The following is a 144,179-nucleotide window of genomic DNA, read 5'->3' as shown; positions in this document are numbered from 1 at the left end:
CTGCACTGCTATGGCTGTTAGCTCTGCGTCCCCTGAAGGGACATCCTGCCTGAGCTGAAGTGCAACCCTAACACACAGTCACTGAATACCACAATCAGTGGCACTACAATTATCCAGATAGTAGATAATTCCATTCAATCCAACATTTCTCACATGCAGTCTAGTCCAGAGTACTTATTTTGCAAATAAGTACTCTTACTTATTTGCAAAATCCTTGTTTGTGGCTGTCCAGCCACACTGTCCAGCCAGCACTCAGAGTTAAACATGCTAATTGAAATGACAGTGAAATTCCCACTTACACTTAATGCCTCCTGTGGGGATCACTGTGCTTCCCCACCCGACTGCAAGCACACTGAATGATTACCGTGACCTGAAGACATTTAGAGGTACCACAGAATATTGCTGTGAAACCTCCAGCTCATTCACTGGCTGAGAACAGATAAGCTTTCAATATTTAGCTTGCGTCTGGTCACACCATCCCACTGCACGCAATGTTCACTAACAGGTCAGTATCTCACTGATGCTCACAAGCAGTCAATGGGACAGTTCAATGAAAGCAATGTGATTGGATGTGATGAGAGGTCCTAGTCATCAGCTGAGTCTTATACAGGTTATTCTTCGAGTCTCTCTTGCTTTATTAGGTGTATACCTGGGCATTACTCTATGCTATCAATTACATAACAAATTTACCATTCATAGCACTTCAGAAGTAACAAATTCTATGGCTTTGGGTCTTTTATCCCTTATCCTCCTTCCCCTCATTTTGGACAAACAGTTTCATTTTTGGAAACTTCCATTCAACACCTAAAATTTGACTGGAACCATGCACAGCGTACTAGGCTAGTAGAGATAGTGCACTGATACTTTCTTCACTCAGAAGAAAGAGGAGATAATTATTTTGGTTTTTTTATAACTTCTGTACCAATAAAGTATCTTCTCTTGTAAGTCAGGGTCATTTTGTCTGCCCTCTTTATTTGCATTGCCTCTTACGTTTTTGAGTTTTTGTACCATAATAACCTTAAAACACAAACTTGTTACCTTACGCAGCGAAGTGAAATGCATCCTGATGGCCATCTCAAATGTGATGCAAATATAGTAATTAATTAGGTAATTAATTAGAACAAAGTAACTATTATTTCATTAGCACTAATGCTAACGGTGCTGAACTTACCTTGTTTGCCTGCATCTATTTGTTCTTTAGGTGTCTACTGAAATTTAAATAAGAGGACTTCACAATGAAATTGAGAGTAAAAATCTGATCAATACTTTAATTCTATCCAGTTGTACAGTTCGTTGTGCTCTATGCTTGTCATATTGAAAGAACAGGCTTGAATCAAAGGACTTTGATTCAGTTTCAAAATCAAGTGATCAAAAATCGAGAAGGAATTAATAAAACAAGTCTTGCCAATGCAAGCATAGCTCTTACGTATGTTATAATAAACTTTTAGTCAGTCTGAGGGAGCTCTGTGCTGGGGATAGAAACAAGCAGTGCAGTGGGAGGCTATTGCTTGCAGGACTGGAAAGCTGTTCAGGAGATGAAACCAAAGACTGCAAAACAAAATGTCTCTTACCCTGTCCAGGTCAGTCTCTGACTTAGACACTCACAGTAGCACATCTGTCTTCTTCCTTCCCCTGATCCATCTCTGTGCACTCTGCTTGTACAACTCTCATCCCATTTTCTTCCTTAACCTCATTTTCATCCCAGTCCACATGTCACTGCTTTCTTCCTTCTTTCTATTCCTGTGTGGTCCCAGCTGAGACTGCAGGATAAGCTCCTTCCTCTCATTCTTAATGTCTGGTCTGGTCGATGGAGTTGCTGAGCTGCAGCCATGAAGGATGTAGGAAAGAGAGGGATACAGGCAGAGAGTTTCCTGTTGACCACTTGACACTGGAAGTTAGCTGCTGAGCTTGGACCAACTAAAATTTCTTATAACATCCTGAAACATCTAATTGTGTGCACTGGAATCCCTCCATTCTGAGGTGCTCTGAAATGCATGCGCACCAGGAGATTGCACTTTCAGGACATAGGCTATTGCATGCAGTACCTCTTTCACGACCCCTTAGCCACTAGCTACACATTGTCTCTTCCAGCAACTTCTATCTGCTCCGGAACTTCTCTCACTTACCTCCACAATGTGAAGCTTACAGAATACTATCTCAGAAGTGTGGGTGGTGAGATAAATGCTATTACTGCCTTTCAACCAGGAATAGTCCGAGTAAGAAAATATCTGGATTTGCAGTTAGACCTCCTTGGGGCTAGAGCACAGTTTCATAGCTCTTTCCTTGCACTGGTGTACAAGGGAAAGACATTCTACAGGGAATATATCAGTACTATAAGGCACTTTTCTATATTCTGTCCATTCAGCTTATGGACAAGCCCATCTCTTTTTCTAAATCTTCTTTAGGAAAATACTCTTGAGTAAGTTAGGAAACAAAGCTACTCATGTTAAACTGATGGTACAACACGAAAATCCCTGCCAGTCCTGGAAGGGGCTGAACTAACATCGCAACCATTGCTATTCCTTGAGTTATTGCACCAAGAAACAAAAGTTGACAACTATTCCAGGCATAGAGATTCATATAACCCCAGTGATAGCATCAGTAGTTACATATTTTTCCTTCTAATACAGAAAATATGTTTGAATCACTACAATAAATATCCATGAAAGCACAGAGATGAAAATTTTGATGTTTAATTACCGGGAAACATAATTCCTGCAGACTTTAGAAAATTCATCCCAAACATTATGCCCTTAAAACAAATTTACTTGGAAAACTAGGCTCAGGACAAGTCTAAATCCCTCCTTTCCTTTGCCCCTACAATTCCTCTACCAAAAATCTGTAAACCAAACAAAGGCTAAAAGAAAAAGGCAGTTTGTGATTGCTTCTTTTTGCATAGCTAAATCCCTTCAGCTGTGGCAGCTGTTATACTGCTTAAACTCAGTAAACCTCTGTAGATGGATCAAGGATTGTGCTTTCTGAAATGCTGCTGCTATTTGAACCTAAATCCAGTATTTCCTGCGGAGTATGTTCATTTTATTTCACACCACGTATTTCACTGTAAGATCCCACAGCACCTATGCTGGATGAGATGAACTGCACTCTAAAAGAAACCAAACCTCTCTCTCACTCCATTAACTACAAGGAAAGCAACGAATGACTCGGTATCTCAGTTAGAGCTGTCTCAGTTCAGCATAATCAAAGTTCTGTTCACCAGGGATAATCATATAAAAGGCACTATATATTCTCAAACTCTTTGTGAGCTATGCTTACCTTCATCTGCTTTTTGTCTTCCTTCTTCTGTCAGCAGGTATTTTTCTTTGGGTGGATGCTTCAGATGGAGTGAGTCATTACTGAACGCCCTGGAATATCTTCAATAAATAGAAATAGGATTGTTGGAAACTAATTTAATTAAAAATGACAGGAACAGTGGGTTTACCTGTCTTACTGATCTGATTTATTAGTGGTCCCCCGCCAAGTAATTTGGATTAGATTCCAACCACATGAGCCCCTTCATGTGCCTTGTCTTTTATAGACAATTAAGACAAAACAGTCTGTTTGCATGGAGTTTGCAATATTTTCAAAACCTACTGAATTTACTTTTACCCAGTTGATCCTTAACCCAACAGTTAACAGATGGAGAATGCACTTAATGTGGGAGGTCTGAAGAACAACGAGAAAGACAAGTTTGAGTCCAATTATCTCTGCAAAAATTTGACGTTTTTCATCAGAATTTTGTCTACTGTCAAAGATTTTTTCAATAAAAATTCATAACAGGCCCATAAATAAGTAGTAAAAGGGTTAGGGTTAGGGGTAGGGGTAGGGGTAGCTGGCCATAGGCCCTCTTCACCAACACCACGAAAATGGCTTCACTGGAAAAGAACCAATGTGAAACACAGTGTCATTCCAGTGATTGGTTCTGAGAGGGTAGATTGAGGGAGCTGGCGGAGGAGACAGCCAAGCCGCTTTCCATCATCTATCAGCATTCCTGGTCAACTGGAGAGGTCCCAGAAGACTGGAGACGTGCCAATGTGACAAGAAGAGTCGTAAGGAGAATCCGGGGAACTACAGGCCTGTCAGCCTGACCTCGGTGCCAGGGAAGGTTATGGAGCAGATTGTGCTGAGGGAGATCACGCGGGATTTGCAGGACAACCAGGGGATCAGCCTTTGACACTGTCTCCCACAGTATTCTCCTGGAGAAACTGGCAGCCCGTGGCTTGGACAGGTACACTCTTTGCTGGGTAAGGAGCTGGCTGGAGGGCCGGGCCCAGAGAGCGATGGTGAATGGATTTACATCCAGGTGGTGACCGGTCACGAGTGGTGTTCCCCAGGGGTTGGTGCTGGGGCCTGTCCCCTTCAATATCTTCATTGATGACCTGGATGAGGGCATTGAGAGCACCCTCAGTACGTTTGCAGATGACACCAAGCTGGCAGGGAGTGTCGATCTGCCTGAGGATAGCAAGGCCCTACAGTGAGATCTGGACAGGCTGGATCTCTGGGCTGAAGCCAGTGGGATGAGGTTCAACAAGACCAAGTGCTGGGTCCTGCACTTTGGCCACAACAACCCCAGGCAATGCTACAGGCTTGGGGCAGAGCAGCTGGAAGACTGTATAGAGGAAACGAACCTGGGGCTATTGGTTGACGCTTGGCTGAGCATGAGCCAGCAGTGTGCCCAGGTGGCCAAGAAGGCCAATGGCATCCTGGCTTGTATCAGGAGTAGGGAAGTAGTTGTCCCTCTGTACGCAGCCCTGGTGAGGCTGCACCTCTTGTACTGTGTTCAGTTTTGGGCCCCTCACTGCAAGAAAGACATTGAGGCCCTGGAGCGTGTTCAGAGGAGGGCGACGAAGCTGGTGAGGGGTCTGGAGCACAGGCCTTATGAGGAGCGGCTGAGGGAGCTGGGATTGTTCAGACTGGAGAAGAGGAGGCTCAGGGGAGACCTTATCACTCTCTATAACTACCTGAAGGGAGGTTGTAGGAGCTGGGGGTCAGCCTCTTCTCTCTTGTAACTAGTGACAGGACAAGGGGGAATGGCCTCAAGTTGCATCAGGGGAGATTCAGGCTGGATGTTAGGAAATACTACTTTTTTGAAAGAGTGGTCAGGTGCTGGAATGGGCTGCCGAGGGAAGTGGTTGAGTCATCATCCCTGGAGGTGTTCAAGAAATGTTTAGATGTAGTGTTGAGAGACATGGTTTAGTGGGGTTATTGGTAGTAGGTGGATGGTTGGACTGGATGATCTTGTAGGTCTTTTCCAACCTAGCTAATTCTATGATTCTATGATTCTGTGATAAACTTTGGAAATGCATTGGAGAGAAGGGATGACTGCTGAATCTTTGCTAATGCTGGAACCCCACTCAGTTTTAGTATTTGAGCATTATTAGCATTTCAAAACTATCTCTTTCCAATAGAAAGTAAAATACAGTAATAACTACCTGTGAAATTCCTATAGCTATGTCCTGGCAGCAGCACAGCAGTATTTTTTCATACTCTATTTATTCTTATTATTATTCATATGCATCTATTCCAATGTTCCTCTCCTGATTATTTTAACTGTATAATTAACCATATTTAAGGAAACAAAGGTTCCTTGAGTTTTAATGCTGTTTATGTCTGGAGTGATCAAAATAAAACTTATATTTTCAGTGCAGACTCTTAAAATTACCACTCTCTCTGCTTTCACACCTCAGTGCTTATAGCAGCACAGAGAGTAAATATCACATGTGCTGAAACTTAGAATTAATCCTTTAGTACTTTTTCCTTATCCACAACATATTTTTACAATGGATTATTCAAGCCAATTCTCACCCAGTTTATACACATTTATCAGTACCTTTCTTGGTGTATCTGAACAGAAAGTAAGGCTCCAAAGGATGTAGAAAATCTAAGCAGGCAAAATTAAATAACTTATAATTTGCAATAGGTTATTCATTTAATGAGAAGGATTATGGGACATGATGTCTGAAATACCCACCTCCACTGGGTATTTTCTTAAAATATCCACCTCAAAATTAAGAATTTAAGGTTTGCAGGCTAAAACTACACAATTCTTTGGGTAGAGATGATTTGTTTGTTCTTTGTTAATTCAATGATTGTATAGAGGTTCTAACTCTTTAAAGTCATCTTATATCTACACTCTCCATAGGACAATCAGGTATCGTATACTTTTCTCCTCTAGCACAGACTCATCTCAAGGTGTTGGTTTATTCTGGAGTGAAACAGGCTGCAGCCTTGCCCATGATGCCAAGGGTTATCCTGACATCACATGTGATGGTGTTGAAGCTTTATGGCTCCATAATGTCCCATTTCAGGCTGAGGCTATGGCCACCTGGATCCCACTGCAGACAAATTCCACACACTTGCTAAGATGCTTTCATCCAAGTTTCCAAGAGCTCAATGCTTTCAATCATTCCTTCCTTCAGGGACATTTCAAGGGTTTTTCTTAGGTCTGATAATATGGAAGAAAATGGTTTCAGCTGCAAAATGTAAGGGTTAGTTATGTAAAGCAAAGTTTGATTTTCAGGTGTAAGGAAAAAAAAAACATTATTTTCGAAGTTGTAGGCTTTTATAAAGATTTTTTGGTTATGGCAATCCACGCTGGTCATCAGATTTCTTCTCACCAGCAGTTGGCTGCTCCTATTTCTCAGGGAAGCTGGGTGTCAAGGTTAGTGCAGTTTGTCCTGGTTTCAGCTGGGACAGAGTTGTTTTTTCCCTCATAGTGGCTGGTATGATGCTACATTTTGGCCATGAGAGAAAAAAAATGTTGATAACACAGTGATATTTTAGTTGCTGCTGAGCAGTGCTTACACTAAGTCAAGGACGTCCCAGCTTCTCACGCTGCCCTGCCAGCGAGGGGGCTGGGAGGGGACAGTACCTTAAGGATATTCCATACTCATTTTTGCACTCTGATCTCTGCATCCCCATATGCAGGCTATAAAAAGGAACATACTTCCACACCCAATGAACTGCCCAGGCACACCAAGCCACATCCAGCCCTGCTTCTGTGCCTCCTGGCTTTGGTGCCCATGGTCTCCCACGGGTGAGACGTTCTGACAACAGCAGGTGTTTCATGGGCATCCACCCTGACTGTAATTGGAGATGTAGCAGCTGGGCAGGCAAAGAGCTAAACGCATCCAGCGCTCAAGAGCAGTTGGCTGGGGAACCCAACAGATGCTAGGACCAGCAGGGCTGCAGAGCACATCCAGACCACCTGATGTAGCTAGGGCACAAAGCCTTCCCTGACAAAAGAAAACAGGGCTTATCACAGCCTTGCTTTACAATGAATTTCCCAGCTTTAATCTGTTTTTTCCTCATTATTTTAAGAATGAGTTTATTAATACTTGGAAGCTCCTTCTGACAATGTGGTAAAGGCTATAATAGAAAAGTCTGTATGAAGTCACTTTCTCCAAACAAAAAGTAAAACATTTCCTTTAAACTGTTATGCTAGGAACAGAATAGATGTTTGTCACTTAATTTCTACTCTCCCACACGCACCTCCAGTGATGTCAGAGGAAGTTTAGGCATCTAAAAACTATTTTGGGATATACCGGTTTTCTAATCTGTCAAGAAGGACAAAACAGGATTTCTGTACTTCTCCAATAGCAATCAATTTCATTGTAATCCACTTATTTCTGCAATCACATATAGCTCACTGGGAGTGGAAGTTATTTCATTCAACTTTTATCTCTTACCATCAAAGTCACATTATGAAGCTAAAGGCAAAATCCAGCAAATAAGCAGTCAAAATAAACTCTTATTACAACAAATAATTTGTTTTGTGCTGTTTTAGCAGTTATTCAATGAAAGACTTTCCAGCCCAGAGTCTTCACCCAAATTTGTATTCCCATCTCCTCAAACTTTTCCTAGTAAAACCTTCTGCAGTGTTCATATTTCAGAATTTATGAATCTGCTCTTTGTGGATGACTCTTAACCTAAGGTTACTGGAACTGCAGTAAGTCATACAGTGTCATACAGCTGTTGACTTGTGCTGTGTTTTCTGTTGAACAAGGACTGGGAAAAGAGCAGTATCCTAAAAGTAAGAACAGAAGGAATATAACAAAGGGACAAAGAAAAAGAAATGAAGACTACTGCTTTCCTTGACAGCTGATGTTGACAAGTACAGAACTTCGGCTCCAATAACCTTCTCAGTTCTTGGTGATGGGTCTGGGTGAATGGTCCATAAAGCTATGGGATATCTCAGCAGAATCTGACCTGCATTTCCCATATTACTTGCAGAGCCTTCTCCCTCTCTTCTATAGGGACTGACTTGCATCCTTACCGTCTTCTCTTGCAGCATCTTCACACCAGATCCATCTTATCCTTTCATCCTGCAGGATGACAAAGCCTTCCTACTGCCTCAGCTTCAGGATGTTATTTCTCGTGCTTGCTTCTACCAGTTAATCTCTACACCCCTTTTCCTGTCTAGATTGATATTATACTTTCAAGAGGTATGACAGCTAAATTAATGCGTAAATCATGTCGTAGATCATCCTGAGAAGAGACTTAATTGGTCTATTACAGCCTATTACTGAAGGCTTTCTCTCAGGATAAAGTTATAAAACTTGAGCATTCAGTAATTTATAGTCTGTTCAGAGTATCATTAATTAACATAAATAATTAATTAGCAAGTAAATATCTCCATTACCAGTTGATTGTTCAGGCCAGAATTCTCTAGCTGGGAGCTTCAGGATAAAGCACCCTGTTACTGTATTTGCCCTCCTGGGAAAGTTCCGGTTACCTAAGGGGAAATTTACCTCCACTATCTTCAACCACAAAAGGCTGGAGATTAGTCATCTTGTCTAAACTGGTTATCCACAAGCCCTCACTGGGCAAAAGAGATGCAAAAGAGCCCCCATATAAAACTACATGATCCTGTCTGCATGTCTTGTCTGTTTTAGGATGGCTTAACACATTCTCTGGAGGTGTCCAAGATTAATCCAATAATCTGAGCTGTAGCCCATCTTAGATCAGATGCCTAACACTTGGACAGCTAAAAGTAAGTGAAGTTAGTGACCACTTTATTATATTTTTGTGTAACCTGATGAACAACATCACAAACAATGGCAACAGGATTCCCAGATTTTCCATCTCTAAACAGCACAGTATATGAGCTTAGTGCCACTGGGCAGCCAAATGGACTTTGCAGGAGACCACCAATAAAGCTATATTCCTCCCATCGTGCACACCACCAATTTCTTTTATCACCTGAGAGATGCTTTCAGACCTCATCCAACTTCTCCACACTTTGTGCTATGGATGAGGCCACTGCAAAGCATATGTATACTTTTGCCTTGAAGTTTTTTAGTGTACGGTGGACGAGACTTCCTGCTCACCTGACTTCACACATCCCATCCTCTCTAGTCCCAGTATTTTTTCATATCATATAATCATAGAATATCCCAAGTTGGAAGGAACCCATAAGGATCATTAAGTCCAACTCCTGGTTCCACACAGGACTGATCCCCAATGGACTGATCCAGAGCACAAAGTCTTAATCATTAATGCATTAATGTAGATGTATATGAACTCTGCAGAATATAAAACAGTAACATTTTTTAGTTGCTTAGTATAAATGGCAATATAGGAATTTAATTTAGTATAACATCATTCAAGCAAGTTATTGCCAAACATTATTTACCATATAACAGAGGGAACAGTATGTTACTGAATTGATTATACCCAGGTTATCTACTAATCAAACACAGATTAAATTTGATAGGAAACATAAAGTGGTGAGGTACCTTTCCAATGTAGCAAGTGTTGTGTATGTAAGCCTCATCTAATATTTATTCTTAGAAAACATTTTGTTTTACTGCCATACAATGATATGTGTCAACTTGTCCCACATGAAAAGCTAAAAATGTTGCAGTATGTATTGACGTACAGATGTAGATGTAATTTCAAAATTACCTCATTTCTGAAATTATTATTCCTCCTGTATTCGTCTGGTTTTTTGTTTGCTTGGTTTTTTTCACAAGAAAAGAGGCTAAGCATGTGAAAAACAGGAACATTATGCTACCACCACAGAAAATATGGTCCTTGATGTGTGCATCTGCAGAAATGGTCAATGTGACAGTGACATTGACTGGGACAGTGTGTTTACTACAATAACAAGAAGCTTGATCAAAGACTGAGGTAACCCTGGCCAGGGCATGCTTTCCACACTGGGCTATATTGCATAACAGCAAGAGAGGAAAAAGAATAAAAAAAAAAAAAGAAATGAAAAGTTTCCCATCCAAATGAAGATAAGAAGATGAGATTTAGACTGGATATAAGGAAAATGTTTTTTATGATAAAGGTGGTGAGGCACTGGCACAGGTTGTAGAAAGAGGTGGTGGATGCTCCATCCCTGGAGACACTCAGGTGAGGCTGGACAGGGCTCTGAGCACCTGATGGAGCTGTAGGTGTCCCTGATCATTGCAGGGGACTAGATGGCCTTAAAGGGTCCCTTCCAATCCAAACCATTCTACGATTCTATGACAAACAGCTACTTCAAAATTCAGGCTGAAGAAAAGTTCTTCTTTCCTTCACTGGGCCAGAAACTGAGAAATATCCAGTTTATTTCTTGGTGCAGTAATTTTAAATACATTTGAACACATTTGCCAAATGTATTACACTATTAAGTGACAGCACAAAGGCACTGCAGCAAAGTCAATGCTGATGGAAATCTGATGTTATTTTTTACCAAAATAGTAACCTAAAGGTGAATATAAGAACAACCTAATTGACATCCTACACTGAATGCCAAACAATCTCATCACAGCCTGGCACATGAGGGGACAAAAGCCAAGGAATGAGGGAGAGGCAGTTTTCTGTCCCAATTTCTCCCAAGAATATAGTTGTGGGAATTAATGCTACTTTATCAAACACTGAAACAACACCCCGTAGTGACAGATAGCTTCGTTATCAAACTATTAGTGGATCAATTAACAGTAACCCTCTTTTTCAAGCTTTGACATCAGGGAAAATTGTGCACAGAGGTCAGCCCCCAGCTGGATTTTATCATCTGCTAGAGATGCATTTACTATTCATGTCATGAAAAAGTTCTATCACTTCGAGAAGAATAAGAAGAATAAGAAATACTTAAAATACTACCAAAATATTTGCTACAAATTCACCTAAGGAGAAGCCCATCCATTTTATCCAGGAAGTCATGCATGACCTGGTGCTGTGCAGTTGCTCAGCTCTCCTTAATCAAGAAAATAAGATCACTGTTTTACCCTCCAGTGGCTCAAATCCTTCATAGTTGTTACCAAAATGTCATCTTAGTCATTCTGTCAGAGAGCCATGCTTGCTCCTTGCAGCCTCCCAAATCCAGCAGCTGAGGTTCATTCAGTTCTTCCCTCACATGATCCAACTCCAGTTGAGGTGACCTGACAGCAGCCTTTCAGTATCTAAAGGGGAGCTACAGGAAAGAAGAGGACAGACTCTTTAGCAGATTCTGTTTTGATAGAACAAGGGGAAATGGTTTCAAGCTTAAAGAGAGTAGATTTAGGTTGGATATAAGGAAAAAGTCTTTTACAGTGAGGGTGGTGAGGCACTGGCACAGGTTGCCCAGTGATGTGGTTGATGCCCCCCTCATTCCTGGAGACTTTCAAGGTGAGGCTGGACAAGGCTCTGGGCACCCTGATCTAGCTGTGGATGTCCCTGTTCATTGCAGAGGAGTTGGACTAGATGACCTTTAAAAGTCCCTTCCAACTCTAAGGATTCTATGATTCTATGGGACATTCCCTCCACCACTAGTCCTTCCATACTTGTGACCTCAGTGCCATTACACACAACCATCCTTGAAAATCTCTCCAGTACACATCTGTAGATAAGTAATTTTCCTTGCAGTATACATGTGGAAAATTCACTATTATCACACTTTCATCTCTGGTTATATTCTTTGTGCTCCAGTTGAATGAGCCACTAATTCATAAAGCCCTCTGGCTGCTCAGCACTGCTGCAGTCCTGGGGGATGTGGAGTATTCAGAATAAGAAGAAACACCACTGAATTACTCATGCTTTCCTTCTTTATGCTTGGGCTTTGAACATCTGGCGTTTTGCAGTGATCATATTGCCAGCCATGCTGAACACCATGAGTCAGTCTTCCCTTCTCCCAAATCGCAGACTGTAAAAAAAGGAGATGGTGGAAGTTAGCATGACGATAAATAATTGCTACTATTTTCGCTTAAGTTTTCATTTTAATTTTTTCTCTCTTCCTTGGAAATTAAATTTTTACATTCATTTTGTCTTAAATAGTAAGCAGTTGGCTTCAATATGATTTTACAATAAAAGTACAGGAGAGTGAAATGTGTCACAAGCTTTAAAGTCTGACAACCTTACAAAGGTAAGACATTTTCTAGTTCTCCGTTATTACAGAGAACCAGATTTTACTGCCTTTATGCACAACCATAACATAGTTCTACAGTCCCTGACAGAAGTGGTCAACAGTTTGTTCAATGTTCCACAATACAAGCTCCAAAGGAAGCAAAATCCCTAAATTTTACTTATCTATCTGCTCTTCCCCAGTCTCCTCAACTGCATTTGATTCTAAGCAAGCTCATCTTAAAATCTGAGCCAGGTGCCTTTTTTTGTTTATTAATAACTTAAATTGAGTGTCTCTATTTCACTTGGGCAGATCAGTTCTGACTCAAATTATCTTGGATCAGTCATTGCAACCACTCCATAGTTCTTAATTCACTACAAACAAGTACATCTTCAATTAGCATACTGCTTATACACTCACTTAAACTGAGTTAATGAGACTTATTAAAGCTTAAATAGGGAAATCCCATTCATTCTTTGCTACTGTTTGTAGAACCCCTGGTAAAAAGTACCACCATCACCTGCAAAATATCCTCTAATTGAAGCTGAATTTTGAAAATAAACATTTTCCCCCAAGGAACAATATCTATAGCAATTTTATGCTTTAAAAACATAGTGATAATTTATTAATTGTATTGCTTTTGGCTGATTGCTCCTTCCTTCGTTCATACATCATTTAGCTTCTTTTTAGGTGCTGAAAACATTCGCTAATCTGTACAAAGAGACAGCTGGTTTGAACTGATGTTTCCTCTGTACTCTTTTTTCTATATTCTCTTGTGTGCCATCATGGTACAACAATAATTTATATGGCATTTAATTAAGCGATAAGGCACAAGTGGGCATGTTTTCTATTGCTATTCTATGCACATCAGGAAGGCCCTGTTCATCTTTAGGCCTTGAAGCATGTATGGTAATGGAAGTAATGGATCTATAAAAACATTCCCTAGAGTAACATATTGCTCTCGCTTTATGTTTTATGTGTTTTATGCTTTCAAATTATTTTGAGGGCTTTTTTTTTCTGTTTGAAAAGTCAGGTATTATTCAGGCCAAACATAGAGAATTCCTTATCCCTTTGGCTTTATCCTTTTCTAGTACATTAATAAATAAAACAGTGTTGTCCTATGCACTGACCTGAATTGTTGTCTCTAAAAATCTTGCTCAGGCTTCATGGGAGAATACAGCAAGCAAAGTATGCAGTCTTGATACCAGAAAATCAGAATCCATCAGGTTTGCTCCTTGCTACTTTAGACCAGGCATCTGCAAACAGTCCCTTGATACCCTTCTGGCTTTCAGCAGGACTTCTGGAACACAGAAGACTGTTGAGGTCAGGCTCTAAGTCACTCCAAATCTCAGGTTTTCTGTCCTGCAGCACGCCAGGCATGTGGATTAATGCAGTTCACCACTTGCAACGTGTTTGCTTGTCAAGCAAGTTTTTACTTCTCACAGATATTCCTTCACATCTGTGAAAATACAACAGATTCACAAAAACTCCAAAATTTCGCTTACTACTTACAAGTCATTTCTTTCTCTGCTGTAAACATTTCTCTATTGTTCAGAGGCTTCAGTTCAGTGACAAGTCATTAAACAGAAAGCCAGTCAAAAATGTTCTGTCAAAATCTTCTCAACAGAAAATGTCTCCAGAAATGGAATCACTGCGCTGACAAAATATTTCTTATCTTTAATGAAAAGCTAAAACATTTCAAAGAAAACTGCCAAGAGATGTATCTTCTTTAATGTTTGGATCTATAGTTTTCTATATTCTTATGTTTTTATGTCTGAATCTATACTTTTCTGTTTTCTAATCTACAGCATTTCCAGTCAGCTCCATCTGATGTCCAGTCTCTTTGTGGTGCGTGTCATGTTTTTGAACACTGTGGAAACTGTTCCCTGTTCACAACACTAGGCCAATGTCTGTGCAATAGACAAAGCATTGCTGTAGCTGTTCGTTGTTAAATGCTCACATTTCAGAACTATTTCTCTGTTAAAATAACCACAGATCCCTTTTGCCCTAACAGTTTAAAATATATACTAAATCCCTCTCAAAAGCTTTTCCTTCCCTCATGCCACTGAAGACAGCAGACCAAAATCAGCTCTTACATCAGTCCGTTCCATAGAAGTGATCTTGTTGCATTTTTAATTCAAATCTCATTGGGATTACTGTTAAAATTCAGACCTGCTTCCAACCTGCAAAATCTTTACGAAGACAAATTAGCTTTCAGTGACATAAGCTGAGCCGTGTCCTTCTCAATAAAGTACTGTGCTTGGCCTAAAGTTTTGTAAGCCTATGGAAAGTCCGAATATTTAGGGAAGTCACAGACACAAAAACATCACCCATTGTAGCAAGCTACAAGCCCAACCTTTAATTTCAAAAGAAATAGGTGAAGAACAGTTAGCTAGATTCCAAGTTCACAAAAATGTGTTGTAGATCTTTTGTGCCGATCTTTCCAAATATGAGATTTTCAGAAAAAGATGATCTCTGAGCTCCCTTCCAATCCAAGCCATTCTATGATTCTATGATTATTTGGAAACAATGGCTTCCTAAGCCCTTGCAGAACACTCTGTGATGAGCTGATTGTTATTTGGATCTCCATTCTGTTCACATTAGGGCTCACAATTTTCTTGCTATTTCTGTTTACTCTCCACCATTATTTAATTAGAAAAAAAAAAATCACACAGTAGAACATTTTTGGTAGAGAAAAATAAACAATTCTGCAAAAGGACTTTTGAGCTGGGATTAATTTTTAGGATTTTAGAACTTTCTACAAGAAGTTTCCAGCATTATCATTGTACACAGGGCATGTCCCAAGCAGATGGCGTTCACAGTGCTTGTCAACATTTTAAGACTATTATTTGAGGAAAGTCGATTAGAAACTACAATTTATTTTGTGTTGAAATACACAATAGAAACATTTCCAAATTACTTTTGGAAGATGCAGGTCTCTGTAAAGACAGAGCTCTCTTTGGGACCATTGTGTTCCAGGATGATTGGCTTGTCCATCCTGTTCCTGGACGTGGCCAAACAAATATCTTGGCAGAATGTCAATTTTAAGCCTTTCTCAGGGAAACGTATTGCTGTCTAACTGAGTCTGCAATGGGGATATGTCAATATTTAAGCTGCAACAAGTAAGTAAGAGGGTTAATGATTTTGTATTTGCATTTTAAAAAAGCAAGTCCTTGCCCTTGATGTACAATGACATTTTCTAATTGCCTACATTAGTGAGCAAGGTTTAAAAATAAAAAAACCCACAGAAATGTGGTTTTTTTTAAAGAAACAAACAAACAACAACAAAAAATGCAACAAACTTATGTTGTCTTCTATGTGGGAGACAATTTAGAAATGAAAAGGGCATATCAGGGTAGTTAACCTCGTATCAGGACACATGCATTAGTAACTGATGTTACTATAAAATTGAAGTAAACATAATTATCTGTCAAGGGAGAATACAATTGAAAATGAAATTTATTTGTTTGCCCATTGTTTCACCTTTATTGCAATAACTGCAGTTGCCCAATAACTGTAATGCAGTGAAGGGATTCATGCCCAGTTTTCAACGATGTCTTCTTCATTGCAGATATAAAGTTGACACTTTATATCTAATGCAGCTAATGCTGCCCTGAATTTAAGCCTCCACCTTTCTCTGGGGATTCTCTATACAGAACTATAAAGTTTCATTACAATTCATTTTTCTATTTTTTTTTGTGTTTGCAACTGAAAAAAAAGTCTTAAAAACATTAACAAGTACTAAAAAATTAGGCCAGGCACGAAAACTAAATGCCAAACTCATTTTTCCAGCCTTTTTTTTGTCAGTAGTGCCTACAGCTGGCTTGAGAAGTTCAGACTGGAGTGCTATCTGAAACTGCAGTGTGGGTATTTAGGCAAATCACCTTGTGTTCCCCTTGTAGCTGATGAAAAAAATAGGCATCGGTAGGAAACACTTCGCTTCCTCCTAAATTAGACCTCTAAACTAGAAAAGGTGAACTCTGATTTTGAAACATCTTTTACTCATCATGTTTAAAAAGAGGGCCCATGATTGCTAGTTTAAACATAGACATCTGCACTGACCATACAAAGAGCTGTGAGATGTGCTGCATATACCTGTGTCAATTTCTGTGAATTTCTTTCCATTTGCCCTGAAATCCCCTTTAGATTATTGGAAAGCAAATATTTTTTCTGTTTAATTTGCATTGTACTATGGCTCGAGTTTATATGACAAATCAAATTAATAAGGTGTCATTAAATCCTTATCTATATAATGATGTGCAATTATATGCATACAACATATGACAATAAAAAATTATTACACACTCTTGAGGTTTCTAGCACTTGAATGTCTCTAAGTAGTTTCTGCAGTTGCATACCAGCCCTGCTGAAAAGAAAGGAGACAGGACAAAGAGGAGGCAACCAAGAGGAGAAAACACACAGAGAAACCAATGGGCTTTGGCATCTTTAGACACCAGCGCAAGCCACACTGGAAACTGTTCTTTCATGGGCAAAGCCCACTATATACCAAATGTCCTACAAAAAGGGGTCTTTGCTACTCAGATACTCAGCAGGAATTCACCCAACCACTTCTTACAAGTCCTAGTCTCTGGTAACCAACGATGCCTCATTTCTTCTGGTTCTTCTCCTCTACCCCTGCCACAAGGACAGTGCAGGCTATCTGGATCTTTCTTTCAGCTGATCACAGTGGAAGAACAGTGATGCAGCTCATTTGTACAAAGTTCCAAAAAGACAACAGTACAAGCTGCTCTCCTGCAGGTTACAATTCTGCCTCCCTCCTGTTAGCTCCAGGGGTTTATATCACACACCTGTCACCAATGGCAGCCTTGAAAAATATTTTTTAGCAAGGGAGATCCACAGCAAGACTACCTTCCGTGTCCCTGTGTACAGCTGCTGGCAGCAAAGCACTCCCCTTCAGTGGACTTAGAACATGGTACCAAAAGCCAAAGTACCAAAAGTATGATGTGCAGCAGGGTGGTTTGAAAGCCTAGGCAATGCAATCTGTCCATCGTAGAAAAATTAGTAAGTGATGCTTATGAGCACTTGGGAAAGTGTTGGCAAAGGGTAGCACCTCCTACACTACAAATAAAGATCAAAAATATGTCGTTGTCCTTATCAGGCTGATGTCAGAGTAGACACTTGTCTGACACTGAATACGGGGCTCGATCACTAGGCTGATGCCAATGGGATGAAGTTCAACAAGACCAAGTGCCGGGTCCTGCATTTTGGCCACAACAACCCCAGGCAACGCTACAGACTTGGGGCAGAGTGGCTGGAAAGCTGCACGGAGGAAAAGGATCTGGGGATGTTGGTCAACTCTTGGGTACACATGAGCCAGCAGTGTGCTCAGGTGGCCAAGAAGGCCAATGGCATCCTGGCTTGTATCAGAAACAGTGCAGCCAGCAGGAGCAGGGAGGTGATCGTCCCTCTGTACTCAGCTCTGGTGAGGCCGCACCTCAAGTACTGTGTTCAGATTTGGGCACCTCACTACAAGAAAGACATTGAGGCTCTGGAGAGTGTTCAGAGGAGGGCAACAAAGCTGATGAGGGGTCTGCAGCACAAGTCTTATGGGGAAGCAGCTGAGGGAACTGGGATTGTTCTGGAGAAGCGGAGGCTCAAGAGAGACTTTATCACTCTCTACAACTGCCTGAAAGGAAATTGTGGCGAGGTGGGTGTCCGTCTCTTCTCCCACGTAATAGAGGTAGGACAAGAGGTAATGGCCTTAGGTTGCACCAGGGAAAGTTCAGGTTGAATATTAGGACAAGTTTCTTCTCAGAAAGTGTGGTGAGGCACTGGCACAGGCTGCCCAGGGAGGTGGTGGAGTCACTGTCCCTGGAGGTGTTCAAGAACTGTGGAGATGTGGCACTGAGGGACATGGTCAGTGGGCATGGTGGGGATGGGGTGATGGTTGGGCTTGATCTTAGTGGTCTTTTCCAACCTTAATGATTCTATTATTGTATTAGTCTATGGATGCTCTGAGATTTTACTGCCATTTGAACCATCAGCATGGATTTAGCAGCAGCTGGAGGAACCAGACAGACTTTAACTCCTTTGTCCCCATATTGCCAAGCACCCATTCTGACTCCCAAGTAGCTAGGGCTGGGTGACCCATTACTTGGCCTCAGGACACATGCCATAGATTAATTTTATAAATGCATGAACTCTCACTGATCCTCTCAGAGGCATTGTTGCTCATGACTACAACACCTGTAGCTGCTGCAAAAGTAGCAGCTTGGGTTCACGCATAGAAAACCTCACTGAACCCCCAGTACAGGCTGCAGCTATTTCTTCCCTCTATCTTGGGTTAAGTCCACCAGACAGAAGCAAAAGCTCAGAGTTCCTTGGCTCTGTGCTGTCCCTTTGTTTTTTTTTTTCTTTTTCTTTTTTTTTTTTTTCTCAAGTGCCTTATGCTTGTTCAGAAGGAAAGTGCTTTCCTGCTTTCCCTTTAAGGAAAGTTCTTTTTCTTCCTAATCTTCAAGACAAAGATGTCCTATATTTGTTTTCTAAACAATTTTCCAGTTTCTTATGTCTTTCTTCTCTCATCAAAATATGATGCTTTGAAGCTTTCTGGGCAGGGGAAGTGAAATTGCTTTTTGCCAGTGGATCAACTTTATTCTCCATCAAAGAAATTAATCAGCTTTTTGACAGACAACAAAGCTACACTTTCCAGAACAAAACATATTCCACAATGGAGGTAAGCAAAAGCTATAAGATTAAATACAGCTTGGTATATTGCTTTTGATGTTAATGCTACCTATCTGCTCATCTGGTTCCCCAGTGGACCCAGAGGAGGAAGAAACTCAAACAGGGAGGCAGAGAGTAACTTTCAAAGTTAACATTCCATTAAGATGGATGCAAGTTGTTTACCACCTTGCAAGAATGATTCTTTTCATTTATATATTATAGATGGGATATCTGTGAAGTATTGTATGACAGACATAGAAAAACTGAGAGTGAAATACTTTCTACTGAGGGTAACTGGGATTTGATAAAGACTTCAATTCTGCCCAGAGAATTTCTAGGTAGGCACTTACCTAGAAGTCAGAAAATCTGAATCCACTTCCTTACTTTAATGTCGAATTCCGCCTTGATGCTCATATGTCACTTAAGGCCTTATTTTAAAGGCCATCGGTCTTCAGTAGTTTTAAATAGACCTGTCACTTTGTTCAGGTCCCTGAGAAAGAACTCAAAGCCTTCTGAAAGCTCAGCTATTAATCTCTGCCCTCCAGTCACTGTCTTTCATAACACTTTTGATCACATTATAAGTGACATGTCTGTTCAAACGACGGGACTTTTTTGCTCCTTGTCTCTCTTAGGATGCAAGAACCATACTGAACATTTGTCCGCTGTCTTATTGTAGCAGGCCCAAGCTTTGAGTTATCAGACTTAAAATCAATACAGACAGTAAATAATGATATAGGCTGTGTTGAATTTTTGCAGAAGCCAGTGAATAAAGCAGCTTTCATTTACTGAAAGTGTAGAAGTGAGTGCGCAAAACAGATAAAAATGAAGAAGCAATACCCCAAACCAGAGCCCTAGAACAAGATCAGAGCTGAGAACAAAGAACTGGCCCAAGGATCTTCCCCAGAAACTATTCAAATGGAAGTGCATAACTGCACCTGTGTGAGGAAAAAAATAAATAAATGATAAAAAGAAAAACACTATAGATATCGGAAAGAAGAATAAAGACAGAAGACCAGGAGAGCAATCAGAACAAGCACAGAGAGTGTAGAGCTATGAGTTAGAAAGTGATTTGGAAAAATCTACTTGAAAAGACTGTTGGGACTTTAAGAAAAGAAAATGCTTTCCTTTATTTGAAATATTGAATATTGAACTTGAATATTCTGGAAAACAGCAGCATGAAGAGTCTTTGCTAATAAATCAGGTTGAAGAGATTAAATATTTATTTCCTCATACGTAGGACTCTAAATAAATGGGAATATGATGGCATGATTAACACATGTCACTGGGATTAAGCGTTTATGCTGTGCTCAACTCCAGTTCACAGATTCTCCCATTTGTTTGAACAGTTTTCCTGTCTGTTGCTAAATCTTCTCTTGGAGCTTTAGAAAAAAAAATACCTTATTTATTTTCATTCTTGCAAGGAAGAAAACTTACTAAAGGTTCAACTTCAAGGAGAAAGATTCATAGATCTTAGCAATGGTTTTCAATGACTTTGTGTGTTATAACACTGAGAAGGAAAGAAGACAGTGTCTGGCTATGGGATTCAAAACCAACCTCTGTAAACAGCAACTGTCACACTAGATCTGGAGTTCTGCTTCCAGGTTTTGTCTTGGTTATGCTAAAAATTCTTTGACATGGAGGGCTGTGTCCAACTGAGGCCACCACAGTGGTCAGAGCTGGAGGATGTGGCATGAAAGGAGACACCAAGAGAACCAGGTTTACTCATCCTTAAAAAAAGAAATTTAACATGGTGGGAACGGTACTGTTATCCTGACTACCCATTAGGAGATACAGAGCAGACAAATCCAGACTATTTCGGAGGTTCACAGTGATCAAACAAAGAGGCAAGCAACAAGCTGTAGCATGGGAAATTCCAGAAAGACAGACAAAGAAAAAAAATAATGCCTTCCCCAGGGCAATGGTCAAACATTGGAATAGGCTGAGGGTCTTTGTCCTTGGAGATACCCAAAACTCAACCTAGCATAGCAAACCACCTGAACCAGCACTGCCTTGAGGACTACAGAACCTGGAAGTCCCTTCCAATGTATGTAGCTCTGTGAATGGACAGGATTTTAGAGGATAGGATCCAAGCAAAGGACAGGGGTTGTGGCAACCCTTCAAATACCCAGTCTTCTACTAAAATACTGCCACAGAAGCACTGATAGTTTGTTCAGCACTTTACTCCTCCATAGCAGTCACGGGAAGGTCAAGGTTGGATTGGCTGTGACCATGCAACTCTACTAATCAAATCGTCTTTTCCCTCCTCCATGTGCCCCACATTGCTTTCTTCTGTCTGGCCCCTTGCCACCCATCTGCTAGCACGCTCACAGGGACTGCCCAAAGGGGCCTCTCCTCTAACTGCAGCCTTTAAATGGTGCTGCAATGTAAATATCACCATTTTAAATGCTACCCACAATAGTACCCACTCCCAAGCCTCCTGCTGCTCCCTGCTTTTTACTCTGTGGCTCTCTCCCTTTTCTTCTACTCTGCTTCTGGCTCTAGACCAACTCCTCTGAACTCATTTTGAGAAGTTAATCTGGCAAACACTACTCATTTAGCTACTGCCAGCAGGTTCATACCCTCAACAGCACTGCTATACATTACAGAAACTCACTAACATTTACCTGATGAAATGCCTCACAATTTTTAAAACAACTCAAAGAAAGGGCAATCTTGGCTCCTCTTCTCCTCTTCCCAAAATGATTCAGCCAAACAAATAGATGGATAGAAAACCACATTCTAGATCTAGTATAATTTTCACACAAACGCTGCAAAAAAGCACAGATAACATCTCCTCATCATTTCTGGGTAGGTGATCAAGGTTGCATGGCCTAAGGTTGTATGAATGAAGAGCACACTTGTTTGTTGCCTGACATAGCTCTGAACAAGCAACGTGGGCTCACACGCAGTGTCCATCACTGACAGAGAAACTTCCAGAGAAAGATGTACAGGAGTTGGAATGATGTGATCTGTACAACCCATCCAAGGATGAAATAGACTGCCTCTAATTAACTGGGTCGGAGAAAGGTGACAACAGGCTGGCAAGTGAACAGTGCTCGGAGGGATGCAAATTTCATAAAAAGGTTGGAGTACAGAGCCAAGAAATGTACAGTAGTGAGACAACTTACTCCACCAATCTGCAAAATTGGAAGAGCTGGAAGAGGGTCTAAAAGTGGGTCTGAAATGTTAATGTGGTGGGTTCTTGATAGATCAGAAAGACTGATAATAAGAGAGAATCCAGCACCTCCCTTTAGTCAAATAACAGATTCTTGTACCCTTCTTCACACCAAACAAAAAAACTTATTCAGAGCTGTTAGCACTGTGGCTCCGAGTCAGAGCTGTGTGCAGAAGGCTGGGAAGGCTTTCAGAAGCCTTTTTTGACATCTCTTTTCAGGGGATGATTGATCAGTATCTGGATCTGTACCCAATATGACAACAAAAAACTCTGTGACAGTTCCCATTAAGTCTTTCCTTCTCTCTTTATGACAACATAAAGTAATATGACCCAATAACAGAGTAAAAGTACCACATCTGTATTGCGGAGTGAGCGAGGGCTGATTTTTCTTGGTCTACTCCTACACAAGGATCTCTCCTGCAAATGATTTCCCATCGTCATAAATCATATGCAGGGATTGAAATTTTGATCAGGCCCCAGTGTCCAGCTCACAGATTGCAAAGCTGTTCCCACCAGGAGGAGTGCTATCCAATGAAGATGGTATGGAGCTCATCATGATAAAGCAAATTCGGAATACTTCAAGCTTCAGGAAAGAGGCAGTGGTTGTTCTTTGCTGGCTGCTCATTTCCCCCATGGGTAAAAAAAGTACCAGCATACTTGGTGTGAGTCAATGGCCCCAGCCTGGGAGGCTGGAGACTCTGTCCTGCTGCCTGTTTTCGAGCACTGCAGATCAGAAAGGCCCTTCCATCAGTGACTGCAGGTATTTTGCTAGAGGGAGAAACAGTTTACGGGGTTTAAAATTGCCAATTCTTGAAGCATTTCTCACTGTAAAAGGCTGCAGAGGAAATTACAACTCTGCTAATTTTTTTTTCAACATAAGAGCATAAAATGAAATGATTCCCTTAATACACTAATATGATATCTGCAAATAAATGTAAGAAAAGATCTGGAACAAAACTTACGCTGCATAAAAGTTTGGAAAAGTCTGATGAGGAAACTGGGTAGAGTAATGCAAAAAATAAAAAATTAAAAGTAATTTGTTTCAGAGACTAGATCTAAGCCAATGTGATTTTTGTTCATTTTCCTTTTTCCGTCTTTATCCCTCTAGTGAATCATTTATTCATCACATGGGGCTGTGCCAGGAGCAGGTGTTATTAAGTAAAAATCCCTTATGGCTGAATAAGTGCTTGACTGACTGAGCTGTTATATAAAAGCTGGGGAGTGCACATACTGCCCTTAGATTCATAAAAGGAAGGAGAGGGCAAATTATCCATAATTAAAAGGTGCGTAGAGCTGGAGACCTACACGACACGTTCAGTCTCCCTGGGATGCAGTGGTACATGCAGAACACCAGCAATGAGGGCACCAGCGGGTTTGCAAGCACACTGTGCTCCCTGCCCGCAGCCGCCCTGCACGGAGCACCATGGGTCGAACTCTGCAGGTCAGGCTGGGACACGTTTCTCAAGGAAAAGCTTGTGAAGAAGCCAGAGTTCTCATCTGCTCCAGGAGTACCAAACCGGGTTTGTAGAGATGCTAAGCAGGATGTGCTTTCAGCTTCTTACAGACTCACGGCAACTCTAACGCAGTCCTTGTGCCTCCTTGCCTTCTCTTTACAGCTGCACTAAGGATCTTTGCAGTGCTATATGCATGAGAATTAAGGTAGTTCTTGCTTGGAGTGTAGGTTCCAAACCTACTTTTTCACAAAGTTAGGAAGCAATTCAGCATAAGCAGCATGGGATGAAGCACTCTGATTTTAGGGTAGGTGAGGCTGGTTTTCCTTTGAGCCTGGCCAGCTTTCCACCTAAAAATGATGCTTCCCATGTGTGCTTGGCCACACAGCCTGGCTCCCAGAAGGACCTTGATTCAGCAGCCCTTGTGGAAGTCAGCAATGACCACTCTAGTTTCTGTCACATAGTAAATGAAATGTTTGGAGATAGCTGCAAACAGTGGAAACATGCCTTCTGCTGGCTATACAAAAATCAATGACCATCAACGCTATTGACTGCATGAGAAGATGGCCTAAAAAGTTCACTAACTGCCCACTTTTCCTAAGCCTCCAGACAATGCTGGGTCCCTCACTGCTGCTGTGACAGCATCCAGCAGAGACAGAGCTGAAAACACTGTTAACTTTGTCACAGCACAGCACTCCTCAGCCAAATAAATACCATTCATTTTTATCATAGAATCATAGAATGGCTTAGGTTGGAAGGGACCTCATTCCAACCCCCTGCTGTGGGCTGGTTGCCCCCCACCAGCTCAGGCTGCCCGGGGCCCCATCCAACCTGGCCTTGAGCACTTCCAGGGATGAGGCACCACAGCTTTCTGGGCAGCCTGTGCCAGGTCACCACCGCCCTCTCAGTGAAAAATTTACGCTGACATCTAATCTAAATGAAACCCAGGCCCTTTTGCTGGAGGACATTCTCTCCCTATTGCACTCATTAAAGTAGTAGCAAAAAAACCCCGTTGTTTTTGACATGTCGTATTTTTCCTGAACTTTCCATTTTCCTGTGTTGTTTTTTTTCTCTCATTTCACTCATCTTCCACCTTTATGTTTTCCTCTACTTTTTTTAGAGTTCTATCTTCTTTGAAATCATGTCTTCTGTACTCCTTCACTTATTGCTTTTATGTAATCTCATTATTCATTGTTTTTTAACAACAATCCATCTTTTTTTATCCATTCCTTAAACCTATACTTTTCCAAAAGTCTTGGAATAGAAAAATCACATTCATTCTTCTTCCTCTGCAAAACACCTATTAAATGTGTTTATGTTTTAAAGTGTACATTGCCTTTCTAAACAGAACTGTAGATAACATGCACTTGCAACAGTAAATGCAATTACATTGAGACTATCTTACATGTAAAGGTAAACTCTTTCTGAAAACTACATGTCCCTAAGGAAAAATAAATGATCATCCCTTAGCACTTCACTTAACTTTTATTTCCTCCCTCATGCTCATATTTCCCTCTATTAATTTTGAAATACAGCTCAGCTCAGCAACTCAAAGCTCTTTGAATACAGAATCATAGAAACATTAAGGTTGGAAAAGCCCTCTAAGATCATCAAGTCCAACCGTCCACCGACCACTAATATTGCCCACTGACCCATGTCCCTGAGTACTACATCCACTCTTTCCTCGGACACCTCCAGAGACGGTGACTCCACCCCCTCCCTGGGCAGCCTGTGCCAATGCCTCACACTCCCTGAAAATAAATTCTTCCTACTATCCCACCTGAAAATCAAACCTACATCCTTTACTCACTCTTCTGTCTGTTTCAGGACCAGAGATCCAACTGTAGAACCGGCTTCATGTTTTTCATGCTATGTTTTGCCATGAAGATACGCTACCTCGCTTGGTGCCACTTCAGCTCTCTCTAAGCAGAGCTGCGCTGTGGTAGAAAAAAACCATGGCCCTAAGTTGCAGCCCATTCTTTGCATTGATGTGATAAGAGCAAAGAACCTCCTGTTTTTCCTGCAGCTATATCTCTCTCAAATATTGGCTCAAGTATTTCCTAAAATGCTAAAACTATGGCATTTTAGGTCAAGCAATAGGTCAAGAGTACTCTTAGTTCATTGTTAGAGGATCAAGGGCCTCATTATCATCGGTGCATTGATGCACTTGAAGCCTGTTGTAGAAAGGCACTCAAGTGCCTGTGTTCAGCACTGAATTTCTGACAAAATGCTCCTGCAGCAACTGCCTTTCCCTGCTGCTGGCTGCATCCTCCTGCAGCCCATTTTCAGAAAGTGGGCATGCAAAAAACACGACTGAGAGCCCTCAGCTTGTCCAGGCTTAAGCCACCACCGATCTCAGACAGGCCCTTCAGCCCTCTTACCCAGGAGGGCCTCTCCTTTGGGGCATCCCCTGAGCACACCTACCCAGCCAAGCCAATCTGCCCAGCAGTGCCTCATGCAAACTCCATCTCATGCAGCTGCCCAGGAACAGGGCACAGAGCTGATAGGAGGAGGGCTTGCTCATAAACCTCCCATTCAACCTTTAGCACAGCCCTATAGCCACACTTCACCTCAATAACAATTTGAGCACCTGTGCAAAAGGAAAATAAACCATTTTCATGCTGAACAGCATCTGCCCCAGATTCTTTTCTTAGAATCACAGAATCATAGAATCATTAAGGTTGGAAAAGACCTCTAAGATCATCTATTCTAACCGTCCCCATCACTACCATGCCTCTAAACTAAGCTGCTAAGTGCCATATCTACACATTTCTTAGTGCTTCACTACTTTCTCAATTTCTTTCCTTGCATTTTATTTCCTATTTGTTTGTGTGCTTCCCTGAGAAGACTCTCTTTTTTTTCTTTTTTTTTTAATCATTGTTTTCATGCCATTTTTCTAATGAAAAGACCTGGAAATTCTAACCCTGTTCCCAGTAGTGCCAGCAGCCATTCCTGGGCAAGTGTCATCTGCAAATTCAAATGATCTCCTTAGAACATTGAAGAAAGGGGTTAAAATTATGAGGGAATCTAACTTCGTTGCCTTTCAAGTTTGGGGAATCTTGTTAATGCCAACAGTCTATCCACCCTATAATAACATAAGGAAGGCCATATTGCCTTCCACAATAGGGAGTGCCAAAATCCTTCCTAAGTAATAATAACAATATTATTATTAATATTACTATTATTACTGTTATTATACACTAAACCAATTAAATGGAAGGACAGGAAACTAGTCTGGTTTCACACAAACTGTTATTGATAAAACTGTGCTTGCTCTCTCTCATCTCCCTTTTCTCCTCAGATAGACAAATTTATCATTTAATTACTTGTTCCTCTGCCTTTCAGGATTTGAAATGAGGCTGTCTCAGCCTTTATTCCCCAGATCCTCTTTTCTTTCTCTTTCTAAAGACCAGTGATATGTTTGCCTTTCTGCAGTCCCCATCTGCCCTGCATAGCTTCTCAGAGCTAAGTAAAGATTTTGAAATTGCTTCTTCAATTAACAAATTATTGGAGATTAATTTGTCTAACATATTTTATGGTCAACTTTACTGTGTTAATCTCATTACCCTTCAGCTTTCTCTTGTTTGGGCTCTGGTCTTAACTTCATTTACTTGATGTTGTGATACAGATTTACTTGCAGCTCATTCTTTTCACGAAAGCTGAAGCAAACGAGGTCTTAAACACTTCAAATTCCATCATGATTTTTGACGGTTGTTGCATCTACTTGAAGCTAGTGACACTCTGTAACTCTCACCCCTGCTTTTGACCCATCCTGTCTAATTTTGAATTTGCCTTTTTTTGATTAAGGCTCTTAGGGAAGTGATGACTAAATCAGAGAGACAGCAGCATCAGATATTTATTATCACAGTGCTGCCTGACATTCAATCTCTCATCATAATGTCATTTGCCAACACCTTCATCCAGGGCAAGGTCTAAAGGTTAACTCTGCAGTTGCTTAACAAGTCTTTAAAGTACAAAGAGATTTATGCATGGGGAGAGAGATTAAAAAACTACCTTCAGTTCTTGAATGCTTTCAGTATCCCGATGAAAAAGACTGCCTAATATTAAAGTAATCGTTTCGTATATTTTAAGGTTTCACATCAAAATATTGCATCACCACCGCTAATGTGGCAGTGAGTTGTCCAGATTCTTTTGTTAGATTCATTTTTAAAGATTAGAATTGCTGCCAGGACTTCAATAGACTGAAATTAAGAGAACATCAGTCAGAAGATAAGATATGTCGCTGAAGTTGCACTCGAGCAGAGTAGTCATTCCATATATCTCATACTTAGTGTGGGAGCCACAGCCTGCATTCTTCTGAAAACTGTCCAGAACAATAAAAAAAAATCTTTTTTCTTGTAGGTTTGGAAGGACAATTTGGATCTTCCAGCAGCAGATAGATCTACAGCATAAAAGTTTCTGGGACTTTCAACCTTCCTGAAGTTCTTTCAAGTAATGCAGTTAATTCCAAAGCAGAAAAATCTAAGGCTTACAACGTTGTAATTCCTCCAAATGACCCATTCCACCAGCCCGACATTTGCAACTGTTTTTATGACTTACAGTGTTTGCAGTCCTTTTGTTGCATTTATTTTCAACACCAAGGTGATCTCCTTCTGCAATGCAATTTAGTTTTTCCTTCCGAGGACATTATAGGGGCAACAGAATCATTGCCCATAAAAAGACCTAAATAACAAGAGCGTCTATGTAATGTATAGTATTGAGAGCTTTTCTAACTGGTACAGCAACTGTTGACTAATCTCAGAGACTGTTGCTTCCCATCCTGGACTACTCCTCTCCTCCACAGAGAAAACTCTGAGCTGTATTTCAAGACAGTCATCTTAAAGTCAGTGAAAACAGCCTCAAGCAGGCATGTAGTACTTCTTTCTCTGCTTTACATGCCAAATAGTGAAATTAAGTGGGGAAAGCATTTTCAAGGGCATTCAAGGGTTGATCAGTGCCTTGCAAGAATGGCTCAGTACGAGGGTGCAGCAATATCAGGGAATAGCAACTGTTGACTTACTCTTCTGCCTTGACCCCCTACTTTGTTCTCTCAGTAAAAAATTCTTGGAATCACAAAATTAAATGTATTTATCTGTTCACTTTTACACTGAATAATTAAGTCTTCTTTCACAACTCATCATCAAAGGCCCTCAATCTTTAAAGGCCTATACATTTGATCAAAATTATAACACCCTATGCATTTGGCTATGTAAATTGCTTTGTATTGTAAGCTTTGTATACCACCTTGGTCTCACTCTTTCCCATCAGCATTCACTAAAAGGGAAATGTCATGGGAATAGTGCCCCCCTCTAAACCTGGTGGAGTTCACAGGTTCATTCAGTTTGTCCAGAAAAGGTACAGCATTTATTTAAATTGCATACCAGATTGGCTCTTCCCTTTGTAAGAGTGAAGGGTCCATAAATTCCCATTGCCATTTCTCAATTTTGTACAGTGCAAAGTAGAGTTCTCTTGCCTATTTCAGTGCATCTGCTCATAGTTGTCTGCACTCTCCTTACACTGAATGGAGGGGAACAGGCACCTCCACAGAGTCGTCTCACCCATGGGTGGCACAAATGATTTCCTGATGTCCCTGTGTTGCTTCACTGTGAACAAAGTGAGACTGGTGATTTATTTTCAGATGTCTGCCATTAAATAAGCAGAAATGAGCTCATAAGAGGCTTCTGTTTCTTTTATCACTGCCAGCACATTGCCAGGCTTTGTTCAGCATACCTCTATCAATTTGTCCTTGCAACGATCCCAGGCTGCTGCACCTTCTTTTACCAGGGAACATCCTTTTCACGTCCCAGACTGGGGAGAAAGCTGACAAGATAACACCGTGCCAACTGGTGAACCTTCTCACACTGTTTCTATGTACATGGCTGACAATATTACTGCAGAGCAGTAATGATATTTACCTCAAAAAAGGTATTATTGTGGAACCTACTTACTAATGACAAGGTAAAGCAAAGGGTATATCTAAGACCCTGTTCAAGTTATGAGAAACTCTAAATCTCTGATCTGTATCTCTTCCAGATTTTATGAACTGAACAAGGGAAAAATTAGGTTGCTTTGATCAGAGAACAGTTAGCACCAGTCTTATTAATAGTAACTACAATACAAAAGCAGCAGTTTCCAGCTTTTATACAGCTTTACATTTCGTTGATGCATTTGAAGAGAAATTATTCATGAGACAACGGAGAAAAAAAAAATATGTAGGAGGTTGAATCATGTTGGAAGAATAGGAAAAAATGAAAGTGGGGGCAAAATTTCTTGAGTGTGCTGTGTCATCACAAGTGAGAATTACTTTAATATCCTTTATCAGTGGAATACTTTTAACCCCTGCTTGGTTGAACACAATGTCTTTACACCTAATTCTGACTGGCAGACAGTTATTCTGCAGTTGCACAGCTGGAACCAAATTCCACTCACTTATAGCACTGCAGAGCCCAATTGTCTAAGACTGAAATAAAGTAAACACAACAGGGAGAGAAAGCACATTTCTGGAGAATTGGTTAAAAATGTCTAGTGAAGATGGAGTTTATCTGTTAATATCATAGTTAATGATAGATATGTTTCTTTTTTCACTCAAAGTCTTATATTATCCACATCCCTCTCACTTTAAAACTAGAAATAACCCATTAAAAAAATCTCTACTTAAGGGATTTAGCCTTTCCTAAATAAGCAAATTTGCTAAATCAGCATTAACATTTCCTGAAGTTCAGAGATTCAACATTTCTAGACTTAAAAGAGAAAGGTTGCTATGCACATTACAGCACTGTCACACTGAATAGTGATGTAGACTAATAGCAGAATACCTGAAAAAACTGCAAGGGTCACACAGTTTCACTTTTAACTTTATCAGGATTATGTCCTCCCTCTCTCTCTTCCCCTAGGGAAAACGTCTTTTCTACATGAAGATCTTACAAAACTTGTATCTTCAAGACAAAGCCAGAAAAGGAGTTGTAGGGCATAATGTCACAGAAGATGGTGTTTGTAGGTTGCTCTTAGTCCTCACTGCTCTAGTCTGTTATTAATAGGCAACAAATTATATTCGTCTCCATATGTTGAGTCTCTTTTGCCTGTGACAGTAATTGGTGAGTGTTCTTCCTGCCCTTATCTCAACCTCTGAAATCTCTTCCATAATATTTTCTCCCTCTCTTCCTTTGAGAAGGGGAAGTGAGAGAGCAGTTGAAGAGGTCATCTGCCAATGAGGGTAAAACCACTGCAAAAACCACAAGCATACTATGACTGGAGAGTTTTCCAGATAGTCAAGAGAAGGAGATATATGCAGAGCTATAAGCTAAACCAAGTATATGACTTCTAAGCTGCTAAAACAGGTTTTTTTTTTTTTTATCTCTCAATATTAATAATTATGGCACAAGGTTTACACCCATGAGTTGATAATTCTTGCCATCAAGTCACAGTGTAGAATATATCTTATTTCTATGTACTGTTTAAAAAATAAGCCTAATTCTCAGAAAACCAATCAATTAACATCAAGTCTGCTCTGTAACAAGCTAATGGTAAGCCTTCAAGACCTGTCAGCCTTCCCATCAAGAGAGATGTTCCAAAGGCTCTCCCTAGCACTTTGTGCTGCAGTCATTCCTGTAGAAGACTTCCCAGACTGGATAGCAGTAGAAGAAAGAACACCAACACCCTGTTCTGCCTGTGTGAAACTAATGGCATAAACCAATTATTTTCACTTCAACAGCTGCAGCCCAGAAAATTCTGTCAAACTTCTCCATTTCTCTCCTGGTTTTGTGGTAGTAAGATCAAAGCCCTGACATTATCAACATCAGTAGTCCTTTTAATTTCAAAACCAAGTTAAAAATAATGAGGAGCTTCATGCTATTTCAGTCATTTTTTGTTCTCTGCAAAAATACTTTTGTCTTTTATAGAGTATCTGTTCCCTCTCTTTCCAAATGAAAGATTATACTTGCAAACAGACTCCGGAGAGAGACTCAAGAACAATAAAAAATACCAAGTGAACTAATTTAATCCGCCTCATCCCCCTAGCTGATCACAGCTTTACCATGTGAATGGATTCCTTCATGGAGAATAAACCTAAGGAAGCCTGATATCACTCTGATCCGTGTCTAATGACACTTATGGCATCTTCTTTCCCTCTCCCTATTTGCAAAACTCCCCATCCGTCTACCAGAAACTGAAGGAGTGAAAGATGCCACAAGCTGTTGCCGACTGCAAGGTGTGGGAGCAGAGCTGTTGGCCCAGAACGCTCTACAAGTGAGCAGGGTCGTCAGTGTAGATGATCATACCCACACAGGACTCATGTGAGTCTCTTTTGCAGAGTCCCAGTTTTGACATCAATTTAGACTGTCAAAATGGTGATAGCTATGCCCTCTGCCAGACTGGTGAATTGGCCAGAATTTGTCAGAGCTAGTCAAAGGTGGTATGGTAAGCAATTTGGGCAGCTATATAAGTCACTGCGATGGAGAAGCAGACTAAAAACTTCAACATTTCCAGAGGAAAATGTCACCTGATGGAAATAATGTAGTCAATAGTCAATGTACTCTGCAGAGAGAGAAGAGAAACTTGACATATTAATCTATCAAAGAAAATTAAGTCCTAATAATTCAGATCTGACATCATCTACCTGAACTTATGCAAAGCATTTGACACTGTTCTGCATGACAACCTCATTGCCAAATTGGAGAAAAATGAATTTGATGGATGGACCACTCGCTGGGTAAGGAATTGGCTGGATAGTTGCGCTCAGAGAGTTGTGGTCAATGGCTCAGTGTCCAAGTGGAGACCGGTGACAAGTGCTGTTCATCAGGGATCAGTGCTGGGACCAGTGCTATTTAACATCTTTGTAGGTGACATGGACAGTGGGATCGAGTGCACACTCAGCAAGTTTGCAGATGACACCAAGCTGAGGGGTGCAGTTAACACGCCAGAGGGAAGGGATGCCATCCAGGCTTGAGAGATGGGCCCATGCCAACCTCATGAAGTTCAGCAAGGCCAAGTGCAAGGTCCTGCACCTGGGTCAGGGCAATCTCAAGCACAGCTACAGGTTGGGCAGAGAATGGCTTGAGAGCAGCCCTAAGGAGAAGGATTTGGGGGTGTCAGATGATGAAAGACTCAACATGAGCAATGAGTGCTTGCAGCCCAGAAGGCCAACCGTATCCTGGGTTGCATCAAGAGAAGTGTGACCAGCAGGGTGAGGGAGGTGATTCTGCTCCTCTACTCTGCTCTCATGAGATTCCACCTGGAGTGCTGCATCCAGATCTGGGGCCTCCAACACAAAAAGGACATGGAGCTGCTGGAGCAGGTCCAGGGTAGGCCCACGAAGATGATCAGAGGGCTGGAGCACCTCCCCTACAGAATAAGGCTGAGAAAGCAGGAGCTTTTCAGCCTGGAGAAGAGAAGGCTCCAGGGAGACCTTATAGCAGCCTTCTAGTACCTGAAGGGGGCCTACAGGAAAGCTGGGGAGCAACTTTTCATAAGGGCAAGTAACGACAGGATGAGGGGAAATGGCTTTAAACTGGAAGAGAGTAGATTTAGACTAGATATTAGGAAGAAATTCTTTACTGTGAGGGTGGTGAGACACTGGAACAGGTTGTCCAGTGAGGCGGTGGATGCCCCCTCCCTGGAGGTGTTCAAGGCCAGGCTGGATGGGACTTTGAGCAACCTGGCCTAGGGGGAGTTGTCCCTGCCTGTAGCAGGGGGGATGAAACTAGATGATCTTAAAGGTCCTTTCTGACCCAAACCATTCTATAAGTGTATGATTTCACACTTCCTTGAGGAATGGATGTAAAGCATCTTCTCTGTACCAGATGAACACCACACTAAGAAAGGTTATGGACTGAAGTAAGGATGATTATGTTAGAAAAAAAATTACAGTTTTTAAGTGAGCAGATGGATCCAGAGGGCCCTTCATACAACTGTGAAAATGAAATGCAGTAGTGATGCACCAAGGGGAAATGGTAAAATCTGTAAGGATTAGAGAGGACAGGCAGTTCAATGTGAGTATACACTGCATATCTAGGTAAAAAATTGCAAAAATAAAGGATCACAAAATGTTATGCTTCAGCAAGAGACAAAGGAGTTCAATATGTTTTCAAAATAATCACCCAACAATTTCAATCATATGTAGTAATAACTCTTGAGGAGCAAATACGTCTTAAGTCCTGAATGGCTCTTAATTTAGTGCAGAATAAGAAAACAGCAACAACAACAACAAAAAGATCTCTGGAAGCACAAAGAAGACAAACACAAATAGAGCCAGAATACTTGCTGTTGAGGGAGACTAAACTCTTGAACAAAATACCAAAGGAAATGTCAGATTTTCATCCTCCTGAAGTCCTCACAAAGTGACTGATGCCTTTTTAATTAAGGGCTGAGGTCACTGGATGTCAGGTAACAGTCTGTAATGCACCAGCCTCACGTTTGGTGATCTCCTGATCCCTTTTTCATCTCTAAGCCATATGAATATGTGAACATTGTTGCTTTTACACTTTCGCAGCTGCTCCTTTTCTTGTTTCAGCCTCTAGTCAAACTGAGAAATCCAATACTTTTTGCTTAGCAGTACTATGAGCAGTGCCTGTTTTATTAATACACATCTACGTCAACTGTTGACTTCTCCAGCAATGAACAGAAGGAGGGTGCTTAGTTCCTCACTCCTCCTTCTGCTCCATACCTTTCCATATTTTTTCAAACACCAGTTACACTCTGCAAAGTGAAACCAGCTAAACAGAGTTTATTTTGTGTATCTACACAGCATTTTAAAAAATATATTCTGCAGGTTCTTCTTCATATTGCCTGGGAGGCTCTAGAACAGCATGCCATTACCCTGGACTGCATTATTTCCTGCAGATACTTGTATGTAAAAGTATTAGAAATCCAACCAAAATTAACTTGACAAAAGCATTGTTTAAAATATGCTCCAATTTGCAAGCTGCAGGTAAAAAACGTTTTACAGAGGAGTCTGAAAGTATTTATCTTCCTTGGGCTTCAATTAAAAGCGAATTTAAAAGGCAGGTGATAAAAGCAATGCTCACTGCGTCTGTGGGAGATTCACAATCAGAGAGGCAGAAAAAAAACATATTCCCACTGAACAATTCAACCAACCTTGATCAGAAGCAGCTGACAGAAGAAGGTAATGGGACTGGATAAGAGCTTCCAAATGTCTGACTTCCAGATGTTTAATACTTAACTAGGCAAAGCGAGGGTAGATATACTTGCAAGCAACAGCTAACTGCTTGCATAGGTGAGCCAGATACCTTCAGTCCGTTCTGTTTCTTCTTTCAAACAATATTTGATATAAAATAAACTCATCCAATGCTGAGTCCAGAAAAATTACCAAGCTAAGCAGAAAAGATCTTTCTGTGGTAAGGAAAGGTGAGATTTTGTGAAAACACGATGCGGTGTCCCAAAACAACCTTTGTTCTTACTAAGAATTAAGCCCTAAAAATAGGATTTAATGAATGAGAAGGTTTTGCATTGGATCAGAATCAGGAGGAAGTCCTATCTAGATGGAGAAAACAGAACACAAAGCCTCTGCAGGGCACATAGTACAGGTGGAGGACAGCATACTAACAGTATCAGAGAGCACCTGTACCTTAGCGTAATATAATAGTAAATGTAATAAAAATGTAATAGTGTAATATATATATATTATATATAATAGTGTAAATGTAATAAAAATGTAATAGTGTAATATATAATATATATATAACCAAGATGATCAGAGGGCTGGAGCACCTCTCCTATGAAGAAAGGTTGAGGGAACTGGGCTTGCTTAGCTTGGAGAAGAGAAGGCTCCGGGGAGACCTCATTGTGGCCTTCCAGTACTTGAAGGGAGTGTATAAACAGGAGGGGTAACCATTGTTCACGAGGGTGGATAGCGATAGGACAAGGGGGAATGGTTTTAAACTGAGACAGGGGAGATGTAGGTTAGATATTAGGAGGAATTTTTTCACTCAGAGGGTGGTGAGGCACTGGAACAGGTTGCCCAGGGAGGTTGTGGATGCCCCATCTCTGGAGGCATTCAAGGCCAGGCTGGACATGGCTCTGGGCAGCCTGGTCTAGTGGTTGGTGACCCTGCACTCAGCGGGGTGGTTGAAATGCAATGATCTTTGAGGTCCTTTTCAACCCAGGCCATTCTGTGATTCTTTGGTTTGTCTACACAGTTCAGGCCCAGCAACTGTATTTCTTGGGTAGCATGTTTCTTCATCTACTATTTGTTTGTCCTGTATTTATATCATATTTTCTCCAGGCAGAAACTAAGCTATTTCTTGCCAAAAACTTAATGCAAAATGGGCCTCAATGCACAATGGGAGCCACCTATCTGCTAAGGCATCTGCAATAGCCTATGTTGAAGCAATGCTGAAAATATCACAGTTCTGAAGTAACTGAATCCTTAACAGTTGAATAAACACCAAGTTGTATGCTTCTTGCCAGGAATAGCCACATGAAAGCAAGCCTTTGAGAACACTGTGAATGCACCTACACAGCCATTACTCATAGATAATTACAAAATAAAATAAAATTAAACTCACCTCCAGGTAATAAATTTACTTTGCTCAAAAATAATAGCTTATAAGACCATAAATATTTATGAGAAAGAAGGAAAAATAGAAGAGAAAATAGGCAAAAAATTGCAATTTGTCCCTTGGCAGTAATGGATAATGGACAATAGAACAGACTGTTTCCGAGTGTTACTCTTTTCTACCCTTCAGATTTTACCTTTCAGTTCTACAGTCTACTCTCCATGTCTCCCCAGAACAGAAACCCACGTGAACAAGAAACAACTACTCTACACAGAGTAGAAGATTTTTCAGTCTTCCAGCATTTGGCCAATACTTCATGGTCTGGAGAGTCCTGCAATACGCTACAGGAGAGCTCTCTTGATGTAAAGCACAACTGGTCTACACAAAGTACCTACTTAACCAAGGCTAGGAAGAAGCAGAACACACCTTCGTTATCTCAGTTCGCAGCAATTAAACAAAGATAAATGTTCTGAGTCCTAGCTGGGTTTACAAAGAGTAACCAAGCCAGCAGAAGAGAAGACTAGGAAACATCAGTCAACAGTTCCTCAGGATGATCTGTCTGGAAGTTCTGTTTCCTAATACATGTATTTGTACCTGCCATGTGTGTTGCACAGAGGAAAATGAGTGTGTTGCACACTCCTTTAATGGATGAAGGAAATGTTCTTTTGGAGAAGTTTAAGAGGTAATCCATCAAGGGATGACAATACCTATAGAACTGCTCATGTACTACTGTACAGGGGAACATCTGGAAGGCAAAAGCCCATAAATACCTGTTGTTTGCAGCAAACATTACCTGAAGAGAGCCAATCACATGAACATTAATGTGTGTAGAGCACTGAACATTTGCCATAATTATGTGCTCGGTGATCCTTTCCTAATTTACAACTGCGTTAGTATGAGCCAAGAGTTTCAAAAGTAACTGGCAGACCTGGGCATCTCACTTGGTTGCCTTATTGAGTTACTGAAAAAAGGGGTCTTTATTTGTCTGTCAAGCTCAGCACCTTGTCTTTAGTGCTGGTAAAGGCCTTACTTTACTTTCAGGATATCACGACAGCTTTAGATTTTTTTTTTTAATATATTTTGACTCATATGTTTTTATCACAAAGTACTGTTAGAGGCCGTACCACCCCAGCTAATTCTCACACAACACAGAGAGAGATAACTTATGCAGTCCCAAACAGGAAAAGAAAAAAATATCTTATAAATTAAGATATATAACAGTAAAGACTGAAATATGGAAGACAACAACCACAGTGGAACCAAAAAATACATCGTCTGAAGGGAAAGCCTCCAGGTGTGTTGGAATGCCATTTCATATCCTGTAGTTCACCTCACTGCAGGACAAACTGCACATTTCCTTGTATAACCAAGCCAAAGGGAATAAACTGCAATGGGGAAATACTGCTATATCAAAAAATTGGCTTGCTGGCATTGCAAGTCTGTAAGGGACCATTTCTGTTTGAGCTGGACAATGTGGCTGTCTCCAGCAGTTCCAAGATTCATGTCTTTTTTTGTCAAAAAATGAAGAGCGTTATAATTCAGGACATTGAGAAGGCTCATCCTGCTGTATTTTAATTAGGAAACAGAAAGCAGTTCTACTTTATGAATAAAACATCTCCAAGCTGGAGGTCCAGGACCCTAATAAAAATGTTTGACAATCTTCTTACTAACTACAACATTTCCTCCAAAACAAGTAAATGCCAATAGGACAAAATCATCGAGGCTGTAAATAGCATCTGGCATTGCATATGATAGCACAAGGCAAGGCATGTTACACAAATAAAAAAGGAACATGGCAGAAATACATTTATAAAGAGAAAAGATAATCAGCTGAACAGGGTAAAATTGATGGAAACAGAAGCTGTTGTGCTAAATAGGAGGGAAGGAAATCACAGGAGGAACCAGAGCTTGACTGGCCGATGCAGATTTTTCTGGATGAAGCAAGATCCAAAATGCTTAACAAACAGAGAAAATGAGTTTGCTGCAGCAAAACTATGTATTCTTCTGTTAGGAAGCTGATCACATTTTGTGCTTCTGCATACAGACCATTCAGATGGGGAAAACTAGGGAGCAGAGAGAGATGCATGGAGACAAAAACTATGGAATACTTGCAGACCACAAATACTTGGAACTGTTAGCAGCAACCAATGTGATGTGCATATGATCTCTGTGGCACCATTGTTAGTAATCTTTGGCACTGCCCTAATAGAAAGGGTATGGGTAGTTCAGGACCACAACAACAGAACGTGCCTTGGCTCTTAGATAACTCCACCATTGTGAGCACGCTCTTCTGTTAGCATCACTGCCAACCAAGTCCTTGAACTCCCTCTGATTCCCATCTTTTAAAATCAGCTGTGCTGTGTTCAACAAAATACACAGCAATTGGAGATTCTGGAAGAAATTTAATTCAGATATGCATTTACGATATGTAGGTGTTTTGAATGAACAAAGCAGAGCATAATAACAGCCTACAGCTGGATGACAAGAAGCATGACAGTTTAAAATTGAGAGCAGTGGACAGAACGAGCCTTGCATTTTGAGCCAGGAAACAGTGGGGGATACAGGCATAGCAGTGACTTGCAAGCAAACTGCTTGGGCAGGAAGAGAATGTGAAATTTTAACAAATATATACGAAAGATATCTACTTATAGATATAAATAAAAATCTTTCATCCAAGCTGACAGGAGTTCAGCAATTACAACAGCAGTATATAACTTTGAATATGTACCACACGTTCTGATAGAAGCTTGAGACAACAAAGAGCTGTCACCTGTGGGGGGAAAGGCAGCAGCTGAATCCAATCCAGCAAGCCATGCAAACATTTTGAGAGGTCTGTAAAAGCCACGGAGATGAAAGTAATGTAGTGCCTGTGTTGTAAAACATGATGCATATGCAGGAAAGCCCGCATACTGCATGCCCTTTCAAGTGTGGCCTATAAGGCTGATGAGGGGGATGACAACTCTTCCTTGGCAGACTAGTTCCCTGTGTACAGCTGAGTCACATTTAGTGACTTCAGTGATAATAAATCTGCATAGGCCAGGTCGACCCCTCCAGAGCCTTAGATAATCTTCTCCCTAATGAGCCAAGATTTGCTCTGCTAATCTACATCAACATGAACCCATTAACAGCAATAGTGTCATGGGCTTGGAAGAAGATAGCACAAATGATGCTTAGAGACTACCTAAAGCTCACTGCCATTTGGGATGCCCTAGTGTATCTTGCCTCATGTCTTGCTGCCCATCAGGAAGGACTGAGGTCTCTTATCCAATCTACAAACCGCGCATGGATGTCTAGATGCCCTGATGCATCTCATATGGCACCAAGACCGACATTTATGTAGCTTACCTAAGCCCTAGATCCTTTCTAAAAGTTCATACTGATATTTTCAAAGACCATGGCTCAGTTACCTAACCACAGATGGCTGCTGCTGTTTGAAATGACCTTTGCTGTCTAAGACATCCATAATCACAGAGAGATCAATACAGAACAGGATCTACAGGAGATTCAAGCCTTTCCTACGCAACAGCAGTTGAATGTGATGCAAGATATACTACGGTGACTAAAATGACAAGATGTGTATATACGTGGGCAAAATATCCTAGGCCTGAATACTCATATTGATACTTCTAATGTCCTGTTCAAATGCTGTTCGCTACTTTATCTATACACATGAAGCTCATTGCATGATCAGAGCTGGAAAGTGGAGAGGGGGAAAAAGTTTTTAATGATTTTATTCCTTTTGGACTGTGGCTTCAAATAAATAAATAAATAAACATGAGTATTGAAAAACAAAACCTCCATTCTTGGATTTTTTTTTTTTTTTTAAGATTCTGAAGTAGTAGTTTTGTCTCACGTGTGAGATGTAAAAAATAACCTAAAATGTGAACTGATGGCTACGTGTGTTTGTCTTGTCTCTTAGAAATTACTTGTCCTCCACGCTAGTGGAGAATAATGGAGTTTAGTGTTTCCAAAAATTAGTCATTTAGGGGCAAACTTCCAGTCTGTCTATCTGCTGGTGTGAAGGGACTTGCAAACTATTCTACATGTCTGATTCATAAAATAGGATTTTTCCGACGGATCGCTCTCCAAGAAAATTGTACACTGCTTCTGTCTTAATTGTATTTATACAAGCAACTCTGTAATGGGCTGATGACTCAGATGCCTAGCCAAGCACACCTTCAAAGCACCTTGTATTAAAATGGTGAACGTTGCAAATCAGATCTCCAAATCGATATCTGATAATTGCAGAGCACATTAAAGCTTATACTGCTGATCTTGTTTCCAATTAGTAACTTCAATTTTAGTTAGAAAGCACAGAACTTTCGCATTAATTTCCTCCATACCTAATTATTCAAAACCCAGTGCTTCACCAAGGCCAACACTTAAACTAAGGCCAAGTACTTACCCAACCATGATAAGAGCTTGTCCTGTTTAAAAAAGGCCAGCTTTTTCTTTGCAGTTTTTCAGAAGTGCACTGGAATTTCAGCAGGAACACCTGGCTGCCTTTCTACATTTTGAACTTATTTCACTAAAGCACCTCTGAAATCTAACTGGAAGAGTGCCCTCATGAATAACCTTGGAGCAGAAGTGGGATTTTTCAGTAGCGTCCACATTACTCTGAAGTGAGATTTCTTATCAACGAACCTTCAGCTCTTGAGCATTTCTGACAGTTCCAAGTCAACCGCCTAGCATTCCTTGGATAACTTCAAAATAAAAACAAAAGCAGAATTTGAATTAAGGTATCTATTTCTTCTAGTGATGTAACGTGGTGGTAGGCAGGATAACTGAGTTAGGAGGAGGTTATTATTTTAGTCTTTATTGATGCAGAAGATCTAAGTTACAGAACATTAGGCAAAGCCACCCTCTTCCTTGCCCAGTATTTCAGGATGAACAGTTACAGACAAGAAAATGATCCAGGTCCTTATAGTACAGCTAATAATTAAATTAATTGAAACAGTTGACAATATCATATTGCTAAATGTAAGTGCATGTACAGTATATAAATAAAACAGCTTTCTGTTCCTTGTCAAGAACATAAGCAAATCACATTTTTCTGTTTAATTTAGCTTGTGCTCAAGTACACTTCCCTCTGAAATATATTTTAATGTAAACCATAACCATTAAAACTGAGTCTCACTCCCCACATCTTAACTTGAAATTTATATTATAGTACTTTAAAAGCTAAATGAACAGCCCTATAATTTACAAGAGGCTTCTGTCAGATTTCCCATCTTTTAAATCTTTGGCAGTGTTTCACAGGAACACTCTTATTATTCAAACGTAGTAGTTCTATTCCAGTTCTACTAATGACAATTTTAGTGGTATCCAAAGCAAGATATTCCAATTCTTCAATCTTTCTATTTGAAAGAGCAGGCCACACAAATGCCCTGTGTGAGTGTTAAAGTAATGAAAATCCTACACTGTAGGAGAAACATTGTGTAAAAGATATTAACAAACATTTTAAAGATTCTAAAGATATAACATCATTAGATACAGCAACACTGACCCACTGCATAAAATGACTACTTCATATCTGGCCAATCAATGGCAACAAATCTGTCTGAAAATCTCTTTCACCAGGTGATCCATGGTGAGACAGAGCAGTAAAATCTGTATTTGGACCAGGTTATCTGAACTTTGACAGCTCAGATTTGATTCCTCAAACCTAGCAAGTTTCTAAGCAGGTGATCTTAGTTTCAAAAAGTTGCTGCATTCACCTGGGTACCATGGGCACCTACTGAGCTCAGCAAATCATCACGTCAGTTTAACTGATGCAAGTGAATAAAGTACCACCAAACTCTGAGCTGCACCCTGGCTTTCTCAGAGGTGTTCACTAGAACACAGCCATTGAGGATAAGATGATATGAATGGACTTGACAATCCTTTATTCTCCAAACACACACAGAAAGATGCAAAACTAACAAGAAAAATAACTTTCATTTAAATCCTATCAATCCTACTAAAAAAGGTTTCAATATTTGGAACCTTTGTTCCAAATTGAAATATTTATATCAAGTAAAATATGCTGCACAGAAATAGTCTATTATGTAGTGTATGGTTTACAACATTTATTACCAAGCATGCTGAAACACTTAGCTTCAATGTCTTTTAAAACAGCTCAAAGACTAAAAAGCCTTTAAGACAAGAAGCTAAAGCTACCCTATGCCCCTCTGATAATTACCTGCGTTTGCTCCTCAGCGACACCTTCATACAATAAGTTAACACTATAGCATTAAACCTGCTGAGACTCATGCCTTTAAAGTGCCTGCCAAGTATTTAACCTTGTCCACATTAAATGAAAAATAAGAGCATTGCTCAGAACTATTGCTTGAACAAGTGCACGCCGTTCAAACTACATGCAGAAATTCCTATCAGAAGTGTCTTTATAAGCATGGAGAAGAAAGTGCTCAAATACAGTCACTACGTGGTAGATGACTGGAGAAATATTCAGAAAATATAAATATAGATGTATCTGGGACTATATTATTTTAGCACTGTAATGCCAAATGGTAGGTTACCAAATGGTAGATTTCTGAGACAGATACTGAGGACAACCAAATATTATATATATTCTTATGTTAATTTGTATGAATAGAGAGGTTTTATCATACCATATTTCTTAGAGGAATGTTATAATTAAATATATCCCTTAGACAAGGAATTTCCTCATAAAAAGAAAGACTATGATAAATACAGTTCTGTTGTTTTACAAAACATAGAGTGATTTTAGGGAACGAGACCAAAAATATAGCTTTGGAGTTGGGAGTGAATTTCATTCAGGCAGTGTGAGCCCAAAAGTCAAATACAAACCCCCAAAAGCAGGATTCCAGCTGAGGACACAGTACGCAGGCTGGCTGAATGAAGCTCATTTCTACCCAATTACCAACTTAATAACATGTTCTTTTTTTTCTTCCAAAATGGAGATAAGAATCATAAATCACCAAAGGGCAAGTCAGATCCTATTTAAGGCAGAATGTAAGCATGTAAAAATAATTATTATATGTTCCAATATAAATATATAGTTTATAGACTTCTAGCAATAGGTAAAGGGAAAAAATATAGTTTCATACACTTGTACAGTTGAAATTAAGAACAAAATAATGGTGTAAAAAATGGTACGGCAGCAGTTACCAAAATATACAAAAATAAACTACTGGTATCGTTATTTGTGGTGTTGAATGATTTTGCATCATTCAAGAAAGTAATATTGCTCTGCTAAGCAGCATCTTGTAACACTTCATTCAAACTCCAAATGAAATAAATATTTACTTTCTAGAAAAATTCATATTTTCACGTGTATACCCTATATCTCATATAAGCTGTACCTCTCCATGCAGTATTTGAAAGCAAGTTCTGAGATAATCAACATCTTTAGTCAACCTGCAGGCAGGAAGAATGGGCCTCAAAGCAGATACTCACTGTGCCCCCGGCCTTCACAGTGCTGTGAATTACAAGTTCTTTCACAAATAACCCAAAGATTATTTGTGTGAAAGGATGGCATAAGCTCCACTCTAGAAAGCATCCTTTCTGAAACCTTAAGCTGCTCTAGGCATTCAAACCTCTATGGTTCTGCAGAGTTCCATGGATGCCATTCTCACGGAGCCTGGATGTGACCATGCAGAGCAGCTCACAGTAACAGATCATGCAAGATAGAAAGAGCACTCCTAAATGGCTCTCTTATGGTCTAACAAAGGATCCAACCTTTACCTCTAAGCCTTGCCTCTCTGTCAGTCTTGTCCATTTTTCTGCTTAAATATTCAGATGGTCAGCTTGAAAGAATGTCTTTACCCTACTGTCACGTAGCCCACCAACACCAGTGGTCATGCTGTTCCACTAACCTACACTAGGAGGGATTAGTCCTTCCCATTGGAGCCAATGTAAAAAGAGTGAACAAGAGCCACTGTTGTTCAGTACAATGCACTGTGATTCTAGACAAACCAGTTCCCAGGGACCACAGCTACAGAACTGCAACCACGCTAAAGCTTCTCCAAGGCAAATATCTAAGTCCTCAGAATGGAAATAAAAACACAGTTCTTCATTTCTAAAAGCAGAGTCTCTGGTTCATGGGGTGCACCCCACTGGGGACAGCCAAGAGCAGGTCAACACATCGTTTAACTCCCACATAAGCCCTTAAAACAGGGCTGGAGAGAAAACAGTAGTGCCTAGGCTTTGCATCTAGATACGATGAATGGACAGACTTCCACCTTTTTGGAGGAGGAAAGCATTTTGACTTTAGGAAAACTATTCTTCTGTCTTGCAAATAATTTAATACCATATTTCCTTCTTACATCCATATATATATTTTAAATCCTGACATCAATTCAGTTTTTAACGAGATGAGCGGAGAAGACTGAGAACAAAGGGGTTAGTTCAGGCAGTAAATCAGAAGTAATGAGAGAAAGAACAAACAGAGGGAGAAAGGTTTACATGAGATTTTTTTTAAGAATTCATTTAAAATCCCTTGGAATTTATCCCACATGTAGGTCTGCCATCCATCCTGAATTCTCATTAGGGAACAAAACAGTTCATGGCATCTCATTTTTACTTTAAACCAACCACCAAGTCTGTAGCATTTAAAACAGCAGAGATGCTCTCAGTTGTGTTAGCTAGAACTGTGGATGCAGGGTAAATGATTTCTTCAACTGTCACGTATGTCCCTGTTAAAAATCCAAGCACTCCAAAGACAGCTATAAAAATGTCTTTAAGTATTGTCCACAAACGTAGGTTTTCTTTGTAGAAAGTGAGGATTTCAACCAGAGGTGGCAGAATCAGTGCCAGAGTGCTACTGCTGACAGCTCCAACAAAAGAAATCACCAGGTCTAGGCGAGGGATCAAAACCGCTACGGCACCTAAAACATAAAGAGAACATTATTGGCTGCAGATTCGACATCCTCATGAAAAATTAAAAACAAACCAATCGCGATAGACACACAATCTAGTGATTCATGCTTTTAGAAATGTTCTTTCACTCACTATTTTTTCCAGATAGGAGTGGCAGGCACTGCACAGATCAACACGTGTATTTGTAAGTTAAGGTATATTTTCATGCTCATGTGAGATACTCAGTTTCAGTTTTGAATTTCTGCGAGAGCTGGCATAGCTCTAGGTTAAAATTTTGTCGCGCTTACAGGGTGAGTAAACTTGGCCTGCAAATCACAGAGACATGAGATATATGAAATTGTACAGAAACAGTTGTAGTTTTTTATTTCATGGGTTTCTTTTTAAGCCAAAAGAAAAAAAGTTCAGGCAGAACAGTGGGAGGGGATGTTCCATGCTACGCAGGAGACAGTGGTCAAAAATATAATACTATTAATAACATAAAATGATGCAAAGTTCTTCAAAATGAGCACAAAAGCTGCTGGCCACTTGGCAGTCTCACAAACATTTCTATCACTTATCTACAGGCTTGTCTGTTGAAAAATCTTGGTCCATACCATTGCATTCTGTGTAAAAGTAAAATATTTGCACAGTTAGCTGAATGAGAACTTAGTTCCAAGAGCTGAGTATGAAAAGAAGGCCCAGTAAGCCTGGAAGGATGACATGACCAGTCTCACCAAGAAGCTAGAGCACTCTTGGGAACAGAGTCCAGCCTTACAGAAGGATTAGAACCACTTCTACTTTTAACCCCTTTGGCCAGCAACCCTAGGAAAGACACCCAAGTACTAACTGAGATATCCCAGTTTGTCATGGAACATTTTTAGTTCTCTGTTAGAATAGCTTTCCAAGGCCAGCTGAGCACAGGCTCCAATTTGATCCCAAGTGTTGGAAACGGCTGTCTTTTTTCCCCTCTGTGAATGCATCCCACCAACTAAATATTCTGGAAATAACATGTATGGCAATAAACAAATGGAACAAACAGGAAGGAAACCCTCACAAAACACATGAGGATGAAAAACAACATGATTATCAGCTTCCTAATTTCCCAGGCTGAAATTTCCTCTTGCAGAGTTTCTTCCCTGTGGGCTGACTGCCACCAACTGCTTCAAATTCTGACAGCATCTGGTTATGAAAGGCAATGTAGTCAAGTTATGCTAGTGCTAATATTCTCCATTGAGAATATGTAACTTGAAGAAATCTGCATTGGCAAATACACTCACGCCAGCAGAGAGATGGATTAGTATCTCTGCACATACTGCAGCAAAGTAACAACTGTGTTGGCTCCCAATGTGGCACATCACGTCATCCCACTTATCTTGCCAAGAGCTTTCCCTTTGCTGTATCAAACCTCTCTGTACTTTCAATTTAAAATGAGCATAAACAGAAGGAGTTCGGTCCTGTCTGGTGAAGATATAATCAAAATTCACTTGTAAAACATAACAGTTACCTGCTGCTACCAGGCACCATCTGCTACACATTTTAATAAAAAACCCTAAGCACACAGATACTGCACAAAAAGGAGGGATAGCTGAAGGTATACATAGGAATAAAGGATTCTCCATCCCATCCTATTTGAAAGATAAATCTATTAACTTATTCTAGCTTGCCATGATTATAGTTTATTAACATTGTGTGATTCTGCAGAGACATGAGAGACACAATGTCACCAGAGGAAGCTTGGGAAGAGACAGAACTGTACTTCAGGAAACCTTAAGAAAGACGTGACACTCAAAAATGGATAAGCCAAAGTTTTTATCCCACCATTATGATGGACATACGCAATGCCAAACAGATTCTTCCACCACACACATATGACACTACAGACTGGAAATGTCACATGTTAACATATGATCTAGGGCAAAGCTGAATAGAATGAAAAAGGAATTACACCAAAGTTAATAAAAGTCACCAAGTACCAGCCTCAATAATTTTTGTGGCCATAACATGTAGATGTGGCACTCAGGGACGTGGTTTAGTAGTCATGGAGGTGATGAGTTGACAGCTGGATTAGATGATCTCTGAGGACTTTTCCAACCTTAATGATTGTATGATTCTCTAACTCTGTTCAGGCCACAAAAGCAGGTACTGTGAGTGCCCACACAACACAGACTGAGCACTCAGACTAGAACCACGGGCAATCATTGATATTTGCACAGCAATGCAGAGCAGGTAACTAAGTGTAAACTGCTGCTGAAGTACGTTTGCAATGACTGGAAAAATCTTAGGTAATGAAAATGTTGAATGTGTTCTTCTGAAGCAGAAGAGAGGTCTGAACATTTATTATCCTGCCAATTTAATAGATGTAGAGGGTGTATTCATCAAACATGGATTGTCAATTTCAGTAATAGACTTCTTTCAAATCTACACGTGTTCTGAATCTGGAAGATACTCATTAATTTAAACGTCACAGTTTGGCTTGAAATCTTCTGCTTTATTAAAAATAATGATAATATTAGTACTTATTAATTGGAAAAAAAAAACAACAAAATTTCAGTTTATAACTGTTTCAGATTACCGAAAAGCAAAATTCTGTGTGTTGCCTTAGATCTTGTCAAATGTTTGTCTGGATCATATAAATCTGGATACTGCTGTGGGAGAAAGTTTTGGAAATGTGTTTCACGGTTTTAATTACTCTTTCATGTATTCTCTAACAATCCAAGGGAAATGCCATTTTTATTATCTGACAAAGAAAGCTCTCAACAGTTAAAAATGGGTGCAGCTTCTCCCTATTTCCAGGAGAAGTAAACAAGAACCATTTCCACAAGCACAAAGCCTGATTTTTCTAGCCATAAAGGTTTAAAAGTACAAAGTCAAAAAGCAATTCTGAATCTTTCTCAACAGTCATGAAATCTTCCGTTTTGGAGGCTCTGGGAATCCCCTCTGAGGAATGAAGTCCCACAGTATAAACGTCAGACTTATCTTTTGGCCAGCAGTCAAAATGTGGAATGAAAGAAGGTTTGAATGAAGGAGCAAGTGCCAAATGAGCAGAGCATCTCACAGAGATACACGTTGCTTCTACTTTAAGCTCTGCCATCTAACCTCAAAAACAAGTATTAACAAATTCTCCAACCTGTCTCAACCATGTAGTAGTAACATATTTGTATTATCTGGGGCTTTGGGGAACCCAATGGAAACAGTATGGGAGAATGTTTCCATTTCTTAAGAGACATATCAAGCCAGTGGAAAGATAGCCTTAATCATATTCTGTTAATTTTATAGCACTTCTCTTACAAATTTCTCTCCCTGTTAAAGAATCAGCACTTTACTACTCGACAGACTTTATATGCTGATGTAATTTTGATGAAATCATTGAGGGGAAAAAAAGCACTCTTGCCATCTCTCTACTACCACTTTTCCAAGATCCAACCCGAAGACTGGAACATTCATGTATTAGAAATGGGTGCCTGACATACATTGTCAGGGCAATTGGATTTAAAAGCTTTCTCAAAGCATAAAAACAAAACTGTATTTTTAACCAAGACAGATGTCTATAATATGTCAAGATAGAGCTCCCTCCAGGAGGAAAAAAAATGCCTACAACTGAATGTTTGCCAAAGAACTCTGTCTGCAGGCAAAATGGAACTTTAAAATGCCAGCCCACATCCTCCTTTCTACACTAATATCCCAGCTTGTGCTCATCAAAATAGAGAATGCCTTCCTTGGGAGTTCCATGGTGGAAACTTGTAAAATTGTGATTTGATGTATGTATACAAAAGAATACAGGACAAAGGAGAAACCTGTTATTAATCTGAAGAGAAACTGCCTAATGCAAATAATTAGTTAAGAGCATTTGTGAATAAATTGCAGAACTTTGCATGTATGTAGGGAGAAAATCTACACATTGGTAGATAAAGCTTAAGGAAAAAAGATTCCAGATAAAGAACTTGGTATTTCATAACTGAGAATCAGAATTATTTTTTTCTGGCTAAAAATGCTCATTAACATAGGGTTTGAGATGCTGTTTGTTTCAACTGTTCTTTGAAACATCTAAAAACTACGAGACATATACAGAAAATTATTTCTTTTAAAATCTAGATTCAGTTTTCACACACAAAAAAAACATTTTCTTAACATAAAATTCCTTTAAATGCATACTTTTAAATACCAGTTCAATCTCAAAACCAAAATCAAACAAAACAAAGGAGAAAACAAATCACAGTTATCTTACAAGGTGAAAACCACACACACCGCACAGTTTGGCTTTATTCCCTCTGGAGTGAAAAACCTTCACCATGATCTGTCTGCAACATTCTGTATGCTTTGGGCCACAGAAGGTGCTTCACACCCAGCCTTCCATCTGCCCTCACACTACAACTCACTTTGGCCTACGTTAGTAGGAAGGACTAGAGTCATTCATGGTCAGGTTAAGGAACTTCGCCCTTCACAAGAGGTAACCACAGGCACGGCACCAGCCAACAGCTGAGCCCCACTCCATGCACACACAGCTCTGTTCCTTCCCTAGAGCCCTCCACGTCCACATCTCAGAGACGCAGAAGCAAACTCATTCTTTATAACACTTTGCACCACTGATTTTGAAGCCATTTTTAAGAGGTCAGCAATTTATGTTCTCTTTCTTCTTCATGCAGAAAGAAGCATAAAAATGATGTCAGAGATAATGATGACTTCACAGAGGCATCAAACCCACAGTTTTCTTACCAAGTTACCTAACACACTTATGTAGGACTGGCACATACACTTCTGTAAGAGCCCCCTTGGAGGAAAGCATTCCATCCATGCCCCACTAATAAAGCACCTCCTCCCCCACTGTTTGCACTTCATACAACCCCAGCATTTAAGCAGTATAACTTGTCTAGGCTTCAAGATGTGCACTAATTTTAAGCAGAAGTTGGTGTCACAACAGCCACATGCAGGAGGAGGCTGCATAAGCCAATTTACGGGGACAGGGAGGAGTGGCAGTCATGAGTCTATAAGGGAACATTCCCCCCAGCTCACCTCCCTAGAGCAACTCGCTCACTCCTAGTAAAATGCTATAGTAGTTAATGTTCTTTTCTGCCTTATTGCCCTGTTCACATGGAGTAGTGTCTCCCCCTCATAAGATCTTCAGAATTCATGTTTTCACTAAGCATCCCTCTTGGAGGCTAGCATGGAAAGCAATCTAGACAGTGAGACCTTCAGGATGGAGCTCCGACACCAAGTGACCTTCCCAAAGCTAATGTGCACAGGTGCTTGGCACAGCACATTGATTTATCTGCAAATGTATTTCAACATTCCATTAAGTACAATCTGTGGGCTCACAAATGGCATCTGGTTAGACTGTCACATTTGAAATGCTGTATTTATTCATTTGTCTCTGTGGTAAATTTATTTCAGCTTTGCTACTGATACTTAAAAATCTGTTCAGACATACTTTGCTACAATAGTTTATACAACTGCAATATGCAGCCGGATTCAACAAATGAGCATAAAGCATGCCGCAAAACATTAATATTGAACTCCAAATGGATGATCCTATGCCATTACAGAATTGACACTGTTCCCACTGCCAATCACTCTCTTTCAGGCATCTGAAATGAGTTTGCAATTTAACTGTCCCCTCTGCTTCAGTCTCTTAAAATAAATTCCTGTTCTGAGACAGCTGAAGGGCTCCCAGCAGTGCAAGCAGAAATGAATGTTGCTCATTCAAGGACAAGACTGTTTTTGCCATAGGAAGAAAAGGTGAAGAAAAGAGTTGGCGCAGTGGCAAATCCTGGACAAGTCAGTCATGCAGCTTACAACAGTGCTGGAAAGTCATATTTACCTTCACATGCTGCCATCACTCCCTATTCCCCAGTCTTTCTCTTTGCTGTGCTACATATATCAAGCTACGTCACAGGGAAGAAGGCAGACATCCATAGCTACTTTGCCAGCTCATGCCAAACACAAGACCTGGGCAGCAATAAGTTAAAATCAATTTGTACGAATAGCAGTTTGTCTTACCTTCACACTCAAAAAAAATATATCGTATACCTTTTGATTACTACACAAAGTGAGTAAAAATGTAATTAAATCTACTTACTTATAATCTAAAACTACTATACTTTGCTTGCTAAATACTGACCATGTATAGATGAGGGAGAAACATTGCATAGACATCTTTATGAATGGTTAAAACTATGTACACTCAGGCTTCTTGCCCCATTCATAATCAGATCTTAAATTCTTTGTTAATGATGGCTAAAGAAACAGATGATTAAGATTTAAAAAAATCTAAGTCATTGTGGAATCTTTTGGCAGAAGCAGATCCATCAGAATGCTAAGAATTGTACGTTATGCTAAATAATCTCCTCCAATAACTATTAAAGGATTAAAAAAAAATAAAAGATTACTGTAGCATTCTCCCCATGCAGTATTCACTAAACTGCAGAATAAGGCGATTCTGTTCTGGATAACATGACAGAATTTCTGAGCTAGATGTTTATTTCCCACATTTGGGATGCTGTATGTGCTATACCCTTCACTAGTAGGGATTCATCAATTTGCAACATTTCCAGGCAAGCTGGTGTATCGAGACCAGCTTGACTAAGGAGGAAACTCATGGCAGAGCTCAGCTGTAAGAAGGCACCATGCATCAGGTGGAAACAGCGACAGGTTACAAAGAAGTTTAAAAACATTGTATGGGCGTATCTGGATACTGTCAGGAAAGCCAAAGCTCAGTTGAAACCTACATGGGGATCAAGTCAGGGATTACCTGAGAGAGCTCAACCCATAAAGGTCCACAGGACACGATGAGTTGCATTCAGGGGTGCTGGCACAAGCCAGCCAAAGTCCTTCCATCAGCACTGGATGCGGGCTGACATCACATTTAAATCCAAAATAATTTAAATTATTGATTTTTAATCACAATTCAAAGCTGGATTACAGGCAGTACTTTAACAGTGATGCTTCACAGAGATTTTTCATATCTTAAGGACGAGTAGCTGCTTCCAGGCACTTGAAGGCACTACCTGACTTTTAGATGGCCAATGTGTGGTGAGACGAATTTCACCTTATGAACCAGTTTGGATAGGAGTTCTCATTAAGGCTTTCAATAACAACAGCAATTCATAGAAAAATCAAAATAATCACTCCCTTCCACTCTGAGTACCTACCCATTGTAAAAACTGGCCAAAAGTAGAGGCACTCCTTTATTTGCAGACACCTCTGCACCAAGCAGTGCCTGAAAAGGCACAGCGCCTTCCTTATCTGTCTGATAAAGATCTCTTTTCTCTATACATCTGATAAAGGTCTCTCTTGTCATTGCTAATTCATACAGCCAAATCTCCACCAGAAAGGACTGCTCAAAGAACTGCCACAGTTTCCTGATAGCAGTAAAGCAAATGAAGTTTCCTCTTCCTATGCTCAGCCCTTCTAACACAGAGGCTGTGCAAATCTAAACAGGTCCACATCATCTAAAGAGAGGCAAGCTTCATTTCTGTTTTGCAACGAATTTCCAGTTGCCTTAAGCAACTTCTATTTAATAACAGTTGGAAATTTCTTTATATATATATATATATATATATATATACACACACACACATATATAATTATTTGTTAGGTCCCTAATAGAAAGCTGCAATAACAAAATACTAACCTAGAACTATTTCACATGCCTTTAGGAACATAATTATCCTCTTCTCCATGGAAATACAAATACTGCTCTCCACAGACTTGGCAAACCTTAACGATATGCCCCTAAAAATGGGCTGGGATCAGAGTAACCTATCAACATTCATACCTTCCTGAGACTTGCTGTTTCCTTTGGATTGTTTATGCTTCCTCCCTTTCCTCTCCTCTCCCACCTTCAGCATCTTCCAGTTATCACCAGAACATAATAGAATAAACAAGAGTTTCTTCGCTTGTGTGATTTGTCTTAATAATCAGCAATTCTGGATCTTTTGATGTCCCCATTTCATAATTTTACAAATAGAAATTGTAGCATTAAAATAGAAGAACAGAAAAAGACAGAACGTATCATAAGAGAAATATATATTTAAATCTTCAAATATATTATCAGCACTCTGCTGTAACAGTTACTATGTTTGTCACCAAATCGTGTCCTTCTTTACTTTGAAAGCTGGGCACAGAGACTCCTCTATTTTTTCACAGTATCATTATTGTTTAAGAAGAAAATGCCTAAAAAACTGACAATGATTTATTTAATCCCCTCCCCGGGGCAGGGGATCCTCATCCCACTTTGAGACTGATGATGGTAATGGATGCCCTGGGCCTAGAGTTGGATCACAGGCCAGTAAGACAACACCTAAGGTGCAAGATGAGGGAACTCCAATTGGTAAATCAGCCTCAATGGGAGCCCAACTCAGATGTCTGTACGCTAATGGGGACAAGTAAGAAGAGTTACAGGCGTGCATGTGCCTACAGGGCTATGATGTCATTGGCATCACTGACACATGGCTCTCATGGCTGGAATGGAGGAACAGACGGGTATAAACTCTTTAGGAAAGACAAGCAGGAGAGAAGGTGTTGCCCTCTACACTAACGACAAGCTGGAGTCCATGGAGCTCCAGCTGGGGATGGATGAGAAGCTGACAGAGAGCTTATGGGTTAGGGTTAAAGGGAAGGCAGAGGAAGGAGGCATTGTAGTGGAGGTCTGCTACAGGCTGCCGGACCTGGAAGGTCGAGTGGATGAGGCCCTCTATAAACAGATAGGAGCAGCTTTGCATTCACAAAACACAGTCCTCATGGGAGACTTCAACCACCCTGATACCTGTTGAAGGGACAACACAGCAGGGCACCAGCAATCAAAGAGTTTCCTGGAATGCGTTGATGATAACTTCCTCTCCCAAGTCGTACAGGAACCCACAAGAACAGGTGCTATGCCGGACCTTGTCCTCACCAGTGAGGAGGGGCTGGTGAGTAATGTGAAGCTGAAGGGCAGCCTTCACTGCTGACCACAAAACTGTGGAGTTCAAGATCCTTAGGGCGTCAAAGAGGGTGCACAGCAAGCTTGCTACTCTGGACTTCAGCAGAGCGGATTTTGACCTTTTCAGGGAACTGCTTGGCAGGGTGACATGGGATAAAGCCCTGCAGGGAAGAGGGGCCCAAGAAAGCTGGCCAGTAGTCAAGGGCCATCTCCTCCAGGCCCTTTGCATATTTCATAAAAGTGAATTAAATGCACTAACACCACATTTTAATCCTGAATTCTTTCTCTTTATGGTAACTTCCACGATTTTTAATGAACATAGGACCCGTTAATTGCCACAACTTTTCAAAGAAAAAATATGCATTAACTCAATTTTTGAGCTTGAAAAAAGAACTATGGGTGAAATATAAATCCACCGAGACTTACAAGAAATTTCCCATTTTACTTTAATGCCTAACCTCTAAAAATTTGTATTTTTAATTGAGTTAATAATTTTCACCTACAAAATTATATTTCAATTCCTTTTTTTCTAGACATTAGAAATATTATTAATTAAATCACCTAAAGGTATTTGGAAAAAAAAGCCATAATTTTACTGCTGATTCATATGATTATATTCAAGCTCTTTTTTTCAAAATTGCTGATTTACTAATGCTTTACTAGTCAAATTCTTGAGTTTTCTGCAGTGTTTTTAAAATCAAGCTTCATTTCAACATTTCTAAAGGAAAGAAAACCTTTTGAAACCTGTGCCTGTTTTCACAATATGAATGATCTAACTATACAAATTTCATTACAACTTCTGGGGAGTCAGCTTTCTGAAATGAAGACATTTTCTGCTTTTCTCAAGTTCAGCAAACAAACACATATTTAAAATAGGTGTATTATTTAAGAATGAGTCTGTTTACTTTCCTGCCCTACAGTGGTCATCATATAAGAGTAGGCAGTCCTTATATCAAGAAATTTTCTGTTAAAAGCACCTAGCAACGGTATTCATCTACTCATTTACTTTACCTTTTTTCACCTGCCACCTTTTTTTTTTGTTTCCCCTATTCTAGTCTGTTTAAAATTAAGGCCAGAGAACAGAAAAGTCAAATCCCTCTCATTTTACTTCTCTCGTATTCCAATCAACAACCACAACGTTACGATACATAATGGTACCTCAAAAACAGCCTACACCACTGCTTTAGACATTATACAATGGGAGCTGAAAGAAAAAAATGTGCCAGAAATAAAGATGTGAACAGCATAAGCAAATGAGTAACCTCATTCTTCGGATATGAAGAATATGGTACTCCACAGAACCCTGAGCAAAAAAAAAACCACAGTATTTTTACAGATAGATACAGCTTGCCACCTCCAACTTGACCTACTTATACTCATGAGAAGAACAAGACCCAAAGGCATTATTCTGAACCCATGATACCACCTTTGCTCCATCACCTGCTCTCCCTTTAAAGGATAAGCTTCCAGCAACCATTCATTTGGAGTAATTGGCCTCAGAAGCCTCAGCGTGGGCAGGAAGACCCAAATTTTAGAGATTTTATATAGAATTATTCTTGGTCCTAATCTAAACAATGGTATTTGAGGAAACTGTTCCTTTATCACTTACTCATTTCAGAAAGAGTGTAGGTGAAACATGTTAAAAATAGTACTGCGTTTGACAGAAAAGGTTGTTTGAGGGTTTTTTTTAGTTTTAAAACTTAAGCCATCATTAGTTTCCTTCTGCCACAAGTTGTCCGCCGATTACTTAAATATCCTACCTGAAGAAGGTACTCACAAAAGCCAGTGATTTGACAGATCCGCATAGGATATGGTCAGGCTGCTCAGAAACAACATAGAGGAGCTGACTCTTTCCTCCGAGGGTGAAAGAAAAGGCAGCAAAGAACCAGAAAGCATCTTGACAGGAGAATGAATATTCATTCTCTCAGTCTCTCAGGAGACAACCAACGAAAGTGGTCTAAGAAGTGGTCCATGAAAGTGGTTTTCAATGCTGTAAAAGTACTAGACCCCTATGATCTCTTGAATAGCTTCTAAATCGCCCATGGCTGTAATACTTGGGATTGTACCTCCTGGAATTTTCTATCTTCATACACAGCGGGAAGTCACTGTATCCTTACAAATAAAGCTTAAATCTATGCATAGGAAATCTGTTTTCAGCTCATCTCACTTGCACAGATCTATTTAGTAGCCTTGGGCTTATCCCTTCCCCTCCCACCATTGGCTTTTTTATCTGCAAGAGCTCCTTTGTAAGGCACTTTGACACTGACAGATAAAAAACAATATGAAAGTAATAAACTTTAATATCGTTGCTGTAGCTGTTACAGCTTTAATACTTCTGCTGGAATTCTGATATCAAAGAACATTACTCATAATTGTCCACATGCTTGCATGGTATACAAGGAACCAAGCTCCTGTTACGTGATCAGACACCCTCTTTGGCTATCCTTAAATGCTTTCTATTTTAGGAATGGTTTTCTTCCTATTCCAAACTCTACCATAATACTTTCATAATGTTTTTACATGGTTGGTAAAACAATTCTGTGTAAATACATTTTGTAGAGCAGTACAGACTTCCATAGGATAAAATGCAATATGAGAGATCAAGCACAAGATATTACTGTATTGTAATCCCATCTTTTAATTTCTAGGTAGAATTACAATCACTGCTGTCATCTTTGAAAGTATCAATTACTCTAAGTAGAAATAGTACTTACTGGTAATGTTGCAAATAAAGACATAAAACCTGGTCAAGTGAGCATGCTTCCAGTCAGAGCTCATCTGAGATGAGAGGTAAGCATGGTACTGATGTCTATCCTATAGCTCCTTAGATGATCATTGTCTAACTTCCCACAAGGGGAAAAAAAAAAAACTAAACAACAACAAAATTATTTTTTCCCTACCAGTTACTGCTGAGCCAATCTCCATTTTGTTCTCAAGAAGTAAACACCTCAAGTATGCAAAATTTCACATAAAATCATGAAATAAGCTCTAAATCTGGTAGTATATATTTACTTGGCTGCATAATAAAGAGAAAACTAAAGACAACAAGATTTTCTTTTTAATCATACGAAGCACTGCTACCCAAAAGTTCAATATCAACATAAAATGCCATGTCAAATAGACTCGGAACACAGGCATTGGCTACAATTTAATTATTACAGTGTGTACTACAGAACAGTGTCTCTTGAAGTTCTGTACAGCCAGAGAAAACGCTTTACAATAAAACCCCATCCCAAATCAATTCCGGCAGTTTCTAATGGTGATATCATAGGATGGCATTGCTTATTGTGAGATCCTGGCCAGATGGGACAAAAGCCCAAAAGAGGAATTGGTTTTTCCACTAGACATATTCACAGATGCTGGAACAAACCTGAGAAACTAAAATCTCATTTCTTAACAGCTGACTCAGGATTCTGCATTGTCATCTCTATGTTTTTTGCCCTTTGCAGACTCTAAACCTATTCTGATGGTGCTTAATGTTTTCTTGTATTGCCAATTCAGCACAATATCCACATCTCAGACACCCAAACTTGCGAGCTCCCATTTCTCAGCTGAGTGCCAATCATCAGGTCAGGCTGCAGAGAAATACCATCTCCCCTCTTTTTAAACACGTCAAAGAAAATACGTAGACGGGGCATATGATCAAAGTGATGCCCCAGGAGAGTTCCCTGATGACAAAGTTGACATCGCACTGGCAGATGCAACAGAAATGAAGTTATGCCACATACCTATTCATACAACACTGTGCATGTAAGCACCCAGACTTGCTTCAGCTAGAACTTACGAGTCCCATGCACAACTGAGTACTAGTCCTACTGAGAAGACACACTGTCTCCAGAGTTGAGCTTCTTCTGGGGCTGACTGCCTTTACCACTGCAGTTTCCAATACAAATTTGAGTGATTTCCAATTGAAGACAAGTAACATTTGCTGTTTCTGATTATCAAAGCTCTAACCATTATCACACTTAATTATTCACCATAGATAAAAAACTGAATTTTGTAATCCTATCAAGTGTATTTTTCATCATCTTTTTTGTTGTATAGTATTATTAATGAGTCTTTCTTCTGCTTGAAAAATGTAAGGACTATGTCCTTTCCTCGATCACAGCATGGCACTTGGAGCTCAGCTTCAACCAGTTATTTCAATGACAAAGTCTTATCCATCCCTTCCGTTTATGCAAGAATTTATCAAGTACATTCACAGGAGCCAATCATACAGCCATTCATGAGCATCTTCCTTTTCAGGGTGAGCTGCAATGTTTCGATAAGGCAGGGAAAAGAAAATGACAGGAAAAGAAAATAAAACATTCATGTGAAAAAGTTAACATTGCAAGGATGTAATCCATTAAAATATGCTACACATTTTCTCATAATTTTATTACAGTAGCTTCATGCTGGTTGCTCTGATGTCTTAAAGCAACATACCTTTATGATGACAGTGGATCTTCAAAGCCCCAGCTTTCCTGCAGGCTACTAAAGACATTATAATTAAGTCACAGAGGACTTGATTCTCAGGCCCATATGTGTATCTCAAGACTCGAAGTTAATTTTTTTTTTGCCATTATACATGGTGCGGGGGTAGAAAAAATAAAACGAAACTTACAAAACTGCTAATTTTGACCTATGACAGTTCAGAATAAACAACGAACTACCACTTCCAAGCCATTTCACTTCCACTTCTTTATAAAAGAGTAGAGGCACTCAAAGCTTGTTGCAAGGATCTGTTCATCGAGTCACTGATCATGAATAACACTGAGGCATCATTAATATTGTACATCCAATGCTTATTTGAAGCACCAGGACAGAAAACGCCTGGAGTGACTAATTCCAGCTATGAAATAAGTTTTAAGAAAGAATTTAAAGCAAAGCAATGATTCACTTTTATTGAAAAGAAAAAGAAGCACCAGGATGCCAGTATACAAACTGGCTAAAAAGTTATAGTTGGAAGCTCCTGAGTATTTCCTTTATTGCTAATTGTTTTCAATGTACAACGATAATGCTCTCAAATATTTTCAAGAAATGCTTTCACTATCTTTCTCTTTTACAGTCTTCAAAAGTTTACTTTCTATGTGCCTATAATATAGATTTTGAAAAAAAAAAATTTCAAAGAAAAACTACACACTTGGCTCTCCGCACAGCACTCTATATATGCATTTTTCCTCATTAAGGAAATACTTTTGAAAATGAAGGGTTTTTCTAATCAGAAGTCTGAATTCAGGACCAGTCGCAATTGTCTTGCTAAAACCAACCCAACTTTTGCAACAGACGTCATGCTGGAGCTCAATTCAAGAGACTGACAGCTGATTTCTGAATTTTTTTCATTCAGTATACATTGTGTGGGATACTGATATTCAAATTTTAAATACTTTATCTTATTAACCTAGCAATACAGATGAGTAAGAACCTTTTCCGCTCATTTTTACATGAGCTTGCACAAGACTGCAGTCAATCTGAGATGCTAACGAGGAATGCAGTGTGCCCCATACCCAGTACTGCTGTTAAATGAAGGCCATCACTCTGACTCCCTGTCACTCCTTCACTTGGGTAAGATCTTACCTAAATATCTATTGTCATTTCAGTGGTATCCAGACTGCCACATGCGTGCAATGCGTAGAAGTGTGTCTCAATGATCCAGTGAGCTCTATATACAGACAGAGCCCACTGCCTCTACTAGAGCTGCAGGTGAGTAACTTGCTGGTCTAATTTTTTCATTAGGCAAAATAGTAGAGGGAAAAAAAAGAAAAAAAAACCAAACCATACAAAAATGTACCTATGTATGTTTAGCTGAGTCATCTCCTTCTTGCCCTGTAATCAGTTTATTGCATGTGCTGCGCATCATTGCTTGAAACTTTTCACTCATCTGTTAGCTCTACTATTTAGACCATTGTCTTCTAGAAGCTAATTTTGAGGACAGCATATCCAAAGAGAAGCAAAATCCTGTAGTTGACAGCTGGGCTGTTTTTCCCTTTTCCTCTTTTGACGCCGTTTGAATTAGAAAGCAATACAGCAAAGCAGAAGTGGCTTCAGTACATAAGTTGCAGAGACTGGTAGCATCAGTATCTCTTAATGTTTTGCCCCATGTTTTATATAGACTCCTGAGGAGAAACATAAACAATTCCAGTGGTTTTGACAATACTTTTCAGTTTCCTTTCCTCATAGAATTACTTTGTTCCCTAGTCATACTCTTTCCCTTGCCTAGCAGCACGTTTGCAAGCTCTTACTTACAGCATGTATCTGAAAACAACTTGGAATTGTACACAAGTGACTTTCAAAAGTACATTAAATAACATCATAAGGGCTCCCTATGAGCTAAGCCCACACTAGACTTCACTGACAATTAGTCACAAGAATTCATTTGAGCAAATAGCGCTGAATGGGTTTTTGCTGGATATTTTTTTGCACTCACTTTTTTCTAAAGTTGAACTATACATTAACCAAAGTGTTCATCTTTCCTGAGCTACCTCCTCAGGAGGAGAGGACACAGCTCTGCATCCTCCATCCTACTGCTCAGCTTGCATGTCTCTACCAGTTCCTTCTGGGTCAGAGTCACGGGCAGGACCAATTGACCAACCACTCACATCACTCCAGGCTGACTGGATGCCGTTCAGGATACAAACATAACTTTGTAAGAAAGGGAAGATCATTTGTGATGAACCTCAATGGATGGAGCAATAAGAAAGTTCAGCTTTCCTTTCCTTGAAGTCATGGGATAATGCAAGAAATACAGCTTGTCTCAGCAGCACAACAATGAGAAAGGGTACTGACGCAGGAGATAAATCAGCCCTACACAGGATTTTTATGCCTAAAATTCCTGGGACTTTATGAAGCAATTTCTTCAGACTTCATTTTCTGCTATGCCAAGAAATAATAAAAAAAAAAAAAAGATTTTTTTTTTTAAACAATGTAACTTAAAAACAGCAGGCTCGTTTCACTGAGTGCTCTAAAACAGAGGTTATCTCTGTTGATTTGTTGTAAACTGGCTTCCAAAAAGAGACTGGTACATTCTGTGAAAATGTATTTTCTGTTAAAGGGAAATGAGTTTTCGAGAATTTTTGAAAGGTAAGCTATAACCAGCCACCAAAAGGATAATGAAGCTGCAATATACTGGGAATGAGTAACAGAGAGAAACCAAACCAAACAAAAAATTAAAGGAGGACATCTCCCATAAAAAAAAAGGTATCATTTTAGCTGACTGCTGCTCAAATACGAGGGGTAAGGCATGAATATGTAAGACTTACTACCACAGTGAATCTTTTATCCTCAGATTACAGTTTGTTCATTGTTTTTTTCTTTCCATTATTATGATTTTGCTCTTATTATTTAATTTTCTTCAAATATCAGTCCTTCTTCAAAACCTCTGCATTAGAAAACTGAAGCCTTTCATCTTTAAGTCCCATACCAAAACCAGCACAGCACAACTTCCTCCTGAGCCATGTGCTTTAGCTCTGCTAAACACAGCACAACATGGTTTTACCCCAGAATTGCTTTAACCCTTGCTACTATATTTCTTTCCTTTAATTAATGACAATTTACTGCTCTACAACTCCCAACTTCTAGCTTTGGTAGAGTAAAAAAAACAAAAACAAGACAAAACCCATAGGTCCTACATGCTTTTACCAACTTTAATTTTAGAAAACCTATCACTTTCTCTTCTTAGAAAAGTCTAAGTATTCAATTCTAAAATCCAGAACGTCTTTAACTAGAATAGACATATTGCAGGAGAGCAAGGACCTGAGAAATACCTGCTGCTGACACAAAAATTTGACTTACTGGGGCTCAGGCTTTAATTGAAGAACAAATGGGGCACACAATTACTCAAAAACTATGTCATGGAAAGAATTTAGAGGTTCTTAATAAACAGAGCTGAGGTCCCAAGCAGGAATCTCAACAGAAGTCTATATTATGTACCTATCCAAAGTGATTGAGGATCTTATTCTAAGTTGTCAGACTGCAAACAAACCAACAGCTTTTCACCAGGAAACACAGATAAAACAGTTACTCTTACAGACTCAATCACTGATGCCTTAAATCTTTAAGTACAGCATAAAAGTTGCGCTAGGCTTCTAACAGCAGCCTGATTTCCAAAGACAGACACATCCACTTCAGCTACAGGTGGGCAACAACATCTCGGTTGCCTGCTCTAAGAAACTAAACATAAATGCTCCACTGCAAGATACACAGTGGCACTACAGATGAAATTTTTCTGTATACTTCCCTAACGTAAAAAATACAAAGCAATATAAAAGTAAGGAGTGAAGCAAAACTCCACACTTCAAACAGAAACTTAAGTAGCTTAATAGCTTGCACTACTTCATCTACCACCCCAGGTAAGGCTCTCTTTATGATGTTAAAGAGAGTAAATAAATGTAAGCTCTTCTTGCAATCCTGTTACTGAATTAAGCAAATAAAGTGACTTTTAAGTAAAATTAAGCATCACTGTGTTTCTAGAGCTTTCTCTACTTGAAAGAGTTAATTTATATTTTAAAAAACAACTTTGTGTAGGCACCTTAAATTTTCAGAAGAAAATGCGATAAAAAGCCACAGTTGAATTTCCTTCCCAGGTAATATACAATCAAAAAAAGATGCAAAGAGAAAACATCTGAGCAGGACTTGCAGAGGTAGCAAGATGACGCACCCAGAGAGCCAGTTAAACGTTGAATCACACAGTCCTACCACTGTTTAAATGGCTTTCTGCTCAAATTTTCCTCGAGGCTTGTTAAGAAACATGTGTCACTTTTCCATCTGAACAGACAACTTTTCATACTTGTAAACTTCTCACTCTCACTTCAGTGTATTAAGACAAACACAAAGCTGCGTCACTATGAGTAGGTGAAAACAGCAGTGCACTGACAGATTCCAGTTCTTGCCCTTAACTCTGCTTTTCCAGAAGCCCTGAATTAGTTGCAGTTACAGAAATAGAGATGAAAAGAGGTGAAACACAAAAGAAAAAGCAATGATTCTCAGGGAAGGAAAATATCAGAGTAATAATGAGCCTGATTATAAGACACTGTGATGATTAATATTTGGACATCTAAAATATAAACTATGGCAGGAGTTTGCTATGCTAAGTGCCACATAAAAACACAGTCAATTTTATTTCACACAGATTACTTCCTACCAGCAAACCTCTTTTGCCTTCAGGTGAAAGAGAATCTCACTTTTGACTTCAGCATCATTTTATGGTAGAGACATCAACAGAGAAACATGGGAAGACTGCAAGAACGAGGTAATTATATTTTTAACGTTATCATTGAATAAACTTGATGCAGATTTTTTACAATCAAACATATGCAGCTAAAATGAAATGCAGTAGTTGCACATAGTTGCTTACTTCAGTGCTAAGCAGTTTCACATTTTGTTAGACTTGCATGACAGCATCAGAAATAAAAAGGCAGTCTAGTTCTACATTATCATCCAGCTGCCCATAAAATGGTACATTAAAAACAAAACCTTTCAGATATGATGCTGAAAAGGATCCAAAACAATTTTTTTTTCTCCATCCAAGCATGCAAAAATCGATCTCAAGAAAATCTTTTTCTCTATAATACTACAGTTTAAAACGGTATAAAACAAGAAATTGCATAGTCCGAAATTTAGTGGTGTTGCTAGAGAGCCGTACTTTTAGAAAATATCTACTTTAGTTAAGTACAGAGGAGCAGCCTGAAATGCCTGACAAGCTGTAATCAGCACGTTAGCACTGCTTAGTTGTCTTAACTATGAGGAATGCAACGTGCACTGTAGCAGTTGCAGTTTGGTGACACTCGAAAGCAATACAAATAAGCTCAATTTTTACATCAGAGATGCTGGTAAAGTAAAAATAGTACAGCTGAACTTGGAAGTTCCAGCTGCTACTCAAGCTTCTACCGAAGTATGTCATAAACATGGGGAAAAAAAAAAGAATAACCACTATTAATGTAAAGCACAAGAAGTCTGCAGCACTACGGAAGACTGTAGTTTTCATTTCCTTTTAAAATTTAATTAAATACTGAGTTATCAGCTTAAGAATTACCTTAGAAATGAGATTTAGGTGTTGTCTTCTCTGTAGACTGCATGGAATTTCAACTGAAGTAACTGCCCAGGTTGCACCCTGGGCAAGAAGAAGTCTTACCTAAGCACATTTGCTAATACACCAAATTCCTACTGTCACACACACCCAGGGAGATTTGCCTCTCCACCTTAAGGAATGAGATGCAATCTGCTTGTTTTCTTGACAGGCGCATATTTAAAAGTTCCAAAAGCTTGGTAATTACTGCTATTAAATACTTTTTTCAAATGAATGAATACAAATAATACAAACTAATTTAAAGGTCAGAGCCTTTCATGACCATGTATATATATTGTGCAGGCACTCTGGAACTATACATTTTATAGTACTTGATATAAACTTTTTTTTTTTTTTTTTTTTTTTTTAAGAAATCTCATGTTACCTCACCACATTCTTACACAGAATGGACTGCTTATTGCTGACCTCGCTCAGTTCCAACAAGAGAAGTAAAGGGTGGGATATGCAGCTATACAGTATGGAATACAGTAGCAATCTAGTTCAACTACAGCACACTCAGCAGTGGATATTTTAAATAAAAAAATCCAAATACTAACACCTTTGGAAGAAATTCATTTACAATTCAGTACAGATCTACACTGAACTACACAAACAGTAACCAAAATGAATGCAACATTTCAACGCGTGTGTACAAACATAGGTGCTCAAAAATAGTCAATATTAAACCTCCTTATACTGTAGTATGGCTGCTAAGTAAGCAGGCTGTTTTCCTGACCACTGGATCACCTGCAATTGCATCAGACAAAGCAGTGAATAAACTTCACTTGCACCCCGCACAAAAACACCAGCTTCTTAAATCTGAACATCAGAGTGTTTCCACACAGTCAAAACTAAGTACACTCAGGCAGCTCCATCAAACCATAAATTGCTTCCTAGAGATGAGCTGAAATTTACAATGCCTTCTGTATATTAGCACAAAGATAACCAAAGATGAATATCTGAATGACAACATTGAACCTCAGTAATAGACACAGAGCTGTATGTCTTGAAAAACAAAAAAATCGTCGGGGATTTGGAATACACAAGGATAGCAGTAGAATTAAAATAGGGAACAAAGGTCTCATCGGGATCTGAACTTTCACAAATGGAAGTACTTTTAATATTTGAAATTTTTAGATTTGGATTACTTATGAAGATCAAATTTTAAGTTATATTTTTCCAGCTCTAGAGATCTGAATCTTTTGCTGCAGCCAAGAAGTGAACAGGGACATTAAGGTATTTTAGATCTCATTCAGCGTTAATGAAATTGATACTCAAACACTGAAATACATTTCTTGTATCCATTTTACAAAAAGATACTGAAGAACTAGAGAAAGAAAATTGAACAAGTTTTCTGCCAAGCAGATCAGAAGGCACAACAGATGATAGGAACAATTTAAGAAATGACCTGATTAATTTACACTAGGAGAAAATACATGTAGTAATATAATTTGATTTTTGTGGAGGATGATGTTTCAAGACTCAGTGACTAGAAGTCAAACTTAGGAAGCGAAATATAAAGCTTGACAAACTTATTTATTTTGGTTCATAAGCCTTTGCTGAAAATAAAAGCTTACTGCATTTTACCCAGACAAACTTTTATGACTTGGATTTGGATTAAAATACTGAATCCTATTCAATGTGAGACATTTCAATAAATGAGCAAAACTCTATTAGAAGATAAAAAATCCTACCTATTTTAGCTGTACCGATGACAGATGAAGTGTCCCTAAACTGTAAGAGCTCATAGAATCATAGAATGGTTTGGGTTGGAAGGGACCTTTAAGGTCATTTAGTTCCAACCCCCCTGCTGTAGGCAGGGACACCTCCCTCTACACCTGGTTGCTCACAGCCCCATCCAGCATGGCCTTGAATGCTTCTAGGGAGGGGGCATCCACAACCTCACTGGGCAACCTGTTCCAGTGTCTCACCACCCTCACAGTGAAGAATTCCTTCCTAATATCTAGTCTAAACCTACTCTCTTCCAGTTTAAAACCATCTCCCCTCATCCTGTCACTACATCCCCTTATGAAAAGTTGCTCCCCAGCTTTCCTGTAGGCCCCCTTCAGGTACTGGAAGGCCGCTACAAGGTCTCCCTGGAGCCTTCTCTTCTCCAGGCTGAAGAGCCCCAGATCTCTCAGCCTGTCCTCACAGGGGAGGTGCTCCAGCCCTCTGATCATCTTCGTGGGCCTACCCTGGACCTGCTCCAGCAGCTCCATGTCCTTTTTGTGATGGGGGCTCCAGAACTGCACGCAAACCAAAGCATCACACTAAAGCAAAGACTGCATTTGGCACTCTTACTGTACAAATGCATCCTTAATCCCTGACTGAGGCCCAGGGTTTGAATTTCACACCACTCCTGTGGCCTGCTCCAGTTATCTGTGAACGTAATGATAAATATTACAAGCATAATATGGAGGAATTAATGCTAATGATTTCACTGTCCCGGAGGTCTGTTTATGAGGGTGGGAACTGTTATGGGGGGTTTTTAATATAAACACTTCTCACAGTCTTTGGCAACCTGTCATGGTTTTATGATTTTCGGTTATTGGTATTCCACATCATAACATCATGTAGTGGATGTACCTGGTTCTCAGAAGAGAAGGACTACTACAGTCCCCACGGTACTTTGCTCCTTTGTTACCATTTTCCAGCCGGAGGGAAAAGATAGAAGCTCGCAGTATAAAAACTTGCAGATCACAAGACCTCGCCCCTTTTTCCGCCGTCTCTCGTCTTGGCAGCACCTCGCTCTCCAGCCGTCTTATCGTCGGTAGTAGAGTAAGGCCTACCTTGATTTTGGGACATTCTCTCTCTCTGTATTGGATTTATCAGCTTAAATTGTAATTATATTGTATTATAGTGTATTGTTTTGCATTCCGATATTTTATTTAGTAGAAGAGTTTGTAGGGATAGGTAATGGGTATGACATCGTACAAATGTATATGTGTATAAAGAACATGTAATACAACCTTTAAATCACAGGAAGAATCAAGGCTGTACAGGTAACCTTGATTTCATGATTTCTTGACTTTAGAGCTTCGTCACAAAGGTAGAGAATGGTACAGGATAACACAAGCTGAAAGTAGATCTGAGTAGAACCACAGAATCATACAAAACTTCATTTTACATCCTTAGTATATTCAACTTCTTTTGTTTAATAATTGCAACTTCTCCAGACAGAAATCCACTCAGTTCTTCAGCATTTACACTTTCGTGGACATTCAAAAGCCTTTGGGACTATTCATGTCATATGCAAATGTATTTAGTCAACAGAAAAAATGGTCAAGCAACACCTCTAACAAGAAAAATCATTATTTCCTCGTTCCATTGGACAGCATTTTGGTAAATGTTCATTATCTAGATGATGGATTTAATTAAAATGCAAAATATTTAACATAGTTTTCATTTTCCCTCCTCGACAAAAACCTAAAGTCACATATCACAGTTTCAACTTAAGGAAGCATATATATTGACAGGTTGTCTTCTGCGTACGCTGGCTTTAAAACAACTTCCTAGCAAAGATCAAAATGTATAACAGTACTTACTTCATGGAAACCGTTTAAAAGCAAAATTTCCAAGTTGCTTTTTTAATCTGTTAAAGGCATTAAATTTAGAAGAAGCACACAGAGTAACCAGCAATGAGAAATTCAGATTTACTTACTGCCCTTAAAAAAAAAAAAGCCACACTTTCTACAAGTCATTACTCCTTCAAATGTTTCAATCAATACTTGAGATTCTTTTCTCTGAACTGGATTAGTGGAGCAATCTATTTGCCAACTTCCACAGCAATTACGTTGCAAACTGTCAGTGCAATACAAATGCTGTTACTGCTACACATTGCACAAACCATCAAGGCTGGGCATATCACTGAAATTCCTGATTTCTGCAGCTGAGGTCAGCATAAAAGTCAAGGTTTCTGTTTACAGCATAGCTTTAAGCGTTCCTTTAGTGACACTAATTCTGCAGCTGACCCACAGAAATCCTGACAGCTCATCACGCAAAATTAAGAACTGAAGCCTAGAAGGAATAGCCAACTGTGCTTAGAAACGAAATTACAGATTGAAAAATGCAGTGATGCCACAGTCCTTTTCTGGAGGCCTTAATTCTCTGCTTTCATCCGGGAAGAGAGTCAGGACTATCGCTAACTACAGACAGGAATTTCGAGGAGCTGCCACTTCAAGCAGACACTTTCCTTCGTCCCTTTTTTCCCCTCAGTCTGGCCATCACACACGTGGCAGTCAATGCACTGCATGGGGTTATAAGGCCCATCACGACAACACTGCAGTTGTACTCCACTTCTAGGGACTGCAAATAAACTCTCTCTGACCTGTAACTGAGTACAATTAAGAACTGCTACCCCTAAATCTTACCTCCAAGAAATTTTGCTTCACAAGATTTCCATGTGGAAAAAGGATCAGTACCAGCCATACACAAAAAGCCTTCAGAGTGCCACCAGATATTTACAACAGGTTTTGCCTTCCATAAGTAACTTGAGAAGTGAGCAGCAAGGGAAACCAGTGGTTTGCCGCTGATCTGAGTGCAAGAGAAATGAAATTTCCGCTACATTTTCCAATGTATATGGAAACCTCCTGAAGAACTCAATTTAAATTGATGTCGTGATAATTAATATGCAAATAACATGCATCTGTTTCCTGAGGATGACAATATTTTTTTCACAGTAGGAATACACTGGATATGAAGTACACTGCATATATTTCTATTCATCATTTCCTTCTTTCACAAAAGCAATCCAAGAATCATCTCTGCTTTCAGAAGCATTGCCAAGGACTAGCTTTGGTATGCGTCACCTGCTTCTTTTCCTTTTTTTATTTCCTCCATTTGTGTACCAACTCACAGAACTTTCAAGAATCAGTTTTTGTTGTGTTAGAGGAGTAGAAGAAGGTATGAAAATTATTTTACTCTGATTATTTTATTTTTGAGCGTTTTGTTGGGCTTTTTTTGTTGTTTTTTTTTAACTGAAGAGCTGGCCATGATTTCTTTGATGTCATAAGCCTCTTTTTCCTTCACAGGATAAAGTAGATATGCTTAAGAATCATGAATGATTATTAATAAAAAAAAAACCCTCAGAAGATTTTCAGGTTCACATACTGGCTTAAGAAACCTGAACTCCTGAGATGCAGTGATGATGCCACGACTTTAGTATTCGTAACATGTGCGCTGCTACAAATTCATTTCAAGCCTAAGTGCAATGAAGCATTTCAAAGTACTCATTAATCAGAAATGTCTTTTCCAAATTGGGTACGGTATAGGTGATGCTGATGAAGACTTTCATGGCACTAATAAAAAAAAATCACAATACAATGAAATATCACAACGCCATTCAGACAAAAAGTTTCTGAAGGAATGAGATGAGTGTACTTCCCTCAACAGTTTCACAGAATTGCTGGCAAACTCCCTGAACTCTTTTCCCCTTCATAATCCGTCCTGCTCCTGAGCTCCCAAGGCAGCCCTCTCTGGGCACACTGACATGCATCTCACCTCTCTGCTTCCCTTCTTTTGTTCTCATTAAGAGCAATCAGGAAATAAATTACCACCATGCTTATGTTTTAGAACCAAGTTTTGTTTTCCTAGGTGTTTAAACAACACCTTGTATGTTATTTTAATTCCATGGCTGAATCAAACTGTTTCCTCTACAGAGTTCTTCAGACAAATTCACAGTATATAATCACAGGTATTTTCATTATTCCATTATTACATTTAATCTCAGTGTTCATTTCAGCTCAATCTGCATGAATATGGGTGCAAAACAGATGGTTTTGTACAGCATGCCATTTCAGGGGCAATTTTGTGGTAACGGAGTAATCACCATCATTATATATTTCAGTAGGTACTCTTTTCTGAGAGTTTTTTTTTTTTAACTTGCAACATCAATAGTATTTTATGAATGCTTTCACTGCCACATGATTTATGTTTACCTAACTGATGCTTGTAAGGTGCTCTAAGGACATGACGCACATATGTGATGCATGAACATCTATTTTCTATGTTGGAAATGCCTTTGGAAAGTAATTTCATGGCATTACTTCAGAAATAATTACAGAGAAGAGAACTTGGTGATCTGTGACTGTGGCACTCCAACTCAGGCAGCTTTTACCAGAGGAACCATCCTCTTGGTTAAAAAATAAAATAGAGAGAAACTAGCAAACTGAATCTGCAGGAAATGAACAGTGGAGCACAGTAAGATCTGTACAAACTAAAAAACATAATGTGAAGGGAATGAAGTTTTGCATGCCTGAGAGGATATTCTTGCATGAAGTTTAACTGGGCTGAGTTTGAAAGGTTGAATCATTCTCAATAAGCACCTATAAATACTACTCATCTCACCATCAGATATTTCAAAAGCATGAAACGTGCTTTTGAAAAATTACTTGGAAACATCTTAGATGTATTTTAAGAATTATGTATTTTTTCATATATAGTCATGTATTCCGCTTTAGTTATTATTCCTTCTTTCTTAAACTTTTTTTCTGCAATTATGACTTCCCTGAGTAAACATGAGATCACAGCCTTTGAGGCAAAAGTGAGCCCCTCTGGATATGAAGTTGCATTTCCCAGCTCCAGAGGAAGTTGATAGTACTGACACTCTGAATTTCAGCACAAGAAGTAAGTGTCTACTGTTGAGCTGAATGAGTCCTGGGATTCTGAACTACAGGGAGAAAGAAAAAAAAAGCTAAAATGTCACGCAGTCCTCATAACAAAACAGAGACATTTAAGTAGTCTTTAAGTATGCAATTTTGTCTCTTCCCTGAATCATAATAAGTATCTCATCAGGAAGGTGTAATTCCTTTTCAGTAATAAAACGATTTCCAGTTCACTTCTACAATGCCATTCTCCAAAACTACAAAAAGAGGAACTGATTTAGCTCTACCTATCTAGGTCTTAGAGCAACAGAAAATGGCAGTCAAAGCAAAAAAAATGCAATGCTAAGAGGAAATACATGGGTTGATAGTGATAGGACAAGGGGGAATGGTTTTAAACTAAGACGGGAGATATAGGTTTGATATTAGGAGGAAGTTTTTCACTCAGAGGGTGGTGACGCACTGGAACAGGCTGCCCAAAGAGGTTGTGGATGCCCCATCTCTGGAGGCATTCAAGGCCAGGCTGGACGTGGCTCTGGGCAGCCTGGTCTAGTGGTTGGCGACCCTGCCACGGCAAGGGGGTTGAAACTAGATGATCTTCGAGGTCCTTTTCAACCCAGGCCATTCTATGATTCTATGACTCATCCGCCTTGACAGGATGGGAGAAACAGAAAGAGCAGCCCAAGGCTGACATGGACGACGGAGGTACTTAAAGGCATAGTAAGGCAGGCACAGCGTATATTCACTCCTCACAGGTGGGAAACTACTTAGAAACTACAAGTATCTGTGAAAACTTGAGAGACAATTCCAATAGCAGCAGCCACACCACAAGCGCTAAGTCCCTTTATCGCTTCTGCTGTGCAGTAAAGATCATTTTTACAAGCATTTCCAAATGACTGCAAATAACTGCAAAGCTGAAGGATTACATCCGTTTTCATGGTTAAGGGTGGACACCCCAATTTTGCTGAATAACATAACAGTGAAGAAAAGGATTAAAAAAAAAATCACCAAATGACTACCACTTGGCTTCAGTTGCACTTGCTGGGTACACACTAGAAAATCTGTGGTAAATGCTTCCATATGGGCTGTATTAATTAAAAGATTTCATTCTTTAAAATGTTGTCCATCATAAGATTTTATAAAATAAGCATTTAGAATAAAGATATACAAAGGCAATTCATACTTCAGATACATTCTACCATATCAGATACTTACAGAAGCTAAATTGCATGCATTTAATTAACCTATTTTTTCTTTCTTTCTTACAGATGACAGAGATTAAACCACAGGACTGGTAATATGTGTCTTAAGAAGTCTTATCAATGCTGTCTCGTTATTTGGCTGGCCACAAAGATCAAAACTTCCTATATTTATATTACAAGTTCAGCACTATAACGGAAAAGAAGTTTTAGGAACTGCTACCTCACGTCCCACAGTTCTCTCAATAATCAACTTGTCATTTTCTAAGGGCTCATAGGTTGATCTATTTCACACCTAAGGATTTCCAGATGCTACACATGGTAAAGGGGTAAAACAGTTTTTAATTTGTACATTCATCACAGCACATTCATTGCCAGTTTATCTGGACAGATGTAAAAGATATAACTTTACGACATAATGGGAAAAACTTTGTAATGCTCAAATGTTACAAATCGAACCAAACAGAAGGTTTGCTTAAAAATCAATTTCAAACATTGTTTACTATTGATATACTTGGAATCTAAAGAAAATTTGCTCTTAAAACACCTAAATGTATTTTAAAATCCTGTTTTCAGATCCAGAGGACGTATGCCTGCATGGTTCATGAGCATACTGGTACGCATTTGAAAAAGGCCACAAAAACTGAAGCACTTTTCATGGGAGGAGAGTTTAAAAGAGCTGGGGCTGCTCAACCTGGAGAATAGAAGGCTCAAGGGAATCTCATCAGTGTCCATTAATACCTGAAGGGTGGGTGCAATGAGGATGGAGCCAGACTCTTGCCCAGTGCTAGGACAAGAAGCACAAATTGAAATAAAAGTTCCATTTAAACATAAGAAGAATCATTTCCAGCGTGTAGGTGGTCTGCCACTGGCACAGGCTGCCCAAAGAAGTTTGGCAGTCTCCATTACCATAGAATCATAGAATTTCTCAGGTTGGAAAGGACCTTCAAGATCATCAAGTCCAACTGCAACCTAACCATACTACCCTAACAACCCACTGCTAAATCATGGCCCTGAGCACCACATCCAAACGGTTTTTAAACACATTCAGGGATGGTGACTCAACCACCTCCCTGGGGAGCCTGTTCCAGTGCTTAACAACCCCTTCTGGAAAGAAGTTTTTCCTGATATCCAAACTAAACCTCCCCTGGCGCAGCTTGAGGCCATTTCCCCTTGTCCTGTCACCTGTCACCACTGAGAAGTGACTAGCCCGGCTCTCACTGCAATCACCTTTCAGGTATTTGAAGAGAGCAATGAGGTCTCCCCTCAGCCTCCTCTTCCCCAGACTAAACAGCCCCAGTTCCTTTAGTCTCTCCTCGTAGGGCATATTCTCATACCAGAGATCTTCAAAACCCACCTGGGCACAGGAGACTAGAGTAGATAATTTGCACTGCCATCCCACTTCAGCTGTTCTGTGATTCTAGATTTGCTTTCATATTTTGGAATAACATTTGGTCATTTACTTGTATAATGACATTGCTTAGAAATAGCTATTTGTATCAGTTCTTCTAGTGCGCAGAGATGGACAGATTAGTACAGCACAAGCAATTTAAATGGTAATACTGAACATAAAGACAGAATAATCGTTAATTTCAAAAGGCCCAAACTGAAGAGCACTAGAAGTACCTACATTAACTCAGTAATACAAGCATTTACCTTTTTCACTGTGACAGCATAGCTAATGGAAGTTTACTGAACTGTCTTTTCTCTAACCTGATTTTTGTGTGCTTAGAAAATCAACTGAGGGAAAGGATTTTACCATACTGGAACCTCTGGAATCACAACGTTTTAGAGTAGACTCTAAAAAAATTGTATGGTTGTAAAATACGTGCAGTTCTGAAAGGCAGGTGCTGTGAATACCAGCCTTATTAACAGCAAAAATCCAAATTTTATTAATATAAGATTAGCACTCCATGGGATATCCTGTGTATAATTATCTCAATCTGTAGATTCTTTACACCTAAAAGTGTGCCCCAAACTTTCAACTAGCAATGGGTGGAAAGGGGGATTCTCAGCACTGTAATAATAGACCAGCAAAACCAGTGTATTTGTAATGAGCCATTTGTGTGCTATTCAGTACTAATTCCTTAGCACTCCAAAGTACCTACTAATTAGGATATCTCTTGAGAGCACTTCGACAAATAAGTAGGTGGCAAGAACATAAGATAGTAAGAAAGGAACACCTAATTTTCCCAACATGTATATGCACCATCAACTCAGTGGCCATCCCCTGCAAAGCAGATAAGGCATAATGAAGACAGCGTAACTACTGTGTTTTACATCTCTACTCGGCAAAAACATACACATTGCTACATTATGGAGGAAAGAGGCTATTCATGTAAAACAGAGAAAACAGAAATAATGTTGGCTAGCATGGGGTTTTATCAGCATTCACTGTTAAAAAACAAATCTGCAAGAAATTAAGTCAATAACATTTACTCTCAGACTATCAACAAATCTCATTTTCTGCATTGTACTCATAATTGCCAGACAATGTTCCTTAAATAATGCCTGGATTTACAAACCAAGCAATAATTAATAATGTTATGTTTAGGATCTGTGCACATATGCTGATCTTAAGAAAAATATTAAACTGTGTGGACAAATTTTGCAGCACATTTGCAAATTGTAACTGGCTCCTTCACGAATCTTAATTCTCTGCTGATTTCTAGGGACCACTCTGTGGAATCAACTCCGTATAACCAGCAATCTTTGGTCATCAGATACATGCCATAAGTACATTTTCATTTTCTTGCCCTTTGAACTAACAGGAATCTTAAGGTTTTTTAGTTAATTCAAGGTAAATGTCATGTCTACAGCGCAGTAGTGGAAAGAGTTAAGACATTATGCACTTTACTGAGACAAAATTTTACTACTAAAGGTGCCTTTGATTTCTTAACAATAAAACCATCCTAAAGTAAACATGTGTAAGCATTCACAATCAATTTCACCAGCATTACATATTTCAGTTATTAATCAGCAAGTTAAAAATATGGAAGTGAGCTCTAGCATTGACAGAGCCTATTTAATAATGTCCTCAAACTGGTATATGGCTTCAACAGAAGAACGCAACGTTTACATACACTGATACATGATATGATACATTAAGGTATCATATTCCAAAATCAAACTCTAATATTTGAACATGTGAGAACATTTTAGAATCAGGAAAAGACTAAGTGAACACTTCTCATCCAAGCAAAGAGAAGATTCTGCTGCGACAAAAAGACAGCATAGGATTGTATTGTGAATAAGCAGAAGTATGATCTTTAAAATTACTGATACATTTAATTTTTTTCAACAGCTTTGCATGTGGTCAATTAGCCTTCATAATGAACTTTTAAAATGTTATTTCATTAAAACTAGGTAGCGCATTAAATATGATTTTGCTAATACTAATAAAAGACTGCAGACGTTGTACAGACCAAACAGTGCAGGGTCTCTGCATGTCTCTGGACCTGTATTAGTCTGAGTTCATTTGAGGTTGTTTTAACAGTGAGAGCAATTATCTGCCCATCAGATAGTCAGACAGTTTTGCCGAACTTATTCTAGCATAGCTCTGTGAACATAATTTATGTTAACAATCTAGCAAACTCATGTACCTGCTGAGTGACCTTACATTGTGTAAAGCAATTTCAGTAATTATTGAGGAATCTTTTCCTGAGTCTATGGAATCATTAAGGTTGGAAAAGACCTCTACAATCATCTAGGGAGTGGTTTGATTAACCCACTCCCACCATGCCCAGTAACCATGTCACTCAGTGCCACATCGGCCCATTTCTTGAACACCTCCAGGGACAGTGACTCTACCACCTCCCTGGGCAGCCTGTGCCAGTGCCTCACCACTCTTTCTGAGAAGAAACTTTTCCCAGTACCCAGCCTGAACCTTCCCTGGCACAACTTAAGGCCATTACCTCTCATCCTAGCATTATTACCTGGGAAAAGAGGCCAACCCCCTTTTCTGTAACAAATCTTTTGGATGACAAGAGGATTAATAACAACTGCACTGTATTTCAATTAATTTGTAAAATATTAACTAGACTAAAAAAAATCCTTACATCTGTGTATGATGCATTATATCTTAAGCCATAGCAAAATTCTGAGTGTAAAAAAGAGTAAAATTTAGGAATAGATTCCAGTTGATACTTACCTGCTCCACTATTTTATCACAATAAAGATTGTGATAAAAAAAGATTTTATCACAATAAAATTGCCTATCACAGAACAGTGATATATACTCAAACTGTGGTGGCATTAGAAAACAAATACTGACAGCTTCAGAAGAGTGACCTTAGATAATTTCATTCAGATCAACATCGTTTTGTCGTTCATACTACACTACTTCCATGCCTATACGGCTGTTAAATTCTTTTCTTTGACACATATGAGCTTTGACTCCTCATTTCACTACAACCAATATCTTCTTTGAAATAAGGATTCATCTTTTCCCATTCTTCTCCTGTAAACTGCTACAGCTCCCAGACTTACTCAGGCATTTGATGCCTCAGTATCTATAAAAGCAATCATGAAGGCTCAATCCCAAACCCTTCATTCAGTTCAATCGCTTGAGATCAGGTCAACAGCAAGAAAGTTATTTTTGCTTCACAACTACTGAATATGTACAATTTATTTACCTTAATTTCTTATTATCTATTGGTATAAATTAGCATAACGCAACACGGAAACACTACAGTTATATTTTAATTTTCAGCTTTCTCACTGAAGTGAGATGGAAACTGAAAAATAGTTGTGATTTAATTTGTAAGACATAATTACTGATCTGACTATACAGCATTTCAGCATAAGTGCAAGGTAATTACACAGGACTTAATTCACAAGTCGCAGTGACTGTCACTGTCAGAACAATGCAGGCCAGCCCCATGTCAACTGCTTTTTGTGTCTTCACTTCTGTACATATTTTCAAATGTTTGTTGCTTATATTGATTCTATTTGTTTTTTAAGAAATCATTGAATTTTTATATGGGAATTCCTCCAGATGATGATGATGATGAATCTGAAATTAAATGTTTTCTTCCATGACTCCAAATGTGTGTCAGATGTAATTTCTCCCTATTATCTAACTTTTTTTTTCTAATTTACACTCTCAAAATGTACCATCTAAATTGTTTAGTAGGAGAGAAAAATAATCTCACCAATATCTCAGAAAGTAGTTTTGCTGAAATTTGTTAGTACAAATAAATAGTACAGGTATTTTTAAAAGGTGAGTGGTACAAAGATAGGAGAGAGACATTTGCAGGAAAAGAAAAGCAGAAACTTTCTTCCTATTGTTCTCCATGAAATCATACCACCAATGCCACCAGAGAAAAAAAGGTAACTCTAATTTTAGCTGTTAAGCTTGCTTTTGATACCAGTCATGATTTTGGTGATTTATGGCAGTCAGTTTCTTACTGATAAGAAATACTCACCTACTCTCTATTGCTGGAAGAGACTCAAACAAGATAAACTTGGGTGCACAAAAAGCGTTCTCAATTATGCAAAGTCAACTGTGAGAGCTCTCCCTCCCAAAACTCTTCTAGTGCCAGGAGTCTTGTCTGTTACATCTGAGAAAACTAAAAGCTGAGTCAAAAAAAGAAAGCACATCAAGCACCTTCCGTATTTTTTTTTAAAACATGTTCTTAAGCTACATAAGTGATCCTCATGTCTTAACCACAACTATGAAATGATTGAAGAAAATCTCAAAACATTTATTTTGGAACAGTTTCAGCATTTCAGATCTAGCTGCCTTCATTCTGTTACATCACGGAGCAACCATAAAACACCAGACACTAAACAAAAATGAGTCGTAACAATATTATCCACTGGGGATCTAACAGCCAAATATGGAAGGATTTTCCCCAAATATTCTATATCCTTACCTAACAAACTGTAAATGGCTTTTTTTCTAGAACAACTGATCCTATAACAATGAAACATTCCAGTGTAATGTATTTAAGACAGAAAAAAGAAATGCTTAAAAAAAACCTGTTTTTAAGTATCCGTCTATAGGACACAATTACATAAATGTATTTTTGTCATTCTCCAGTCCATTTTCTTAAGAAAAACTTGGTTTGAATCACTAAACCAACAGTAGACTCCATACCATGCAACCAAATTTCCAGAGTAAATTAACTTATACATGTGAATGTCCTGAGAAGCTCCAAAAATCAGTAATAAAGTGTTCTTGCTTTCTTTTGCTATCATGTACTTCGCTCATATTTAATCACAGCAATTATTTCTATTGTACCTACCCCTGTAATTTTATATTATACAGGATGACAGTTATTTGAGCTAAAACAATTGCTCACAATGATTTCTGTGTTTGTTCTTATTGTGATTACTGTCATTTCAGCTCTCACTGCAAGAGCAAAGCACTCAAAGTTATTCAGGCACAGACTATTTAATAGCTAAGCTGTACTTTTCCTTGGGATTCAGCCTTCAAAAATGAAAATAATAAGTTATCTTATCCCTCTCATATTTCCCAATAAAAATTATAATAGGCCTATGAAAAAAGCTACTATATTTTTTGTATCTCTTTGAAGTATCAGATTTATTTATTTATTTATTGCCAAGGAATAGCATTTAAAGTCACCAGCATGTATTAATAAGAAACTTAATACCAGAGAGCTCAAACTGGGCTGAAATCAGAGAACAGTTCCTCTTTATCTACTGCCTCTCACTCCATTACATCCTTCTGAAACATACAGAGACCACGAATGAACCAGTAATTAAAATGTGGAGAAAACAAGTTTTACATGGCAGCAAAATGATGTTCGGCACCTTATCTTCTGACAACCACACTGGCCTTTTCATTGCCAGCATGCCAAGCTGCTGGTTTCAGAAGCCTGATGACAATGTCTCTAAGATCCCACCCCAGGTTTTAGTGGGTACTTCCATGTCCTGCACTAAGTACTACTTACAGAATCATAGCATTATCCAGGTTGGAAAAGATCTTCAAGATCAGCAAGTCATCTCCCCCTTGACACATTCCCTAACACTTATCTGAAAGGAATTTAATCTTCCTCACTTGACACATTCTCATCTTAGTAAGGCCCTTCTACTGTTTATCACCAATGACACATGGCTTACAACTACCCACAAGGTCTGATCACCATCGGCATCCTTTCCAAACCCCTTCTATATACACAAGCTCTACTGACAGCCAGCCAGGCCTATGGCACACAGGCTGCTTGTGGCACTCGGAAGAAAGTGGTTTTGCGTTCAGCATTAAGTTCCTTCAGGACTCCCAGGTGAATAGAGTTAGTGAAGAAAGACATGTCTACAGAAAGAAGCTAGTTCACCTTTTCCCACAGAGGAAATCTAGATAAGTATTTTAAGACAGAATTGAATTCTTCTTGCCTAAATCTTGGTGACTACAAACAAGCTAGCTGAGTAGACTCCATGACACTAGGTACAGATCTAGTCAACACTGTAAATGAAGTTATAGGCATAATTCTCTTAATCAGATATGGAATTCACCTTCAGAAACCTGAAGTTAAGGTAAAATAAATTCCATACATAGGTACTTATTATTCCAGTAGTTAAAATTGGTTGAGAAGAATTTTATGCTTTATGAGCCAATCTATGACCAAGCTTATTTATGCTCTATGAGTTAAAGATATTTACTCTTAACACAACGTCGAATCTCTTTGTCACTAAAAACATTAGCCTATGTGTAAACCTAATACAACTCATGAGAATGAGAAGACCATAATATGTGATCCTCCCCCTGTGAGTTTAAGCTAAATTGTACTTCATTAGAGATTAAGTGTTGCACTCACATTTTAGATGATACAGACGCTGGTCCTGAGAACTTACATGCCAAAAAAACAATGAAAGTACTTCATGGGAAAGTGGGGAGATCCCACAAGTTCAGGGCAGTTTCAAATGCAGTTAATGCCAACGGAGTCTGCTTTGAATCCACACGAAGAGCTGTATTACACTATATAACACTAACTACACTGAAAAATCATATTTTACAAGTTTGAAATTGAGCAGTTACAACCACAGAATCTGGTTGACCTTACTTTTTCCACCCTTAACTCTCAGCATTCATTTTACCTATACAAAATCATGAATATACATCAGAGTTCACAATATATTTGAAAACTAATGTAAAGACAACTACCTTGGAATTTATTCACTTTCCAGACTACATTTAAATCTTAAATAGTTAAGAATTTGCAACATTTTAATAAAGTACCATCCATATTATACCTAGGAAGAGAGAAATCACAGAATTGCAGGGGTTGGAAGGGACCTCAAGAGATCATCCAGTCCAACTCCCTGCCAAAGCAGGTTCCCTACAATAGGTAGCAGATGTAGGCGCCCAGACAAGTCTTGAATATCACAGAATCACAGAATCATAGAATGGCCTGGGTTGAAATGGACCTCAAAGATCATCTAGTTTCAACCCCCCTGCTGAATGCAGGGTCGCCAACCACTACACCAGGCTGCCCAGAGCCACGTCCAGCCTGGCCTTGAATACCTCCAGGGACGGGGCATCCACAGCCTCCCTGGGCAACCGGTTCCAGGGCATCACCACCCTCTGTGTGAAAAACATCCTAATATCTAACCTACATCTCTCCTGTCAGTTTAAGACCTTTCCCTCTTGTCCTATCACTATACACCCTCGTGAACAATTGTTCTCCCTTCTGTTTATACGCTCCCTTCAAGTATTGGAAGGCCACAGTGAGGTCTCCCCGGAGCCTTCTCTTCTCCAAACTAAACAAGCCCAGTTCCCTCAACCTTTCTTCATAGGAGAGGTGCTCCAGCCCTCTGATCATCTTGGTCGCCCTCCTCTGAATTTGTTCCAAGAGCTCCACGTCTTTCTTGTGCTGGGGCCCCCAGGCCTGGACGCAGTATTCCAGATGGGGCCTCACAAGAGCTGAGTAGAGGGGGACCACTACCGCCCTCTCCCTGCTGGCCACTCCTCTTTTAATGCAGCCCAGAACACAGTTGGCCTTCCAGGCTGCCAGCGCACACTGCTGGCTCATGCCCAGCTTCTTGTTCACCAGGACCCCCAAGTCCCTCTCTGCAGGGCTGTTCTCGAGGAGTTCTACCCCAGTTTGTATAAATACCTGAGACTGCCCTGGCCCAAGTGCAGTACCCTGCATATCTCCACAGGATACTCCACAACCTCTCTGGGCAACCTATTCCAGTGCTACATCACCCTTATCGCAAAGAAGTTCTTCCACATGTTTGTATGGAACCTCCTACATTGAAGTTTTAGGCTACTGCTCCTTGTCCTATTGCTACACACCACTAAGAAGAGCCCAGCCTCATCCATTTGCCTCCTACCTTCCTTCAGATATTTATAAACATTAATCAGATCCCCTCAGTCTTCTTTTCCCCAGACTGAACAGATCCAGATCACTCAGCCTTTCCTCATATGGGAGATGCTCCAGGCCCTTTATAATCTTTGTGGCCCTCCACTGAACTCCTTCTAGGAGATCCCTGTCTTTTTTGAACTGGGGAGCCCAGAACAGGACATAGTAGTCTAAACGTTGCCTCACCAGGACAAAGAAGAGGGTGAGAATCACCTCCCTCAACCTGCTGGCCACGCTCTTTTCCATGCGCCTCAGGATACCATTGGTATTCTTGGCCACAAGGGCACACTGCTGGCTCATGGCCAACATGTTGTCCACCAAATATTATGTGGAAAACCCTGATGTTGAAATTCCAAGAGAAATTAGCTGGGAGGAGTGGTTGATGACACATCAGAAGGCTGTGCAGCCACTCAGTGAGACCAGGACAGACTCGCTTGCTGGGGGGGAGAGGAACTTGGTGAGCTTCAACAAGAGCAATTGTAGAGTACTGCACCTGCATAGGAATAACTGTATGCATCAGTTCTGGTTAGGGGCCAACCTGCTGGAAATGAGCTCTGTGGAGAACGACCTGGGTGTCCTGGGGAACAGGCTGACCTTCTGGCTCATGTCAGCAGTGTGCCCTTGTGGCTAAGAAGGCCAGTGGTATCCTGGGTTGCAATAAAAAGAGCGCGGCCAGCAGGTCGAGGGAGATTATCATCTTCCCCTGCTACGCCTTGGTGAGGCCACATCTGGAGTGCTGTGCCCAGTTCTGAGTTCCGCATTTCAAAAAAGACATTTCCTAGAGAGAGTCCAGGAGAGGGTCACAAAGATGACTAGGGGCCTGGAGCATCTTGTGTACAAGGAAAGGAAAGGGTTGTGGAGTCTCCTTCTCTGGAGATATTCAAGACCCACCTGGACACTTTGTTGTGTGACCTACTGTAGGGAACCTGCTTTAGCAGGGAGTTGGACTTGACAATCTCCAGAGGTCCCTTCCAACCCCCTCCTGCTTGAGTCTGAACGGAAATCAGCAGTAGTTTTGATAAATAAAGGTATGTATGTAGAGTTTGGCTGTAGAGGCAACAACAAAAAATGTTTACCCAAATCTGCTTAACAGAAAGACCATGGAAGGCTGGCACAGTGGCTTTTTATTAACTCACTCAGTGGAAGCTAAAGGGAATAGCTGCAAGACATGCAAGCAAGCAGTACATTATCTTATCCATGTTCTAAGGCATGGATTATTAAATGAGTCATAAACAAAAGAAACAAAATAATTAATATCTTTAAAAACACAATAGCACTAGTATCTCATATATTTGAGCTGTAAAGGCAGGCCTCCATGCAAGAATTTCATTTTAAAATGTATTAGCAGATATCGGGGCTGAGAAGACATCTCTAATTTACAACATTTTCCTGGGGGCAGCATAAAACCAGCCTGGAACATCTGACAGGACAAAACAGACTTGACATGAATCTTAAACACAACAATACAGCAGAGCGACCATCAGACTAAATTAAAGTTATCATTAAGTTATCATCCAACTGATAGGATGAAATTTCTAAAAAACAGTAAAACATCTGAACTCAGCAGTAATTCTTTTTGACTCTTTAACTAACCATACCTGATACTGTTACGTAAATGTCACCAATAGATGGTCAGTCAGAATTATTTATGCCACTGATTAAAAAACAATTATAACTTGCATTATTTGAAAATATATGTGGAATACAACATGTATAAGAAAGTGGCTTATTCTCAGCAAAGAACATGGTGAGTTACACAGACAATTCTTACCAATGTTTAAGCGAGATGCGTATCAACTCAGTATTCCTGACAAACATACTCCTATGAGTTAGCAGTACAATTTTGTTACTGGGCTTACTACCAATAAACTACCTAAGTGGATCTGGAAAAAATGACTTTTGCTGTCCTCGGAGCCATGGCAGCTACTCAGGTGAACATGAGGCTAATACTGCAACCAAAAGTGGTAATGTGGTCATAAAAATGAAAGAACATTATTAAAATGGGGAAATTATCGCACTGAATTGAAAACTATTTCTGGTTTGCAGATATGAAAGAGACTGTGAGTATTGGGAAAGATTCTCTTACAGTCTGCAAAAAAAAAGATCCTCTTAAACAAAGATAGAAAACTGTCTCCTACACTCAGCCTGTTTATTTTACCAAAGAGGAGGCCAACTACAACATCTACCTGAAAGAAGGTTGTAGCATGGTGAGGGTCGGCCTCTTCTCCCAGGTAACAGTGATAGGATGAGAGAGAATGGCCTCAAGTTGTGCCAAGGGAGATTCAGATGGGATATTAGGAAGAATTTCTTCTCAGAAAGAGTGGTCAGGCACTATAACAGGCTGCCCAGGGAGTCACAGGGTGGAATCACCTTCCCTGGAGGTGTCCCTAAGCCTAGCAGACAAAAGATAAACAAGTACAGTGACTAAAAGTTGAAGCTTGATGAGTGTAACATGAAAGTTTTTAAAAAAAAACAACAAAACAGTAATGGTAAAATAAGCCACTAGAATTATTTTGATGGAGATTGATATGACCAACAATTCAAGCAATTTTCCTAGCTTCAGAAGAGGCACAACCAATTGTAAAGGATATCGGCTCCTTCTATCAATAATACCAAAAGAGCTATAAAGAGACAAAGCCCTTTCTCAAAGACTTATTGACTCATTAAAAGATGCACAAGCCCCAAAACATGAAAGGCCATGGTCCCTTTTTCTCTACTGAACAACTATTAGCATTGCCAAGCAATCCCCACTTACTAATGCTACCACGTCAGGCTGCTCTGACCCAGGAGGCAGGCTGTTGATCAGTGCTCCACAGTTAACTCAGCACAAAGCCAAGTACAAATTAGATCTAAGATATCCAGCTCAACAGAGTCACAAAATTGAATTATTTTAGTTTTCACTCCTGATACTTTAACCTCTCCTTAACCTCAGTTAACTGCCTTGCAATTTCCATCTAGCCCAGCAAATATTATTTCAGATTGAATTAAAAAAAAAAATCACCGTACAGACAGCATTTTAATTTAAGCAATAATATCCAAAATGATTACACAGCTTTCCTAATAGTGACAAATTAGAATACATAGTCATGCAATCAAAACTCATTCAGGTCTCTGAGCAGCACTTCAAGTCTACTAGACATTTCTACACAATATCCAACTTCAAAGTGACAATCTAGGATCAAGACCAAAATTTTTAATCAAATCTCAAACAGAGTTAGGACATATCACTTTACATTTAACTGAACGGTGCATTCTTTTTGCCAGGCCTGTGTTTCTAAGCACCATATATTAAAATTAAACTGTTACCACATTCTCAGTGGCACATTTGCAGCATTTTGCCTCCACATTCTAATAAGAAATACATTCTTTAACTATCAAATAGGGATAATTAAAGGAAACAAACCACGTAACTGTAGCTCTTAGCCAAACCACTTAGACTTCAGATCTGTAATATATTCTGTCAAGTTGATTACATGACACATAATAATAATAATGGCTCATTCTGTGCTTTTAAGTTAATAATCCTCTGGCTCCTTGTCTGATATTACAGATGAATTATGACATACAATTAAAATACAGACAAGCATAAGATACAGGAAAAGGCATACGAATAAAGATGAAAAACAAAAATAAACCCAGGAAACTTACAAACAACACGGTTCCAGGTACTAGATGAAGAGTGGATAACTGAACACACTGAATAGCTTTTCTATGTTGAGAAACTTGAGCAGTACCAGAAGAGCGAAAAAGGAGTAGCTCATAGAAGATAGAATTGAGCTGTGCAGAACAACAAAAATGGAGCATCTGGGCTAAATCCTGCAAAAACGAAGGGATCTAGCAGAGGCTACAAAGGAAGAAGCAAGATAAGATGACAGGATTTCTGCTAACCTACAGTATGACAAGCAGCACTGGGAGCTTAGAAAGAGAGAAGGAGAGCTGTCAGTGTGAGATCATAATACAAAAAAATGGATTTATTCCTATCAATGAGAAAAATCAGATATTTTGTGATACATCTAAAAACTCATCTACAGTAAACAAGGGGCTGACAGCTGCCAACAGGAGGACAAAAATCTGAAGACCTAACACAATGCATATGACATGTTTTATACATGCTAGTTATGCTACTGCAGAGCATGGCTTTCATTCTGCGTATGTTTATATTATATATTTTAATATTTATATATGTATACGTACATTATTTTATGTGTGTATATATATACATATATATCCCAGGTTATAGAAGTTGAAGAGTAACCAAAAAGCTAACGAATCGCTCTGTAGATTTAGCCAATGCTCCTGATTTGTCACACTCACAGAAGTTTTAAAACAGCAAAAAGATGCATGGAGATCCTACTCCTCCATGATCTATGAACTGGCAGCTGCAGGAAGTGACACAATACTTTTCCAGCAATGAGGTACAAACTCTATCTCTTGAGATACCATGAATCAGAATAAAGTATGATGAATCAGATAAATACAACTTATCCTACTCTCCTTTCGTCAGCAAGCATGAGCAATGTTTTGAAGCAAAATTTACCATGGCAAATTTATGGTGAAATAACCTGTTGAAAGTTTGCTATATATATGTTTAATACATGCAGTTACATTAGACAGACTCCAAATCTATTGCATATACGTAGATCCAACCAAATTTCGAGGATGTTATATAATCTATAGTGCACAAGTGCATGCTGCTTTAAAATCAGTGAATTATTTTCCATATCCTTCATTAACCATTTGAATTGAAATTCTGTATTGGAGCTGCTGAAGCAATTTTTAAAAAAAGCGTTAATTGAGGAACATAAACCATTTCATATACTGTTGAAGATATGGCCTAAATTACAATAAATGAGTCACATTATGTAACTTTTTACTGAGTTGTTTCTGCTCAAAAATACGTTTCTCATTGATTTACTTGATACTGGAATTTGTCCATTTTAGATAAATACTTGCATAGGAGAAATTCTTAGAAGTTTTGGTTGCTGAAAGTCTAGTAATATGAGTTAATATGCTAACAGCACCTTTCAACATCCTTCCAAAGACTTGTCATTCATAGAATTATAGAATATCCTAAGTTGGAATAGACCCCTAAGGATCATTGAGTCCAACTCCCAGCTCCACAAAGCACCACCCAAAATCCAAACCCGATGTCTGAAAGAGTTGTCCCAACACTCCTTGAACTCCAGTAGCTCGGGGCTGTGCCCACTGCCCTGGGGAGCATGCTCCATACCCACTGGCCTGTGGTGAAGAACCTGATGTATTTCTATCTATTCCCTCCAAACTGCCTTCCTAAATTTCTCTTCCTGCTGCCCCTTCCAACAGAGATTATACCAGTCCAGAGTTAAGCATTCAAGCCAAATAATTAATGCTGATAATGCTGAACAGACTGCACAGTATCTTATCCCACTGTCTTTAATGCAGTAGAAACACCTGGCTCTTCAGTCTGTCCGCAAGAAACATTTTAAGAAAAAACTGTGTGTTTTCAATCGTTATTCAAACCACCAGCCTTCTTTCAGAAGTGGCTGACAACTCTGAAGTTAGCCTAACTTTGAGCAGTGTTGGACTAGAGTGATTCTCAAGGGTGCCTTCCAACCTTAATTTCATCTGTTATTCTGTGATATCAAAAGCAATTTATCAGGAGGGTACACTGAGGGAACAATTGCATGCACTTAATTCCTTAGGAAACCTGACTTCACACCAACTAGTCCTCAGAAGAGGAAAATTACATTTCAAACTAATCAGCCCATGTCTGTAGCTAAATCTTCTAATTTGACACATTTTCCTTGAAAACACCTAATTCTTCTTCAGTGAATGTTTTTACAGAGTAAAGGCACGAGATAAAACATAAATAGCTCATTAGAGGTGAGATAAGGGCTTCTATAGGAAGTAAGAACTTAGCAGTTTACCCATCCTGGATTCTTCTTTATAACACAAAACAACAGCGGCATTTAGTGCACCCTTCTACTTCTCCCTCATTTTTATAAGCTGCTAATACAGAGGAACATAGTATCTGATACTTTAAGTTGAATGCATTTGGCAGAAAGTCTTATCATTTCTGCAAACCATTCACAATTCAAGGAAAAAAGAAAGATGCTAAATGGGAAACAGTTATTATATGACGATAACTTAAAATATCGATTCTTACACTAAAAAGCTGGTTATCCTCTCAAAACACGAGCACAAGTATTTGCATATCTAAATACGAAACCTTCTGCAATCTTTAACTTATCGTAAACGTCACGTTTCTATGACTATCTTACCTGTTTTCAAGTTCCAGAAAATCATGAAACCAAACAAAACAAAAAATCCATCAAGCATCCAACATTCCTTTAAAAAAGGTTTCCTCTCATATCTTTGGAAAAGTTGGATTTCCTTCCTTACAAAATGTCAAATTGATACATAGAAAGTGTATAGTTTCTAGGAAGCCATTACCCAATCATGCAGAAGGAACCCGATGGCACAAACAAAACTCTTAAAACATATTTTTAAATTAAATGTATCCCATTTTCTTTCTTGGTGGATAAAATCTACAAATATTTCACATAATCATGGCAATCGTAGTATAATTTCTTATATGTTCAGAGCATAGCATTGCAATCAGAGTTTTTTTTAATCCAGAAAGAACATATTTATACAAATGCATACCAGTTCATCTATTAACTGCACTGCAGTGGTATAACAATGTACATATGCACCATGCAACTGAAAAAGACCACAGAGCACTGAAATAATTCAAGAAAAATAACAGGTAGAGCTGTCTAATCCAGCTCTCATTTTAAACGGGTACTGGATAACATGCAATAAATTATATTTATTTTATATGGAATTTTTACTCATTCACTTATAACGTTTTTAAAGAAAAATAATTTATTATATCTATACTGATTCAGAAGAGGTCCTTCAAAGTCAGCTCCTTCATATAAGGAGCTTTCCTTGCCTGTGAAAGCCTTTAATTTATGAATTACCTGCCTAGCCAGAGTCTGCAGGATTTAGAACAGACTGGCAGAATGCAAGAATGCATAATAAATTTGTGTATTCCACTTAACTTTGCTCAGACCAATTACATAATTGTTTCCATTAGTAATAAGCTTCAAAGGAAATAAAAAAGAATACAAAAATGCCAACAAGCAATTAAAAGTAGAATTACAGTGTAACACACATGGTGTTCCAGATAATGAGAGGCACTACTTGACAGTCATACTGGTAGACTTGGTAGCCCTGGATAATTGATTGTGAGTGTCAAGCGTCTCATAATGTCCAAGAACTATAACAAAAATGGTAATTTGTTCAATTTGTTTACTTGCTTCATCACACATTTACAAAACATGCATTATAAGGTACTTGAGAGAAAACAAAGCAAAGAAAATCAATCTCTGTCCTGAAAGCTAACCAACTTAATTTGACTCAAACTACAGAAATGTCAGTTTGCCATCTTGCATTGCAGTCTTTGTGAGCAGTGCTCTGTATAAACAACTACACATCCATGCTACTTGTCCTGTATTAGGTAATTTTGTTTCTGTAACTTACGATTCATTACATCTATCAAACTGCTGTACAGAAATTTGATAGATCGTCACACTGAGAATAAGAGAGATTTGCTAAGAGAATTCTAAAATTCACTTACTCCAGAGAAAGACAATGAAACAATACATACTGTCCTACTTTCCTATCACAAATAGCCTCCTTCCCCTCCCTTTCTTTCCATGAGACATAGCAAAAACAACTCATTCCCTATGGTTAGGGATGCCAACATTTCCAATTACAGAACAGAATTATTTCCATTTTCAGCATGGCACAAACATACATCTGACACACTTTTCATTTAAGTACTCTTCTAAAGACTCTCTGAAACACTGCTCCCAAAAATCTGTCAAAATGGCCCAAAGCCTAAAGCATCTCAAGCTGAATGCAGAATCAAAGCACTCAGTATTACCAAAAAGCACAAAGGTCAGATAAGGCAAACTAATTAACTAATTAATACTAATTAACAGCTCCGGTCTGAAATTTACAGAACATCTTTCAGTACCCTGTAGTGCTTTAGGCACCCAATCGGCAGGTGGTCTATGCTTAGCCATTTTACCAAAACTGCCCTCTGATAGCAGGGGTATCAATTGGTATGTTCAGCTGAAACACTATGGAATATATAAAACTTCAAAAGGAGACTGTTGCAATTTTCAAATGGATAATTAAGAATGGACTGCCTGATGCTGTAGGGTTATTTGGTTATGTACACTTTGTTCTACCAGAGAAACACACTGCTAATGAGCTACCATCTTAAAGGGCAGAAACATGATTCAGTGTAATTTTTACTGAAGAAATATAGCCTTGATAACCTTACTAGGAAAGCCTACGAGAAATGAAAAATTAATTTAACTCCGAAGAAGAATTCATATTTTGCAGTGTTGCAGAACAGCGTCAATTAGTAATTACTGCAAGTCAAAACACAACACAGTCCATCATTTGCTGAGTCAAAAAATATGTAAAATATGTAAATATAGTGTGGGGTCTTGTGCTGATCAGTGATTTCAATCTGCGCTTTTCTGAAGAAATGCCAGAGCCAGAATGATGAAGAGATGGAATTGCATGCCAGAGTAGGATGGAGAGAAAAGTAAGATATCCGTGTTTCTAAGTAGTAAGCTGTTAATTTGACTCATGTATGATAAAATTATACTCTAAAGATAATCCTGTTCTTCCCTCTGTCTCTTGAACTGCAGAATACAGATCCTCTGGTTGTGATGACATAAAGGTCTGGGGGCCACAACGCACACCAGGTCTAGGCATCTTCCAGGTTAACCCCCCCCCCCCCCCCAAAAAAAAAAAAGAAAAAAAAAAGAAAAAAGAAAATACAGAAGAAAGAAAAAACACTGAGGATGCTTTTAGGCCAAATCCGTTCATTGAGACGTTTCGCAGTGTGATTCTATGAGCAGTTGTGCCAGCACAGCAACAACACCACAGATGAAGATACTGAGTATAGGTATTAGCAGGGAGAAATCCATACACTGCACTTGCAGTTAAGGGAATAACTTGTCCATCAGCAGCCTCGTGTACTGTCCTACGAATTCAGAAGTTCACTCCTGTGAGCAAATAAGTCCACAACCCTTCAAATTCGCAACGCGCCATTTATATATTGCTTTAAAGCCAGTAAGCAATTTAAAAAAAAGTAATGCTAAAGTACAGATTCAAAATTATTCGTTACTGTTGTTCCATGTTCAAGTGTCTCCCAAAGTCTGCAGCTTTATACGCCAACATTAGGGATTGTTCAGATTTTTCTGTTGCACAGCAGGAGGAAAGAACATCAAAGGGATGAATCCTTGAACATGACTTTGAAAACAGAAGGATTAAAAAGTGAATGGGATATCACTTGGGATACAGCTCTCAGCCTGCAACTGTACACAGATGTGGCTCAAAATCAGTACACCTACACCGTAGGACCTCAGCAAAAAACTGCAGATTCAGTAATACTTCACTCAGACCAGCAGATTAAGCATACCATGGCATCCTTTTACTTTTGGTACTCCAAATAACACAATACATCTTTACAACTCTGTGTTTTTATATATCAAAAGCGAAAGCTTTTGTGAAAACAATGGGGAAATTTTAACATTATCAATTCCCTCTGAATTGGGTGCTTGGAAAGAAGAGTGCTTTTCCACTGGTCTTTTCTTTGACTTCATCCCAAGGAATTTTTGGATCTTAAGGAAATTTCAAGCCTATGAACTGCTGAGCCTTGTTTCTCTGTCTTCCTGAGACAGATTCATCATAACAAATGTTAGATATATCTCTCACCCATATTCCTTCTGTAAATCATACAAAAAAAGAAGCATTTCTTTGGCCCAATCCAACTCTTCCAGTATGTAAAATAGATGAACTGTGCCCCCCTTGCTTATAAGGAGCGTAGGTAGGATGACTATTTCGGGCGCAGAGGCTCAGAGAACAGATGTGAGGCCCTGGCACAGGCTGCCCAGAGAGCTGTGGTGCCCCATCCCTGGAGGTGCTCAAGGCCAGGTTGGATGGGGTCTTGGGCAGCCTGAGCTGGTGGGGGGCAACCAGTCCATGGCAGGGGGTTGGAAATGAATGGTCTTTGACATCCCTACCAGTCCAAACCACTCTATGATTCTATGTTAAATTAGATCCATTTGCATCTCAGCTGTTAGTCACCTAAAGCTTTCAGAGGACAGATTGTCAGTTTTACCTTGTGAATAGCGTTATGGATCTTCAATCTGCACTTGACACTGCTTCTGCAGCATAAGTAACTAAAAATATTTGAACTTAATATGCGTATACAGATCTTAAAATCTCTCCATTTTACCTATACTGCACCTACAATAAGTGTTTTTTTGGCACAATGCGTTAAACAGGGTAACAGATCTGGTAAATACCATGTTCTCTTCTGTCTAATTGTTCAGCAACAAGTAGAGTTAAAATTGGGAAATATTTAGACAAGCACAACTGATAAACTGAACTGTATAATGAATTTATTCTCTTGGTAAAATTACACAGCAAGTTCAGGCTAATTTTTTTTTTAATGGAAAGCAGCTCACTAAGCGCTCAGTTCACGCTCAGCTGGATCAGCCATTCAAATTTGTTTCATTTCAATCTAGCAATCAAAACAGCTGACAATACTACTAATAACTCAACATCCATATTCAAACGTGTTACTTCTTCGTTTTCATTTTAACAGGAGCGCCATAGCTTTGAGAATACAGCCCTAAAAAATATATCTTCATTTCCTGTATGGATGACAGGTACTATTACCTCTCAGCTCCAGGTTTCTCCATTCTATTTGCTGACGCTCTTCAGCAGCTTTTATCAATTCACAAAACAATTATTTCTTTACTACCTTGTAGCTACGAAATCAAAAGTAACGTAGTCTTTAAAAGCTAAGTACTGCTTAGATTGTTCTTCTCTATTTATTCCTTTCTCAATAATTCATTTCTTTGTAATTCTTCCAACACCTCCAGCAAGCAGTTTAATCTTTAGTACCCTTCTGGCAGGAAGCAAAAGATTAAGACTTGGCTAGACAGTAGATAATAAATTTACATTCATTAAAAATCTTACATTCTTGCTCTATCCTAAAATTTATTTATCACAATTTCCACTGAGACATATCAACAGAAGTGAGTATGCTTGATGCTAATTAGCATCAATATTGAGTCATGCTTGGCAGTTGAAGTGGATGATCTCCAAATCTTCTCTCAATCTCAGTGTGCTCAGCATATTTTGAAGTTACTAATAGAAGAGGAAGGACTAGTTAGGCTCAACACAACCTCTCCAGACTTTCCCCTTATGGAATCACCATGACCTTAGTGTCAGGTAAGCACAGAAGAGTAAAATACTTTCATGATATAACTGCAGTTTATTTCAAACCATTCACTAAGCAAGATTCGTCTGGGCAGAATGTTTTTGTCCTGTTCTTCCAGACAAATTGGTCTGTCAACAGGTAGAAATTTCGTCAGTTCTATGTAAAGATATTAGAAAAATTACAAAGCCATTAAAAATTCAGCCAGGATACTCCAGATTCTTCAGAAATAAACTCAAAGGCTTCACACTCATATGGTCAGTCCCAGAGTGCAGTAACAGCAGCCCCAAAATGTAAGAAGCTCAGCTGAAACACGGCAAGATTTGGCCGCAGAGCCCAACTGCAATCCAAGCAGATACAGCAAACACAGATCCAAACCATTTCTATGATGCATTTAAAGATGTGAAATCACCAGGAAAACTTCCATATTATAAAAATTCCACCCCAGCAAATATTTCAAAGTACTGAAAAGATAACTTCAAATACCAGGAGCACAAGCTAAAATCTGTGAGAAAAATAAAGGAAAAGCATTTACACTTCAAATAAAATTACAAATGCAACAGCACCTACTGAAACTACAAGGATGTAGTTGTACAATCTGAGCATGATCAGACAGATTTTTTGTCCCTCTTATTTCTTACAAGAAGTCTCTCTGAACCATCCAGGATGAGCTGAGCTGACTCACCAAAGGATAGCAGCTGGAAAAGCTCCAGGCAGGGCTGCAGTGCAGGCAGCTGCTGGAGATCCTTAGGCACTGCCTGGAGGTTTTCTGCAGTCATAACCTTCCAGACATGGCCTGAGGGCAGTCCACACATCGCTGTGCCTCCATCCATACTTCTTCACTGTGCTTTCCAAATCCTGTTTGTATTTGTTCCCATTTTCTCACTTCACCCCACCACAGTGGTGCTCAGCCCAGCTTTCAATCATACTTCTGCCTATCTATCCACAACACCAACTCCCACCTGCTTTCAGCAGCTAATACGAAAGTCCAGACCAAGTTTGCAGCTCTGCTCTGGGCTTTCACCTGAAGTCTAGTTCATCCCTCCAGTTCCAGCTAGCGCACAAGGTACTCATCCAAGTTTGTAAGACAATGGCTTAGCATAACCATTTATGAAGCATGGTCCTTCAACCTGCAACAATTTCCATGGTGAAAGAAGAGATGTACATCTCTTGCAAATGAAATTGAGAGAAGCATTCAGTATCAAATGAAGTGGAAGTCTGCCTCTCCTCTTGTTTTTCTTTAAATTCAAAAGTATATAACTTGCATTTTTACCTACACAAACATTTGCACTCACTGTATTCTCATTCAAAAAACACAAATAAGGGATGATAACTGCACAAAAATCATGTTTTTGACAGCCTAGCACTCCCCCAGGAAAATACCCTTTAGTGTTTGCTCTTACCTTGCATTATAGTGTCAAAGTATTGAAAATGCTGCTAGGAACAGGTCTGATATTTCAGACAGCTTCAGCTATCATTGTTTATAAATCTATTTGTAACTAACTTCCCTTCTGATATGGTAAAAATAATAACCTTTAAAACTGCTTTAATTACCAATTTTGTCTAAAGAGGGAGTCGAGGTGATCTCACTGCTCCTCGGGAACTGCTCAGTTCGCAGAAGAAAGATTGATCTACCCCCAGAGTGACCTACAGCCAGCCTGCAGTCAGGTGCATTCTTCCCCTTGGCCCAGGCTCTAAGGTTTGGCTCAGACGAGTGACATTAGGAGTGAAGTGTATTTTCCATAGCACACTTTGGATAAGGTATCTTTTGTGAAACACTAGCAGAGGAAGGAAAATATACAATCTAGAAACGCAAAGCAAATTTGTGACCATCTTCCTGTAGTACAGAGTGTCAAAAAGTGAACAACTAAACAATGAAAAACAATAGTACATGGTTTTTGGCACGCACATTGCTCGTCAAGTCATTTGTTGTCCTTCCTTCCAACAAACCTTTACAGACCAAAGAAAACAACTTCAGAGTATGCTTTTTCCTAGCAAAGTTTATGATATACTGCAGTAATAGAACCATGACCTCATAGATTTTTGAGAAATGAAAAAAAAAAGAGGAATAATGAAAGTGATTTTTCGAATAACCTCATAATGTGTAATTAGTAACATAGCTAATAGATTTCTAAATAGATAAACTTTTTTAAGCAGGCAGAGTCCCTTTCATCAGTGTATGACCTCTGAATGGTCCAGACATTACAACATATTTTGTCACTGATACAAAAATATTTCTCTTTTAAAACTCAATTTCAAAGTTTTTGGATTTTTCTTTTTTAATAAAAAAGCACTTTCTGATCCATTTTAGAAACCGTGTTCTGCATTTAGTGATTTGAAGCACTAAGTCAGTTCTGGTTTAAAACCAAAATTCAATGAAAATGCAATTCAGTGAAAAATGGCAAACACAGATGAGTGTAAAAATGGGAGATTACACACACTATTATTAGAGGAAAAAGTATTATAAGTACTAACTTGCACAGAATTTGTATAAACCACTTGGCCAAAAATGAAATGATAATTAGGATAAACACAACAGACTATACAATAGCTTTGCAAAAATTAAACATTTAAGACATTTCTATGCCTTGCAGTAAATGATTTAATACTTTCAGATACCCCAGCAACATCTGCAGCAGGTCCACTTACAGACTGGCATCACAGATAAGTTGCATTGATATAAATTATGTCCAATTTTGCATAATTAAAAAAAAACAAAAAAAAGATGCAGCACTCACTTTATATTAAATCATTTTCTATATTTATTATGTCTTCAAAAAAGAAAGGCTATTACATGTTGTCTTGTAATGAAACAATCAAATATGTGATTTGAAAACACACAATGGGCAATTTTCTGAAAATAAGAGTAGGACAGATACCAATATATTTCTGGGAGAAAGAGACACACTACAATCCATGTTCTATTGGATTCTTTCTGTCCCAGTTCACCCAGTTGTAGTCAATTATATCTAAGAGGCAACTGGTCCATTTTCAAAACAAGCACAAACTACCCATCCCACTCTGCTTTGCTTCCATTTCTTTTCACCTTCCACAGATTCCTCTTCCACCATTTCAAGTTAATTTATTTCCTTTTCCTACTTCAGTTCCTTGGAGATTATATAGGCTACACGGTGCCTCAGGAAGATCTGCACTCCCTCATGCAAGAAATCATTTCACGTCTTTCCTCTTTTTACTTTTTTTTATATAGTAGATACATTTTCAGAGCAGCAAGTTATTAGATCAGTGGTATTTCCCTTTGTTTACTTCAGTAATTAAACTGCACCAACATTAAACAGTTCCTTTAACAGGCCTGTCTTTAAGATGGTCTCACTGGGTGTTCAAGTTCCTCCGACAACAGATAATTATTTGCTGCTGCCCAGCGCATAAACCGCTGCTTAGTATTCAACACAGAATCAAAGACTAAATCTGTCTCTTCCATCAACACTTTCCTCCACTAATAAACAATGTTTAGCATGTTTTGCTTAACTGGAGTTTTTAATTGTTTTCAAAGTAAATAGCTGTTTTTAGTAAAAACGGTGGAATCAAGAATTTTTAGTGGAAACAACTTTTGGTGCTTTTGGGAAAACATTTGAATGTCACTGAGCACTTTTGATGAGAGCTGTAAAGAGAGACCTCACTTCCTCCTCAGTTTATCATCTCCAGGAACAGCGACATGGACGAGACCATGCTCACCTCTCAGTGAGCACTGATGGCTACTGCTGCCCCCAGCACTTCGTCTAGCTGTGAGAAATGCAGAGACGTGACAGGATGGAAAGAATGGGGGACAAAGAAAAAGAACAATCCACAAAAGAGAGCATAACAGATACTGAGGGCAGAGGTGACAGTGTTCCAAAGTAGTTTTTTTGCTTCTCAAATAAGTGACCCTCCGTGTAAACTCTCTGACCAGACATCTATGATCTATGTCTGCCTTAATTTTCAGGCCAACAAAAGAAAGAGAAGGATTTCTCTGTGAGCAGCACATACTGCAGATAACGTAGAGGAACACTGACATGAAAGGGCAATGTGTATTTATTTCTTAATAACATTATTTTAAGAAAATTATTTTCATGTTGGCTGCTTTAGACTATTACTGACAAAAGACACTTGGTTGTCAAATTGTCTAAGAAAAGCGTGCTTAAAATATAAATGCAAGAATAGATTCACTTGTTCATAAAAATCCAAACGTACTGAATCACTGAAATAGAAATTCAGATTTGCTGGACTTCACAAAAAATACGCAACAAAGCATATAAGCAGGCCTCAGCAACATGCAATAGCAAACTTGTTTTGGGTGTTCTGTGCGTACTTACAGGTTGAGCAGACCAGCAGTGTTCTCACCACGAGTTCACAGGGTAACTTCCACTTCTGCTCCACTTTGGAGGTGGCAGCAGGAATGAGGATCTCCGCAGGGACATAGAACTGGATCGAATAGGTCACAAAAATCCCAAAGGAGTACAGAATTTTTACAGACTGATACAACCTGTTCAAAACATTTACATACATTCATGTAAGCTTCAGAAAAAATTAGCTTGCTTTTTTTTTTTTTTCCTCTGTTAAAGAATTTTCTATCATATGGCATTTGAGAATTCATTAATGGCTAAGCAAGTAAACTTCTCAAATTTTTAATTAGATCTAGATTCTTTATCTCATATGTATTTCATCCATGAACATTCCATGGATGAACAAGCTGTAAGCTCTATCAAAATATAAGCTGTGTCATATAATATTTTTCTCTTCACTGTAAATTTTACAAAAAATCCCCATAGTTGTTAACTAAAAACACAGGTAAAGTGACTATCGTTTTCTTCCCTACGAGTAATTTTGATTAATGATGGTGGCTTTTTATGGATTGTGTATTTAAAAAATACATGATAAATACAACAATCCCTTCCAAACGGAAGGAAGATGTAGGCAGCGTGATCCTAAAAAGACTTTTCACACTGAAGAGAGGACATCCGTGAAATTTTATTTATCAAAATTGGAAGGAGTACTTTCTTAGGCTGGAAAATATTCATAAAACCTATTTGCTTGCAGACTATAACCTCCTCTTCAAACACACAAGATACAGAAGACCATTAAATTACTGTGCCACGTCAGAAAGGAGAAAAATTCTGAGGAATTTTGGTGTAGGGTTGGGTCAGACATTTTGAAGCTGTGATCCTCTAAGTAGTGGCCACAACACTGAAAGTCAGGAATATACAAAAAAAACTGTTTTGTATCAAAATATCGTCTGATACAGGACTTCAGAGATTTTATAACAAAAAATGAGTATCGAGTTCTACAGCTCCAAACTGTCCAATCTTATGCCAGTAGTGGACTGGCAGAACATGTTACAATATGTTACGATGAAAATTATCAAAGAAAATGTTTGACTTGTTTGTTTTTTTCTTTAAATCAAAACGTCCAGAAGTACCTTAAAATCCAAGCTTGTATCCGAACCAGTCTGTAATCCTAACAACTAGTCAGGAACCTTACATAGCAAAAACCTTCTAGGTTTTTATTTTAATAAAACAAGTGTGCCAGACATGGACTGGCAAACAGTCACAGATACGGCAAGGTAATTGCATTTCCCCGAGATGGTCTGAACTCCAGTACAAGGTTGAGTTTCAAAAGAGGAAAACTGCAATGTGATTCCACCTAAATCTGTACAGAAGTTGCTATTAATCACTCCTTTATTAATGAAACTTGTGGCAAAGAATATGTAGAATACATCTGTGGATATTACCAAACACAGCTATCTGCAAGCATCAGAGAAGTCAAGCTTCCAGTTCAGAGTAACTTTCACAAATTGGAGAAAGTGTTGGAAAAAAAGATAGGGTATGATTCCGTAATGAAATATATAAGATATTATACTTAAATTGAAATAAAACCTTCAGAAAAGGTGGATAGATAATAAAAATTGCTGTGATATTTACCTTTTTCACAATGTCCTGTAATATTTATAAGGAAGGATACTCAAAACATACGTCAAATGTTCAGCATTAGGAAAGCACTGATTTGGTAAAATTGCACTTTAAAAAAATATGCAATTATTTGAGAGAAAACATCGAGACTAATTAGAAGTTTAGAAAGCATGACCTATTGAGAAAGTTTGTAGATGATGATTGTTTAGTCTAGAACAGGTAATACTGAGGGAAAGTACAACAAATTCCTTCAGATACTTGAGACTGTTGTATGAGGCTGAAACGCTTTGCCATGTTCAAACAAAAGTGATAATACCAGTAGGCTTAAATGGCAGCAGGTGAGGTTTATTTCAGTATTAGGAAAGGCCTTCAAACAGAAGAAAACAGTGAAATGCTTTCCTAGATGATGGCCTGGGGGTTACAGTCTCCATCATTCAGCATTTTGAAGGATGTGCTGTACACGAGTCATGGTTTTGTTACACTGGAGTGATTCTGAGCAGAGGAATGCAGCGGATGAGCCTTAATAGCCCTATCAATCCAGCCTGCAGTGCTTCTCCTCGCACGTCTACAAGACAGTTCATCAAGTTTTCCTTTGAGTTTTGCTGATAACAAAGGACTGCTACAAACAACAAAAAGAAGTCAATAATTTTTATTATCTGAACAAATATACAGAAGTAATTATGAATGTCTATTTGTGGAAAGAAGACAAATTCATCTCATTGTGGATAACAGGAACTAAATTATTGGTATCAAATATTGACCATCATCGTACACAGCTACATCAAGTCCTAAAGACATTTTTTAAAGGGATAGAAAAAACTATTACACCATTAAGTCCCCATGTAATTTAGAAGCCACTGCTCTGGTAATACCATTTTTTTATATTGCTCAGAACCTTTAAGAAATTTAAACAAAGGAGATAGGCACATTTCTGTCAGCTGCATCACTGCTCAGATTCTATAAGCTGGGAAGCACACAGGCACTTTCCAGCTACCCTCAGTTAACCTCTACTCCTCCGTCTTCAGGTCACCTCAAAACTTTAGAAAAAAAAATATAAAATAATAAAATAAAAACAAATTTTTTTTAAAAAGAGCTTCAGCCAGAGGAGTCAGAGCTTTAAATACACAGAGATGTACAGTAGTTCAAAGAAAGGGTCTCCACTACACTAATTTTCTCGCTCTACAAGGACTCATATTGTTCAATTTAGGAAATAATTTTTTGTACTATTAAATTGAATTCACAAGCAATTTGCTACTATAGTCCCATCAGATAAAGATGGTTCTTAGGTTACCTTTTAAAAAAATTCTACAACATTTATAGATTCTGGAAGAAATTAACAGAAGTGCACCTCTCATCAGTCTGCATTTTGGATTTTGCTGCACCTCTTACTGGAAAAAAATTGGGAACCGGTTCCTCTACATATTTCCAAGGACATGAGAAATTAATAGTAATGTATTCCAAACCAGATAAACAACTGCATGTAAATAAAGAAAAAAAATGTGATGTACTAAAATAGAATCCTTTGAGTTCACGAAGAAGTGGATGTTAAAGACAACCAAAAAAATAAAATATATTTTTAAAAAATCACATTTTAATTAGTATGCTGAACAACATTTTACCTTCCAAAACACATTCTAAATTGGAACTGTAAAAAATCTCTTATCTCAAGGCTCTGACCTAGCCAGAATAGCAGCAGTCCTTTATTTAAACTGAGCTTAAGGACTTAACTGATCTAGGGCCCATATTTACCTTCTGGACTATTTTTTTGCACACTCATCAAACAAAAGTCAGAAAGTAACAGAATGTCAGTTTTCTTTATCAGGAAAGACAGGGATTGCCCGCTGAAATTAACCACATAAAGCAAATTTCATTGCTTAGCTACAATCCAAGCTCTTTTGCACAACCACTTTCTTACAAAAACTTGCCTGCTACTTGCATTCAGTCCAGCCGCTTATTGGCGTTCACGTGAGGACCAAATAACAAAATACCATCATATGGTTCACTGGAAATTTGTTTTGATAGCACAGTTAATTGCACACATTTGCTCAGCAATAATGTTTCAAGTAGACCCTAAGTACTGCAAAGCTATAGATAGCATCATGCATCATAACCCATGGGTGTACCCCTGAGCTGCTTCTCCTAGTTCTGCTTGGTGCTCTGGGATACTATCCAGGGTAAGGGGAAAGCAGACTATTTGTTATCTCTGCATCTGAGCCCTGAGCAGCTGCTTTGAGGCTATTAGCTTATAATGTCAATTCCCCACCTTATAGAGCACCAGTTTCCATCTCTTTTATTATCTCTTTCTTTGTATTAGGTCTGTAAAGGCATGAGGATAAATATCATCACATCTGCACTGTAGCCGAGAGCTATTTGAAAATTCGTATTTGAATAGCCCTGTTAGACTGCAGCTAATAAAGTTCATACTGTTTGCCTGAGCTTCACAAAAAGCAACAGAAAAAGACAGGGAGCAACTTTGCCTTACTCTGCATTCCTCTTCCTTCTCTTCTTTTAACAGAACTCATCTTATAGAACAAATAAATTTCAACTTCAACAAAGGAATTCAGAGCTATCATTTAAAACAACCCTTTCACTAATCTCATCAATGATGAATACCATGTGATATTGCAAAGAGAAGTAATTTCCCTTTCAGATGCATCATATAGACAGAAAGGGATACAGTGTTTGAAGACTTCTGGTTATTAATGCATGTGAATTCCTAACGAAAGGCCACAATTAAACACATATTATGTGCAATATGCCTCAAGAAACAGAACCCCCTGAAACAAAGTTTAAGTAGTAACACCACACAAACAATGGAAAAATAACAGATAAATGAGAATTCTAGCAACCAAAAAAACCCTTCATCCTTCGTGAGACATTTCATTATCATTTCACGTATTTATCATTAGAATCAGTCAGGGAATTAAAGAGAACTTCTGAAAAACATTAAAACTGCACAATGACTTTAAGAGCTATCGCATGCAGTCATAATTGGACACTGAACTACGAATTCTGACTGGGTGAAAGTCCTTAGTACTTCTTCAGCATGTGACATATGAAACTCTCACAGCATTTTTAAGAAGCTGAATAAAGATTATAACCCTGAGGCACTGGCAAACTTCACTTTCCTGACAAGGAAGCCATTATAATATACTATCCACAAACTTGTATCTGAACTATGGACCAGTTCAGCTTCAATGTCTTCTATTCCCGTTGTTTACTTGCTAAACTCAGTCACTCCACAGAAGTGGTTGCTATATCCCTCAGAATTCTACATTAAAAGCTGATGGTTTTAGAAACTTACGGTACTGTATATATACCCCCCTTCAATGCGCTGGGAACCAGCTCCTGCTAGAGGTGGAATCCTTTACTAATGAAGTTGTTATCTTTTCACATGCAATTCCTTTTCACGTGCAAGAAATTGCTGCCTAGGATGACTGTTCAGCTGCATAAGCCACAGAGATATGATATAGTGTGATATTTTAATGCTGAGCACCTATCTTTTTTAAGCATGGTAGCATTGATGTGCTGAACAACGCTTCACCACATGCTTTTTTTTTTTTTTTTTTTTGCCTTCTAGATTAAGGGTTTTAAAGTCACATTCTCACTTACCATTGATCCTGTGGTAGGTTTAACGTTATGCTGCCTTTGATTTCATCCCCGAAGCGCAGATACCCGAGTGTGGCTAATGAGATATACAAGGTCATAACGATCCCCATGCCAATGTTCAGTGCCAGTGGGAAGCGTGTGGTGTCCTTCATTCTGTTTTCCAATGGGAGTACCTGGAAACACAGGGAGAACAGTCACATTTTGTATCCTCACAATAAAACTGCTCTCTCCCCCCTTTCAAAGCTGATTTATGAAACTTTAAGAGCTGTTATTAATAGATAAGATTGCTCTACAATAATGTTTTAGTCTTGAAGCTTTATTATATACACAGTGGAAATAGTCAGTCAGTTGCCAAAGAGCACCAATCTTGGCTGGAAAACAGCATAATTTTGAGTATATAAAGCAGTATTTATAGGTTAATAAAAACGAAAAGAGAAACTGATGATGCCCAGATGAAAATGCACACGCAGCACGAATATCATGATTTTTTTTTTTTTTTAAACAGATTATGTTCACAATCCAAGAACAATTTTCTTTTTCCCACTAGGACTGCACTGGTAGTCTCCATCACAGACAAAACCGATCATGCAGTGATTTACACACAAGCTGATGCTCAGCAGTCAGCATCAGCTCTCTCTCAAGTCCATGACCTACCAGAACATGGAGCAATGCTATTTCTCATTTTGCTGACATTGATATGGCCAAGCAAACTGAAAGCTGCTTTTCCTAAATGTAGTGCAGGTGCTTTAAGCCTGAACTGTAGCCAAGAAAGCTTGCTGGGCTCATCATCACTTCAAAGCGAAGAAACTGGCACTGCAACCATTACTGCATCCATTTTACATGTATTATGGAGGATACAGAAAAACGTTATGTAGTCACTTTTCAGTCACCAATACAGAATATCAAAGTGGGGCAGGAAATCCAAATAACACACCCACAATAAGCACCAAATAGTGCTGCTGCTCTCACCTTGAATTTCACCAGTGTAACAGAGCCTTGGATGCTTTAATGAAGATGCAAACTGAAGATATGCAGACATTCCTGGACAAGCATGCTTTTCTCATATCTTTCTCAAGTCTACATTATCTCAGACCACTAATATGGGATACGGTTCAAGATTAAGACAGCTAATTTTCTATGTCTACACATGAGCAAAACATCTAAGCTTCTGTAATAAAGATGAGGAATGAAGATCTAGTCAATACAGTCAGTGGAATTAAAACTGCAGCTCAGCTTATCTCCAAGGAGGCAGGTAGCTTGTATTCTGCAAATGGTATGACTCTGTGAATTAAACTAGCTTTTCATTTCTGGTTTCCACTAACGTGAGATTTAACACAGCCATTCAGTGCAACAGGGCTCTTTTTTTACTCTTTTTTTCAATTAAAAAAATACATACTACAAAAAAAGCAGGTTTCCTCCAATAATTACAAACAAAGAGAAATTATATACGAATTGCCACCAGATTATGTTCTGCATGGTAATCATTCCTTGCGTTCACCCACTGATACTTCCTGACCTATCACTGAATATCACAACTATTTAGTCATCCCATATTGTATTTCTCACACACTGGAAATCCTGATGAGGTCATTTTAGTTGTGAACAAACAGATCTCTAGAAAGATGCAAATTTGGAGGCAAATTTTTCCAAATTTTCTGTTCATCCTCAATTAATTAAATGTCTTAACTGATAATTTTCATGTCTCAGAGCTTCTACTGCTAATTTTTTCCTCCAGTAAGCAACATGAGCTTGCACTGTAACTTAATCTGGTTGAGAAGATGGCAAAATTTAAACCAAGAAGTACTTCAAAACTTAATTATTAAATGACAGTGGTGTGCAGTGGGAAAAAAACAAAAGGAGACATGAAGCCACAAATATTAAATTTACTGTCACAGAGACAAAGACATTCATTCCTCTAAAAGGATTAAGCTTCTGGGACAGTGCAGTGACCATCAACTTGTATTTTTGTATTTCACATGAAGAACTGCCAGGGAGGACAGAAAACACTTCAGATATTTTTGTCCTGAGTTGGTATTGGATTGTTCTATCCTAAATGCTTATTAAGAACTTCAAAGAATGCAAGTAATTACAAGTAATTTTTCCTGTCATTTGAGTTTTCCCATTCTTTATTTCCTACAAAATATTCTGAAACAAAGGATCCACAGGTAGCATTTGGGCCTGGAACAGCAATAAAACTACTGATTTGTTGCATATCCATTAATTCTCTGGTAGTAACAAATGCAACATATTTTCTGCCTAAATTCTAAAGTTTTCTACAGCTTCCAAGAGTCCTATTAAGCTTAATTGTTACACTAAGTTCTTATTCCAAACCATATAAACCCTACAGAACTGTAGCAGCAATTGCTTGCCCAGCTGACAGATACGAGGAGTCCTTCAATAAGTTCTCCGGCTCAGAGATTTGATTCCCAGAGTCTTCAACATTCATTTCCTACATTCCTGGCAGAAGGAGGGCAGTGAACTCAGACGCACATGCTGGGCATGAAAAATCTGGTGCCTTTCCACTAGGACTCCTCGCAGGAAAGAGATCCTGGAGATTCTCTGTCCCTCCGAAGGGCAGCAAAAGCCATCTACAGGAGATTACTAATGGGGAAAAAAAAAATCTTGTGGCGTCACTGTCAGAGGGAGCTCAAATCAAAGACCTATTACTGGTACCACTGGGCTGTTCATTATGATGATATTCCTTCAAACAAAAAAAAAAAATGTCATGCCGATTTCTTGACAGACTACTCTGTCAAGAAAATTGCAGGAGATAAACTTCTTCCTTTTTGGCCATTTCTTCAATTAAATAGCAACATGTTGTATATTTATGACACACACTCGCTATGGTCATACTAAAGAATATTAAAAAAAGGATGTTTATATGACTGCACAGCGCAAGGTAACAGATTTTTATAAATAGTTATTATCAGTAATGATATTTTACACATACACTGGGCTTAACGTTAAATTCATTATCATAGAGTCATAGAACGACTTAGGTTAGAAGGGACCTTGAAGCTCATTCAGTTCCAACCCTCTGCTGTGGGCCAGGTTGCCCCCCACCAGATCAGGCTGCCCAGGGCCCCATCCAACCTGGCCTCAAACCCTGAATGCCTCCAGGGATGGGGCAAATTACAGAATATTTTCCACTCACTGTCCAGGTAACAGAGCAGGAGGAAGATGCCCAAAACAGTTCAGATGCAGACACGGGCTGAAGGGAGGTGTGACACAAGCTAGGGCTTGATCTTTCAGTGCCGCTCTTGGGCAGCTGCTGCAGAGATTTTCATTCTAAATTTCCTTTCAGTTCCTGTATAGTCCCCGTTGCCCAACATCTTAACTAACCGCAATAGAGATAAGGATCTTTTTGAAAATGTTTTTGACTTTCTTTCTTTACTTACTTCTGAAATACTGAAGTTGAACATTTTTCTTGTCCTTTTTTTCTGGAACCAGAAATTAATTTCACTCTTCAATTCTTTAAATGATTTTCTTAAAAAGCTAACACCTGAACTAGATGATTGGAGGGCACTGAAGGAGCAAAAACACATCTCCAATTTCCTCTATCTGCCCCATTCTTGCATCAGAACATACTCTCTCAAGAGAAATGTTGCATTAATTCAGTATCTCATGCCAAAGCTTCAATGCTGCTGTCCATTCATTCAAACAATATTTCTGCTCTACCGGGCAGTATCATTAATCTAGCCCTTCCACACTCTTCAGATATATCAACTATCACCACATACATAACCGTCTCACAATCTAGTGATGCGAAATAGTTTGCTAAGGGAGAACTTTGGGGAATAACCTTCTCTCCTAAGCAAGGTTACCAGAGGCAGAACAGTGAAGGCAAGAGCACCTTGAGATATCTAGCAGATAAAAGTTTCAGTGTTTTGGGACTTTGAGTTGGTCTCCTCCCCACTTATGATATACATGCTCTCTCTGCTTTCATCATGCTCTTTACGACCTAGTTCACAGTAGTCCCCTATCACAGCCCTCAATACCTATAAAATTAGTTACTTTGACCAAAACCTGATCATTTGCATAATTTCTTATTTTCCATCATTTTTTCAGTTAATACATTTTCTATCTTTTTCTCTGTCATCTGTTTTATAGAGATAATTCTGTCATTTTTGAGACACTGACATGTATTGCTACTGATATCTTCCTTAGAACTTAATGCTTGATTCCTTTAGTAACTATTAACTTTCGGTTACTTAATTCCCAAGAAAATAAGTTTACAAGATATCCACCACCCCTTAATCCACCAAAAGATTAATCTAAAACTATCCATACTTTACCGGCAAAGCAGTATGATCTAGTATTTGAAATAACCTGACTAATATACAAGCACAAATCATGTGAAGTATCTGTCCTTTCATTTCAAGCTGTTCACAGTAGCTAGAATCATTCCCCAGAAATAAAACTGTCTTGTCACTACTTGATTTGAATATTCTGGTAGCAATTAGACTTTACCTTTTAGATGTAAGCTCCAGGGGACTGTCTAATTCTAATTAGAAATCTCGACTGTACATTTCTTATTACCCAACCAAAAATAACAGGAACAAGAGAATTCAGCCTGCAGATAATCAGATTGATTTAATTGTCATTGCCACTGAAAACTAATCTTGTCATGGATAACTCAGTAACAGGTGCGTATGCTTAAATATATATGCTCATCTTCCTTTCTTTCATGAACTGTCAAAAAATGACAAGAAGCAATCCTCTTTCCTTACACATTTTAAATGAGTATTCCAGGTTAAAAGATAACAGCTCAATGTCCAAGTGGAAACTGGTGACAAATGGCATTCCTCAGAGATCGGTATTATTTAACATCTTTGCAGGTGACATGGACAGTGGAATCGACTACACCCTCAGCAAGTTTGCAGATGAGACCAAGCTGAGTGGTGCAGTTAACATGCCAGAGGGAAGGGATGCCATCCCGAGGGACCTGGACAGACTTGAGAGGCGGGCCCATGCCAGCCTCTGAAGTTCAGCAAGGCCAAGTGCAAGGTCCTGCACCTGGGTCAGGGCAATCTCAAGCACAGCTACAGGTTGGGCAGAGAATGGCTTGAGAGGAGCACTGAAGAGAAGGATTTGGGAGTGTCGACTGATAATAGATTCAACATGAGCCAGCAATGTGTGCTTGCAGCCCAGAAGTCCAACTGCATCCTGGGTTGCATCAAGAGAAATGTGACCAGCGGGTCGAGGGAGGTGACTCTGAACCTCTACTCTGCTCTCATGAGACTCCACCTGAAGTACTGTATCCAGTTCTAGAGCCCCCAACACAAAAAGGACATGGAGCTGTTGGAGCAGGTCTAGGGGAGGCCCACGAAGATGATCAGAGGGCTGGAGCACCTCCCCTGTGAGGACAGGCTGAGAGAGCTGGGGCTCTTCAGCCTGGAGAAGAGAAGGCTCCAGGGAGACCTTGTAGCGGCCTTCCAGTACCTGAAGGGGGCCTACAGGAAAGCTGGGAAGGGACTTTCTATATGGGAATGCCATGACAAGACGAGGGGAAATGGTTTTAAACTGGAAAAGGGTAGATTTAGACTAGATACTAGGAAGAAATTCTTTATTGTGATGGTGATGAGACACTGGAACAGGTTGCCCAGTGATGTTGTGGATGCCCCCTCCCTAGAAGCATTCAAGGCCAGGCTGGATGGGGGCTTTAAGCAACCTGGTCAAGAGGGAAGTGTCCATGCCTATAAGCAGGGGAGTTGGAACTAGATGATCTTAAAGGTCCCTTCCGACCTAAACCATTCTATGATTCTATGATACAGTCAAATGGTTATTTTAATTAGTTTAAGGTACAGAATATTACATTTTGTAAAATTTTAAATAATGTATTTATCAGTATTTTCTTCACTCATTTTATAATATATATATAATCATGTCCTCCTGCAAAAAAAAGTTTTATTTTCTATACAACTTGTTTATAAAACATAATACTGATGAAGCTGATATCAAAGATATTCAAGGTATACAAATGTAAATTCTATGACCTAACTTCTACTCAGTCTAGAGTAATCCAGCATAGTCCAGGCCTTCTTCATTCCTTCGAGTCTGCAAATGGTTTCAAAAAAGTATTCTGTGCTAAGATCACAGAATATCCTGAGTTGGAAAGGGCCCATAAGGATCATCAAGTCCAACTCCCAGTTCCACATAGGACTCCCTAAAAATTAACCGTAAGTCTAAAAGTGCTGTCCAAACACTTGTTGAACTCCAGCAGCTCAGGGCCATGCCCACTGCCCTGGGCAGCCTTCTCCATGTCCACCACCCTCTGGGGCAGAACCTTTCCCTCACTCCCATCTGCCGCTGCAGAATCCAGTGCTTACTCCTGTTAAACTTTGTAACATCACCTCTGAGTCTCCTCCTCCAAACAGAACAGACTCAGATCTCTCAACCTCTCCTCATAGGAAAGGTGCTCCAGTCTCTTCACCATCTTGGTGTCCTACATCGGACCCTTTCCAGTATGTCCAGGTCTTTCTTGTGCTGGTAACCCAGAACTGGACACTGCACTCCAGATATGGCCTCTCCAGTGCTGAGGAGAAGGGAAGAATTGCCTCTCTTGACCTGCTGACGATACTTTGATTGATACAGCTTAGGCATTACGCAAATTTAGCCTTCTTAGCAGCAAGACACATTGCTGACTCATGCTCAATTTGGTGTCCAGCAGGAATCCAAAATCCTAGCTCCTTTTCTGCCAAGCTCCTTTCCAGATAGGTTGCCCCAAACATATACCGGTGCCTGAAACGTTCCTCCCCAGTGCTTGGCACTTCACGTACTGGACTTCACAAGATTCTTTCCAGTTCTTCCTAGTTCACCTCTGTAGCCTGTCAAGGTTTGTCCAGATGACAAAATGTTTTATGGAAAATTTTCCAACAACAATATTTTATTCTAACACTTTTTGATAAATTTTAAAGTGTCCAGGACAACTTACTTTCTTGAGGAAAAGAGAATAAGAGTAAAGTTCTGTAAGTGCAATAAACAATCTAATTTTCCCTTAAGGATCCTTCATGGCTCCAAATGGAAGTATGGCTAATATTGCTCAAGAAAAGGTGCAAGACAGAAGGTAATTCCGCATCATTTGTTATAGCAAAAGGTTTATGAAAAATAAACAAACTCAAGAGCAAAATTCTTATTACAGAGCAGTATGTTATGAAATCTACTGGGCAATTTCACCCACCTCAAAAAACAATACCTCCAGATTCCAGCAAGTAGGTTTCCAACCAGCTTGAGTAGGAAAAAAAGAATTATTTGTGCCCATCACAAACGATCTATTGCCCAATCCTGATGGCCTTGATTAAACAGTAGGCATTAATTAAACCCTTCCTATCTCGCCTGTCTTGAACCTGGCACTTCTTCCTGAGTCGCTGCGAGGTTTTTCATTTCTTTTTTTCTTTTCTTATGCTTAAGATTTTATTCATCTCCCCTTTATGACATTTACTCAACCTTTACTCAACCCTCTGAAACTCAAAAGTTACACTGTTTCGTGTACTACCACGTCTTACTAGAATAATTTTATTCAGGAATAAAATCCAGAATATTTCTCTACCATGTGAACCAAAAACTACAAAGGAGCATCTCAGTTCTACCAATAATGTTTTAAGGTATTTGGTCTGCCAAAATAATTCAAGCGTTACAGGCTTTGTTGTCCTTTACATCAGACTGCTATAAGATATATGTCAATAAAAAAATTATGTTCCTAATGAATCAGACAGTTCCAGCCATACACTTCAGTTTTACTTTTCCCCACTGTGCTGCATTTGGAACTGTACTCAATAGACTATAAAATATTATATTCTGACATATCCTCTATAACTTATGCTAGTCTCAAAACTTCTACAAGATAAGTGATAAAAGAAAATATAATTCAGAAACAAAAAATGTTGCAAAAGAGTATATTCCATTGCAATAATAGTGCAATGAAGTACTTCTGTACCTTTTCTAAATTTTGAGTTAAAGATCAAGTTTCCCAAACCTGCAATAATAACTGAACCTTTATGTCAGCCAAGGATCAAAACTGCACCTAATTTAAACCACCTTAAGAATAAATGATAATTAAATTCTCAGACATCCAAGTCCGTTTCTTTAGTAGACAGTAACCAATGTATGAAATTTATTCCAATGCAAATGCTTTGAAAAAAGAAAACAGCCTCACAAAAAGGCCTTTTAGAATCACCAAGGTTGGAAAAGACCTCCAAGATCATCTGGTCCAACTGTCCACCTATCACCAGAATTTCCTCACTGGAGAACTAGTGAGCCTCACCTCAACCTCTGGGAAGGTGATGGAAGAGCTAATCCTGGAAATCATTTCTAGGCACATGAAGGAGCAGAAAATCAGGAGTAGTCAGCACCGATTAACCAAAGGGAAGTCATGCCCGATCAACATGATGAGCTTCTATAATGAAATCACCAGCCTGATGGATGAGGGAAGAGCAGTGAATATTGTCTTTCTGGTATTCGGTATGGCTTTTGACACTGTTCCCCATTAGATCTTCATGGAAAAGCTGTTGAAGGATGGGCAGATAGTAAGGTGGATCAAAACCTTGCTGAAAGGGCACATCTAGAGGACAGCGGTCAGCAGTGAAAAGTCTAGGTGGAAGCTAGTAACAAGCAGAGTACCTCAGCGGTCCATACTAGCTCCAGTCCTCTTTAACAACTTCATCAGCAATCTATGTGATAAGAGTCAAGTGCACCCTCATAAAATTTCCAGTCAACATAAAACTCGGGGTAGTGGCTTCCTAACTAGAGAGTCACGCTTCTAAACAGAAGGACCTTGACAGGCTGGAAAGGTGGGTTGACAGTAAACTCATCAAGTTTAACAAGGATAACTACAAAGTCCTGCACCTGGGCAGGAACAACCCCAGACACCAGGACGTGGTAGGGAGCACCTAGCTGGAAAGCAGCTCTGCAGAAAAGAACCTGGTGGACATCAAGCTGAATATGAATCAGCAATGTGCCCTTGCTGCTTGGAAGGCTAATGGCTAATGCAGTCCAGAATACCAAAGTATAACTAGCAAGTCAAGGGAGGTGATCCTTCCTGTTTATTCAGCATTGGTGAGCTCACACCTTAAGCCCTACTTCCATTTCTGGGCTCCCAATACCAAGCCTAAACATACTGCAAAGAGTCCAGTGGAGGGCCACAAAGATAACGAAGGGACTGAAGCACATCTCCTGTGAAGAGAGGCTGAAAGAGCTGGGTCAGTTCAGCCTGGAGAAGAGGATGCTCATGGGGATCTCATCAATGCCCCTAAGTACCTGAAGGAAGGCTGCAATCAGAATGAAGCCATTCTCTTTTTTAGTGGTGCCCAGTGCCAGGAAAAGGGGTAATGGGCACAAACTGGAGTATAGGAGGTTCCCTCGGAACTCCAGGAGGCACTTCCGTGCTGTGCAGGTGATGAAGCACTGGCACAGGTTGCCCAGAGAGGTCGTGGAGTCTCCTCCTTAAGGATCTTCCAAAGCAGGCAGGGCATTGTCCTGGGATGCTGGCATGCTGCTCTGGCTGTCCCTGCTAGAGCCAAGGTTGGAGGAGACAGACCCTGAGGCCCCTTCCCACCTTAGACGTTCTGTGATTCTGTGATATTCCAGGGTCTTTCATGGGACTGATCACACTCCATGACTGCACAAGTGAAGATAGATTACACTGTTTTCCATCGAGGATTAACTAGCATCATAGGAAATAAACAAGATTAAAGATCCTACAAAGATTTACAACTCTAAATAAAGAAATATACCTATCCAGAAGTATTAACCCTTTTTCTTAATCACTTTACTTAAAATACAGTATAAAAGATGCATTCACCCAAGGTAAGAGCTTGATCTTTTTGCATAAATGCTAGCTTTGGTTTCTTAAGTCAATGTATAACCAGCAAGTTCAGAAACAAATTTTCTTAACACAGAGATAAAATTAACCTCATTATTTCAGAGGATAAATATTTATCTGGGACAATATTATCTCCAGCAACCAGAGAATAAAAGGAATAAAAGCCTAATAAATTCACTTTTGAAATACACCATAATTCAACAGATGCTTACTGATGCAGAAAGAACGCAGAGATAAGGAACATGGAGAACAGCAATACACACTCCAGGACCAAGATTGTTAAAAGCTAACAGGACCCCACCAGAGAAACCCAAGCAATTCAACAGTTTTTGTGATTCATATCTGACATTTTAACATGAACACCATCAGAAGAAAAAAACTATCCTATTCTGGAAAATCGATCCATCAGAAATAGGAGAAGGAAAGGGGCACTGACTGATCTGCTTTTCTCAGAACAGAAAGCTTCATACACTTTGATTAGAAATGATTGCACAGCACCTTGACTTCTAAACTACTCATTTACTCTTTCTGTGAAGCACTCAAACAGTTCAAGTACAAGTGTAAAAATACACAACACACCACTTTCTAGTACAATCTTCTTCAAATGCCTTCATCATTATGCTACTTCTCTACGTCTTCTACTTTCTTCAACTGCTCTTGACAAATCTCTCCTCCAGGTGTACAATTTTTAAGCCACACTGAGAACCACTACTGAAATTTGTCAAAGTGTTCAACAGTGGATGACAAGGGCTCTTTCAGAAGAATATTTATTCATAAATATTAATAACCGGTATTTTAAACCATACAGTAACATTATATATTTTTAAAAAACCACCTCTCTGGGCAGCCTGTTCCAGGGCTCCGTCACCCTCAAAGTAAAGAAGCTTTTTCTCATGTTGTCAATTACATAAGAGCTACAAAACTCTAAAACTTAAGATGCAAACATTTGTTCTAATTAGCTGCTCCACTCAGGAAAAGTTACTAACACATCTGCAGCTTCACAGCTCTATTCAAAGTATTAGGCATATAATGAAGACATATAGATAAATACCACTTAGGCAATTCAATCCACTGCAGATCAGTACTGACTTAGAACATATTAGAAAGGAGGAAAATACCTAAGACAATTGCAAATGAGTGCAAAAGAGCAGTAGCTCATTACTGAGTAATGGACAGGGAGGATGAAAAACCTGACCAAAAAGAAAAAAAAACAACCACAGAAAATGTTTCTATCTGAAATTAGTTGCAATGCCCAATTACATGTGCAATGAATATAAGAAGTGTTAAGTCTTTTTCCATATTTACTACACACCTACTTAAAACACAGAAGTCTTCCATCTGAGACAGTCAAATTCAAATAGAGGAATAAGCTTTTGTGTCCCTCTGACGTCATCTGTATCACGCCTCAAAAAGTGTTTGCCACAAGCTGGCAAAGAAGAACACAGTGGATTAGCAGTCTACTCTTGTTTCACAGAATCACAGAATTGTAGGTTTTGGAAGGGACCTCTGGAGAGTCCAACCCCCCCGCTAAAGCACATTCTGTACAGCAGGTTGCACAAGTATCCAGGAGGGTTTTGAATATATCTCCAGACAAGGAGACTCCACCACCTCTCTGGGCAGCCTGTTCCAGTGCTCTTTCAAAGTAAATAAGTTTCTTTCTCATGTTTGTATAGAACTTCCTATGTATCAGCTTGTGTCCATGATCCCTTGTTCTGTCACTGTGCACCGCTGAAAAGAGCTTGGCCCCATCCACTTGACTCCTGCCCTTTAGATACGTATATGTATTGATAGATCCCCAATGCATTTGTAAGATCCCAAAGAAAGTCAAAGTCAATTTCTCAAAAGTCAAAGTATTGCAATGTTTATTTTATTGAAATGTTTAAGGCGTGCAAGTGGTATATTTAAATGTCTTTATTTCCTTATTTGTGCAAATGCATGTGTATCTTGAGTTTTCTAAGGAAGAAGAAACATTTGAATACCGCAGACACCACGCTTAGGATGCTGCCTGAAAAAAAGATACACACTGGAGTCTTCTACTTGTATTAATAAGATGTGCCATATATGCAAGAAGTATTAGCATTAGGACATGTACAAGAAACTGGCTGGAGGCAAACAAATGGTTCTCAAGAGTAGAAGGAAGTTCTTTCACACACATTGAGGGGCAGGATAGAAGTAATGAATATTTAACTTGAAAAAGAGGTGTCAGGAGGAGAAGGCAGGAAAAGGTGGATGTGAGAAAGGGGCTTTTTATTTGCTTTTAGTACTCCCTATCCTTGCCTGTTATCAATAGGCAATAAACTATATTAATCTCCCTAAAGCTGAGACTGTTTTGCCCTTGACAGTAGTATCATAGAATCATAAAGGCTGGGAAAGACCTCTAAGATCATCTAGTCCACCAATGCCAAGAAGGCATTGAGAACCTCAGCCTTTTCTTTATCCTCGGTGGTCATGTTCCCTGCCACATCCAGTAAAGGATGGAGATTCTCCTTTGCCCTCTTCTTACTGTTAATATATCTGTAAAAGCATTTTTTGTTCTTTACCACAGTGGGCAGGTTGAGCTAATACTGGGCTTTAACTTTTCTTATTTTCTCCCTGCATATCCTAGCACGTTCCTTGTACTTTCCCCAAGTTGCCTGTTCCTTCTTCCACATGACGCAAACTCTTTTTCTCTCCTGGAGTCTCAGCATCAGTTCCCTGTTCAACCATGCCAGTCTTCTTTCCCTCCAACTCATCTTATGGCACAGGGAGATAGCCTGCTCCTGCTCCTTAAAGAGCTCCTCCTTGAGGAGTGTCCAGCCTTCCTGGACTCCTTTGCCCTTCAGGACTGACTCCCCATGGACCCTCCCTACCAGTGAACAGCTCAAAGGCTGCTCTGCTGAAAACCAGGGTAGCAGTTCTGGTGACTCCACTCCTGACAACCAAGAATTGAGAACTCTACCATTTCATGGCCATTCTGCCCAAAACAGCTCCACTGCAGCACTCAGGCCATGGGAGTGATCCCACCATGTTTCAGTAATGGAAACTAAGTCATACTTTGCCTGTCACGCTGTGGCTTCCAGCTCCTCCTGTTTGTTGTCCCTGCTGTGTGCATTTGTGTAGATGCACTTCAGCTGAAACACTGGCCTCACCACCCAGCCCTGTATTGTTCCCCCAGGCTCATTTCTGGTGAGCCTTGTTTCATCCCCTTCCCCTTCATGCCTAGGTTAAAGCCCCTTCCGTGAGCCCTGTCATCTCCTGGGCTAGGAGGATCCATTCCCCCTTTGAGATAGATGAGACCCATCTGCAGCCATCACGCCAGGTACTGAGTAAACTGCTCCAAGATTTAAAAAAAAAAAAAATTCCTGCTGTGGCACCAGCCTCTCAGCCATGTATTTAGGAGATGCGTTTTCCTGGTCCGCTCAGTATCCCTCCCTGCCACTGAAGGGATAGAGAACACCACCTGCACTTGGTGGGTAATCTCCCTGTCCTTATCTGCAGCCACGAGCTCTTTGTCCATCACAGTTTCTCCCTCTGCTCTTTTGGGGAGGGGAAGTGAGACAGTTGCACAGTAGTGCTGAGCTGCTCATCACTGTGAAATCTCCACAAGAGCTAATATCAAGAAGCCTAGATTTTTACCAAGATTTAGATGAATCTGAATATGACTTTGTTTCTAACCAAGAAAACTGTATCTGCTACATCTAGTGACACTGTTTTCTAGACATTCGTCTATAATCTTATAATCTTCATTAAAAGAGGAGTGGCCAGCAGGGAGAGGGAGGTGGTGGTCCCCCTCTACTCAGCTCTTGTGAGGCCACATCTGGAGTACTGTGTCCAGGCCTGGGGCCCCAGCACAAGAAGGATGTGGAGCTCTTGGAAAGAGTTCAGAAGAGGGCCACCAAGATGATCAGAGGGCTGGAGCACCTCTCTTGTGAGGAAAGGTTCAGGGAACTGGGCTTGTTTAGTTTGGAGAAGAGAAGGCTCCGGAGAGACCTCATTGTGGCCTTCCAGTACTTGAAGGGAGCGTATAAACAGGAGGGGGATTGATTGATTGTGAGGGTGGATAGCGATAGGACAAGGGGAATGGTTTTAAGCTGAGACAGGGGAGATTTAGGTTAGATATTAGAAGGAAGTTTTTCACACAGAGGGTGGTGACGCACTGGAACAGGTTGCCCAGGGAGGCTGTGGATGCCCCGTCCCTGGAGGCGTTCAAGGCCAGACTGGACGTGGCTCTGGGCAGCCTGGTCTAGTGGTTGGCGACCCTGCACTTAGCAGGGGGGTTGAGACTCGATGATCTTTGAGGTCCTTCTCAACCCAGGCCATTCTATGATTCTATGATCTTTTGCCTCCTTTCTTACCTTTTTTAACATGTGTTCAGAAGAGAGTCGAACCAAGAGGCTTTAAAGTTCAGCAGTTATACCATGCCTCTCACTAACACAACATTTAAGTCCATAATTGCCATGTAAATTTACAAGGTAATATCCACAGTTAACAAATACTGTTGATTCCAACATTTTGGTGACCAAATTTAAAAGCATCCTCAGATGATACAGCCTTCGCATCTCAGCTGTCTCAAAAGATCAACAAAACTGATCACCCCAATCTAGAGCTGACCCAAGGATATCTAAACCATGCCATATTACCTGTTAAATGCCTGTTTCTGCCAAACCCAGTCTGACAACAGAACAAAGCGCCATTGGGATTCATTAACTTTTTAAAATACTACTCCAGCAAAAGAATTTCTAAGAAAGAGAGGCTTTTATCTCAACGCCATAGGTCTAACACGCTCGTCTGCATCACTTTCAAAATCCAAATAGCGGCACTTTAAAAATTATAATCCACTTACTTTTCTCCTTTTAAATCTCTTGGAATTGGTTAGCTGCTGCCGAAGGGGATTCTAGAGCCTGTCACTGGGTATACAAACACCACCCTACCTCCCCACTGCAAAGCTGTGATATCCAAGTTTAAAAGCAGTTTTAAGATGTCTTCAAGAAATAGGCTGAAATATCAGACTTATTTTCTAAACTTGGAAATAGTGTTTAGTAACATTTTCTCTCTGCTATGCTAATTAGTGTGCAGCACTCAAAAAAAAAACATACTAAATTAACTGAGCATATTTATATGCAATACAGAAAAAATACATATATTTATTGATTAAACTTTATGAATCTACTTTATCCTCCCTCTCCCCCCTCACGTTTACATTAAAATATCACTTCCATATTTGGATTTGGTTTTTATACCTCAAACAAGAAAGTAAATTGGAATTTCACTGCAAAGTATTCATTAATTATAACTGCGACCGCACAGGTGTAACATCATGCTGTTCTCACCTGCACTCAGTAATGCTACAGACATATCCAAGCCTGAAGGCTTCAGTTTTATACTCTTCTAAAAAACAGTTTTGACTGCATTCTAGGTCTGCTCAGCAGCACGGTCTGAAACTACTTTTTACTTCAGTCACAGAAATCCCACGTTCTTTATATAAACAGATCCGCTCATCTGTGGAACATGAAAGATGCTCTCAAACATTATTCTTATAAAATAACATAACATATTCTATGAACATTCATTCCATCTATCACCTGCAGCTACAGTACTCAAAAAGAAGTGATGGCAGTTTCTCCTCTTCTGTGGCCTGAGTATCAACCTCATGACTTCATAGGTAGCTTCATCCAGAACAGGGAACCCACAACCAGAGAGGAGCTAAAGCACAGAGGGAAAGTAGCAGCAGTACATTCCCCCCTCCCAAGCAGCACTCTGTCCATAAAGAGGTCCACTGAGGGCAGTGCTGATCAACACATAATGGCTTCCTGGACTGAAACTTTAAGGTTTAAAACAAAACCATATATCCAAAACAATCTATTGTATCCACTTATAGCTACCACTGTTTCACAAACAGTACTTATGTCACTAGTCAATGCAATTTTCACAAGGTCACCCTGATCTTAAAATTTTAATTTACATGTGCCCCAAACTGATTCCCATCATTATGAACAATAGCCACCAGATCTACTGTACTAAGCACCCAGTTCCTGTTTCGAGCTCAGCATTAAGGAATCATTGCCTACTCTGCTGACAGCTCTTCCTGTTAGCAGATTGATCATCAACATTCAGCTGCCAAGACAAGTGCAAGCTGCAGCAGGTACCTCATACCAACCAGCAGCGATCCCACTTCTATAGAAAACTCATACTGAACAAAAAATGAATAGCAAGCATGTCAGAGTGCAGCACCATTTCACAACTGAGCATGCATTACTGTTATTCAGCCCTCTGACAGGACTAACCTTATTTCTGCTGTAGGAGTTGCTGTTACAAGTGAACTTGCCTGAAATTTAGTGAAATGACAAAATTGTTCAAATTAGCCATCAAACAAGAGTTAAGGTTGATCTTGCAGACAGACATGAACAGATCAATTCATCATATTAATATATAAAGAATATTAAAAACGCTCAGCTAAGATAACTTTGAAACACTACTCATACTGGTATTCTGTAAAAAATTTAAATAATTTTTTAAAAAAGAACACAAAATGTAGAATCATACAACCATTTAGTCTGGAAAAGGCCATAAAGATGAAGTCCAACCACCCACCAAACACTACAGGTCCACTGCTAAACCATGTCCCTAAGCTCCACATCCACATCTCAAAAATACCTCAAAGGAACGCAGTTCCACCACCCCCCTGAACAGCTTGTTCCAATGCCTAACCATCCCTTCCATGAGTAAATTCTTCCTGATATCCAATTTAAACCTTCCCTGCTGCAACTTAGGGCCACTGACTTGCGTTTCACCTCTCATCACCAGAGAAAAGAGATCAATGCCCTCCTTACTGCAATCTCCTTTCAGGCAGTTGCAGACAGCAACAAGGTCACCCCTCATACAATTGAAGAGCAGTAAAGTTTAAGACAGCCCAATCTGCTAGATTAACTGATGATGGGTGTTTTTTTTTTCCCCCTCAAGAGCTGCTGTGGGCATCAAACAGCCTACATCCATTTCCTAAGGCAGAATTTCCAGATGACAAGAAAAAAGATGTCCGGATTCATGCAAGCATGTCGTAGCTGAAGCTCTACATCAGTCAGTTCAGTCTAAGAAACAGTGAAAAACAGTTTGAGAAATGGAGATTCATCATCACTAGACCCATATATCCTGCTTGTGAAAGCACTTTCACAACATATTTGGAGTTAGGACCTTCGATACTCAGCTCTTCTGGTTTAATTCAGAGCTGGCTGTTCCAGGAATTAGAAGATACTTCAAATCTCCAACATGTTCTGTCAATGAGAGACAATAATATCATTTCAGATAAAACACATGTTGTCTTGTGGGATTGCATTCTGGTTTGGCCTTTTGTTTTGTTTTGTTGGCTGGTTTGTGTCCTTGGTTTTGTTGTTTCTTTAGCTTTAGTTTCAGTTACATATTAGCACTTGGTGAAGTACATGGTTATAGCAGTAACAAATACAGTGTACATAGTAATTTCTGAAGTTTAAAAACATTATGACCTGCCATTCCTAGGTGCCTCTTTGGCTGTTTTTAAAAAAAAATGGTACGTGGAACAAAAGTGCTAACTAACTTGCAAACCTTGCTAGTGCGAGATGCAATCAGAAAGTCCTTAGATGCAGTAGGATATGAATACAAGAACTTAAAAATAATTCACTCTTCAAAAACACATTTTAGGAGTGATAAATAACTAATATATCTCAGGAAACAACGAGATTCACTGCCACAAGTCCATGGGTCAAAACAATATTTGGAACTTTCTAGACTTTTTCTTATCATCACCACTGCTATGAAGCCATCCCTATAGACAAGTTTGAGGCCAGACAAATAATACTTCTACGACAAATCACTTCTGTCCTCTGTGATCCCAAAAGAAAAGGATAGATGCTGAAATAGGTTGGTGTTTTTTGCTACACTCATCACTTCAAACTGAGCTGAATTATAATTATAGTCTCATCATATTATTAGCTGAATATTATATAATTATACTAATTATTATTACATTGCTGTCCTAATCTATTTATGAAGTACATACATTCTTGTAGATGGGAAGGCGCTAAGTGTTCAATTAGTAATCAGCAACCACTAAAATACCCCTTTATAGGGATGTTTTGTCCTCAACTTTTAGCTTAGACAAATTAACACATTTCACATACCTGGAAGATTAGTGCTTCAACAAGGAAAAATATATACCAGAAGTCTTTAAACTGCCTATATTCCATCGTATGGCACAGATATAGATATTTTGAAGAGTACGTGATAATGACTTACCACACCAATTCCTTCAAAAGCAAATACTGCTGTTCCAAAAAACAGAGGATATTTCTTCCAGCCAACCACAGGAGGCAGTGTTCGTGGATCTGCTATATCCTAAAGAAAACAAAGCAGAACAGCGCTACATAAAGAACGTGAGCTGTTCCTACAATTTTGATTGCTGTGTTAGTCTCCAGGAAAGAAAAATCAGTAGATGTTGACAAAATAATATGCTCTCCCAATCTCTTCCGTGGAACTTCTGCCTCCTTTCCTAGCCAATACCTCTAGCCAGCTTTTCTGCCTTCCTCCTCATTCTCTTCTTCCTGCCCCTTTCATGACTCATGTGAAAGCCTTCTCTAACAGTAGCAGTACACACCATATATCGAGGTACTGTGCACACAATGGTGTTTACCATTTATACTTTTCAAAAATCACAAGAATGAAAAAATGTAGAGGTTTCTGTATGTGACTGTTTTCAGCCATCAGTTCAATTTGTTCTATTTTCAAATGCCCACATATGTTAAAAACAGCAGCAACCCAGAAAACTCAAAAAAACATTCAGCTTCTTAGGAGACAGAAGAATGCAGTATCTCTTCTTAAATGAGTAATTGTACTGGAGAAACTCTAGAAACAAACTTTGAAACTGTTCTTCTGTTGCAATGAATTGAAATTGACTGGCCACAGATTGAAACCTCTGAAGTTTTGGGTACAACCTCCATTCTCTCTTCCGCTCAAGGACTCAAGAAACTTTATAATCTGTATTTTCAATATCTTAAGTGCAGCAATATTATCCAGTCTTTCAAAAATATTATAAAAGTATGTTTAAAACATGTCTCAAGCATCGAGGTGCCCTCTTACCTCAAATTACAAGATAATTCTGACTTACAGAAATTGTCAGAAATTATTGGTCAGAGACTAACTATCCCAAGCAACACAAGACATCACATTCACAGTAAACTTTTCTATACTCACTCTAACAATGTACTGGTAAATGATCACCAAGCTGACAGCCATGGACAGATTGGCTAGCAATGAAAGCACGGACAGGCTCTTCAAGTCACGAATAAAGACCAGGAGGATCATAAATGGCAGGAAACAAAGCATATATATTCGTAAATCAGTACTCCTTTTCTCAGAAGAACTGCTGGTAACGCTGACATTTATAGAAGCAGTTTTGTTTTCCAAAAATCCTTCATGGACCTGTAAGGAAAAAAAAAATGTTTAAGTGGCAGTAGCACTGAGTCGTCACATTACTGGTCACACTCCTGGGTGTTTTTTTTGGTTTTTTTTTTTTATGGTGCTGAATGTCAAGCTTTTGGGTTTCTCTATACTCACAATGCAACGAGGAAGACAGGGGAAGTGTTTCATCCTCAAGGTATTTCATCCTTAAGATAAATGATGAAATCGGGCCTTAAAGGACCTCATCATAATCCCACTTGTGACTAAGGAAGAAATCCACATAAGCACAGAATCACAGAATCACCAAGGTTGGAAAAGACCTACAAGATCATCCAGTCCAACCATCCACCTATCACCAGTATTTCCCACTAAACCACGTCCCTTAGTGCAGCATCTAAACATTTCTTGAACACCTCCAGGGACGGGGACTCCACCACCTCCCCAGGCAGCCCATTCCTGACCACTCCTTTGGAGAAGAAATTTTCCCTAACGTTCAACCTGAATCTCCCCTGGAGCAACTTGAGGCCATTCCCTCTAGTCCTATCGCTAGTACTACTGTTGCATACAAGTTTATACCTAGTCACAACAGTCCTAAGCAAACAGCATAGTTACCGATTGCTAATAACATCTATTTTCTTTTAGACGTCACAGAAACTCAATCAGAAATTCATGATGGTGTGAAGTCTGAAACAGATTCCTTTAGAGGAGAACTTCACTTAATTTTATTTACATACCCCAGTTTTCATTACATTTTTCATTTATATACCCCAAGCACAGCATCCACTGCCTTCAGCTGTATCCATGAAGATTACACATTTGTGCAAACGTGGTTATCAGACTCCTGATACTAAGCATGCACAGTTAGCAACTGCAGAAAATTCAGTTTAATTGATGAACATGCTTCATGTAAGAACTATGTCATAAGAATTCCATTTCCTTAGTCTCTTCAACAAAGATCACTCTTCTTGCTTACATCCCAAACTGTAGACTCACACAGTCTACAGATTATTCAGTGGGATTCCAGTGGGATTAAAACAGCAGTCCTTGATCTGATCAGTTTCCTTTAATTCCTTCCTCATTCAACACAGAGCAACATGCAGTACAATACACAAGGCCAGATCTAGCATCAAAACAGTGCATGATCACTCATATGCCAACAGGACTATACTGTAATCCTGTAATTCAGAAAGAAAAGGCCAAAGAACTGTTTCACAATTCATCCTATTGACAGGTCATCTTCAAACTGCCAAAGATCTAATGAAATGTTCCCACACAGAAAGAGTGCGCTTGCATATTTTAGCTTTATCACTAAACAATGAGAAAACGACACTTTTCCAGCAAACTCAGCAAATATTCACGTACAAGTGGGTAAGAGCCACAACTCTTGACTTAAGATCTTCTGTTACTCAAGTAGGAAAAGCAAAGTAACTACGGTGTGAAAGGAGATCATGATCTTCTGGGCAGATTCTTTTGTCTATCCCACTGTGCTCCTGCTCCAGTCTTGTTGCAGTCATACCCCCAGTCTTGTTCCAGTTTTGCCATTCTTCTCAAATTCTAGATGCCTTCACATTTAAGACCTTATTTCCATCCTGCCAGACATATCTAGAAATCACAAACCTGAGTTTCTTTGATGCCCAGGAAGAAACTCCTTTAGAAACACTTTGAAATTTGATGCAATTATAAACAGACTTGTAGCACAGACCAGAAAAAATTTAATGTAATACAGTCAACATTGTTCTAAACCCACAAAATAACCAGAAAAGATTTAGAACCAGAAGCTATACTACATATCCAGTAGCAAAAAAAAAATTAAATATTTAGACTTACACACAATACTGTCTAACTAACTCTGATGAACGCCCCATTCAATCGCCAGAACCATTCTAAAGTGCATTGCCACCTCTCAGCTCTCTGAAATGGTAGATAAAGCAAAGGAAAAAGACTACAAAGTTTGGTTTGATAGTAGCTTTAACTAGGAATATCAAATAAGAGATGTCAGTGGAAGTTTCCCTGGTTCCAGTTGGCTGTCGAGTTTGCATACACCACCTTGCCAACAACTGGATACAGGCTGGAACCCAGGAGGTTCCATCTGAACACCAGGAAGCACTTCTGTGCTGTGCGGGTGATGGAGCACTGGCACAGGATGCACACAGAGGCTGTGGGGTCTCTTCCTTGGAGATCTTCCAAAGCTGCCTGGACATGACCCTGTGTATCCCTGCTCTGGGTTTCCCTGCTGGGGCAGGAGTTGACTGATCCCTGCCAACCTCAGGCACTTTGTGCACTGGTGATAATCAGAATACATAGCATAATGAAAAGGTTTTAGTCAAGGATTAGTATTATTAACACTTTTACTATGATTTTCCTTTATTTTAGTTTTCCACACCCTCATTCCTTCTGTTCATCTGCCTCATCCTTCCACTAACCAAACTAAACAGATTTAAAGTTGTACTAATCTGTGTTCTCTGGTGCCCTCTAAGGGACGGATTTCTGCAAACAGAAATTTGCCCAGAAGAAAACACCACCTCCCTACCAGAGGAAAGAGCACGGCGCAATGTAAATCAAGTACACTTGCTAATCACACTTCTGAACTGCTGATGACTTTAATTCATTCACAGGGTCACATCATGGGTCTCTGCAGGTACTGCTTTTATAGAGTTTGTTTCTTCTGTAAGTTCTGTTCCAAGCTTCCAACTCTTCAAGAAAGCAGCAATAGGTTTTCCGTAAAAGCTTTGTTTTCAAAACTTATAAAAGAGTTGATCAGTCTTTCCTTTTGCTTAAGGTCAAACTATATCTATATAATGACTAGTTGATCATACACTTCTTCGAAGACAAAGGCATCAATTCAAATCTTTTTCCCAAAGGATGCAGTAAAAATTCCCGTTTCAGAAGGCAAGCAAAAGATCGTCAGATGGGAAACAGGATTTTTAGGTATTAAGATAGATTATGAGAATGGGATCATGTTTAAGGCTTTTTTCTCTTCCAAGAAAAAAATTACAAAGTACCCTGCTTCTGTATATGCTGATTCTTCTAGTCTTGACATCCATCTAACACTAAGCACTTCTTAATACATATACTCATCTATTTGGGGAGCTTATATCTACAACATACTAACAGCCCATGGAGGCACTCTTCTTCCTCATTAAAATAATTTCAGATGTGCAAAGACACTTTATTCTATCTTTTGGGTAGAACAGAAGCCTATATGGGTGATCAATACTTAGTAACATGCCATATCTTATTCTGCACCCACCTTACTAATTACGGAAGCAGAGGTATTCAGACACAGGTTGATAGTCATCCTCATCAAAACAGAACAGCACAGGTTATGTTGAATCAAAAGAGATTCACACAGATCACTGAGACCAACTCCTGGCTCCACAGAGGATCACCCAAAAATCAAACTCTATTTCTGAGTTGCCCAAATGCTTCTTGAAGTCAAGCAGGTTTGGTGTCATGACCATCACCGTGAGTGGTCAGCCTATTTCAGTGCCTGACCAGGGTCTTCTTTTTCACCTTTCTCCAAAACTGGAATGTTTGTCAGCTTCCAGTTGAGCAGGAGCCCCCCAGATTCCCAAGAGACCATTGAAAAATAATTGAGAGAGATCTTGAAATGACAACAGCCAGTTCTCTGAGCACCCTGGAATCAATCCCATCGGGCTCTGCAGACTTACAGGCATCCAGCAGGAACAAAAAACCCCACAAAGAGTTGGCTGGAAGTGTAAAAAAAGTCCTCCAGCTTGGGGCTCTGAGGGTCCCAGCACTCACCATCAGTGTTGAGGACAGAGCAAAGAAGTCAGCAAGCGTCTCCCCTTTGTCTATGTCCCTATTTTGTGAGGTGACCATCCCCATCAAGTCATGGAACAATTTGCTGCTAACATACTTAAAATATATATATAACTTTTTGTCGTTCCTTGAAGTAATGGCTAACTTCAACTCTAATAGAGCTTTGGCTGCACAGACTTTCTCCCTACCATGGCAAATGACATCTTTGTAGGCCTCCCACGTTGCCCAGCTTCACTTCCAACATCCATAAACTTTTCCAGCTAAGCTCTAGAAGGTCCTTGCTCGGCCACATCAGTCTTCTGCTCTGTTTGACTTCTGACATTTTGGAATTGCTTGCTCCTGCATTCTTTGGAGATGGCTCCTAAAAAGCAACCAGCACTGACAGACCCCATTATCTTCAAAAGCAGGTTCCCAGGGACCTTGCTAATTAGTTCCTTGAGTAGCCCCAAGCCTGCTCTCCCTATATCTTGGGTCAAAGTTTTGGTGACAGTTTTCCTCCTATCACCAAAAATTTAAAACTCGGCTATTTCATAGTCACTATGGCCAAGACAGTTACCAACCATCACTTGTCCTATAAAACTCTCTCTTTTAACAAACAAAAAATCTAAGCACCTGTACCTTATTACAACCCTTAGTACTTGTACCATGAAGTTACATTCAATTGCCTCAGGAATTTCCCGGGCCTGTTTGTTTGTATCAGATGTATGACATTGTCAGTTAACATGCGGGAAGTTAGAAGTCACCCACAAGAACAAGGGCAGCTGATCTCAAGATATCCTTCAATAAAGAACTCCTCTCTCACACACAGCGCCAGCCCCCACCTCCCCTCCTGACTGCTCCTGCTGAAGGGCCTACAATTGTCCATCGCCACACACCAGTCACAGGACTCTTCCCAAGTCTCATGTCAATGATGTCGTAGCTCTGGAACTGAGCGAAAGCTTCTAGATAGTCTTCCTTATTCCTCATGCTGTGTGTGTTAGGGCAAAAACACTTCAAGTGTGTTCCAGTGTACTCAACACATTGCGGAGCAGAATGAAGGACCTCACTAGAATGCTGTACCTCAAACATTCGCATGCTATCCCACAGCTTATCACCAGTAAGTCTGATTTTGGCCCTTTCCCCTTTCAAATCTAAATTAAAGCTCTTTCAGTCAGCTTTCAATCTCTTTTGATTAGCTTTATGTCCATTTGCTAGCCAAAATCATAGATCCAGAATACGGAGCAGACTATACTGGTAGAATCCTAGCAATGTATTTAAGTGCATGGAGGGGAAAGAACCAAGAGATCCAAGTGCCTGCACCTTCTGTCCAGGCAGACAATCTGTACTTGCTGACCTTCCATGTACCCAGACAAGCGACAGACAGCTGGCTGCAACTGATGAGTGTGCAGAGGGGACCAGCAGACACTACAGAGTGTCAATGGAAAAATTTCCACTGATGAGAAAAATAAGACTTCAGAAGGGCTAGAGAATGAGACAAAAAGCATGGATGAAAGCACAAGCAGTGATATGCATGTTTTTGTTAGTTTGGTTTTTATCAGTGACAAATGACTGTGTGGGAAAAAAGGGATAGACTGGGTTTATTGAAAGGTTTGAGGGTTGCTTGGGAGGAATACAAACATTTGTGGCTGTGAGGATTCACTTGCAAGTTTAATTGACTTTTTCATAAATCTAGCATTACATAATATTTGACTTTTAGACATTCTAAGATGCCTAAAGCTTGCATGAACTAATGACAGTAATTTTCTAACGATTAATCTTCATTTTAAAAGTATACAACACCTTGAAATGTGTTTGTTTGCATCTGTTTAATACTACATGAAAACATGAAATGCTACTTAAGCAGTAATATTTTGTATTTTCATTAATAATGTAGATGTAGTAAGCACAGTTTAAACATTTATTGCAGATGGAAGGTGAAAGAATACAGAAAGAAAATTCAGCCTTGATATCTGCCAAACATCAATTCAGTAAGGACAAATAAAGAATTTCATAGGTAAGCAGAAACTACCAATGTAAAAAGAACTAGAAGAAATCCCAGAATGTAACTCTGCAGTAAAGGATCAAGAAGTCACAGTGAATCACAAATCAATCATGAACTAATAATGACATGCTCCCGCAAGATGATCATTATACTGAAATGTCAAGACTGGAATATGAACTGCAAGACCTGCGAAAAAACCTCTCAAGTCCCCTGGTCACAAGGAAGACTTCAACTAGACTAGCATAAACAACTACAGAGATAAAACTTGGCAAAAAAGAAAAAGAATGTAACTAACTAAAGAGCGTTCACCGAAAGTAGAAAATATCACTTCATTCCAAATGGAGATGGAAGAAACTAGAAATTTTAGTTTAAGAAGGAGGTGAGGGGAGACGTGATATCAATATTCACAAATGTAAAAGGCATCCATACATACAATACAGTGAAATACTTAGATGAGCAGGAAATAAAAGACATATTGTGAATAATAAGTTCTAGCTTAGACACAAATAAAAAGTTTTCTTAACAGATAACAAAGCATTGGAACCGATTAACTGGAAGGCTATGGAAATTCCAAGGCCAGGTACTTTTTAAAAGCAAGATCAGGATTGGTTTAGATTCAACAGATTCTGTGGGACAATAAGCAGCTAAGTAACTGCAAGACAATTCCAGAAAACAGAAGAGGTTAAACAAAAGCAGATCCAAAGAAAGATTCCCGTGACATGAGAAGGGTAAAATACACTTAGGAGATCAGGGGGAAAAAAAAAGGCAGCAGCAAGGCCTGGTAAAAAAGAAAAGTTCAGAGAAAACTGGATCCTAGACCAGATGCAGTCTTGTTTTTTTTTTTTTTTCTTTTTTTAAGATTCATTTTGAAATTTGACGAACAAATTTGAGGGCAGTGAAGCTACAACCACTTGCACAATCTGCAAATTTAGATCACCTTGCACACTGCCCCTTTTTTCCAAAAGCAATCTGGGGGAAACCATAACAGAGCATATTCTGTGCAAACCTCAACTCCACATTCTGCAAGTTCTTTTGGACTGTATAAGGAAATCAAAGTAATGAAAAACAAATTTAATGCCAAAGCTATTTCCATACTGTATCTTTACTCACTTGTTTAACGTTTTCTGCCAAGAATACAACATAAACGCTACAAAATCCCAGCTGTGTTATCACCAGGAAAAAGTCCACAATATACCTGAGAAAGAAAAAATAAACAAACATACATTATACTTTACATATGTTAGCCCATTTCTATCTAATACACAATTATAACTCCTTTTTGTACTAGTCATAATAACAGATTCAAATCTCACATTTAGTCTCACAAACACTGGAACACAGGTTCCTCTTCTGGCAAAAATAAGGTGGTTTTGTAGCTTTTTTGGTGGTGGTTAACATTTTCCAAGTATTTTTTTTATACTTTAAAGTGGCATAAAAGGAAATTCAAACATTTGACGGTGTTGTACAATTATAAACAATGGACATAAACACTCAGTTTGCAAATAACTTCTGCTGCAGTAATTTACCACTGTAACAAAGCTGTTTTCTACTGATACCGGAGACAAAATGTCTCCTACAGTCTTAGTTTTATAAGCTCCAGCAATTCAAGATGACAAACATTTTTACAGCTAATTGGGTCTATACAAATGTATCCAAATACACATTCAGACACTGTTTCTCTTGGGGAAAAAAAAATTCTAAACTATGGTTCATATTGTTTTGGAAAAATGATTCACAGGATGGTGGCCTGAAGACACATCCTAATGAAATTCTCTTAATAGTTCAACAACAGAGAAGTGCCCCAGAGAACAGATCTGCTGAAGCACAGCGTCTTTGCAAACAGAATTGTCATTTGTGGCATATAACCCTTTGGTGCATTACAGTATTTTCACTCTCTTTCACTACAAACCAATCTCCCTCCAATTTCAGCTCCAGCCCATTGCTATGAAGTCATCACAAAAGATCTTGAAACACTACCTCCCTTGGTCTTATCTGAAATCAAGTAACACCCAAAACACATAATGCAAGGTGCTAAATCCTTGAAAATAACAAGACAAAAATATTCTTCTCCTTAAGAGAGAAAAAAAAAACCCTTAAAATTAACATGGAACAACTCAGATTTTCAGTTTCACTCTAGTCACCCCATAAACTCCATAAGCTATACAGCAACAGATGGCAAAGACAACATGACAGTCTTTTTTTCAAAGAGCCATAAAGCATTTAAGAGAGACAACAAGCTATTAATACCCGCAGGCTGCTCCTATAAACATGTAGGAAATATTTCTCCATGATTTTTTCTTGATAGAAATAAAAGAATGCTTTGATTCCTTGCAGACTAAACACAACAAGTCATTTATGTTCGCGGTATCAACTTGCTCAGAAAGTGAAGTCTTGATGCAGCGAAACACGTTTGTGGTAAAAGCTGGCAAAAACTTTCATTACTACATTAGACAACACAGAATGCACTTCTGGTTATATCGTATCTCTTCCTATACTATACAGCAGAACTCTTTCCCTCACAGCTCTAATGTCTTACAGACAGACTCACTCCCCAGTCACCCCCAACGTATGAGCTGACTCCAGAAAATAATTTTATACAATGGTATTTGTTATTTCAAGCAGAGAGAACGCACTCTTAAACTAGCTACATCTTAGAAAAAGCAAATCTCCTAACCATTCCAAGTGTAGCTATTAATTGTAATAATTCATTTACTAAATTCTTCTGTCAACTTACCTTCCCCAAGAGGATCTTTTCTGAAGAGCAGTCAGAGGCCCCACTTCCATGGCATAACTAACTGTATCGCTATACCCCAGCGAGGATTTTTTCAACCTGAGATCAAGGAGTGAAGAAAGAATGGAGTTACTAGAAACTATCAGAGCCTAGATCTCTACCCTGAAAACGGTGGTGGCTTCACAGGGTTCTAATGAATCATCTGTGACACCACTCTGCAGTTACTGTATTTTAGAGGTACAGCTTGGGCTTCTTTCTTAGAGGAAGGAATACAGAGCATTCTCTAAGCACGTAAATCCAAGCTGCTTCCCACTAATTCAATAGTACTGCATCAGTTTGATGTTTTTTCTGTATGATAGCTTTTCCAACTACGTGTACGCTAACAACTTTGTGTGTTTTCAGTTCGGAAACGTTAGTATGAGAACTTTCTCTGCTGCCCTTTAACACCTGACCAAAATAAAAATGGTTAAGGACAATAACTACTAATGGAAATGCTGTCAGACCAATTTGAAACCACTTCCCCAAAGTGTTCTACATCACACTTTGAAGACAGTCTAGCATTAATCTGTTCACTATTACCATTTTAACACATTCCTTAGCACAATTTTGAAGAAGCCAATTGTCACAATCCAAAGAAACAGAGCTCACATGTAATCATGACATAAATTAACAATTCGTCGTTTATTCTGTATTTATAAACTGACAATTTACAAATTGAACGTTTTTCAAAGCTGTGAAGATTCAGATGCTAAGAAGAAAGCAACAAAGATAGAAGGGGACTAAAGGGAAGCCACTAAAACTGCGATGACAAAGACCTGATTATTTCCCTGTGAAGAGAGGAAACAGGACAATACAATACTGTGCAATACACATTGGACATATTACCCCAGTATTGGACAGTACATAATAAACCAACTTAATTTTGTGTTGGAGTAGAGAAGAAATGTTTTTCAATGTATTATCATAATGCTGTTCAAAGCACAGCTATCATCTGTAGTTGCACCATAAGGATGTGTGTTCCTTTTTTGAAGTACAAGATTTTGATCTGAGTAAATTGCTACAACATCATATCATTCCACAAACCAAAAATCAGAATTAGAGAAGAAAAAAATAATATTCCAACTCAGGAACAGAGTGAGTAGTTCCACATTTACCTCTGACATAGACAGTGGCTGCAACGTACCAAGATGTGCATACAGTGAACAGATATAATTCCTATGAACACGAGGCTGATTGGTCCAACCTGGCGTGGAGACAAAAAGGAGGAAAAAGGATATAAACAACAGACATAAACAGAACTTCTCATGAAAACACACTGGGGGAAAATCTTTACACGCAAAAATTTCACATATCAGCACATAAATAGATGTTAAGGATTCAAATTTTATGCAACTTCCCCCCTCCCCACCCCACTAGAGGATGTGCAGCTGACATTCTATGGCATTCCTTACTTTTAATCGATTGTTGGATAGGAGATTTCTTAGAGATGATTATGCAGTGAATAGCAAGTGGGTATGAACAACTTCCCCCCATAACAGTTTCATTAAGACATTCATCAAAAGAATTACCACCAGAGAAGACTGAACATTTTGCACATTTCTATACAATGCTTTGGACCATTTCATTGCCATCAGCGTTGCCATTTTAAAAGCTTCCCATTACATTAGAACAGTTGATGATGTGTAGTGTAATAAAAAATAAAAGCAAAGGAGGGGGGAAAAACACACCACAATCACTCCCCTGATAACTTTTACGATTATGAGTCATAGATAATTTCTGAATTAAATAATTTGTTTTAGAACATAAGTTCCACCACAAGTTTTCACAGAAGGTACTTGCTATTCACATGTAACTTTCATCCTCACATTAAGCCTCCTGTAATAAAAAGTTGTCTTACTTAGTTGAAAATTTCAGTTGATGAAATTTACACTACCTTAGAAAATGAATTATTTGTTATCTCATATAAACTAACTGTGCTCAGAAACAGAAGACTGATTTAAGAAGATGACAGTACATCTTCTGACATACAATCCGGCTACAGAGGAGTCTGGACAAAGATGAGATAAACCCAAAAACAAATCCCATTCATAGGAATCTGACTGAATTAGAATTTTTCTGTTTTCAGACTTGGTTTTTTTGTTTTCTACAGAAAAGAAAGTATTTTGGCTAAGAAAAAAATACAATACATGCTAACAGAGTTACCTAGATTAAAAAGAAAAGTTTGTTTGAATTTGTGTCAACCTTCACATCTTCACCACATTGAAAAAAAAAAACCATAGAAAACAAAGTAGGTAGGTAAAAACAGCAACCATATGGTTTTTCAGGCTCTGCCAGGTATCTATAGATCTTCCTAGGTAATTTTTCTGTATATGCAAAATAATTAAATCTTACCAAAATGCCAGCATTTTTGATTGCAAGCGGAAGACCAAGAAGCCCAGTTCCAATGTTTCCTTTGAGAAGGTGGGTAAGCGTTTGTATAAACCTAAGGATAAAAACAGAGAAAGTCACATATCACATAATCGCATTAGAAGTACACTCACACTGGATGAGGGGAGCACACCCTCTATCAATCATTTTTTGGCATGCAGGAATCGCTTTGGTTGGAAGGGACCATAAAGAACACCTAGTTCCAATCCCCTGCCATGAACACAGTTGACACACGCTACATCAGGCTGCCCAGGGTCACATCCAACCTGGCCTCGAACACCTCCAGGGATGGCGCATTTACAACTTCTCTTGGCAGCCTGTGCCAGTGCCTCTCAGTGAAAATTTCCACCTAACATCCTCTCTCCTGTTCATAAGCTCCCTTCAAGCACAGGAAGGCCACGATGAGATCATCCCGGAGCCTCCTCTTCTCCAGACTGAACATGCCCAGCTCCCTCAGCCTTTCTTCACAGGAGAGGTGCTCCAGCCCTGTGATCATGTTTGTGACCCTCCTCTGGACCCACTCCAACAGCTCGATGTCTTTCCTGTGCTGGAGGCCCTAGGCCTGGATGCAGTACTCCATGTGGGGCCTCATGAGTGCAGAGTAGAGGGGAACAATCACCTCCCTCACCCTGCTGGCCACCACACTGTTGATGCCGCTTTGGATACAGTTGGCCTTCCAGGCTGCAACACTGCTGATTCACGTCTAGCTTTTCAACCACCAGGTCCTCCTCCATCTCTCAATGAGTTCTTCTCCTAGTCTGTAGACATATCTGGGATTGCCCCAACTCAGATGCAACACCTTGCGCTTGGTGTTGTTGAACCTCACTGGGTTCATGTGGACACACTGTTTGAGCCTGTCCAGATTTCTCTGGATGACATCACTTCCTTCTATTGTGTCAGCTTGGTATCATCAGCAAACTTTCTGAGGGTTAACTCGATCCCACTGTCTAGGTCATAGATAAAGATGATCTATGAATCATCTCTTTGCTCTAACTACTTTAAAGTGCTCCAGCACATTCAAAGGACATTCTTATTAATCTCTAGGAATGAGTTCCCTCAAATAGGACATATAAGACTGACCTCCAGGTCCTTCTTCCAACTTGCTGAAGCTATTTTCTGTGCAATTTTATTGCCATTTTGCCTCAGAAAGATTCAAAATTTCATCAAAGCTATTTTATAATAATAACACTCAAAACAATTACCAGCCACAAAACACAATTTTGACAACAAAAACTTTACTCAGTAATAAAAAAGAAATAACAAAAACAGAACTTACAAGATCTTCAAATATAACTTCAACAAATAATCTGTTTCCAAGGCCTTGTTAAGCTTTTTATTATAAAATAAATTCAATCCAAATCCACTGTAAATAGTGCTTGGATTTAGAGAGGCCCGATCACTTAACAATGGTCACCTTGGAATATTTTAGTCAGTAATCTGTTAGCTTCCAAAGAACAAAGAACCTACACACAATTCACTGATTTTTGTAAAACTATGAAAGGCCCTGAGCATACCTACAAAACCATAGAGTGGCTGCAGGTACACCCCTTAACAGTTCAGTAAGCTACTTATGAGAAGAAAGTTGGAGGCAACGAATTTTAACAAGCTGATAGTTAAGAATAATACATACGTAATGCCCTCCTCTTCATCAAGTTGGTAATGCTTCTCAACTGGCAGGAAATTTTTTTCACGCTCCTCATCCGAGACATCTGAATTTTGTTCATCAATTAAAGGCTTCATTACTTCCATGTCTAAACAACAGAGTTAAAACAAACTTAGTCTTAGAAAAAAAACGTATAGTTCAGAAATAAAAGATAATTTTCAAATAATTTGCCATTCCATGAGATTTATTTATGTTACCAAGTATAAAGCTGGTTTAGACAGATAGGTATTTTACAGCACAAGTCCACAGAAGAAATGCTGTCTCACTTTAAAGGGGCGCACACTCATATTATTCAGAAGTAGGCTGGTTTACGGCCAACACAACAGCTTTAAGGAAAACAACTTTGTATCATCAAAACAATGATGGTTTATACAGTTTTCAAAGTTAATGCAACTTACAGGAAAAAAGAGAAGTCATCCATTGCTAGGAAAGGATGAGATTGATCTTAGCTGCTATTAACTGTTTTCAGTGTTAAGCACTTAGTCTACTCTCCAGTTCTTACAAATGGAAAACAAGGGTAACCTTCACCCAGTCATTCCATCCTACTGCTGACGATAGAATTGCAGAATATCCCATATTGGAAGGTACCCAACAAGGATCAAGTCCAACTCCTGGCTCCACACAGCACCACCCAAAATCCAAACCCAATGTCTGAGAGCGCTGTCCAAACGTTCCCTGAGCTCCGGCAGCTCAGGGCCGTGCCCAGTGCCCTGGGCAGCCTGTTCCATGCCCACTGCCCTCTGGTGCAGACCCTTTCCCTAACCCCCACCTGCCCCTCCCCTGACAGCTCCATGCCGTTCCCTCGGGCCCTGTCGCTGTCACAGAGAGCAGAGCTCAGCGCTGCCCCTCCGCTCCCTGTCAGGAGCTGCAGGCACCATGAGGCCTCCCCGGAGCCTGCTCTGCACTGAGCAAGCCTCAGCTGCCCCTCATACACCTTGCCCTCCAGACCCTTCACCATCTTTGTAGCCCTCCTTTGGATCCCCTTTTATATCTTTCTCATATTGTGGTGCCCAAACCAGTGCATGCTGGAGGTGAGGATGCACCAGCGCAGAGCAGTGCCGGGCCTGATGCACCCCAGGGTGTGGCTGGCCCTTTTGGCTGCACACTGCTGATTCACATCCAACTTGCCATCAAACCCCCAGATCCCTTTCCCCAGGACTGCTCTACAGCATCTCATCCCCAAGTCTGTACACAAATCCAGGGCTGCCCCACCCTTGATGCAGAATTCAGCACTTGTTCCCATTAGTCTCGTTATGGCTGATCATCCAGCCCCCTAATTCACAAGGATCTCTCTGCAATGTCTCTCTGCCCTCGAGGGAGTGAGCAACTCCTCCCAGTTTAGTATCATCCACAGACTTACTCATTACACCTTCAAGTCCTGTATTCAAGACAACTGATTGGTACAACAGGTACACTAGAAGATATCCCCCATCACTGTCAGGAAAACCTAGATAACTGAATTAAACTACATGCCTGAACTGCAATTTCAAGATCTTTTTAAAGCAGCATCATAAAGTGACACTGCAGTCAACAAATGCAATCTTGCTAAATCACAGCGCTAAGCAACAGCAAGCAGCCAGCAGTGAACAAAACAGCCTCTCAGGCAACGCTAGCAGCTTTTGCCAGTTCAATGTTGATTAAACTATAACCATATCTAAATGATCACAGTTAAGCAAAACAAATCCTGCCAACAGCAAAGAGACTGTTTGCCTTCTGCAGCACCCATTCATAAAATCTGTTTAACAGATCTCAAACAGATACGTAACACCAGTGCCACTGCAGAAGCATTTCAAAGGGATGGACAACTGGCATTTCCAAAGGACACGGCAGAACACACACTTGCCAGGTACAAGCTTTATTTAGGGACTTATCATGGTCAACCTAATAAAATCACTACTTAATGTAAAAACAAGATACACACGTAAAGCCTGATAGGAAATACAGAATACACCGAAAATCAGCTATTAAAAAATCTTTATTAAATCTTAAATATTTAAGTCTAACCCAGCAGCAGGGCACTGAAGCCAAACACAAGCAATTGGAATTTCAAACAACTATAAAACGAGCGTTACATACCCTATAAAATAGAAGGCAGCTTATCCAGGTAATTAAAAATCAAAAGCATGTAGAACAATCTCCCCTAAAGACAGCAACAAGTCATCTGAACTAAGTGGCAATGAAGATGAACGCTGATATTGAAGGCACTTGAAAAGAAAATGTGGAGCATCGTAGAACGTAGCATCAGAGATCAGAGGTCTAATTGGACAGTACAGTGTAAATTAAGTTTATACTCAACCATATTCTAATTATACAAGTTGAGATAGTACACACCAAATAGTGAAAGGTGATTAAATCTATCTGTATTGATCAAAAGAAGGGTCAGCAAATAGGTCAGCAAATAGGTCCCTTCCCCCTGTCGCCAGGGCACTGTGCTGACCAGTACTGGAGGACACCACGAGCAGCCTCCCCACGCTGAGTCACTGCTGTGCTTATTCAGTGCTGATCAAAACCTGCATACTCTGCTTTTAGAACAGAAGTCTTTCCCCTCTAGTACTGGCCCAAACAAAGTGCCAGTTCTGGAGGTTTCACCCAGTGGGCAATCAGGCATTTATTTATATTTTAAAACACTAACAACTGCGGAATCATCATAGAATGGCTTGGGTTGAAAGGGACCTCAAAAACCATCTAGCTCAAACACCCTGCCTCAAGTAGGGCTGCCAACCACTACATCAGGCAATAGATCACGTAGCCCAGGACCCCAACCAATAAGGCCTTGGTTGTTCTTCCTTAATCATTCACTTTTTCTGTGAAGAGGTTTTGTAGCTCACTGAAGGACTACTTCAGAGCACATCCCTCAAGAGAAAAAAAATGTGAGCGTTTTTGCCGTTTGTCACGTATGTAACAAAAAAAAAAAAACCCAGTCATGATTATTTCAGTACATTCCACAAAACATGTGAGCTAGTGTACAAAGCAAAATGCTAATATTTGCAATAACTGGTAATTTAATTCAGACCACAAACATCTTGAAACATTTTTTTTTCTAAGTACTGCAGAATATGATTTCAATATCAAAACTTTTATCAAAGAGAAATACAGTGCTCCAGAAAAATCCTCATTTCCTTGGACTCTGTGACATTGCCCATTACCTACCCAGAAGGCATTAGGTGCCTAAATTACACCAGGGTAACCAGGACTTCCAAGCAGAAGGCTTCTTCCAGTTTGAAGACAGCTTCATCCTCCTCTTCATCACTTGGTCTGCAGCAGACACTCACTGCTCCATTCCCCTGTCAGCCTCATCTCTCATCATGAGCCCTTAACTCATTTGTCCCACTCAGCATTTGATTGTGACAAAAAGTAAAGCACTTCCAGACGTAAGAATTAACAAAACAGAAGACATATGCAGGTCAGACAAAACATACAATCTTGATTTATTCAAATTCCCTGTATTCAGCATGCGTCGGAAGCCCAAGGATGCTCTTTAATCTATGAAATGAAGATGCTGATTTTCAAGAATGATTCATCATCCAAAAGGGGCTGCAGCCTCTCCACCTATGAGACTGAGTGCCTGACTATTACCCCTTTTCACCATCTTTTCTTCATTCACGGAAGTAATGAGAAAACAAGCACTCTGAAAGTAGCATAAAGAAAACTCACACTAAGATTTACACCAGTGATCCATTCCAAAACATCAGCTTCTCCAAGCTGATAATCCCATTCCTGCTTTTTTATCCTTCACGCCACTCATATGGCCCTCATATGCTTCAAGTCTTCAGTATGTGTACGCACCACCATCTCCAATATATTAACTCTTAGGGGAAAAAAATATCCTTTGCCATTTGAAAATAAGTCATGCCTTCAAGACTCTTTGTGTAGTAAATCAGTTTATTTAACTACAGAGAGAAAAAAAAATAAAAAGATGTTTTTCCCCAAATGTCCCAGTTAAAAAAAAGTTTAAAGCTGCATTAAATTAAAACAAACATCTGTATGTGTCTTCCTTGCAGATATAATCTTTACTGATATTCACAGCATGGTATTTGCATTCCATAGCTGATTTTTATATTAGTACAGCAGTGTGGTAAGCTGAACACAGAACTTTTAAAATGGCAGTTAAACTGATAATCATTGAAAGAGAAAAAAAAAGCTAACACATCTCCAAAGTAGAAGCAGGCATTCCAAAGCTCCTAAATTGCCTCCTTCTCCCCATCATTCTTCCTCGATCCCATGACTGGTGTACAGCTTGGGGCTACAACCTGTCAATCAGCCACCAGTGACAGCAGTAAGACATTATATACATTTTGGATCATGCAACTTTCTAAGCATGGCCCTTTGTTTGCTAATAGATCTCTACTGGTGCGATACTGCAACTGTGTCCCAGCTGCACAATCCATACTTCCACTGACATCTAGATTTATAATATCCAAATGTAATGGATCCAAACATGTGGTCTAGAGCACGTCAGTCAAAAAAATTAAGCTTTCTCTGCCCCACAAGGCAGTACATACCCACAAAGTAGAACAAGTACTTTGCCTACACCGACCTAACCTGAGACTATCTGTGAGAAGTCCACAGTCACTGTCAGAACATTAGCATGGAACACATGTTAACTTACAGTGCTTCCTAGAATGGTTCAATAAGCATAAATAGGGTATTCAACTCAAACTAGAAGAACAGCACAAGTACGCCAAACCTGGCTGACTGCTGCCTCACAAAGCACATGGTACAGCACTCACCTCAGCCCTCCTAAGGTTCCTGCTCCACCAAGCTGCCCCAAATAAATCCAAACACTATACACTACTAAAGATCCACTTCAGTAATGGTACTCACACAGCAGTTGTGGGTGCCCCATCCATGGAGGTGCTGAAGGCCCGGAACGGGCCCTGGGCAGCCTGAGCTGGTGGACGGCAACCAGCCCATGGCAGGAGCTCGGAACTGGATTCTGTGCATTCTGTGATTTTGCATCACATTTCATGATTCAGCACAGCTCCGAATGACAGCTCTTTTCTACACATGCTTTGCTTCTACTTCGCCAAAGTACCACACAATTTTCAGACGTCTTTCCATCAGCTAATACAAACCTCTGTTCTGCTTGCACTACTACAAAAATCTTGTCAGACCAAGTACTCCATCCAGTCTGCCTTCGCCTGTTATTCAAATGTTTGTCATTCTTCCTGCTCTCTTCTGCAAACATCCAGAAAAGAAGGATGCCAAAGAGCTCTGCAAGCAATACTGCTACTATCAACAAGACGTCATTGATCCATTACAGACATGTGCTATGCTACATCACATGTAAACATCAATCCTGCATCCTCAGACCTCTGAGGAACTTCAGTCACTAGGCAATCACTTAGTATACAGTAGGAGACTAAAATGTAATGTTTAAATTGTGCTAACCAGTATTTCCTGCTTGGTGCATCTTCCTACCCCCTAGAATTCAACCAGCTCTCACAATCTTTATGGACTTATTGCCCAAGAAATTGTTGAGCTGTTACTAAATGTACTTAATTCTACACCTATCTATAGCATACTCAAGTAATCCCTTGGTTAGAAAGTCCCACAAGCAAATGCATTTTCACTGAGAACTTCAGTTAGTTTTTCTGTACCGCTCAAGCAATTAACACTCCAAAAATTAACTGAACCTCTTAGCACCACAAGCAACAAAACTAAGCGCCATCATTTATGGCCCCACGGGAGACAAAAGGATGAAGCTGTTTGTTTCCACAGCTGCCAAACAAGTTAAAGACAAAGAAATATGAAAAATGAAGTCAAATAATCTCCTATTGTTCCTTCAGAGAAGTTCACCTCCTGGGCAAATTCTTATCTAAAACCTGCTTTCCAAATCCAATTTAGCAACTTGTTTTTGTCACCCTTGAGGGTTTGGGAAGCGTGATCTAACAGCAGGAACTGGATTTGACACATAAGCATGAGAAGATTTAGGGACAAGATATAGCTTATCATCATTTATATCAGCTTGCTTTACTCTGTTTATGGAAGAAGACAGATCTTATTGAAGCAACACTTTCAATGTATGAGGGTTGCTCTGAAAGTAATGCCTCCTATCATAGAATCATAGAATTAGCTAGGTTGGAAAAGACCTACAGGATCATCCAGTCCAACCATCCACCTACCACCAATAACCCCACTAGACCATGTCTCTCAATGCTATATCTAAATGTTTCTTGAACACCTCCAGGGACGCTGACTCAACCACCTCCCTGGGCAGCCCATTCCAGCACCTGACCACTCTTTCAGAAAAGTAGTGTTTTCTAATGTCCAGCCTATTTTATTCTGTTGGCCCACGACATCAGAGGCAAACGTTGGCGTTATGGCATCCCAACAGATGGCAGCAGAGGGGCAGTCTGTCAAAATGGCATCTGACATGCAAGTGCGGAGGAAGCACAGCTGTATAACTGGATGCTTTTGGGTGAAGAAAAATGGTACCCACTGATGTTCACCAACGCTTGCTGAACATTTATGGAGACCGTACAGTGGCTGTGACCAACAGTAGGTCACCTCTGCTGGTGCAGATTTTTATGAGCACAGCATGCAGGCTCTCATTCATCACTGGCAAAAATACACAGCTACTGTTGGTGACAATGTCAAAAACTAGTGTTTTGTAGCTGAGAATTTGCTCTATCAAATAGTGTCACTGAGCTCTTTGTATCTGTTATAGTTTCCAAGGAAATTATTAGGAGGCATTACTTTTGGAACAACCTATGTACATTAAAGGCCTGGCAAAAGCATTAATCAAAGTGAATCTTACAGATACTTCATCACTTAGTCACAGCTCCTACACAGGAACATGTTAATACAGCCAGAAACACAGCAGGAGATTCACAGTCCCACAAAATGTTTATTAAATAGAGGGTGACTCACTGCCTTGTCACAGGGATACCGACTCTATTTAACTCGCTGTTGTTTTGATTGCTGCATAAAAGTGAAAATCAGGAGCACTAAATCTATTTACTAGCCTAAGTATGATTTGAAGCTGGTGTTTTCTCACAGGCTATACTGATAACCTACACGCATGCCCACAGGCTCTGTCACATAACCAAGCTGTGGCTTCCACACAGCACAAGACTAACAACCGGGTCTCTGCACAGCAGACACACTCCTGGTCCATAACACACCAACAGCAGGCAACAGCCACCATCACGACAAGATGGGGCACTTGCTCAGCAATTCTGTTCAGTTTACAGATGTACATTTATCATCTTAAAGTCATGGAGAAGCTCTTCACATCAGTAATCAGAACCAGGGCTCTGGAAAAATATTTAGTCACAGAGAAAACACTTTTCAGAATCTGCAACTGGTTCAGTAAGCAACAGACAATATAACTCCCAGTTAAGCCTTTAACCACAAGTATTTTCCTCCACACCCTCACCTTCAGCCAATGAAGAACCTTCACAGTATTTTCTGCAGAAGGTGAACTGTGCAGCACTGTCTACAAACACACATGACTCACAGGCTCTACCACGTTACTCTGTTACGTACTCCCACAACCACCACAGAAGCTCCCAGTGAGCACGAGGTTACTGAGCAGTAATGCCCAAGGCACTACTGTCTAGATTGAATGTCTTGTGAATCCTTTCCTAGCTCGAGGGGGTGCTAAGAGATAATCCCATTCAACCACACAACAGTCAACCCCCTGCCATTTCCCACACCCACAATTCCTACTGGATACAAGAGGAATAAAAACAAGAAAAAAAAACCCACATTTTCCAAATGAAGATCTAAAAGGAAAACTCCTATGTTACAGAAGTACCGTTTTTTTTTTTTTTAATTGCTATACAGTAACATTATTTACATTTTCTAGAAGAGCCTACTAACCATGTCCACAGTGCCACATCTCCACAGTTCTTGAACACCTCCAGGAACAGTAACTCCACCACCTCCCTGGGCAGCCTGTGCCAATGCCTCAGCACTCTTTCTGAGAAGGGATTTGTCCTAATATCCAACCTGAATCTGCAACTTGAGGCCACCGTCTCTCATCCTACCGTTGTTACCTGGGAGAAGAGGTCAACTCCCACCTTGCTACAACTTCCTTTCAGGCAGTTGTAGACAGCAATAAGGTCTCCCCTGAGCCTCCTCTTCTCCAGACTAAACAATCCCCAGTTCCCCATAACACGTGTGCTCCAGAGTCTTCACAGCTTCACTGCCCTTCTGTGGACTTGCTCCAGTGCCTCAATCTTTCTTGTAGCGAGGGGCACAAAACTTGAGGTGTGGCCTCACAAGGGCTGAGTACAGGGGGACCATCACCTCCCTGCTCCTGCTGGCTGCGCTATTTCTGATACATGCCGGGATGCCACTGGCCTTCCTGGCGACCTGAGCACACTGCTGGCTTGTGTTCCTCCGGCTGTCAACCAGCTCCCCCAAATCCTTTCCCTTTGCACAGCTTTCCAGCCACTCTGCCCCAAGTTTGTAGCGCTGCCTGGGGTTGTTGTGACCAAAGTGCAGGACCCAGCACTGGGTCTTGTTGAAGCTCATACAGTTGGCCTCAGCCCATTGATCCAGCCTGTCCAGATCCCTCTGTACGGCCTTCCCACGCTCAGTCAGATCAGTGCTTACTCCCAACGTGGTGCCATCTGCAAACTTACTGAGGGTGCACTCAATACACTCAACGATGTATTCAACGGGACCAATGAGCATTAAAAAAAAAAAAAAATCTCAAGTTTCATCAGGCATTAATCTACATTTTAAGCAGATAATCCTATAAATAATAATAAGAATCTCGTTCCAAAGGTCTGGCAATCCCTGGCATGCCTGCAAACCTCAGCAGCTGACTGAAGTGCTGAAGCTTCCTCCTGTCACTTCGCAGCTTCTGTACCAGTCTGTCACTGCAGGACGGATCAGCCTCGGGGAAATCAACCCCGAAGCACGTCTCCTGCTTCTCGTCACCATCAGGGGACAGGAGGAATCCTTCAGATCGCAGGGGCACACACACAGCTCCGGGTGAGGCTGCAGCCCATCACCCGGACCGGCACCACCTGGAAACTGCACCAGCCCGCTCTGCCCACCCCTCCCCGAGCCCCGGAGGCACCGCTCCCTCCCTGCCGCCGGGTCGCTGCGAAGCGAGGCCGCCACCTGCCCCCCGCGAGCCCACCGGCCACGCTCCGCTCCCCTCAGCCCCTCCCGGTGTCCCCACGGAGCCGAACCGTCCCCGGGCCGCTCAGAAGGAGCGGAGCTGCGCAGCCCACCCCTCCCCCAGGTGGGATGGTTCCTCCCGCCCGCCCCGATGCGCTGAGCGCTGCAGCGCATCCCCCGTGGGCCGAACCATTCCGCCTCCAGGGGAGGGGGAACACAGCCGGCCGGGCGCTCCTCACACCGCCCCCCTCTCCGCCCCGCGGCGAGCTACCGCCTACGCTGCCCCGCGGCCGCTCCCGCCAGCGGCGCGCACGGCGAGGCTCACCCAGCTCCTCCCCACCGGCTGCGTCCATCTCCCACCGGCTTCTCTGCGCCCTTCCGCCAATGTGGAGCCGGCCGGCCCGCTGCTGCGCATGCGCCGGGCCGCGCACGGCGGGGACGAACCATAGATAGCGGCCGGAAGGAGAGGACGCGTGGGAGGCAGTGGGTTTGGTCCTCCGGGTGGTGTTGGCGGTGGCCGCCATGTTGGGTGCGTTGACGCCTGCTGAGCCCCGCCCTGTGCTGACCTCTGGTCCCTGATAGCAGCAATCCTGTTAGGTGGTTGCCCCATAAGACACCTCAGCTTCTCCCTGTGTTTCCTTATATCCAGTCTAAATCTCCCCTCAGAGTGATGTTGATACATTTAACAGAAGAAAATGCTAGGGTTGATAATATAGATACTTTAACAAGGTCAACCTGATAATTAGAAACTTTGTCAGCAGCTCGTTTTTTGTAAACAATTTCTAGATCACATATGGGGCCTGACCTACTTAGCACGCAGTATTTTGGCTGGATAGCACCTCCCGGTGGAACACCACAACCACCCAAAGACCCTTTGCAAGAGCCCTGTGTTAACACAGTGCCTGCATAGCTTTGGATTTTAGTATGTACAGCAATTCTCAGAACAGGTGGGCAGTTTGTGGAAATTGTATGGATATTCACACATATTGAATGTATATCAGCTATGTGCTCTAGTTCCTAGGTGTGTGCGTTTGGTGGAGTGATCCCCTGTGCATCTGCAGTGTAATAAAGAAGTCTGCTTCTTAATGCCACATTGGTCTTACGGTGTTTCATTCATACTGGAGTTTGTCCAGTAATAAGGTCAGCTTATTTCATTTCACAAAATCTAGGAACTTGGTGAAAGTTCCGAGGAGGAGAGAATCTGCTGGAATGATGCCCAGCCAGGCCTTTAAGACCTTTAAGAGTTCCAGTCCTGATATTCCTCCATTCCCCTTCCAAAGTTCCTACTGCTGCAATCTGAAGAAGCACAGTTTAGGAAAACCCTTGGTTATAAGGAAGTGTTTCCATCCCTATTAGAGGAAAATGGTGTTTTCTGTAATTGTTTGTCACTGTCCTAGCAAACTACCATTATTTATTTATATTTTTTCTTTGGAAATCAAGTGTTTCAA

At 39.7% G+C, this 144,179-nt stretch overlaps 1 protein-coding gene across 6 annotated transcripts; it reads right to left on the bottom strand.

Moving 5' to 3' along the window:
• Positions 40,916–143,393, bottom strand: SLC36A4 (solute carrier family 36 member 4). Of its 6 annotated transcripts, none has more exons than XM_021382149.1 (11): positions 143,057–143,383; positions 133,618–133,738; positions 131,952–132,042; positions 130,715–130,803; positions 129,564–129,659; positions 127,940–128,024; positions 120,859–121,086; positions 119,905–120,003; positions 101,844–102,013; positions 96,639–96,808; positions 40,916–44,975 (listed from the first exon to the last, which is right to left on the bottom strand). In XM_021382149.1, exons 1-11 carry the CDS (start codon positions 143,253–143,255, stop codon positions 44,668–44,670), a joined length of 1,656 nt encoding a protein of 551 aa, XP_021237824.1. In that variant the 5' UTR covers positions 143,256–143,383; the 3' UTR covers positions 40,916–44,667. The 6 variants fall into 6 exon arrangements, with proteins under 6 accessions (XP_021237824.1, XP_021237833.1, XP_021237850.1 ...); XM_021382158.1 differs by lacking the exon at positions 143,057–143,383 and adding an exon at positions 141,478–142,880; XM_021382175.1 differs by lacking the exon at positions 143,057–143,383 and adding an exon at positions 142,419–142,879.

Source organism: Numida meleagris, chromosome 1 (genome assembly GCF_002078875.1).
Source record: "Numida meleagris isolate 19003 breed g44 Domestic line chromosome 1, NumMel1.0, whole genome shotgun sequence".
In the NCBI taxonomy this organism is placed as follows: domain Eukaryota; kingdom Metazoa; phylum Chordata; class Aves; order Galliformes; family Numididae; genus Numida; species Numida meleagris.
This window is presented reverse-complemented; position numbering and strand designations above follow the sequence as displayed.

Bases quoted from the DNA above. Each gene is read 5' to 3' on its own strand.
- SLC36A4 (XM_021382149.1), bottom strand. From the start codon at position 143,255: ATGGCGGCCACCGCCAACACCACCCGGAGGACCAAACCCACTGCCTCC. The intron at 120,004-120,858 runs GTGAGTATAGAA...TGTTTTCTTTAG, and splicing joins TTTACCAGTACATTGTTAGA to GATATAGCAGATCCACGAAC. The intron at 102,014-119,904 runs GTAAGTCATTAT...CTGTGTTTCCAG, and splicing joins CTTTTGAAGGAATTGGTGTG to GTACTCCCATTGGAAAACAG.